General features: G+C 38.5%; 3 protein-coding genes across 3 annotated transcripts; 1 reads left to right on the top strand and 2 right to left on the bottom strand.

Moving 5' to 3' along the window:
- Window positions 1–18,154: 18,154 nt before the first annotated feature.
- Window positions 18,155–25,813, bottom strand: RNF228 (ring finger protein 228). The gene has a single exon (XM_081956388.1). It carries the CDS (start codon window positions 24,467–24,469, stop codon window positions 23,516–23,518), a length of 954 nt encoding a protein of 317 aa, XP_081812514.1. The 5' UTR covers window positions 24,470–25,813; the 3' UTR covers window positions 18,155–23,515.
- Window positions 25,814–51,469: 25,656 nt separating this feature from the next.
- SGPP2 (sphingosine-1-phosphate phosphatase 2) lies at window positions 51,470–99,273 on the top strand. Its single transcript, XM_081956386.1, has 5 exons — window positions 51,470–51,695; window positions 74,488–74,646; window positions 89,084–89,263; window positions 89,930–90,019; window positions 97,613–99,273. Exons 1-5 carry the CDS (start codon window positions 51,474–51,476, stop codon window positions 98,153–98,155), a joined length of 1,194 nt encoding a protein of 397 aa, XP_081812512.1. The 5' UTR covers window positions 51,470–51,473; the 3' UTR covers window positions 98,156–99,273.
- A 145-nt stretch (window positions 99,274–99,418) lies between these two features.
- On the bottom strand, window positions 99,419–135,444 carry FARSB (phenylalanyl-tRNA synthetase subunit beta). Its single transcript, XM_081956376.1, has 17 exons — window positions 135,295–135,444; window positions 134,632–134,687; window positions 132,683–132,837; window positions 131,192–131,264; window positions 130,748–130,863; window positions 130,262–130,412; window positions 128,916–129,024; window positions 124,879–124,949; window positions 124,307–124,368; window positions 124,169–124,220; window positions 122,522–122,583; window positions 116,834–117,041; window positions 116,360–116,440; window positions 114,993–115,085; window positions 113,995–114,112; window positions 111,068–111,220; window positions 99,419–101,158 (listed from the first exon to the last, which is right to left on the bottom strand). The coding sequence occupies exons 1-17, from the start codon at window positions 135,350–135,352 to the stop codon at window positions 101,007–101,009; spliced, it is 1,770 nt and encodes a 589-aa protein (XP_081812502.1). The 5' UTR covers window positions 135,353–135,444; the 3' UTR covers window positions 99,419–101,006.
- Between the last annotated feature and the right edge of the window lie 8,735 nt (window positions 135,445–144,179).

Raw genomic sequence — 144,179 nt, 5'->3', positions numbered from 1 at the left:
CCCTCAATATTATATTTAGATGAGTCTTATATATAACAAAACAGATGGACTTCCTTCTTGATTTCCAGAATTTAAATCATATTTTTTTAAAAAGATGATTAAGTGTATATTAACATATTAGTAAATGTAGGCGTGGAAGCATATTTTCTTTAGGGCTAAAGATGCTGAGAGACAATGCACACTTGTAGTAGTAAGCATTTTTCTAGGAACAGGAAAAATCCTGCTTTAATATGAAACTTCAAGGGTGCAGTTTTATTAGATAAAATGTGTAAACATGTATGGTTCAAAAAACATCTGTTCTCCAATTAATTAGGGACATATTTAGAAATCTAAGGTACAGATCTAAACATAACCCCTTTAAAAATAAATATTAGTAACATATTTTAAATTACTTTTGAATAAAATATTGCATTGCAATGTTATTACAATAAATGGTGTAATGGTAAATTACAATTGCAATTGTAAAGGTAAATTCAAAAATCAGAAAAATATGCTGGCCAATTTGTTTGAAAAAAAATATATCAGTCCAATCAATATACTTTTGCTCAACAATGTAAATGTAAATGGAACAGATGGTATTTCAATAGACTGTTAAAAGTTTGTTATATCAACAGAATTTGAAGATCCAAGTGACCAGTTTGGTGGTAAAAGTCTTCCCTGGATTATAATATTTAAAATTGGGTAATGGGATGGCCAATCCTAAAAGCTCGCCATGTCCAACCTGCCACATCCAACTCACCATGGCCAATTCACCACCGCCAACTTGCTGCAAGACAACTCGCCATGGCCATCCTGCCACAGGACAATTCGCTGTTGGATAAGAGTTATTCTATTATCAAAGAAATTGTGGAATAAAAAAATTAAAGAATGCAAAAGGAGGAAGAGAATGAAATGTGAATGGCAAAAATTAAAATAATTTTTATTTATTTTAAGAGTTGGCAATAGCGAGTTTGCCCGCTGCAAGTTGGCTGTGGTGACTTGGCCATGGCGAGTTGGTTGCAGTGAGCTTGCCACAGCAAGTTGGCTATGGCAAGTTGTTCCATTCCCTTCCAATTTACTTTTCTCAATTTACTTGTGGCAATCCAGTGGCTTTGGATTAGCTTTGGTCTCAGTAGTTATTCTAGATTGGATGGATTCATTAGTAGCAATGGGTAATTTGTTGAAAATCTTAAGGATCAGGTTATGAACAAATCCTCGAGAAAATCTATTTATATTCACTAAAATTCAGCACTAATTTTATGACACTTAACCAGTCAGTTATAGGTAGAACTGTAGTTCCAATAGTGTTCGTCTTTGATTTAGGGATCCTCCTGGATTCACAGCTTCTGCTTAAGCAATAGGTGGAGTTCCTGGCTAGGGACTTTTGCACAGCTTCAGAAGGTGTCCCCATTGTGATGCTACCTGAATCAGAAGATCATGGTAATGGTACATCAGACTGACTTCAAAAAGTTTACATGCCATATTGATATTTCTTCCTCTAGATATTTCTGAAGAATTTGTAGGAAACAATTAGCTAAAAATTATTATTTGATGTATTTGTTTGTTAAATTTATATAGCTACCAATCTGACATTCATAATTCTGGGTGGCTTACAAAGTTAAATACATACACTAAAACACAACAAAAATTGTTAAAACATTAAAACAATAAAAATAAACTTTTAAAAAATCTATGGGAGAACCGCATCCATTTCCCTAGCAATGCAGCCACTGGATACCCAGGCCAGATGGCTAAGTTTTGTTTTCAGGACCTTCCAGAAGGTCAACAAGCTCGGGGCCAGTCTAACTAAAGGAGAAATGATGTTCCAAAAGAGCAGGTGCTGTGGCAGAAAAGAAGCTCTTCCTGGGGTCAAATGACATTCCTTCATGTATGGCACTTGCAATATGCAACATGGATCTGATAGGATGGGTTAATATGATTGGAAATTTATGATTTTTCAGCATAAATCACACAGGCAGCTTTGCATATGAAAACAAGAAAAAATGCTTTAATTCTAGGCAATTTAAGCTATGAAAAATTTTCTCTCTCTCTCTCTCTCTCTCTCTCTCTCTCTCACACACACACACACCTTTTTCTGGTGTTTCATAACACACTAAGCCATAATGTGGTTTATTCGGTTTTGGCTTAGTATGTTGTGGTATGTTAGGGTTATCGGTTATTGTTTTTTAAATATTATTCACTGTTTGAAAGAAGGAACAATATCTTTCAATCTCTGGCACTTAGTATAGCGGGTAACTTTAGCTGTAATTTCTTTTTTAATGATTTGAGTTGTTTTGCTGAGAGCTGCAGTAGTAATGGATAATAGATGGGAAATAAGTAACTGTAAATCACATTTCTTTGCATGATTAATTATATTTAGTCCATATACAGCTAAATGTATATGGCATTAGACTTAATGGAAGTAAACAGCATAAGATTGTACGACCTGTTAATAATGCTTTCTGTAAGCCTTTGCAATTTTGACAAGGCAGATTGGTGGCAGCAATTAAATAAAAAGCAGCAATTCTTAATTTAAGACTACAAATCATGCTAATCATTTAAAGTTTCCAGTTTCTCACAGTGCTTTATAGTATGCCTGGACAGAAACAGTGGGTAAAAACATAAAATAATTGGCATTACATGTTCCCAATGATCTAGCCATCTACAGAGAAAATACTGGATTTCATTTGGCTATGGACAGCAATATCTCAGTATGACCTCATTTAGCAGCTGACAAAGAGGCGGGGACAGAATTAAAGCTAGTAAACCCCAAATAAGTGGGGAAAAAATCTGTTTCTCACACACACATAACACATACACAAATGATAGTCTTATTACAGTCGAAATACATTGTAGAAGTACCGAAAGAGGAAAACTCAGTTCTTTATATTCTACTTCTCTGTCCTACAAATGTACATTGTTTCTCAGAATAATGTGGCAAAAACACAGAGATAATACTTTAATCTGTTTCTAATACTATTTAACTCAGAAATGACTGTCAGAAAATAATTTCACTTTTTGCTTCTAAGAGCATCTCTATATATATTGCACCATAAATGCATTTTAGGTTTTTAAGACAAAAATTTTATCTATTCATCCAACAAAACACTTCATTTGTGAAAACACTATTCATAATTCAAGAGATTTCATTTGCATCTTAAAAAAACAAACTATGGCTTGTATTGGATCTCTTTCCTGTCTTTCTACTCAAAAAGGGTGTTTTTTTAATCAATTATCATTGTTTTGTCAAATATTCTGTTTTATGAAATATAGTTTATAATGTCTTATATAATATCCTCCTCCTTTTTATTCTTTATTTTTTTATTCAAGCAGAAGGAAATGTAATTACAGCTTTGTTATTATTCCTCTGAACTGTAAACAAGAGATCCAACTTTTTCTTTTCTTTACCTTGCATTTTCCCACAAGTACAGAGTCGACTTTTGTCTGATCAACTGAATGTTGACCCATTGGTTGCTGCAGAAATTGACTTAGTAGGTTATTACCATGGAGGGATGAGAGTGAGACTGGCCCAAAGTCACCCAGTTGATTTTCCTGCCAACGGTAGGACTAGTATTCAGGTTTTCTGGTCTCTGGTCTGGTTTTTTTAACCAGTAGATCAGACTGGCCCTGAAACAGATCCAACATTAATTTATACTGATATTTGTTGACAGTTATTAACTATATTACTTAAAACATACATTTATATTTTTCTATGCTGTCACACGCTATATTAGAATCTTGACTCTAACTCTGATTACTTAAAATACATTTTAATATGCATTTCTTAAATGTGTGCACATGTTTCTCTGTCTCTTTGGTTCAGGAAATCATAAAATCTTAAATGTTACAGCAAAGATTCTTCACTAAAAATTAAACCCTACTAGAATAATGTCAAAAAAAATTGATAAGTACTCACTCTTTTAAGTAAAACAAAAAAATATGATCCCATGTCAAGTCATAATGAACACAGGCATTAAAATTGATAAACTAAAACGATGTATTAAGATACCAAAATCTGCATATAGTGTAATTAAATTTCCTATGGGCTTATATTAATAAACGTTTTAATGAATTAATCACATGCTGTACATATTTTAGTCAATCAACATCAACTTTTGCTAAAATCTTTTTTTAGTCCCTCCATAAGGACAGAAAAACAACAGCTAATGCCTGAAAAATTCTTTCTGATCTTCTCATAAAGATTTATTATTATTCATCTGAAATATATTACACTGAATCTTCTGCCACTGAGTGCTTGAGTCAATGGGATACTATGGAAAGTTTATGTGAACATTCCTTCTGAGTAGACAAATCCGCATCAGAAAGATGTTCACATACTAATTAATCTAAGAAGAATGATTTGTCTATTTAGCTATTCAAGTCCAGGGAAAGGTAAATAAACTTAAAACAAGTGCCTAAACGAAGGAAACCGTATAACTGCATGTCGTATATGAGATCAAGGCAAAGGAAAATAGAAAAAAGTGTCTGAAAGGAAAACATGAGACAAAAAAATGGTATTACCTGAAATATCTTTCTGCCTTTAAAAATTAAAGTTTGCTATATTCTAGCATTCTTGCCCAGGAGGACTGAAGCAAAGAATGCTTTATCCGATAAAGACAGACACAAAAGTTGAAAAATTCAATTAAAAAAAAGCTGCTGCATTTTTTTTTATTTATTTAGTTCCTTCAGGAATTTCCTTTACAGTATTTTAATTTTAAAAATATAAAAACCAGATGACTTAAATTTATTTTGATTGATGCAGCCTACTGATATTCTTCCAGATGAGGGCAGCAGGCATCCACAAATCTTGTTAAGAATTGTTTTTATACCTTATATTTTTCAGTAGATTTCGGAAGAGAATTGTAATATCACAATTTAATCAACTAATGATGAGAACCTGTCTTAACAATATTGCAAAAATATAAAGGAAAACTATGCAAGAAGCAGATGCTCCCCCCTCTTTTTTTGAAAAACATTACAATCTGGGGAAAAATCTGCTGTATCTGTGATTTGTATCCTTAGTTTTACTTATTTATTTACAAGATATATTGCCATCTATTTCATATAATGATTCTTGGTAACTCACAACAATATTCTAGATGGCTCACATGAAACTATTAATGAGTAAAATATGGAGGGAAATTTAAATTCGCATGTAAAATAGACATCTTTCTATACTAGAATAAAATTGTTTATATATATATATATATATGTGTGTGTGTGTGTGTGTGTGTGTGTGTATGTATATATACATACATAATGTATTTATGTATTCACCAGTAGGCAGACAAAATGTTTGAAAGTGTGAAGGGAATGACAGTAATATTCATGTTATATTTAAAAATAGGTTTCATCATTAGATATATTCATATTAATTAATATAATTCACATAGTTCCCAGTTCTAAGAAATAGGTTGCTATAAATTTGGGAACAAACAAACAAACAAAAAAGTCTTCAGTTCAATGTAGTTGATTTTTTTTTCCTATTGTTGTGAGACTCCCCCCCCCTCCCCTAAATCCTATTTTGCTGAGCGAATTGGTATAACTTATTTACAATCACTGAATACTTCTACTGTACCTAACTTGTTGAAAATACTTTCAAATGCATGAAAGATGTGCTTCCTTTTTTACATTTCACTTAGTCAGTTATGCTACTGTGACAATATGTCAAGAGCACATCTCTTACACACCTACTTACAAATTAGTCCAATTGTGTTCTAGGGTATTTATTGGGTTTGTGATAGGCAGAAAACACATTTCTTTTAATTTTTATTCCGTTTTATAAAAGTGAATTTATTTTTGATTTTTTTAAAGTATATTTTTACTTAATTTCTTATAGGAGAAATTGGTGTTACTGATCAAACGGTATACGCAATGACATATTTTTCAAGGCACAATCAACTTGACCAAAGGGTATATGTCAATGACATATTTTTCAGGGTACAATCAACTCTCCTGTATTCAACAAACTTCCATTAAACCAGAGGCAAATATTGTGAAATAACTTTTTGTATAGACAGCTTAAATAATTGCGTCAGAATCCCGGATATAAGAACTGTTTTAAAAATCTGATTTGATATTTAAAAAATACAAATATCAAAGAGGAAATCTCACAAATACTTCTAATTAGTCATAAAGAATCAGAAATAAAGTATTTGGAAACTTGGATGATAGATAGATAGGTTAATGAACAATTGTATGTGTGACCAGTTAAGTGGTAACTTAGAGAATTTTAAACCAAATTTGTCTCATCCCAAGAAGCTGAAACGGTATTTTCAGTATTTGGATGGAAGACCCCAAGTAAACCCTGGGGCTTTAGGCTACACTGGAAAAAGAAAATCCCAGAAGAAAGCAATAGGAAAACTAGTTTTGTTTTGTCATCAAGCTAGGGATGTTCTGATGTAGTCACCAAGAGTCAAGCTTAATGAAGAAAACTTTATTTCATAAAAAAAGATATTGATCCAAAACAGCTAATCTCAGAATTTCAACCAAGGAAATAATCTAAAACATAGGCATTAGCTAGATATTTATTTTAAGAATTGATGTAGCACTTTTAATGTTAAATAATGTGGGTTTTTTAGAACAAAAAGCAATATTAAGAAAATATTAGGTAACATTCAGTACTCTCTAGAGAAGAAAAATGTTTCACATTCCCCAATATAAAAACATTAAGATGCAATTATAATTCAAAAGATTAATTTCAATGAACTTTGTTATTAATACTGGACAAAAGCTCATTTTCTATCTCTTCTTCAGAAGTCTGTTAGCAATATTACATTTCAAGGTCACTTCACAAGTTCCATTGAGTATTCTCAAGGAGAGGACTGAACTCTTAAATATTTTTATTTAAATATTTCTACATTGTCTTTCAGTTCAGAATGTCCAAGTAACAAGTTGCAATAATTAACAACATAATATTTAAACACACAAACACACACTCCACTACAAAATCCGTGCTAAAACCAATCACAGTTTATGTAATTACCAGTTACTCAAGTATTAAACTACATTAATGTAGAATCAGCTTGCTGCCAAAACAAATACCCATCTAAATAAAATAATGGCATTAAGAATCACAATTAATTATGGCTTTCAAGCATAGCTAAAATTGTGATTAATAAAAGGACAAATCAGTTTCCAAATGTCACATTTCTAACGAGATCACTGTGTAATTTATGCCAAATAGTTAATGAATTCAAACCTGCCATTTAATTTATAGAATAAATAGGAAAAATGGCTACAGTTTGGAATTTCTTACCAGACGTGGGGTTTACAATTCTATATGCAATCTTACTTGAAATATACTTAATTGTGCTCCGTGCAAATTATTTCTGAATAATCACAAGTTCGTAATGAAACATGTCAAATATATACTACATATTAGCAAGAATACTTATCAAACTCATGAGGGATACTACAGTTTCATTTTCTGGAAAAAAAGGCTAATCTAAAAATATAGGCTTAAAAAGAAATAGCCAAATTCATGATTCTGGTACTGTCCAAGTTTTATAAAATATTGAAATTCAGCCCAAGTCTAAACCACTTATCCTAAGCAATTTAGGAAGGCAATATACATATGAAAGAAGAGGAATTGTTATTATTGCTACTTCTGTAATGAAAGGAATGATGGGACCTGATATACCATTTCACTCATTTTCCATACGACAGTACCAGATCATTTGGCCAATTTAGATCTGGGAATAATGAATACATTAACCATAATTGCAATCGCCACTCATTCTGGACTTGCACTCTACATTCAAAATGCATTTAAAAGGAGAACAGTCCTCAATTGGTAACAGCGAAGGGAAGAATTTGGATACTGAGTGGACAAGATTTTGTTAAAAGATGAATTATTTCTTTAAGGAAGAAAATAAACAATGTTTATTATCAAATGAACTTTACTTCTGATGCATAGAAATTATACCATAAAAGAGTGCCAAATATATGCTTTACACATTATGCATAACAATAGTTTAACAGCCATACATTTTGATATTACAATGATCAATATGGCTGATATTAAAAATATCTCAATCCCCACTCCTATTATTACTATTATTATTACTATATTGTGAGCACAGAAACATTTTGACCACTGTAATCACAATATTTACTGAAGGACATGTCTTCATTCCAAACCATTCTAACCTGTAATTTCTACTGTTCTACATTAATTTTATAAACAGTCACTTTCTATGGCACTTACAATAACATGGATTGTACTATAAGCTTAGTCAATGTCTTAGGGGACCCATGTAAGCTCCGAAGTTCTAGCCAGTATGGAAAATGCACCTTCTCCGCTAGTCTCCGGTGCTTGCAAGAGCCAAGTCTTGAGTGTTTTTTGCATATGCTCAGAAGCACCCTTTATACATTCCAGGATTGAACAATGGCACAAATGCCAAGTCTGCGGTGATTAAACATCAGAAAAAGGGCAAGAGCTTAGTACTTTTCTATCTATTCTGCCCTTCTACAGACAAACACTTTCCCACTCACCCATCCCAGAATAAAGCCCTAAGAAACAGACATATTCACCAGACACATGAACTTGTCTTGCTTTGGTGAACTTCCCCAGAAAGGCTGACAAAAAGTCACTCCTGATGTCCAGGAGCCTTTTATCTACTAGGTGCTAGGAGTTGAATTTGTGATGCCACCCAAAGGCGACGGCTCTGCTCCTGACCTATAACTTTTTCTCTATGACACCTAAAATCTCACGCAGGAGTGAGGCAGTTCACAACCACAACCCGGGCCCCTTTCTTATATTATAAGTGGCGCAGGCCGCCCTTCTTTTCAGGGCAACACCTTCGCGGGGCCTTTGGGCGAGCAGGCCACGGCGCGCATTCGCACCACCACCTGTTTGCCGGCCACTTTCTGGCCAGGCTCTGTTTGCTTCTAACAGCTGCCGAATTCCCAGGAAAGGAACCTGATCTCGGCCTAGCGGTCGGGCAAAGAGCTGCCTACGAACGGCTGGAGATGGCCACAGGATCGAGCGCCGCCCCTCGGGGGCCGCTCGCTCCTTCTGCCGCGAGCAAGGCCGCGGCCACAGTCCGGTATCCGCGGCTGTGGAGGAGGTAAGGCATAACGGAGAGGAGGGCCAGGACGATGGCAACCACGAGGAAGAGGGACACCATGAAGAGCTCCACCCAACCACTGTAGTTGAGGAAGAGGGGTCCGGTGATAGAGACGACCATCATGGAGAAGAAGGTAAAGACGATGCACACGCAGCGCACGGTCCGCGTCTCCTGCCTGCGGCTCCGGCCGGTTTCATTGCAGCCGCCGCTCGCCTCAGCAGCCTCGAGAGAAAGAGCGCCATTTGCGTCTTGCTCCGGCAGGGGGCGCTGAAAGGTAGGCCGAGGCGCCCACGAGAGGGGCAGGAGTTGCAAGCGATCCGCAGGCGGCGGCGGCGGCATCGGCGGCGGGATGAGCTTGGTGTTCAGCGGCAGGTCGTGCACGTGTCCCTTCGGCAGGGCCGTGCGGTGCCGACACAACGCGCACGTGATGGCGTCGCCTGGGCCGCAGCGCTCCGCTGCCGAGCCCCTCCCTGCGCCTCCGCCGCTGCCGCCGCCGCCGCTGCTCTGGGTTTGGTGGCGATGCATCTGGACCAGGCAGTCCAGGCAAAAGGTGTGCAGGCACGCCAGCAGCTTTGGCGCGCGGGCCTCGGCGTCAAAGGGGTTGTAACAGATCCGGCATTCGCGCTCTTCGGCTGCCAGAGGCCCTTCCGCCGCAAGGGCGAGGCTGGAGGCGAAGGGGCTCCTCGAGGCCGCCTCGGCGGAGTCGTCTTCGCGGCCTTCAGCCTCCTCGCCCTGCTGCCTCCTTCCCTCGTGACCGGGCGGTGGTTGCCTCAGATCTGCCATAGCCGCGTCGTCTCATCTGAAGGCTCCGCGCCGCTGCGGCGGGTGAAAGGTCGGCTCTGGGGTGCGAGTTTAGGGAGGGTCGGAGCCGAGCCGGTGCCCCTCTCCGGCGCCCTTCTGATGCTGCGCGGTTGGGAAGTTCTGGGCATGAACCGCCGCCTGCAGTGCTGCGTGCTTCTTTTGCTGCTGTGGCCGCGGGCGGGAGGCTAGCTCCTCACCCCCTTCTGAATTGCGGCTTCTGCTCGAGGATGCCAAGAAGCATGCAACACCCAGGGACATTAGCAAACCTCCCCAGTCTGCGGCTTCTCTGGAGTTTGGGCACGGGAATGCCCCAGATAGGAGGTCACTGGGAATTGTAGTCTTACAAATGAGAACAGCAGGTTACAAAAGGCTGAGTTCTCTCTCTCTCACACACACACAGACAACTTTATGGAAGGAGAGCTGTACTGCTTAGAACAGAGCTACAGGGATGCTAGTAATTTGACAGAGCTGGTGCCGAAGTATTTGAAAAATACTTTGTTCTGGTATTTGGTGGTTATTTCTTATAAAAAGACAATTATTGAATGCATTATTGTAAAAGCAAATAAGGTAAAAGTAAAGGTTCCCCTCACAGTCTTTCCGACTCTAGGGTCATGTGGCTGGCATGACTAAAAGCCTAAGACACATATAACACTGTTACCTTCCCACCAAAGGTGGTTCCTATTTTTCTACTTGCATGTTTACATGCTTTTGAACTGCTAGGTTGCCAGAAGCTGGGACAAGTGGGAGCTCACTCCATTATGCGGCGCTAGGGATTCTAACTGAACTGCCAACCTTCTGATTGACAAGCTCAGCGTCTTAGCTACTGAGCGACCGTGTCCAATTGTAAAAGCAAATATCTACTATTTAATAAATAAGAGCCAGGTGGGCAACCATAAGACAAGATGTGTCTGAGTTCAGGCTAAACCAAAGGGAAAATCCCCAACATTATGACTAAAAGTATGTATTCAACTGCTCTCTGAATTATTTATTCTCTCAAAAGAGCCGCAAACCATAAAGGGGCATTCTTCTTCACATCTCATCTGCGTTAATTTTTAAAGCATACTTCTTTGGGGAAACTTATTTTATCAATGTAAGCATTTTTTAAAACTGTAACTTTAGGTGTGCAAACAATCAGTGGAACCTACGTGGGTTCTTAGAAATTCAAATAGGAATAAAGTATATCAGAATGCCTGACAAAATGGTTTGGTTCTATTCTTGCTTTCAGTTCAAATAAGCAGGTGGCTCAATGTCTAGAAGAGTTGGCTAGAATGATCTCTTTTATCAGTTTTCACAAACTGATTTCAAAATCTAAAACAGGAAGAAAATAATAATATATCCATTAAGTTTTGTTCTAAGTTAGAACAAAATATATACACCACAGGTGTCAAACTTGCTGCGTCACACTGCCGTCACGTGACGTTTTGAGATTTTTTTCCCCATTCACGGAGCTGAGGTGGGCATGGCCTGCACGTGATGCATTCAGCTCATTGGCCGCCAGTTTGACACCCCTGATATACACAAAGATCTTCAATCTACAACCATAGTGGGGGCCAACTATTTGCTTGTCAGAAGCCAGCTGGAAGGTCACAAAGGGGAATCACATGACCCCAAATGCTCCAACCATTGTAAACATATGCCAGTTGCCAAGCCCCCAAATTATAAACGCTTGATCATGTGCTGCAGCTATCATAAGTGCAAGGACTGATTGTAAGTACCTTTTTTCAGTGCTGTTGCAACTTTGCTCATTAAACAGTTATAAATTAATGATTTCACTGTGTATTATTTTGCAGCAGTCACATTTACTCTTTATGCAGCAGCTTGGATGTATGTGAAAATGCTGTATTTGGTATTATTAAAATACTTCTGCCATAGCTTTTCTCACAAAAAAACTAACTTATAGAAGACGTTATGCATAAAATTAGATTGCTGCTTATTTAATTAAGGCTTACAAAAGCCTCTTTTCTCTATAAGAATTAAAGATCTCTTTGAGAGTGCTTGTGTAAGCAACAGAGCTAACTTTTGAGAAAATGAGTGCTCTTATACCTTGCTATCAGTTTACTGTGATGTTTGTGGTATGATTTAATTTAATGTTTTCTGTAAACCTCTCCCTTTAGTTGTTGGACTCCATGAGTTATGTGAGATTACAACTGGTTAGAATACAGCCGCTTTACAGTTTTAATGATGATAAACAATGGATGGCTCTAGTATTCAGTTTGTTTCTAGGCCTCGACATAAAATTATATTTGTAAAGCAAGGTACAATTTGAATACAGGAATGAATTCATACAATAATTTGAGAATTTACTCAGTATTCCTTCACTAGTACATGGATCAAAATGAGATAAAGCCTCTCCAAAAGCAGTGAAGAAATTACTGAATTCTCAAGATGACCTCAAAATCAGACTTTCTTGGTTTGCAATCTGATAGGAGATGATAAGAATGTCCTTTAGCTGAACCAGTACTAAAATTCAGTTTTGTTTAATTTTACAACTAGCGTATTCTACCTACTCAGCCATTCTGATAAAATGCACAAGTGATCACTGAAATATTGTGATGCCTCTGCAATATCATTTTTTATTTGTTTACCCAATTCTATATAAATTGTACAGCAAAATATAATTCCTGATAGGGTGATTTATTTATTTATTTGATTCAATTTATCAGTCGCGCCCTCTCCGCGAAGGGACTCGGGACGACGTACAATCAAATATAAAGGCATGTGGCATGGAGGAGGTAAATACATCAACATTTAACAATACAAATGAAAATAAAAGCCACAAAGTTAAAATAAACAATAAAATTAAAAATTAGAACAATTAAAATACCCAAAAGGTTTAAATATACAGTTTAAAATTGCCAGGGTTCGAAGTTCTGATCAAGCCAGGCCGGCTAGTTGGAACAGGTGGGTCTTGAGTTTCGTGCGGAAGGAGCGGACATCCGTCGTTGTCCTGATATCTGGGGGGAGGTCATTCCAGAGGGATGTAAATGGAGTCTGCACGTGTACAATATTGGATGCCAATTGACAATTATCTTTTAATCTAGTATTTTGTGCAAATCCAGTTTCTATGATTCATTCATAGTTAAAACTCAGAAACTCAATCCCCCTAAAAAACAGCTTATTTCAATAAATTATAGTTAACCATAGTGAAAATAGTTTGTAAATACACATATAATGTTCTTATGCAATGATATAATCTATGGTAGGTCTGAAAAAATGCTGTAAACAAAGAATGCTTTCAGAAATATAAATAATGTTTGTTTATTTTTGTCAATTTTCAAAATGCAAAGTGAGCGAAAAAAAGAAAAATCTAAATCAAATCAATATTTGGTGTGAACATCCTTTGCCTTCAAAACAGCAGCAATTCTTCTAGGTACCCTTGCACACAGTTTTTGAAGGAACTCGGCTGGTAGGTTGTTCCAAACATCTTGGAGAACTAACCACAGATCTTCTGTGGATGTAGGCTTTCTCACATCCTTCTGTCTCTTCATGTAATCCCAGACACACTCGATGATGTTGAGATCAGGGCTCTGGGGGGGCCATGCCATCACTTCCAGTACTTCTTGTTCTTCTTTACACTGAAGATAGTTCTTAATGATTTTGGCTGTATGCTTGGGGTCGTTGTCCTGATGCAGAATAAATTTGGGGCCAATCACATGCCTCCCTGATGGTATTGCATGATGGATAAGTATCTGCCTGTATTTCTCAGCATTGAGAACACCATTAATCTTGACCAAATCTCCCACTCCATTTGCAGAAATGCAGCCCCAAACGTTCAAGGAACCTCCACCATGTTTCATTGTTGCCTGCAGACACTCATTATTGTACCGCTCTCCAGCCCTTCGACGAACAAACTGCCTTCTGCTACAGCCAAATATTTCAAATTTTGACTCATCAGTCCAGAGCACCTGCTGTCATTTTTCTGCACCCCAGTTCCTATGTTTTCGTGCATACTTTAGTCGCTTGGCCTTGTTCCCACATTGGAGGTATGGCTTTGGCTGCAATTCTTCCATGAAGACTACTTCTGGCCAGACTTCTCTGGACAGTAGATGGGTGTACCTGGGTCCCACTGGTTTCTGCCAGTTCTGAGCTGATGGCACTGCTGGACATCTTCCTATTTCGAAGGGCAATAAGCTTGATGTATCTTTCATCTGCTGCACTAAGTTCCCTTGGCCGACCAATGTGTCTATGATCCTCAACGTTGCCCGTTTCTTTGTGCGTCTTCAAAAGAGCTTGAACAGCACATCTTGAAACCCCAGTCTGCTTTGAAATCTTTGTCTGGAAGAGACCTTGTTGATGCAGTATAACTACCTTGTGTCTTGTTGCTGTGCTCAATCTTGCCATGACATGAAACTGTCTTTCACAACTTCTTCTTGGTAACAGAGTTTGGCTGTTCCTCACCCAGTTTTAAGCCGCCTACACAGCTGTTTCTGTTTCAGTTCATGACTGGGTTTCAACCTACATGTGACATCGATGATCATCAGCACCTGTTTGGTATAATTGGTTGATTATACACCTGACTATAATCCTGCAAAATCCCTGACTGTGCAAGTGTACCTATGAGAATTGATGCTGGTTTGAAGGCAAAGGGTGGTCACACCAAATATGGATTTGATTTAGATTTTTCTTTTGTTCGCTCACTTTGCATTTTGAGAATTGATAAAAATAAACAATCATTGTTTATATGTCTGAAAGCATTATTTGTTTACAGCATTTTTTCATGCCTGCCTAAAACTTTTGCACAGTACTGTGTGTGTGTATATATACACATACATACATACATACATACACACACACACACACACACACACACACACACACACAGGTCTTGGCGTATTCGGGTCTTTTCCAGTGTAAAATTTGAGAGTACTTGGTGACGTTTCGACAAGGTCCCACTCGCCATCTTTAGGCTGGTGCCTTCAGCTTCGTGCTTGTGCGAGCAAAGCATGATCGGAGTTGCCGTCTTTCTATAAATATTGGTGGGGTGTGTGTGTAGTGCTGGCTTTGTTACTGTAAACGGGTTGGTTGTACTAGCTGTGTGCCCATTAGACTTTTGTGTTGTAACGACCTGGGTAATGGGCTGTGTGATGACATCCTGAGCTCTAGTGTAGTGATATCCTGAGTTCTGTGCTGCAACATCCTGGGAGGTTGGCTGCATTGTAACATCCTGAGCCTTTGCGTTGTAACCTCCTGAGTTCTGTGATGCAATGTCCTGAGCAGATGGCTGTGATGTAACATCCCGGGCTTTGGTTTGGCTACGAGTTTGCGATCTGGCCATGTGTTCATGGCGTGTGCCAGTTTGCTTTGTGGGGGGGTTGGAGGGGGGTGCAGCAGTTGGTGAGGCCGCCGTGGTTTGGCTTCTGGATAGTGGTTGCATTTCGTCTATGGGATGGGTTTGGGTTTGAGTCTGGTGAGGGTGATTGGTGGTGGCGTCCTGTGTTGTTCTGGGTCCGGTGTCAGTTTTCGTTGCTGGGACTCGTTTGTTGACTAAGGGCTAGTTTCCAGATGTCTGGTAGGCGGGAGGTATCGTCATGTTTATTCATGTTGTGGGGGTGTTTCTCTATTTCAATGGCTTCCATAATTATTCTCTTGTTGAAGTGTTCAGTTTTGGAGATTAATTTGGTTCCTTCGAAATCAATTTCATGTCCTGTTGCTTTAAGGTGCTGGAAAAGGGAGGAAGTTTTTCTTCTTTTCTGATTGCTTTCTTGTGTTCTGCAATGCGTGCATTTATTCTCCTATTAGTTTGTCCACACATGCAAGACTCTTGAGTGATGCAAAATACTTCGGCAAGGAGATTCTTATTAGCTATATGATGTAAAGCAGCTTATGAAGGTGAATTGCAGCTGACCTGCAAAAACCTATTTATATATACTCAGAAATACTCTTCTTTACACATTCCAGGTTTGAACAATGTCATAGCAACATTAAAATAATGCGAAGGCTAAATAAAGATCTATTCTCTTAGAGAGGTCACTCTTCCAATTTGTTCATCCTTGAGCAAAGACCAAAGTTGGAGCCAATAGTCCTTAAGATGAATTGAACCACTGCATGAGTAGGGGAGGAAATAATGTTCTTCCATTAAACAAATCTTGATACTCTTTTTTGAAGATATGCACAACCTTGAATTGTCATGAATCCAGGTCAGCTGAACTCAGACGACAAGTGAAATGTGAATACAATTTGACGGGCTGACTTTGCTGTGGTCCCATCATTTAAGCAGTGCCATGTGGCAGGACCCAGGAAATATGCCTTCTCTATTCCCAAGCTTGCCCTTTTGAATAGCATTCCCCTGAGATCGTGGATAGTCTTTACTTTAACTGCCTTTTGGAAAGCTTTTAAAACTTGGCTTTCCCCCAGCACTAAGTTGATAGGTTTTGTGCCTATTGGATATTTTGACTGCATGGCAGAATGAAATTGCCTTGCGGTCATCCTTTTTTTATTGCTTATATTTGTTCGGCTGTTATGTGTTCTTTTTATTTGACCTCACCATTGATGTTGATTGGACAGATATATAATTTAATAAATATAAAAAATGAATTAACTAGTTAACCGCAAAGTGTAATCACAGGCTTGTAGGTTAATTAATCCTAATTATGATTAGATATGTCATACAGACTATCAGTGGTTAAGCTGCCACTACTCCACTAAGAAAATAAGGTAGGGAGAAGCAGCAACTACTAAAACAAATTGTTCTAACAATACCTCTACTATTATCAGCATAATTTTCACACATGAACAAGTTTGGATCTTTTTTTAAAAAATCAATGGAATAAAAGAAGTATTAGACTTCTCTCACATGATGCTAAAGTGCTTACTGAGCAGTCATACCAGGAAGCAGGAAGTGAGAGGTGTTAAAATATAGTTGAAGGTGATTAGTGGGCCCCAATGATGGCTTTTTAAAGCATATTTGTAGCACAGAACGTTTTTGTCATCATTTGTTGTATCTGTCCTAGTTCTGATTATGAATTAGCACACATTTTAATGATAACTATTGCTATTAGTACCACAATTACTATAATAGTGTGTTTTATATAATTTTCTTGCAGATTTTATTAATAATTACTATAGATTTATGCATTTTATTGTTGTACTTTCTGGCTCCTAGGCCACAATAAACGATTTGATTTGGCTAAAAGTGATTGTTATATAACCTGAGTAGTAGTTGTCAGTTGAGTACTTTAACCCCAGTTAAGGTTTTTTTTTAATGTCTTGTATGCACATTGAGTTAGGACACTGGCCTGCCATATCCACTATTGGCCATTTCACTGGGAAGGGTCTTATGCCAAGTTCATTTACTTTCTGAAGAAACTTTTATTAGAATGCTACAAGTATTCTCTGCCACAGAACTAAAATCACTTTTAAGTGGTCCAGAAGTTCTTGCATCTGTCCTATTCCCTTGCTTCACCGTTGGAATTAACACTGCTGAAGCAAGTGTAGCCTTTCAATTGGAAGTAAATGCATTTGGAAGGGAATGCTAGCTACTCTTTCAGCTTCAACTAAAATCATAGTTTGGGACCAACCGTTGCTTTAAGAACATTTAAACTTGTTCACTTGAATATCCAGGGTGCTAGCTGGAGAATGGATTTGTGGACTCCAAAGTGGCTAGAACAACCATGTGGCTATTAACCACAACTTACTCAGTATATCTTTATTAAATTATTTAACTTAATACTTTTAATATGTGACTCAGGGTAGCATATGCAACTAAAAACAAAAAAATTAAGTGAAACAAATTGCTCCAGAGTAATTCAAATAACCAAAAACAAGCAAGAGGCTCAAAAAACCATCTTACCAGTGCCTGTGGGGGGGAGCCGTGTCTTCAAATCTTTGGAAGGCAGACAGGGTCAGGCCTGCCCAAATTTGTGACTGCACCCTATTCCACAGGGTTCGGTGAAGCAATAAAGTCTTCTTGATCCCAGAGATGAACCTACTTAAGTAACAGCAACCAGTTTTCTACTAAGTTCGTTTTACAAGTGATTCAGAAAGTAGGCCACAGATACAATGACATTGTGGTTTGTTGGGCCTCCTGTTCCTATATTTCAGCTACCTTAGTGATAAGTAGCTGAGCAATGTTATTGCTTCAAAGAAACACACACATAGGTAGGTACACTGTTCAAGAAGTTTCAAATATCAATATCTTCATACTATTTAGACCAAGTTTCCATTTAAATATATTTAGCATTAATTATTCTCAGATATTGAGAAAGCATTAATTGATCATAATGGGTCTATGTGATAAATATGATAGATTAATTAACATAATATAAAGGAAATGGGCAATGAGTAATCATTTGGGAATACAGAGATATAATCACATACTCATAGTTAATTTATTGTTGCCATGAAACACATGTTCATATTGAAAAACTCAGATGAATGATAAAAAAACAAGCATCAAAAAAACTTTCACCATATAACAGTATTAAACATCCAAAACTGTTTAACAGTTTGCACAATCCATAGCAGTTTAAATGCATAATTATTTATGAAAAATCCGAATACAAAATGCTTAAGTATAAATTTACAACATAGCACTTCAGCATGTTAAAAAGGAGAAACCATCTTAAGCGCAATATAAATATACAAACAATGCTTTTGTATTTTACTTGCTATAGAGGTGAACATTGAAGGCCCTGATCTGGCTCTACCAGCATATAAACAAGAGGGCAATGCACTTTTGAGTGTACAAGGGTATTAAAGGCAATATATTGAGATAGAGGATATTTTCTCACATGAAGAGGAAAGTTGGATTTAAGCTTGTGACTCTCAAGCAAGAGTCAAGTTTATACTTAAGTTTATACAAACAGTGATACATAATTCCTTGGAGGATAACATCTTTCATCAATAGCCAGCAGGTGAGCCTTTACCAGAACAGTATCCTTTAACTGATTGAATATTAATAAATATTCCGATGTAGAAAGTGTTTGTCATTATTAAATGATTGCATTGGAGAACAATTTTTGTTTGAAAGTTTTGCTTCTTGAAAAACTTTTAATATTATGATAGACCCCTTCAAACTGAACATAAATATAACTTTGAATGACTTTATAACAAAGGCATCTTGAGAAATATAAAAGTAAATTTTAATGACTAACATATTTAATCACATGCTTCTCACACACTGCATGAATTCAACAGGGCCAAAAGTGTTTTGTTGTTAATTTTAATTTGTACTCAATGCCCAATGCATCTTACTGTAATGTCTTTCAATAGTCATCTATTCCAGTTGCCCCAATACTATTTTCCTTTGTGACAATGTCCTGGTGAAAACTTTCACCATGTTTGCCACTTGACTGCATCTAGATTTTTGAAAAAGAAGTCAAAGTATGAATGCAGTCTTGTATGCTGTAAGACGTTAGTCAACCAGGATGTATGTTTGGTGCTCTGTACTTGCCAAGAAAATTCTCAAGGACACCCTTGACTGCTTTCCAGGTGATTTTCTCAGGCCCCATAACAGATCTTCAAACTGCTTATCATTGGTAACATGTCTGTTTTGTGGGCTAACAAAAATGCCTTTCTTAATCTTGGCATCAGCTATTCTGGAATAACAAGTCTCAAATAACAAAAGCTTTCACTTTCCTAGTTCATCACTTTCACAAAAATTTTCATCACTGTTACTGAGTTTTAAGTGAAGTTGAGGCAAAAATATATTTGTTGAATCAAGAAGTGTTTCATGTACCGTGGTTTTCTGAGCTGGAATGAAATTATTTTAGACTGACCATTTCTTTTTAATGTAATGTGACTATCTTGCATGGCTGTCCCATTTGCATATGTAATAATAGTACTCAATATATCCAAACTGCATTCCAAACAGCAGTCACTGTTAGCTCTCCACAGATATTACAATTGTATTAGGTGTACTGAATGTGCTTCAACAACAGTTCCATGCTTTGGTATGTTTCTTTCATATGTGCAGCATAACCAACAAGCACTGAAGAGCTTACATTGCAATTACGGTATGTAAAAACAAAACATTTCTACAATGTGGAACATTGCAGGTTAAATTACAGGTTATTTTCGTGATTAGCAGCCAGAAATCCATAAGATACACCCAAAAGTGTTCAGGAAGCAAAACCTTTGACATCCAGTGTTATGTAAACATCCATTCACTATTACAGGATAAGGAAAGAAAATCATGCATTATTTTATTATTCTATTAAATACTGCTAAAGTTTGATTTCTTCAGGTAGTAGCAATAAAAGCAAGAGGTTCTATACATTCCAAAATACTGAAGTTTGTGTCTGTGTGCCCGCACGCATGCATATCTGTGTGTGTATCTTAAATCCTTAGACTTTTACAATAATGTTTTTTTAAATATAATTGTCGCCATTTTCTCCCCTAGTCAGTAGTAAATTTAAATAAACAAGTAAAACAAGCTTAACCTATATTAATATCACCATAGTTTAAGCCTATTCTATGCAATGCCATCTGCCTGTCTGAGATCACTTGGTTTGCAGTTCCATTTCTTCTAATTCTTAGTAAAGCATGTCAAGTAAAAAAACGAAATACCAGAACTTTCCTTGGTTTAGTTGAGCTCTTTCTCTCACTCCCAACTTCATCATATATGGCATGTGTTTTTATAAGAAAGATTTATTTGCACAATAAGCCAGTTAAATGAATCATGGTTTAATAATAAACCCATTTTTCTGGGCTCACGCTATATCCTAAACCATAATTAATTATGTACATTGGTTAAAACTGCACAAGTCTCTGAGCCAGCTACATTGTAAGTTTTTATAAACCCAGTGAAAAAAATCTTTCAATGGTATATCAGCTTTGTGTCCAAAATGGTTCATCCCGAAAAGAGTTTTATCAAATATATGCTGAAGCAATATGTAGAATGGCTCTAAATCACATGTATATACAAGGCCAATGTACATAGCTATCATTCAGTTAGATTCAAGCATGGCTTGAACATGAATTAATTAATTTTCAAATATGTAAGCTGGCACTATATTTAAAGTAAAAATATTATTAAAAAAACTATGGTCATGGTCTGTTATAATTCTTTCATCTATGGAAGGTCCAAGGTGTTGCAGTCATTAATAGGGACATAAATATGAGGCCTAGCGGCTTTTTATTGGCAAGGAATTAGCCCTTTCATAGTAGAATCAAGAATGATTTCCATATGTGATCTGAGTTTCATTCCATATCAACAAAAACTACACTTTCCAATAAGGAATTGTGCATTCATCTGATATCAGTCAACATTAAAATAATTATTAAAATAATATGTACATGAATATCTGAAGCAAACAAAAAATTGGTGCAAACTTACTGTTTTTACATTTTTCTCATATTAAAAGCATACAGGCATTTTATATTTCTATAATAATTTATCAGGTATCTCTTTATATAAAAGGTTCCATCCATATCTTGATAAAACTATTAATAAACTTTCTCGTAGGTTTAATAGAACTGGATAGCACCCAACACAATGTTTCAACTGTTATTCAGCTTGCTGAGTAAGAAGACCCAATTTCGGGGTTCATATATCATTGTAAATCATAACATAGTTTGTTCATTTATTGTTTAGTATATTGTGTGAACTGACCATTATGATTAAGCAAAATATAGCTTAACAGAACATTTGAAACAAGGCAGAATTTAGACTAGCATTTGTGTTAGTCCCAACATAAGTTAAAGAAAGTTATATAAATCATTTTTTATCTCTAAAGATAGAAATTGATTCCAAATTTCCAATTAATTTTTTTTGTGTGATTCATGCATTGAGCTAATAAAATAATAATAAAGGATTTCTTATTAGGAAAACGGAATTTAAAACTACTGAAGTCCTACAAAATGCTAAGACAAACCAGACATGCCACATTATAGCATTATAGAAATTAGCCTTAATAAGAATGTTAAAAACAAGTATTTTTTTGAAGAAAAAAAAATGGCAAACCTTTTGTTCAAACTCAAAATATATTCTGGAAGAATTTTAAACTACAGCTCCAGATTTTGAAACAATCAAAGAGTTTGGACAGTTTGTTTAAACTACCTAATTCAATTCCATGTCCAGTGCAGAAATTAAAACATTGTTGATAGGAATCTATCCATGATAGAGACACATCCAGTAAAGACTCTTTCCTCACATTGTTGAAACAAAGTGTGACAGAAAACTGAATATGGATTTCTGTTTAAGAATTGCAAGGTCAATTCAGATTAGTCCTTTCACAATTCTAATGTTCACAGGCACCTGTTTCATAAGAGATTACCTACCCTCTGAACTTCTAATTGGAGTCTGAATCCAGCTAATGAACCAAGAGATTCTAATTAAAAAAATATTACAAAAAATAGTCTGCTTGTTCCTGCTCAGAGTACACAAATAAGAGAACATAATATCAGAAGAATGTATTGAAGAGCTGCCTTTTAAATGGACAGCCCACATTCTTGCCATATCTGTACAACAGTAACAATTCATAAGATTGTTATGACCACCTATATAGAGTTCTATGTAAGAAGCACCCAATCAGACCATTACATCTTTTGGTTGATTGGAGAAGTAGTGCACAATTTCTGAGTTACCAGGAATTTCTTCCTTCCTTAGAAATCATGTTCACTATTTTTAGACGTGTGAGATGAATATTCTTAAAAGCAGGGAGAAAAGGCACTCAGTATAAACTTAAGAGGCATGCTCTGCTTAATACTGTATATTCCCAGGCAGAACTTTGGCACAAGTAGATATCAGAACTAAATCAATATTCAGAACCAACTCAACAGCAGAGGTCAATTACCTAAAAGCTTTACAACCTGTTTATTCTTTTAACAAGAGCCAGGTTGAAAATTTCAGTTCCTCTGCAGCCATTCCATATGCTTTAACAGCTGCATCACAAATGGAAATACTTCATTTCTATAGATTTTGGACCAGTATTGGCTGGTCACTGGTATAATTTCAAGAGCGTTTCAAAGTATTTCACACCCCTAATGCCCCATTTTCTTTTTTAAAAAAGTTAACGATCCAAAAAAGTGAACCTTGTAGCCTGCACTGGATAGCAATTGCTCTACAAAAGCTACAACTGATGATCCCCACCCTAACATACAAACTGTAAAGGCACAGGGGGAAATGCAGCAATCTTTCCAAGGGGAGACCTTCCCCCCTCAAGCATTAACTACTTTTCTTACCACACACTCATCTAGAGTTATCCCTTCATTAGATGGCCACTTCAGCAAAATGTTTGGAGAACCAAATTGTGAGTGTTGTCCTGAATTCTTTAAGCTACATGACTGTCCTCAAGTGGGGCACAGAACACTTTGGGGAGTTTAGAAAAGGGTTAATTATTGATCAGGTTGGCTTCTGAATCATGGAGAAAAGACGCTATATTATGCTGCAAAATATTTTGAGCATGCCTGCACTGACCCCATGTCTGTCTAGGAGCAGAACACTCAACAATTGCCCAGAGTGTTTTGTTTACCCTTGCCCAAATGCAGCAAGCAATCTGGCATTCAGGAAAAGAAGGACCAAATTTTTCTTTTTCTTCTTTCTCTTTCTTTCTTTATTCTTTCTTTCTCTGTCTTTCTTTTTCTTTCCTTTCTTCTCCTCCTAGCATAAAAAAATAGGTGTGAAACTTTCAGCTGCTGTTTTGATTCACGCCAGGCAGTCTCTCAAGCCCTCCAGAAAAAGAAATGCGGAAAATTGGGGAGCGCCTTTCCTAGACAGCGCCGGCCTAACAGCGACTCCTCACGTCAACCGCAGAGCGGCTTCCGGGAGTGCTGCGGCAAGAGGGCCCTTCCCTTGGACCGCTTCCTCCTGCTCGAGTGAAAAAGATTGTTCTCGGCTCGCTGCGAATTCGGAAGTTGTACATAAAAGGCATGGTGGAGGCGAAGAGGAGGAGGAGAGCCACCCCGAGGAAAATGGACCCGTTCAGCCATTCCATCCAAGCGAAGCCCAGCAAGGCCATGCCGAGCACGGCGAAGACGAAGCACAGGCAGCTCGCCTTCTTCCTGCAGTTCGCCCCGCAGTTGCTGGCGCCGCCGCCGCCACTGAGCCCTTCGATGTACGTCTCCATTTCGACGCTCCGTATGGAGACAGCGCCTGAGGGCGTCTCCGCGCCGAGGCTCCGCTCGGACGAGAACTGCTGGCGGGACGGCCTGGCTACCGGCAAGAACAAGTGTTGCGGGCGCAACTCGGGCAGCAGGGGCGCCCAGCCGCGCAGCTGAAGCAGGATCGCTTCGACCAGCTTGGTGTTGACCGGCAGGCTCTGCACTTGGCCCTCGGGCAGGGCGGTGCAGTGTCGGCACACGGGGCACATGATGCAAGGGCCGGCGGAGCTACCGCCATCGGTTAGTTCGGGAGCGCTAAAGTTGCTGCTTGCCTCGCTCCGACAGTGGGGCGAGTGGTTTCCCCGCTGGTGCAGCTCGCTGAGGCATTCCCGGCAGAAAGTGTGCAGGCACTCGAGCAGTTTGGGTGCGTGGCGCTCGAGGTCGAAGAGGTTGTAGCAGATCCGGCACTCGTACTCCTCGGAGGTGAGAGGAGCCTCCGGCTTGCTTGCGGGAGTCTTCCCCTTCGCCGGGTCTTCCCCGACTCCTTCCTTCTCGCCATCCTGAACCCGCTGCGTCCCTCCCTGTAGGCTGTCAGTCTGGTCGCCGCTTTGCTGCTGCTGCTGCTCCTCCTTGGCCATAATACCATCGCTTTATTTCAAGGGATCTTTTTCTTCACACCTCTAAGCTTTTACTCTGCGGGATGGGCGGGCGTGGGGAGGGGGCAGCGGTGGGCAGGGGAGCCGAGACCTTTTGTTTGCTTGCTGCCTTTTCCTCAGTTCTTTTCTGGCTTCGCTCGGACGCTTCTTGGCAGGAGCAGCCGGCCGCAGTAGTGCGTGCTTCGCTTCTCCCGGCGCCACCCTTCTGGATGTCTTTGATTCGGTGGTGACTCCCTTTCCTCTCGCTACTGGCGCCACCTGAATGCTGTTTTCCAGCCAGGAGCTGCCCTATGACGTGCGGATTCCCAGTGGCTGAGCAGCCAGACAGCGAGCGACCAGGGCCCCTGCCAACACCACTCCCTTAAAATCCGAGAGCATCCCTATGATCTCATTTCCTCAGAGAGGAAAGCCGGAAGCTGCCTAAAAACAAGGAAGGCAACAATTGGGATAAACACACACATCAAAGTGCACTCCCGTGCGCCTTTTTTTTCCCTTGAAAGTAATGGCTGCAATTTATCCTGGAAATGACTCTGGGTGCTGCTAAAAAGCCAAAAATATAAAAATGTGAAACAGACTTTCCAACACAGGGTGGAAAAGCTGATACCATTAACACCAGTGCAACAAGTGCTCACTGGATTCTACTGGCTCATCTCTCCACTTCTGCTGTATTTGGAAAGCTTGCAAAGTGCTTCACAGCTCAATAAAAGCATCTTAACTGTTGCAACCAATTCTGAACTCCTAGGTCAGGCTTTGTTGCTGGGAATTCTGGAGTTTGACACTCAGATGCATCTGGATGGCAGAAGTTGGCTTTTGAGCTTTAAAAGGCCTAAATACCGTGGTATCCTTCTACATTGGCCCAGTGTGTAGAGGGTAAACTGCATTGTTTTGTGTTGGTTCTCCTTTCTACAGAATCAATACCAGTCAATGCTGATTAGGGAGGAGAGATTGTTCCCTCAGCCACTACTCTGTGGACTACTCCCCCCCCCCAACTCTGGGGGGTATTTTAGGGTTTGATACTCTCTTCTAGACAACATTTACATGAAGTCACTAGATGAGTTCATCCATTGCCATGGAGTAAGGTATCATCAGTGTAATCGATTATATATTTCTGTCCCTGGCAAATTAAGCGATGCCCTGGATTCTTGTCCAGAAGCCTGGTAGCTGTGGAGGTTGGATAGTAAATAACAGGCTTCAACTGACCTCTGGTAAGATTGAGAGGCCTCTGCATTTTCAGGCCTGTTGATCTTGGGACTGTATCATCTTTGGTAATAGATGGGTTGCATTGACCCAAACAGACATGGTGCACAATTTGGGGATCCTTTTAAACTCATGATTCCTGTTCAAAGAGCAGGTTGCAGCCATGGCCAGGAGGATGTCTGTGCAGCTTTGGGTTATATATCAATTCTCCCATTTCTGACTGGAAGCTCTCCTCATGTCCTAGTCACTTCCCTGGTGGACTACTGTAGCATGCTTTGTTGTTCATTTGTGTACATATATATAATATGATAAGGGAACAGAGCTTGTGGCTTACAGGTTATTATAACTGCCTAACATGTAAAATAGCCAAAGTTCAAATCCCAGTAAGGGTATGGCTAGCTGATGAGAGCTAAATAGCTTGAAATGGATCTATACTAGTCTCCATTTATTTATCAACAAAAAATTACACACACACACACACACACACACACACACACACACACATACATTGAATCTTTTAAGTAAGAAGGGGGAAAAAAAGAAAAAGAAGGAATAAAAGAGGAAGCGAGAGTGCAGAAAGAAAGAAAATGAAAGAGATAGAAGAAAAGCCCAAAAGAAAGATATAATGAAGTGGTCTTTCAATAGTTTTTTTCTAAAGCTCCATCATGACTCTCTTCTTTCAATAATCTATGCTGATCTAATTATCAGAACCATAGATCTTATGTTCATTTTTTAAAAAAATCTTTGTGCAAAAAGTCCATAAGGGGTTTCCACACAGGAATAGACATCAGGAATAATCTTTTCTCTATAAATAGGTCAGTTTCCCCATGTCAGCAAATTCTACAATCTCACCAATCATTCCTCCACTATAGATATTGTCAGATTTTTCTCCACAATTCTCCCTGCAATAATCATGCTGCGATTACCTTATATAAAAACAAAGTTCCATGATATTTTTACAACTGTTTATCCGTTAGTTGCAAGAGGAATGGTTCTTGTTTCAGAATCTTCAAAATTATCTAAATCCGTATCTGCATTTGAACCCAAAACCATCTAGCTGTTTTGCATGATAACATAACTTTTCTTCTTGTTCATATTTCCAACACAAACATGAAGTAACTTTATACTTTCTTGACTATTTTTTCTGCTTTCATACACCAATGGTACATCATTTCATAAAAGTTCACCTTAAGATTCTAACATGTAAATACATTATTTACAAGCATATATTTCTCATTGTTTCATCTGTATATTATAACAAAAAATGTAGCCAACATTCTTTCACTTGTTTTTCTTCTGTTTCAAATGTCAATATTTTTTATATATTTAGCAATTACAGGTTCAGTCAGTCTACTGAGAATATTGAGAATATTTGTCAGAGTATTCAATTCCATAAATTCTTGTTTCTGATAATTGAAAATAGAAAAACCATTGACAGTTATATCTCTTTCCATCAGTTGTTTTCCTGATTTTATTTTGTATTCCCCTTGACAGAATTTTACAGTATGTTAATCATTTGTGTTTGTCTCTTATTTCTTATCTGTAAAATGTGTCTTGTGCTGAGAGCCACAAATATTTTTTCAGGCGAGCCAAGATTCGTGTTTATTCTATATTCTTAATATGGCACATCTAATATAATAAATTTTAAACTGTATTGACCTTTATTGTACTACAAATATCCCAGCCACACAAATACATGTTCTTCTAATTCTAAACATTTTCTATTTCTCACCCACTCCTTCATTCAGACCAACAGCAAGCCACAAAATACAATTCTAAATCAGATAAACCCAACTTTTATCTTTCCTTTCCATCTTGTAACATCTTATATTGTCAACTTGTGTTTTTTTCCCCTTTGCCATACAAACGTAAATATATTCCTTTGCCACTGTTTAAATGCTGCATCTGTTTTCAAAACAAGTATCATTTGAAACAAAAGCATTATTCTAGGAAAAGCATTAACTTACATCACAGATGTTTTCCCAAAAGTAGTTTCTTCCATCTTAACTTCATTCCACATCATAACTTTTTGAATATAATTTTTGAAATAACATATAATCCATGCTTGTCACACTGATACCCATATACTTTACTTTTTTCTCAATCTTAAAATCCAATTTCTTCATAATTTCTGTTCCTCTATTTTAATATTTCTGTCAAAATCTTTGTCTTCCGATTATTAATCCTGAAACCTGCTAATGTATCAAATTATTTTAATTTTCCCATTAATGTATTTATTCCCTTTAGAAGATCCTCAAAAATTAACACCGTCATCAGCAAATAATATAAACTTTGAAATTTCATTTTAAAACTTTATTCCACAATTCTCTCATCTTGTCTTATATATATGTATTCACTATTTCAAGAATTAAAACAGAGAGGAGACAACAGGAATCCCTATCTTGTCCCTTTTTTGTATCTCACAAGTTTCTCTTAGAACACCATTGACAATTATTAGTGTTTGTAAAATATGTTGATTTTAATCTGTTTAATAAAATTCTGTCCAAAATTCATATCTTCCAAAAGTTTAAACAGAAAGGTCCCAGTTTATATTGTCAAAGCCTTCTCTTTATCTAAGAAAATCACTGTTGCTTGATTTTCATTATGTAGTTTCAGCTGTTCCAAAATGACCAACACATTTCTAATGCCATCCTTTTAAATTGTCTTTTAAGTAAAAACCCACATTGATCCTCATGAATAAATTATCGCAAAATTATTTTTAACCTCTCATCCAATAATATTGACTATAATGACAACATAGTCATTATTCAATAAAGACACTGACTAATAGTTTTTTTTGTAAAAGTCAATGCTTGATCTGCCCTCTTATCCTATGGCTATTTTCATTTGGATGAGGAAAAGAGATAATGTCTTTATTAATGTCTATCTTCCATCTGGACAAGCTGCCAATGGCATTAGATCTGCTGGGAACTAATCAGATTTATAAATAACTTGTATTATGACAAATTCTCCCCAGACCTTTTTCATTTTGTTGTGCCATTTTAATTCAAAGTGTGAATCGGATGCATCTTGTTTAAAAAATTTTTTTTACAATACAATACAATAGTAGAGTTGGAAGGGATCTTGGAGGTCTTCTAGTCCAACCCCCTGCCTAGGCAGGAAACCCTATACCGTTTCAGACAAATGGCTATCCAACATCTTCTTAAAGACTTCCAGTGTTGGGACATTCACAACTTCTGGAGGCAAGCTGTTCCACTGATGAATTGTTCTAACTGTCAGGAAATTTCTCCTCAGTTCTAAGTTGCTTCTCTCCTTGATTAGTTTCCACCCATTGCTTCTTGTTATACCCTCAGGTGCCTTGGAGAATAGTTTGACTCCCTCTTCTTTGTGGCAACCCCTGAGATATTGGAACACTGCTATCATGTCTCCCCTAGTCCTTCTTTCTCTTAAGCTAAACATATCCAGTTCCTGCAACCGTTCTTCATATGTTTTAGTCTCCAGTCCCCTAATCATCTTTGTTGCTCTTCTCTGCACTCTTTCTAGAGTCTCCACATCTTTTTTACATTGTGGTGACCAGAACTGAATGCAAAAAAGATGGAGGAGCCAAGAGAAAAGAAAAAGATTAAGGAGCCAAGAGTAATGAATCCTAAAAAATTGTTGACAAATGAAAGGGAGGGTCTGGGTATGCAGGATACGGAGATTCTCAGTCATGGGTGTACCAAAGGTACTTTTTCAAAAGGCAACTGGACTTTGTTTTTTCTTGAAGACATTTCGCTTCTCTTCCAAGAAGCTTCTGAACTGAAGAAACTTCTTGGAAGAGAAGCAAAATGTCTTCAAGGAAAAACGAAGTCCACTCGCCTTTTCAACAAACCCTCCCTTTTCAGCAAAGGGAGGGTTTCCATGGCACTAACTAACTCCATAACTTCACACTCCTTTGTACTCCCCATACAAAACCACAGAGTCATGTTTAACCCTTTTTTGCAAGGCCAGGAGAATGGGGGCCTCATTTCTGGGGGAAGAATATTATCTTTATCCTTTTTTCAACAACTGAATCTTCCATCTAAATATTATGTATATGTTGTTTGTCCTTAGCTGATTATATCAATACAATTAAAAGATATGTAGATACATAGGTTGCAAGTAATTGTTTGAAGCAGCTACATTACTTTCAATGGATTATTTCTAAGTTTGTAAAAGTGCCAAAAGTAGAATTGGCATATAGTAAATGTACTATTAATAAATACATGTGGATCCCCATTGAGGAAGCCATTCCACATGTAAAGTGATGCTGTTATTATGCATAAATGATTAAAAATAGAAGTCAGTCAGTACAGTCTATAAAAAGTCCCATTGTAAATTATTCAGAGTTCTGAGTAGCGGTCAGAAAACGGCCATAGCACAGCATCTTTAAAAAGGCCATTAAACTGAAACATAAAGAACCTCCCAGAAGTCTTGTTAGCTTATCCAATGTGTTAATATATCTGTAGAACTAATATTCAATGCTGGTATGAATGAAAATTATATGTGTGTATTTTGCTTTTAAACTATTGAAACCTAAGACTGACCCAAGTTTTGCAGACACCTAAAAATCTAAATAGCTAAAAATAATAATGTAGCAAGAATGAATGCTGTTGACATCAGTTTGACTGGGGAAAACTATTTTCCATTTGGAAGGAACACAAATTATTTATAATGCTGTTACATTCAAAGTACAATTAACTATATATTAATTCAGTTAATCCATTATGCTGAACTATAACAGTAGCTTGATTGATTGATTTGGTTTCCCAAGCTGTGGGAATCCAGGTACGATGTATACATGATGTCTACTATGTTTGCAAATCAACTCAATTGTGGTTTATGCAATACAATATTGGTTCAACTCAGTTTTGAGCAATTGTGAGCTAGGCAGGATGTACTGCATTCTAAAAGATTAATGAGTTGGGCTGCCCTTTGTTAAAATCATATTTTCATCAACAAAACTTAGGTAATTTTAGATCAACAAAATAATATTATGATTTTAATAACAAAATTTGGAGGAGACTTGGAGGTCTTATAGTCCAACCCCCTGCTCTGGCAGGAAACCCTATACTATTTCAAACACATGGTTTTCCAATCTCTTCATAAAACTTTCAGTTTTGTAGCATTCATAACTTCTAAAGGTAAGTTGTTCCACTGATTAATTGTTCTAACTGTCAGGAATCTTCTCAGTTCTAAGTTGCTTCTCTCCTTGATTAGTTTCCATCTATTTCTTCTTGTCCTGCCTTCTGTTGCTTTGGAAAATAAGTTGATCCCCTCTTCTTTGTGGCAGCCCTTCAAATATTGAAACACTTTTATTGTACCACCCCTAGTCCTTTTCATATTATATATTTATATTTTATATTGGGATTTTTTGTTAAAACAATTTAGTTCAAGTAGGCAAAAAAACAGTAAAAGAGTCCCTGTGGATTTTACTCTTACATTACTAAGGGGAGATGCTCTTATCTGTTAAAAAGCCATTGAGCCAGCCCTGTGCAAACACATTTCTATAGTCAGGTGGCCAGCATGACATCATGGAATGCTGTTACCTTTCCACTGAAGTGATACCTATGTAATTTGCATGTTTTCAAACTGTTAAGTTAGCAATAACTGGGGTGAGGACAGGAGGGTGGTGTTCAGGTCTTGAATTTGGGCTGCTGGCTTTCTAGCCAACAAGCTCAGCATTTTAACTACTGAGCCACTGCACCGCCCTAATCCAAGTAGAACTAATACAAGGATCTAATCCATGCATACATTTGTAACAGGCCACTCCCCCAGGTTTCTATTTTGTATTATTATTTTGAAAAAGTCAGTAGGCTCTCCAAAACTGGATCTGTGGATTGGAATGTTAGAAAAGATATAATCTTGTGATTTAAGTGAATAATAAGAAATATGACTATGGGTAACAAGTTGCAGCATCCCTGTCAGTCCCATGCTGTCTTGTGCAAACATCTGGAGTCACCGAAATGGTGACTCTTTCCTTTTATCTTTCGTAAAGATATCTAGTCTGAATTGTGTGATATAAAACCCAAAATATATGCTTGTTACACTATCTGTGGTGCTGGTGACTCTGCAGAAATGTCCGATTAGATTTAAGGAGAGGACCTTCCACAAAACAAATGGCAGCCAGTAATTTTTTTTCAGCAATACTTCTGACAACTATGTTTCATCTTTTTCAAGGATAATCAAAACACCGGTTCATGTCATGCTGTGCCATGTATCCTCTGGGCCCCCATTCTGAAATATTCTCAATAGCATTTTGATTATGATGTAGTTGATCATCCCACCTTGGGCATATTATCAACATTAGAGTTTAATTACAACTTTGAGAAAAGGTATTTAATAGAACCCCCGTTTGGTCTTAACTAAAGCACTGGAATATTAGCCAGTCTTATCTCTGCTTAGTGTCACTTATGGACATGATATTATGATAAAAGAAGTGGTGGGGTTGGGAAGGCAAAAAGTCATTTTCTATCCGTCTGTCTCTTTTCTTCCTCTTCATGCAATGTGCAAAAGGGCCTATGCACTATCATACCATTTAACTATTTTCTACCAAATAAGAGAGTAAAGAGTGCAGCCAAGCCATTAGTAGCTTCTAATGCTATGATCAAAACCATTTTACAGAAACTTATTTTTTTTCTCCTTAGATTTTCTTGAGAAAAGAAACAAAAATGTAAGTAATGAGAAAACTCATGTTTCTTAAGTTCCTTGAATGAAGCAAACCAGTACAAATCTCACCTAGAAGCCTTTTGACAAGACTGTCCTGCTCAAGGCCATAGACAACCTGGCCAGAAGCTATGAAGGATTGTTGCATGGTGGAATTCTGCTCGAAGGTCATATTAGAGAAAGCAATGTGAAGTTAATATAACAACTGCAGCCATAACCAGCAAACATGAAACAGTCCAAGTTCCAAACGAATTAAGAATTATCACCAGTAACCAAGATTCCAATAGTATATTAAGGACCAGGCGAGGTTGTTATTAAAACTTAATCACCCCAGTAAGAAAATTACCAGTATTTACTACAAAATGGAAAATGCAGAATTAGACAAACACTTTTTCCATTATTGCCTTCACACTCAAAATTTAAAGTTCTAATATTGGAGCACAAGAGGAAAATATACTGAAGATGAAACCTACAGACCATGTATTGGTATTGGTATTTTACATTCTTTTAATAAAAGCAATGTTTCAAGATCCTGAAACTTATATATCTTATGTAAGAAACAGTATTTGTGAGTGTGTGTATACGTTTTTATTTATTCCAGGTTCACAAAAGAGCATACAAAAAATATATTAATACATTTCTAGAGAATTATCTCATTCGTAAGAAATAAGCTGTATTAGAAGCAGCAGAAAATCCTCTTCTGTTTGTTTCTGGATAGATATACCAAACCAGGAACATTAAAATTGTCTCGGGGTTCTGTATTAAGTCCTGAATTCCTAATTTTATAAAGGAGTGGAATGTGAAACACATTTACAATTTTGTTCCCAGTACAAATAAAAAACCAGTCCTGGAACATCTCAAACTTCCAGTGACTTTAGTTTTCTTGAAAATGACATGGAAGTGGTTTGCCATCATCTTTTTCCACAATTGATAGATAAAATCTTTTTATCCAAATTATAAATTAGTTCCATTGTTACTTAGATTCCAGGTGCAGATGAATTCCTGTCAGCAGTGGAGACACATCTTAATGAGGCAATTCTCTTCTGATTTATGTGGGAATCCATTTCTTTTGTTACTCAATGGAATTTACTTCTCAGTACATTCCCTATTGGTCATTTACAGATCGTTATCAAATCACTTAGCTATTGTTGAGATACTATAATGCCTATACTCATTATTGTATTGGTACAAGCATAGGGTGATGCTAGGGAGACGCCATAAGGGACTAATGAGGAAATGTCCCATGTTACCTCCATGTAATGCTGTACAGTGCCATATTTGTCATGGAACAGGCAGTTGTGAAGCAGAAATGACTTCCCTAACCAGCCATTGTCTACTTCTCAAATGGCCATGTCACATGTTTTTCCCTAAAACCTTCAGGGAGCATCGAAGGAGACTGGCTAGGAACATCTAAAATGCAGTACATCTAAAGTGAAAGAAGGTGTGGCATCTCCATAATTAATATCACTCTAGCCGGTAATGAGACAACAGGATAGTGAGCAAACACACAAGGTAGAGGCGATGGAGACCATCACCAATGGAGGCCGAAAGCCTCACAGGGAAAGACTTTCTGCACAAGTTTTTCCCAGCGCTCGAGGTGGCGCAGTTTCTCGCAACGCGGCGCAAGCTCCGACTTTGTAGCCTAGTCGCATCCTTTGCCCTTAAATGCGTCGTTGCTTGCTCCGACAGAGGTCGCTGTGCAGCCGCTTCGTGCGCCGGGGCCAAGGCAGGGCAGCTACCGGTGGTTTTTGGGTGGCTAGGGTGAATTGAATTGGGCCACGTTGCAGGGCCCCGCGCTAGCAAAATGGAGACAGAAGGGGCGACGCTGCCAGCGTCGAAAGCGCCCCGAGCCTCGTGCATCAGGATAAAATAACTGTCTGGGCAAAAAGCGGGAAAGCGGCCGAGCTGCCTCGGAGAGAGCAATTCCGGGCTGCAACCGCAGCAGGTCTCTTCGGAGCAGCGGAGGGGCTTCCGGCCAAGTAGATGCAGATCCGGAGGCCGAGTTCGCCTTCGCGCTGCTTCAGGTATGTATCTCCCTGCTTTGTTTTTCTGTTAGAGTTGCTGCAGCCGTTGCTGTCATCGCCGCGGCGCCTCTCGGCTCGCCCACCCGCCCATCGTTTCGTGATCACGCTTCGCTTCGCACCTGGTCTAGCCCGGGGAATAAGGTTGCCAAAAGCCGAGGATGGAGTGATCAGGGACTGCCTTCCCTTCACCATCTTGAACACGGATTTGATGCTCCCGGATTTTAAGCGGACGCCGATGGCTCTCCAGCGCGTTTTCCGGCCTGCCAAGGGCTGGATGGATCTCCTCGCGGTAGCCGCACGTGGCGCTGGGTCGCAGCCAGCAGCTGGGTGATTATTTCATAAGGCTCCTGAATCCTGCCAAATTGTTCCTACGTGCCAGTCCATCCTTCGTCTTCAGAAAGGGTGGGGAGGGGGGGGCTTAAGGACAAGGCATTGGTTCAAGCACCGGGGCAAGGTTTTGATTTTACAGTCGCCATGCCTCATTTCCTGCATGGAAGTAGGGCTTCCAGACATACTAATCTAATTTAAGTGTCTAAAATCGTATAGCACGGTATGTTTGGGGGGGGGGGGGACCATATCATAGTGGTGAGAAAATTAAAAATGGGAAATGACGTTATCTAGATCGCAGTTAAATTTTCTGAATAAAATTCATAAAATCAAGGAAGTAGGAAGGTTCATTTTAGACAGTTAAATCCAGTCTCCAATGTAGTGCAGAAAGCCAAACCAGACATCCTAATAAATGTCTAGACATACAAGATTCCAGCATTTCTTTTCTGCCCATTCAGAAGTTGTATTCTAATAATCCAGTATCAGAGAACCAGAGAGGTTCATATGTTGGCTTAGGAACTTGGGGATCTGAGTTTTCCTGGGTGACATTGGGCAAATCCAAAATGCCTGGAATACTCCATGGATTTCAAGACTGTCTTAAAGGGAGGAAAGGGGGGGGGGGCTTTTAAGATTATTACATCAGATTCTGGATTATAATGGAGAGGTTATGGTCTATGTGATATTACCTTCAGATATTTGAAAAGTGTGATCATAGCTTCCTTTGGCCATTGTTCTCAGACACCCATTTCTCTCAGTTTTACCTAATAAGGATTAATTCTGGGAAGATTTTTTAAAAGTTATTATTTTTAATATTCAGTTGGACTTTTCCATGTTACATAATTCTCCTGAGTTATTTTTTTCTGGAGGATAAACATGATGCAAATATTAATTTAGTTCACTGTAGTACCTAGAGTTGTTCTTCATCCTTTGGTTAAATGATCACCATCTTCAGGTTATTGTAAAACAAAATGGATACCACCTCTGCCCTGATGCCAAATTTCCTCTTGTCTCCATTGCATCTATTCTGTGTTACTACCAAGTGATGAGATTGAGGTGATTGGCTTTCTTCTCTGGCCTTGCTGCTGCCCCCCCCCCCCTTCAACAGCAAATTGGGGACATTGCAAAAAGAATTGAGAGAATGATTTATTTATTTATTTATTTATTTGAACTTGTTAGTCGCCCCCTCTCCCCACAGGGACTCGGGGCGACGTACAAAAGCAACAATCAAAACAGTATCATATAGAGGAGGTAAAAATAAATAAATAAATTACAGTGCTTAGAAAAAGTTAAAACCCCAATAACATTAAAAATTTAAAAACTAAAATTAACAGTTAAAAAATGACCAAGGGGTGGAGAATGATGTTCAGTAGTAACTCGGATGCGGTAGCTCAGAAAGATGGAACCTGTCATTATTGTGCTATTTACTGACTCCTACAGAATAGGATAAATCACATCACAGTAATTAGCCGCTGATCAAACACTTCTCTTCCAGGGAAGAACTAAGAGAATGACTGAAACTGATAAGTATGAGTATATTGGCCAATAAGCAACAACACTACAGGTCAACATATTTATTTCTTCACACTACAATGAGAAAAAGCAGGTTGTTGTATGATAAAGGTACTGTCTCCACTGTTGCCATTTCAGATGCAATTGAATTGATGTAGTGCAAGCAAACAAAATAATGTTCAAATACAATACTGGAGACTCATATCTTTTCCCCTACCATGTTGACCACCTGGAGAGAAGGCTGTCTCTTGATGGGCTCCAAGATTCTAGATTTCCACTTAGTTACTGAAAAGTGTTCATAGGACATTCTGCATTACCTGGATTCCATCTTTTACCCAGTCTTATTCAACACCTTGTAGACAACCTATTACTGATCAGTTAATTGATTTATACCCCAAATCCATTACTGGTAGTCCTTGCTTAACAACCAATCACTTAGCAATCATTCTAAGTAACAACAGATTTCCTACTTACAATCTGTTTCTGGAGTACTGATGGCTGCACATGTGGGCCCGCGCACACACACTGCAGTCACATGACTGCATTTCAGGTGCTTGGCAACCAGCTCATCTTTATACCTGATTGCAAACTTCCCTGGTCATGCGGTCACAATTTACAACTTTTTTTTTTACTGTTTCCAGTTTTTCGGGCTGGTTTCTGCATAAAAATATCCATAAGAATACATTTATTCATTTAATGATTGTGGCATTTGCTTAATTTGTCACTTGATGATAGTGGCATTTGGTTAATGATTACTGCAAAAAAGGTCCAGTCCCATGAGTGTCTTGACTTAAAACTGCCATGACTTAATAAGGGATATTCTGGGATCCATTCCTGTCATACTTGAGGACTGTCTGTACTGTTTTTTCCTTTACTTTTAGAATGTGTAACCTTCATGAAAAGTGAAAACTGCAGTAATTTGTATTTAAATAGAAGAAGAATTATACTTCCACTTCTTGTCCCCAGCCTTTACTGAACTAAGAACAGGTAACAAAATCCCTAAGTGGGTTTTGTTGCATACCTACCAGTAATTATTTCTATTATGCCCTGCTTCAGCTTTCAGATGAATTAGCCCTACTAGCCAGTTATTCTGAAAATTGTGATGTCTCAGATTTTTAAAGAGCCATAGGTTCAAGAAGGTTTATTCTACTTATGTTTTACTTTTTGGAGCCCTAAAGTATATTCAATGGTGTTCTTTCCAATTCAAAAGAAATTAAAATAAAATGCCTTTGATGCCTATACAGTATAACAAGAGTTGGAAGGGACCTTGGAGGTTTTCTAGTCCAACCCCTGCTCAAGCAGGAGACCTTGTACCAATCCAGGTTGTCTAGTCTCTTCTTACACCCACAATTTCTGAACTTTTTATAATTTAGGAAAGTGAAGAGCATAAAGCTGCTTATATTGAGAAATCTGGTTTGCATATCATTTTGTTTGTCATGTTAATTTTCATTTATAGTTGAATGAATCATAATCTAAAAGGTTGTAGCTACACTCTAGAAATTAAAATCAAGGAGCTGAGAACAGCTTGTTATTTGTTTCCTGATTCAAGACCTGGACACCAACTTCAAATAAATTAAAACAGGTGAGGAAAAGTGTAGGAAAGATAATACGAGCATTGGAGTAATCCTAGAAAATGATATTGAGAGTCCAACCTTAAGAAGAAGAAAAAGGAGGGAAATTTTAGCATCGTTCAGTTATGCAGAAGGATATAAAAAAGATGAGATGATCAATAGCAATAGCATTTAGACTTATATACCGCTTTATAGTGCTTTATAGCCCTCTCTAAGCGGTTTACAGAGTCAGCATATTGTCCCCAACAATCTGGCTTCTCATTTTCCCCTCCTCGGAAGGATGGGAGGCTGAGTCATCCTTGAGCCTGGTGGGATTTGAACTGCCAAATTGCAGTCAGCCAATAGTCAGGAGAAGTGGTGTGCGGTAAAGCCCTCTAACCACTGCGCCACTGAGGCTCTGTTCAAGATCTTTCATTGGTTCCAAAATGCAGAACATGAATTAGTGCATTCAAATTATGGGATGGCAGTTTCTGATTGACAGTTAGAAAAAAACTTCCTAACTAGGAAAAAAAGATTACATTTCTTTAGTTTCCCAGGAGTGTTTCATAATCACATATATCATCAGGTGGTATCAAATTCCATTGCATAAAGGAAGTCATTGCATAGAATTTAACTGCACATTTATCTTTTAGGCCAGGCTTTCTCCTGCCAATTATCCTTTAGATAACCTGGGTTACATTTCCATCAACCCATGCCAGAAAGGATGAGAATTAGAATCCAATACATCTGGACAGTACCACCAAGTTACATAGTATTGATTTTATTTTTAACACGGGGAGAAAGTTTCTTATTGCTAAAAAATTAAAATTCTTTGTAACTTGATCACATTTTAAAATAAATCATAGCCTACGGTTCTTATAAAATGTTCTTATCTGTATAAGCAATTATTTATTGCTATTTGACTAGGCATATCATGCAGTCTTTACCAGGGAAGCATGCAAAGGAATCATTTATCATTTGGGCTGATAGCTCCCACAATTTATCTCTTTCAAATTGAAAAGAGTTGGTTCCATATGTTGCGGAACTATTTGAATATACCGGTTTAGCGACCCAATGCAGCAAAGAAGATATCATTTGAAATATGATATTTCGGGATGATGATCTCAGAATCATACTCTTTTTCATGGATTTAAATAAGAAATAATCCATGCATATATGTGGATCTCCCGTTTTAATCTGTGTGAATGCACAAACTGCTAACAGAGCAGGAAAACAAGACATTCTGTTAAGATGACAATAGCAGAGTCTGGTGTTTCCAGTGTCAGCGTTAAGCAATTATAGATTACTGACAGCAATTGGTTACACGTTTCAGGTCTGCTTCTTCTAACTCCCAATCTGGCCATTCTTAGTCATTCATCCCAAATGCATTAGATGGAGGAAGGGGACAAGCCCTGCTAAACCAGTATATCCAAGTAGTGTATGATTGGTGATTGCTATGCTATTTGAACCGGAGAAAGGACATAGCTGCTGGAAGAAGACAACAAAGGATTGGAAGAGAAAACTACCTGTCACAAAATCTACCTCTTCTCTATCCTTATCATTATGGAAAACCTCCAAGCCAACTAGCTTTCAGATCCTGGTAGTGCCATTTTGCTTTCTGTCTCAGCAACAAAATAGTCCTTTAGGCTGGGCAATTGGCTTCGGGACAGCTTCTCTTAATTTGTTGAAGCAGTCATATGACGAGTTCCTTAGGATTGGGGAGATGAAGGGCATGTGCTATTACAATAGCTTCGGGGATTGCTGGGGCTCAGCAGTTTCAGGTTACAACCAGCCTCAAACTCAATCAAGGTGCTGTTTTATGCCCATCAAGTGAGGAAGAGTTGGTATGAGTCAGTTTCACTCTGAGCTACAAATACTCTCCTTTATTGGTACCTCATGTTAGTTAATCCATGAAGTATGTAGAAAGGATGTCTGTTACTTGTAATTATCCTTTGAATTGGAAAACAAGTCTAAGTGGTTTATGTAACTTGTATGGAGATATTTGTAAATGACATAAATAACAATTTGGACAAATGATACTAATGTTGTAATTTGCATCATTTGTGTAATTACTTCATTAAGCAAGTGACATCAGTTACTGCCAAGATTTGGTGTATTGTATGCAAAATGTGTGGTATCAAGGTCTGGCAAATTGAAGTTCTATTTTGAGCATATGAGGAATTGTGTGTTGATTTTGTACTGATTTGTATCCTCTTTTGGAATCCAATCCTTTTAGTTTATTTAGTTTGCTTACCATGATGTAATGGAATGTGTGGATGAGCTTGGGGAACAAAGAGATGAGATGCTGATTAAGAAACCATCAGACGAGAGAGGCAGGAGCCCTAGTGACTTAACAGTCAGAGGAAGAAACTTAGTAAGGACTGCTTAATTGTGTGATGGCGAACCTATGGCATGTGTGCCACAGGTGGCATGCAGAGCCCTCTCTGGACACGTGAACTGTTGTCCCACCTCAGCCCCGCCATGCATGTGCGCGTGCTTCCCGTCGGCAAGCTGGTTTTTGGGTCTGCCGTGCATGCGTGGGGGGCCTGGCACACGCGGGAGATGCATGTGCATGCATGGGGGGAGCGCAGGGCAGTCACACGAGCATGTACAGTGGTGGGGCGCACACGGGGGGTCACGGGTGCATTGCATTATTGACACGCACATCAGGGGTGGGTTCCTGCCAATTCTAACCTCTTCTATAGAAATCTACAGTGACGTTTAGAACTGGTTCCAGCTCCCTCCCCCCGCCCGTCCACACATCATCAAGATGAAGAGCGAGAAGAGGAATTCTGGGAGTTGAAGTCCACAAGTCTTAAAGCTGTCAAGTTTTAACACCTCTGGGTTTTGCAAGTGTCTTGTAACTTGACAGTTTTAAGACTTGCATGCTTCAATGCTAGAGTTTCTGAGCCAACATTTTGGTTGCTAAGCAAGAGCGTTGTTAAGTGAGTTTCACCATACTTTACAAGTTGGCCACACTCACCCAGTCACATGGCTGGCAAGCCACTCCCACCCGGTCACATGGCTGGGGACTCCTGTCTTTCTTGTCTGATTGTTTCCTAGGTAGCATCCCTTCTCCAATCTCATTCATAAATTCCATTATACCTACGCTATGCTTTTATTTCATTCATTTTTATGGAACCTATCAATGCTTATACTAAGGACAAACTGAGCATGCTAAGGATCAAAAGTGAAAAATCCCAACTAACTATTAGATAATATTTTGAATCTTGCTGTCAAAGCAAGTGGATTTCAATATACTGTGTTTCCCTGAAAAAAAGACAGGATCTTCTTTTCTTTTGACCCCCGAAATAAGCACTTGGCCTTATTGTTGAGAAAGTCTTATTATTTTTGAGGTGCAGGAGGTAGCGAGTGTGGTCACCTCATGGCTACTGCTGTGTTGCAATATTTTCAGGGAGGGCTTATTTTGGGGGGAGGGCTTATTTTAGTGCATGCGCTCAAAAGCCCAATTGAACTTATTATCCGGGGAAGTCTTATTTTCAGGGAAACAGGGTATAATGTAACCAAAAGCCTACTTTTTCGAAGAACAGTATATGTTTATAAACATTTTGTCATATTTGTTATTGACCGTAAATTAAGTCCACAAAGTTTTAATAACTTAAACCTTGTGTCACAATTTGGTTAGGCTTGTATGAATCAATCCTGTTGCATTCAAACTTAATTTGAATTGAGTCTAGAATTACTGAAAAGTAGTGTGTTGCTAGCACAAGAGAGAAACAGGTTAAAGGTTTACGACTGGCCACATTAAAGAAGCTAAAAACGGAGAAAGTCAATGGATCAGGCAGTGTTTGGTTGCCACCTTATCTGCATCCTTGTGTATCAACACACAGAGGCAATAGACCTTGGTGCCTAAGCAATAAAACAACTCGTTAAAAAATTAGTGAATAATCAACCATTCCATCAATTGGAGCTAGCCTGCAGCTCTAGCCCCATGCCCATGGTCATTTGAGAAAAAGCTATATTGTTACAGTAGGCTTGTGTGACTATTCTTTCGGTTCTTGTGGATTTGAGTTTCAAGTCTTCCCTAGATTGTTAATGTTGTAAATCCTGAGCTGGTGCCTTCAAGATTAATGATTTGCACACAGGTTTCTTTGGCCAGTTCAGGAAAATGAAATTTCCATGGTTTCCAAAATGAAGATTTTATAGATAATTGTGAAGTTTAGCTGCCCAGTTCCTGCCTTGATACTTTTGTGGTTGTTCTAAGCATGCCTTCTTAAAATTGCTAAGCACAATTCCTTAGGGAATGGCTAGGAAAATGTCACAACTACAAATCTCTGTTGTGTAAAACACCCCAGAATTGTAGTTTGCTGGCAATATTCTGAATTAACAATTCGCTATATTGCATATAAGAATTGAATATAAGAATGCCTAAAGTAATAATAAGTAGAGCAGCTTTCAGATCTCTTAAATACTCCGGAGCCACCAGATTCAATTCATTGCTTTGAAGCAAGCCGCTACTTCAATTCACAAATCTGCTTTGAAAGGATGTTTCTAGCAAAGCTTCGTCAAATTGAATCACCCATTCATAATTTAATCTTGAATTCTTTTGAATCTCACATCTGTTAGATGTACCGCCAACTGAAAATCACTATTCCACGAGAGACTGAGTAGCACTGAAAAACAGAATAAACACAACACTATGCAAGCCCCTTACCTCCAGGAGGACCTTTACATCATTTTGCTGAGACTGGTGCCATCCAGATACATAGGATATCAAGTCCCATAATTCCCAGCCAGCCTAAAATCAAACTGAATGGAAACCATGGAGTTGAAGACCAATTCATCTGATCAGTGGACCCTAGAAAGGCTGATTCACAAAGGATGTTTACACATTTTCCAGATTTGCATGCATAGCTATTGAATTATTGGGGTAGAGGGTGCTCCTTCACAATAATGAGTACTGTTACCGGTAGGTGCTGGAAAATGATCTTGCTACATATCAGTAAGTAGCACTTTTCCCATGCATAATAGTATTTTTTAATCTGTATACGTATGCGAGTCCTAGGTAATATCAAGTTTTACCGTAAACTACTGTTATTTATTTTGATTATTCTAAAGAATTCCTTATCTTTCAATTACTAAATCGCCTGACTTAAAAAAAGAGAATGTGGTTTTACTGGTTACATGCAGGATTCAACAATGAATTGCTCCACATGCTGGTAACTAGGCACAAGGTAGCTCTCTTTAAAAAAAAAAGCCTTTGCCTTGTGCAGGAGAAAAAGGTGAAAGGGCAGCCTCAGTAATAAATGAATTTTTCCCTCAGTCATACAGTTCGGAATGGGTGGAGATTGCCACACTGCTGGCTGGTGTGCTAGCAAAAATAAGAATCAGTCTAACGCACTAGATAAAATCATTCTTGTTACCTAAACCTATGAAGAGTTTGTACTCCTTTGCCAAATAAAAAAGTTACTTTTTACATTTTTGCTAGGTGATTATTTCTCAGCATAGTTCAACTCAAACTGATGTTGATTTTATATTACAAACATGCATGAAAGGTTGATTAGCAAGTTGGGGATTAGGTAATAAAAATTGAAATATAAATACACATACAAAAATGCATCCAAACTATTGGGAAGAAGATTCTGTCAGATATACCGTTTAAGCTGCAGATTGCTAACCATAATTGATGATTGTACGGTCGGTGGCATCAGCAATAGTACTTAAGAGCCAAGCTTTCTACAGTGGAAAATAAATACCGCTTGGCATCATCATCAGAATAGATTTTACAAGAGTAATTACCTCTGTCCTATTGGGAGCAATGAATGCATATATAGTAGGTGATTACAGTAAAGATAATATACAGGAAGAAAGAACCATGTTCACAACTGATTAATGTCAAAAGTTAATGAACAAGCTAGTTTGAAAAATATGTAAATAGAGAACATTGGAGTAAAACCTTTGGTTCAAAATGAAATGATATGAAACAAACAGTTGAACAACTTTATTATTCTAGGTTAAAAGGATATAAAAATGTTAAAACATTTTGCTACAAGGTGCCTAAAATGTGTGTATGTACAGACATGCACAAATGTACTTAAATTCAAGAAATAAAGTAATGTTAACACAATTTAAATTAAAGACTATTTTCAAAACTTTTACATTGGAAGTTGAACTCGTGAGATTTTTTTTTACAGGGTGCTTCCCTGGACAATACAGCGAGAAACACGATGGAGTTGCAAGTCTTGGGTAGGACGGGTGTCTCGCAGGCCAACTCCTCCCACCCCGCCCCAATGCTAACAATCCAGTCTGCTTCCCTTCCCCACCGTCTCGTTAGTGAGAGGGGTGGCAGGTGGGGTGGATGAAAAGTAAGAGGTGTGGAGTGAGATGTGGCTTCTCTTGTTGTCTCTTCTCTCCCCCCCCCCTCGCTGGGCATGGCAGGATTCCTCTGCAGCTTCCAAGCTGGGGCAGAGAGGAGGCAAAACGCTCACCCCTGGGAATGAATCAAACGCTTCAGTGGAGAAACTGCCCCACGCCAACCCAGGCTTCCTAACTCTCTCACTCCCCAGATTGTCCCCCTCGCAAAGAAAGCCCAACCCGACGCAGGGCAGTGACAGGACACATCAGAGCAGTGCCGGCCAGTTGCTAGGCCGGCGCAAATAACCCTCCCCCCTCCGATAATAAGACCAAGGCCATATTTCGTGGGTCAAAATAAAATAAGACCCTGTCTTATTTTCGGGAAAACACGGTACTTTGAATAAGAGCTATACCGGGCTTCTGTAGCTACCCAAACTTCCATTATATACATTGGAGACTATCTATCCTTCCCTCCCTTATCCAAATTCATATCTCAGCTATAGGATAGAAGAAGAAAAAGGTTACAAATGTGAAGATCATCTGGAAGACACAGATCATATAATGTCACATATATACAAACTCTTTTTTGGGAATTGCCTAAACCCTCTGGAAATAGTTTATAAAATATGTTCATGGATTTTGTAGCTAGAAAACTATTGTGTCATAAAGTGTCCGATAGTCTCTTGTAAAAATAATTAAGTATATTTCAGGTAATCATATTTGGGTTTGACACACATCATGTCTTTTATCACAGAACTCAAAGCAGCTTATAGTTTTCATTTTAACCCCATAACAATAAAACTTAAGAATTAAAGCGGCTGAAATAAAACAGCAGACTCAAAGTCACTTGGAATATTTCCATAAATATGACTTATTTGGAATCTGGATTTCTCCAGCCCTAGTTCACTACTTTAGCTACTATATCACACATAAAGCACACAAAAATCTGGCAGTTGGTCAACTTGGTAAGATTGAGAATTCTGATTTCTGTTTGTCTTACTGATCCCAGATGATGGAGAGAATCTATTCCATATATACTCACAACTCTTTTGTAAATGACATTTAAATTAATTACAGTGCAACACTCACACTTTTGGATATGGATTTACCCTGAAGATCATGGTGAGAAGGACCAATATTCACTGTCATCAAATGTAGTGACTGCCACCCATTTAGATTATTTTAAAAGGGAATGAATTCCTGGTCAATGCAGCTTTCAAAGAATGCTAGTCTTGAGCTCTTTGATAGATTGCTTATGTTGCTAGGGAGTAACAATGGAACGCAACAATCCCTCTTTCTCTCCTTCACTCGCCTACACACACACCTACACTCTCTTGTCCATGAAAGTGAGATCCTGAATGCATCTGGTTCTTCAGGAATGCTAAACTCCATGAGCCATTTGTCTGCTCCAGCAGAGTTGTTCTTATGCTACTTTATACTAGATTCCTAGTATTTCTGAGTAGTCAAGAGTAATAAAATTAAAGATAAATGATTGTTTTGTAGTAGTTATACCTTTCATCCTCAGAATTCATCTATATATGAATGTTAATTGATTGAGAAGGTGCTAGTGAGTTAGAGTTTGTCAGATATAGGTTAATACTTATACATGTAATTCAAAATGCTTGGTTCAAAATTACAATCGGGGCATTCTGAAGATTCTGAGGAGGGAGAGAATATTTATTCATTTAAATTCTTCTTCTATCTCACTGCATCTTACTTCACTCTAATTTTCCCTGTTGTAATTGACAGAATATGGGATAAACTGAAATAGCATTGCCATTATATTTTAGCTAAATGATTGCATTGCCTTGAAAGAAAAAAATATTGATCCATATGATTATTTTGAGCACTAAATTATAATTTAAATGGGTCACCTTTATTGTCCAAAGAAATTATCCACATCACAGATGGACTCAGACTTTTAAAATTAGGATTTAATTCACCTTCTACCTCAAATCAGGATTCTGCATATGGACCTAGTTTTGATTTAGCAAATAATTCAAAAACCAAAATAGATCCCTGAAACTAAGGATCCCTGTTGCGCATCTTATGGAAGCTAGAATTTGGAATTCTTAATATAGCAATTGCATCCACTGTAGTAACTGAAATTTGCTTGCATTGGTGGCTAATTTAAGATAAAACAAAAGTGAACATTATAGAACATATCAAACTGTTGACACTACTGTGTATCTTTTTCTCTCCATTTCTGTCAAGTAGGAACATGACATGAAATTAGTGTGTGCATATTTCAACCCTACCATCTGGCAGCAGTGAAGAAACCAAAATGTGATAATGCCAAATAATTTATTGTGTTTTAATTCCACTCTTGATTTATTTGGGGGGGGGGGGTGTATGTGTGTGCATTATTTTGCTTTTAATACATCACTACCTACCTACATATCTATCTTTTTGATTTATATATTCTTTTGATTTATGAATGTAGATGTGGCGATTTTGCGATGAATGCCCCAAGCTAAAATGACTTGTTTCACCTATCTTAAATGGTACAAATGATTTGCTTTGTTTTAAAGATACTGTTTTAGTATTGATGCCAGTTAATTCTTGAGAAGAACTTTGGAATAGTTTACTCATGCTTGTGACTGAGTGCAAACAAGTTAAAAATGCAAAAAGGTATGTATTTTTTGTTTGAAATAATTTAAGGTATACTGCAAATGGCTTATTACGCTTATCATGCAACCGTATATAATTACTAAATGCATTGTTTCATCAACATTTTACATAATAAAAGACTAGTGAGAAATCATGACAAAATCCAGCAGACAAAATAAAAGGCTAAAACATGGATATTAGTTATTTGCTTATTACATTTATAACCCCCGCCTTTTCTTTGAAAGTTCAAGTTCAAACAAATGAGGATCTGTATCTCCAAGGCACGATGGCCAAGAGGTTATGACTAAGTCACCTACTACACAAAGCAAGTTGTTTTTACCATTTTTTGTAGGTCAAGTGGTTGGGTTTACAGAATGCCAATCCAAAACTAATGTTTTGACTTACTCTGCCAAGACTGGTCTTGAATACCCTAGGGAACTAAAGGCATATCCAACCAATTTCTACCTACTGTATCTTCCCCCTCAGGTAGTACCTATGATTTATACCCATAGAATTAGAAATAAACCAGACCACTATACTTCTTCAAAAAAAATTACGGTATGAACTGAAGTCTCCATTCCAGTTAAAGCTGCTAAGTTTTGACAGTAGAATTAATTTCATAGCAATTTCTGTATTTATTATCCTCTCCCATTCTCAATTAATTGGAAATATCTGCTTGGTGTGGTGCTCACTTGAATGCTAATACACTTTACATTTGCTCATATAGCTTAATCAACAGCAAATGGCATGTAATTTAGATTGCTCCAGGATAGACATATTGTGAGGCTGCGGTAGATGACCTTAAGCACCTTGCAGGGTGATGATCCTACATGCTATGAAGGACAGAATTCTGGATCACAATGAAGGGTACACTGTAAAGCAAATTGAAAGCCTTGCTTAAATTAGAGTAATAACTCCATTTTGCACACCAGTGCCTCTGCATTGCAGTCTGAGATGAAAGTAAAACATTACATATATTTCTAACAGAAATAGCATTTCCTGGATATCAGCAATAAAATGAAAGAACTGCTACTGCTGCATACTCAGCCATATATATTACTTAATTAGCCAATACAAATCAAAGGTAGTGCTATTCTTATTTTGAAAGGACCATAAAAATACAGAAATCGTTTAATGACTGAGAGAAACAACACATTTAACATAACATCTGTATTAACTTCCCAGTTTGTCTTCAGTTCTCTTGGAGATTTTTTTTTAAAAAAATAAATATATTTCTGAATGTACTTAAACTAAACATAGAACTGCTCTTACAAATATTCAGTAACTTTTAATTAACCATTTATTTTGCTTATATTTCTCTCTGACCTTTATTGTAAGTGTTCAAAGAATCTGAGAGTTAATGCTACATACTGTATTTTTCAGAGTATAAGACGCATCAAGATTTTGAAGAGGTAAATTTTAAAAAGAGTTTTGGCACTCTGCAGGCCTCCCAAACCCTCTGCACACTTCATTTTTTGTGAAAAACGGGGCATTCAGGGAATTTGAAAGACCTGCAAAGTGCTCTTGGAGCGGGCGGGAGGGGGGGGAAACGAACAAAAAAAGGCCCGTTTTCCACTTGTTTGTGCCCTTCCCACCCCCCCAGGAGCACTTTGCAGGCCTACCAAACCCTCTGTACATCCATTTTTGCAAAAAAAATGGGATGCGCGGGGGTGGGGTTTCAGGAGGCCAGAAATAATGTATTCAGTGTATAAGATGCACCCAGATTTTCGCCCTCTTTTTTGGGGGGGAAAGGTGCGTCTTATACTCCGAAAAATACGGTATATCTTTCATCAGCTGCAGACTGCATAGAAACAAGATAGAACATGGGTTCTACCACTACAATGATAGAATGGGTCTCTTTGAAGCATGCTTCAGATTATTCCAGTGGGAAGGGGGGGAGTATAGTTTAGTGGGATATAACTTTAGCTCATACTCTTCCCAAACTAGCTATTGAGTTTGTGCGGTTTCTCCTTTAATACACCTGAATGTTAAAAGCCGGTACTTTTAATGTGGAGGACAACTGGTTAGTCCAATAAGCACACTGATGAAAGAGAATCACTTGTAATCAAATTATTACTGCTTCTTCTCCTGAGTGTTGGACATTAAAAGTCCAAAACTATACTTTTTGCCCACAGAGAGCAAAGCATAGCCACGGAATAACACTTGGAGTTTAAATTGACAGCAATGTCACTCGGCAGTCCCAAGGTTGCCTTTTGATTAGTTCCTTCCCAGTCTCCTTTCCTTATCTTACATTCTGGATTAACAGTTACCTTCACTACTTATGTGGATATGATATTACTGAAACAATAACATGTGTAAAATTTATTTCACTTTGCAAATATTTTGCAGGGGTAACGAGCTCAAGAGATTTCACTTGCTTCTGATGGTCAAGCTATTGGAAAGTGGATATCTTTATACAGCATTATGAATGCATGGAGAGAGAAACCCTGACTATAGAAGTATAGGATTTATAAGAAAGTATTCTTAAACTACTGTTTATGTGAAATAAAAAAATTAAAATTTATTTGGAAAATAGCATGGTGAATGGACAGTCTAGAGTTACTAAGACTATAATAACCTCTTTCCACCATTATGGAGAGAGGGATTACATGAGGGATTCAAAAGAGGAAAGAGAACTGAACTGAAAGTGAAAGATAGGCGTTCTTTCTGTCTACCAACAGGAGGCATTTACACTGGGACATGCAGAGTAAGTATTTTAGACACCAAAACACTAAACTGAATTCCAACACAATCCCTATTTTTTTCTGCTCACAGAAAAATGGCATCCATACCTACCATTTGTCTTCTGGTGTTTGTCCTTTCAGTAATAATGGATTCCCATCATCTCTCCCCTGCTTCTCCCCATGCTCTAAAATTAGCGTTGGGATAACTTATAAATCCTTTAAAACTTTTTTTAAAACAAAACAAAAAAACCCCTTTTCTTCCCCAACACCACACAAGCACAACACTTTTCTACCAGAAGATCCTTCCCCCCCCCTTCCAGAAATATTTTCAAAGGCTGCAAATTTTCTTATCAATTTCAATGGGTTTTTGTTCCTGCAAAACTAGATCATATTACCTTTCCATCTTATTGGATAAGAAATAATTTTTTGGTGTCAGAGAAAATACCACCCATCCTAGAAATAAAAAAGAGAAGATCAGGGTGAACAGTTGAAGATTTGATCAAAACTGAACTGGGACAGATCAGAAATGAAATTTTTGTTGCAATACTCTGATTTGTGCAGCTTTTCTGCCAAGAGGCGATGTTTTTAAAAAGGGGGGGGGGAGATGCCAACACCAGGATCACAAGGGGACAATGGGTGCAGCACAATCTGGCATTGTTGCTACAGAGTAAAGATGCAGCTGGTGGTGTGATGATACCAATATTTCCCCTGCAATAAAGACGAATGAGCAGAGGTTTAAACCTTTCCGAGAAAATGGCCCTTGTTACATTAAAGGGAAGGTACAATGGTATGTGTAGGGACGCAGTGGCTCTGTTGCAGAAAATTAAGGGGCTCGGACTTCGAAATAAAAAGTAGTTTTTTATTTGCGCAAAGATCCAGAGCAAGATAGCCAAAGCAGACATCTAAACATCTGAGCAAAAACGTATAGAAAATACAGTTCTTATATATCTTTCAAAAGCAGCAGAACACGAAAATATAACATGTTAGCCTTGACTGGTTCATAGTTCCTAAATATCTTGCCTAATTTTCCAGCAGCCTTGTGTGGCTAGCTATACGCTTGACTCGTATGTGTGAACTTTAGCTGAACTTGCGGTTTGGCTTTTACAATGTCCTGTTCTTTTACACATCTTAAAAGCAAGTCTTCATTCCTTCTTTTCGTCTTGTCTCACTTTTATATCCTGATTCATTTTATGTCCTGCCTCAGCTCAGTGGCTAAAACGCTAAGCTTGACGGTCGGGGGTTCAAATCCCTAGTTCCGTGTAACGTGAGCTCCCGTTACTTGTCCCACCTTCCGCCAACCTAGCAGTTTGAAAGCATGTAAAAAATGCAACTAGAAAAATAGGAACCACCTTTGGTGGGAAGTTAACAGCGTTCTGTGCTTTAGTGATGCCGGCCACATGACCACCGAGACGTCTTCGGACTGGTTGGCTTTGAAACGGGGATGAGCATCGCCCCCTACAGTAACGAACGACTAGCACATATGTGCGAGGAGAACCTTTACCTTTACCTACAATGATATGGGACGTAAGATTGGTGTAACATTGGGTTAAGCCACGACATCCTTTGGTCTTGGGACTGTTTAGTGGAGGTCACACACTGGGTTCAATTTGCCCCCAGCCCCCCGCAACTCCGGGAGGTCGGCTGAGAACTAATGGCTCGGCTAGGATTCCGCAATGAACTTCCGGGCTGCGGACCGGGGCTGGGCTGAATGCAGGTCCCGTAAACGCCAGAGATATCCAGACGAGTTGGTAGAACTCGGACTGGAAAAAATAAAAATTGCCGAAATGGCCAGGCTAATTTAGATAAAGGGTTCCCCCATCTCCCCAAGGGCGTCCGATCCGACCCCAGGACGGGCTCCTTCCTTTCCTGGGGGCGAGAGGAGCCTGCTTGATTACAAAGCAGTGACGTCCAGAGGAGAAGCGCCGGCCCCGCAGTGAAGGCAGCCACCCAAGTCGAGGAGCGACTCAGGCGCAGCGCCGGCTTCGGCTCCCGCGGCGGGGCGCGGCTGCACCTGTCCCAAGCCCGCCCCTTCTCTCCGGCTCCTCTGCAGAGCGGTGGCCGGTTGGCGGCTCTGCCGGCGGAGCGTCCCGCCGCGCCTGGCTTTCGCTTCCAACCCGGAGGGAGCATGGCCGGCCTGATAGGCAGCCTCTTGGGCTCTCAACTCGTGGCTCGGTTCCAGCGACGCTGCGGGCTTTTCCCGCGAGGCGAGAAAGACCACCGAGCTCAGGCGGTGGGGAACGGCAGCCGGCCCCCGACTCCGCGGGACGTCCGCAACGGGCAGCGTCCGGGCTTCGGTCTGCCGGCCGACTGCGCCACCTGCAACGGCAGCCTCGGGGACGGCTGGAAGGTACCGCGTTCAACGGGGGCGGGATGCGAGAGGAGCCGGAGCTCAATTTGCAGCCCCGGACAAAGACCGCCTCCTTCTCCCGTCCTAGATGTATACTGTGTAACCTTCTCGCCCGGTGGGACTTGGGGGGGAAACCAGGTCAGTGACCGAGCAGGAAGCGTTGGCAGCCCGTAAAAAGTCTCTTCCCGAGCCATGCTTCCCTCCTGACTTCCTGTTACTGAAAGGGCTTCTGAGAGATAAGAACAAAATTGCAAACCCGCTACCTTAGGGACACAAACCTGAAAAACTATAAATGCTATACATTTCACGGCTTTGCTACTTGGAGTACAACCTTGGTTCTCCCCCACCTCCCTCTTTGAATGGTTGACTTTTGGGGTTAAGACTTCTGGAGAACTGAAAAGCTTGCCTGCACTTACAAACATACACAAACGGGCAAGCTTTTGAAATAACACCCCAACCCCCAATGATAACAGTAATAACTTTCAGAGGTGTTTTGATTTTTGCCCAAATGTTGTAGCTTTCTATTTTTGTATCTAGGAAATCTACAGGGAATGTTAATTTTCAACATTGTTTCTTATATTATAATAGTTTGACTTTAACAAAAATGAGGGTGGGAGAATAAGGATGAAATGGGCTGGTGAATTCAACAGTGGTGGCGATGATGATGATGATGGTATTTGCAGTGTAAAATCAGTATAAAACAGCACTTCATTCAAATATATTGCAGTAGCCTGAAGCAAATTCAGTTCCAAATTACTTCTGACACTAAAGATGTTTGTGTTGTTGGCAAAGCTTCTTAGTATGCCTTTATGTTTAGTAATATATGGCATAAACACATCTTGAAGTTTTGCATCATGCTTAGCATGTTGTGTGCAAGCAGCCTTTGTGATTTGGAAACCATGATATATGACTTAGCATGATGGATGAACCAAGACAGTTGTGTTGCATTGACTATGGGTTAGGCATATTTCAAGCTTGTTAGAGACTTGGATCTCAAAACATTGAAGGAAAAACACTCCACACTATACAGTTCAGAATGGACTTTCCACTGCACACTTCCCCAATCTACATGCCTTCCAAGTTTTTCCAAGAAATTCCCAGGGTTCCCCAGGCAGGCTTTTCCTGAGAATTCTGAGAGATGAAGTCAAACAGATCTGGAGAATTCCCAGAAGAGAGAAGCTTTTCAGGAAACAAAGGAATAAAACCAGCATCTTTCTATCTTCAGTCTTCCATTGACTTATTTTACTTTAGACTCTTTATACTGTTAATGCAATTTTCTGCAATAGAAATAGTAGTAGTAAAGTATAAAGTAGAATTGTTTTGTTGTGTTCTGTTTATGGCACTCTGTGGGTGACAGATCCTTCTCTTAATGTTAAGTCAGAAAATATTGTTGCTGGGTATTGCAACAATATTTGTTTGCAATATTTGCAACAATATTTGTTTTTAATAAAACAAATAAACCTATTGCTAAATGGTGGTGCCCAGAGGGGATTGTTATGCAAGTGTTCAGTATACCATCCATTTAGCATCATTAGGAGTAAAATATATTCTAATGTATTTTTTTTGTATGAATATTTTATTTTATTCTATATTTTATTTTGACTGACTTGATAAATGGGTTACTTGTGTCTCATCCCCAAACAACTGCCTTATAGACAAGAACAAATATATTATATATATATATATATATATATATATATATATATATATATATATATATATATATATATATATATATATATATATATATATATATATATATATATATATATATATATATATATATATATTACATATACATATATATATATATATATTACATATACATATACATATATGCACATTCATTCTCAGGGATGAACACACTCCAGTATTTTGGATTTTGTTAAAGTTTACAATTTCATCAACCTGAAAAATAGTGAGAAAGATTGCAGGAGTTGCTGATAAAGAAGATACTGAAGTCACACATTATATACTTTTGAATGGTTTTTATAATGCTTTTGAAAAAGAAGTGTGAGAAAGCATAAAGGAAAGAGTTCCCAGGTGGCATTGTTCAACTGATCATATTAAAGAAATGGACAGTTTGTTAACGTTGCCTAAAATTTAGTAGCGCTGACATTCTACCAGTGACGTGCGGTGAGGTTTATGGCTGGTGAGGCTGGTGATGTCATCAGGAAGGCGGGGAATGGGACCACGTGTGCTGGAGGCTGAGGCTGCCTCAGCCTCCAGCACACGTGATCCCATTCCCCGCCTTCCTGAGCGTGCTCTGCTGGCTCGTGCTCCGCAGTCCTCGAAAGTGACTGGGGAACGACGAGAACCTTCCTGCCTCTGCTGGACTTTGCGCTCTCCTCGCGACTGCAATAGACGTCCAGAAGTGGCAGGGGCTGTTGGGCTGGAAGCCCAAACCCCATTAGCCACAAAAGCTGCTTCTGGATGTATATTGCAGTCGCGAGGAGCGGGCGAAGTCCAGCAGAGGCAGGAAGATTCTTGTCGTTCCCCAGTCGCTTTCGTGGCTTCGTCATCCGGGAGCGCCGACAACATTTCTGCCTCCGCAGCTCGCGGGCGTGGACGGACAGAGGTAGCCAGAGTGGCGCCAAGGCAGTCCGGCGGGCGAGCGACCGAGGATCAGGCTGCCTGATCCTCCATCGCTCGCTCACTCTTTCGTCCGCCCGGACCGCCTCGGCGTCGCTCTGGCTACATCCGTCCGGCGGCGCCCGGGATCTGCGGAGGCAGAAATGTTGTCGGCGCTCCCGGATGACGAAGCCACGAAAGCGACTGGGGAACGACGAGAACCTTCCCCCAGTCACTTTCGTGGCTTCGTCATCCGGGAGCACCGACAACATTTCTGCCTACGCAGCTCCCGGGCGCAGCCGGACGGATGTATATAATATTATAATATTATATATATATATATATATATATATATATATATATATATATATATATATATATATATATATATATATATATATATAGTATATAATATTATATACTATTATTTCACGAAGAGAGGTGATGCGCTGCCTCCCTTGCCTCCCCTGACCGCACGTCCCTGCATACTACCATTACTCTACTTAGTTATATCATCCCATAGAACTTTGTTGCAATCTTGTGTTCCATCCTTACTGCACATTTTTTATACATACTGTATATGCTGGTTTTCGTCTTTCATTTCCCCTCCACTTTCTTCCAGAATATGACATTTTTCTCTTCTCAGTCAGTATGTTGGTTTAGACCAGTAAATGGCAAATCCAAGCAGCAAACCTTTTGTAGACAGGCAGAGTACACTTAATTTATCCTTTGCAAAGTTCAGTCATTGGAATTATTCTGAACATTTTGTACATTGGATCAAAAGGAGAGAATATACAATTCATAATCTTTTTACTATGTAACTTGTATGTCTCCAACATTCTTAGGCACATTCTTCCAACAAGCAAAGTCAGTGGGGAACCCACTCACTTAACAACCATGTTACTAAGTTAACAGCTGCAGTGATTCACTTAACAAATGTGGCAAGAAAAGTTGCAAAATGGGACAAAATTCACTTAACAACTGTCTTAGCGATAGAAATTTTGGGTTCAATTGTGGTCATAAGTTGAGGACCATCTGTACATGAAAATGTATGTAATATGTTTGAAGTTTCCATTTTCTGCTGGACCTATTTGGATATATTTCTAAGGTTTGACCACTTTTGTGAGTCACATGCATTCCTGTCTCTTCCCTATCCCTAGAGTCTGTTGTAATTGGGTGGCTAATAAATGTAAATAAACATAAATAAATAAATAAGTGAGGGCATTTAAACAGATAATGGTAATACTGTCATATAAAAGGAGTTCTGGTATTAAAATTGGAAATGAAGAAAATAAATCACCAGGACCAGACGGATTACACCCCAGGGTTCTGAAGGAACTGGCAGATGAGATCTCAGAACCACTGAACTATATCTTTCAGAGATCCTGGAGCACCGGGGAACTGCCAGAGGACTGGAAAAGAGCTGATGTGGTTCCCATCTTCAAAAAAGAAAAAAAAATAGATCTAGGAAACTATAGACCTATCAGCCTGACCTCAATACCAGGAAATATTCTGGAAAAGATAATCAAGCAACGAATTAGCGAACCTAGAAGTAAACAAATAGCCAAAAGCCAACATTAATCATGCCAGACTAATCTTATTGCATTCTTTGACAAAGTGACAAAATTAGTGGACCAGAGGAATGCCATCAATATAGTTTACTTGGACTTCAGTAAGGCATTTGATAAGGTAGACCATAGCCTACTACTAGATAAAGTAGAAGAATGTGGGTTGGACAGCATCACCATCAGATGGATTCGTAACTGGCTGACCAACCGCACTCAACATGTAGTCCTCAATGGAACTGCATCTACATGGAGGGAAGTATGCAGTGGAGTACCCCAAGGCTCTGTTTTAGGCCCAGTACTCTTCAACATCTTCATCAATGATTTGGATGAGGGAATAAATGGGGAACTCATCAAATTTGCAGATGACACCAAGCTGGCAGGAATAGCCAACACTCCAGAGGACAGGCTTAAGATACAGAAGGATCTTGACAAACTTGAACATTGGGCACTATCTAATAAAATGAAATTCAATGGTGAAAAGAGTAACGTTCTACATTTAGGCAAGAAAAACAAAATGCACAGGTACAGTATAGGTGGTACCTTCCTCAATAGTAGTAACTGTCAGAGGGATCTTGGAGTCCTAGTGGGCAACCATTTAAATATGAGCCAGCAGTGTGCAGCAGCTGCCAAGGACTAGAGGAGACATGATAACAGTGTTCCAATATCTCAGGGGTTGCCACAAAGAAGAGGGAGTCAAACTATTCTCCAAGGCACCTGATGGTAGAACAAGAAGCAATGGGTGGAAACTAATCAAGGAGAGAAGCAACTTAGAACTGAGGAGAAATTTCCTGACAGTGAGAACAATTAATCAGTGGAACAGCTTGCCTCCAGAAGTTGTGAATGCCCCAACACTGGAAGTCTTTAAGAAAATGTTGGATAGCCATTTGTCTGAAATGGTATGGGGTTTCCTGCCTAGGCAGGGGGTTGGACTAGAAGACCTCCAAGTTCCCTTCCAACTCTGCTATTATATTGTATTGTATTATAAATTTGAACATTGAAATATTGAGAAAATCTGGCCCTGCACTTGCCCCATTTGTAAAATCTATGGATGGACAGAGACGTGAGTATAGATGTTCCTGCTGCAGTTAGTTATTCTAGAAAGCTACTGTTCCATTTGAACTACGACAGATACTGGTTATTAAGCTCGTCTAGATTTTTTAGCTGACCTGATTGTTGCTATATCCAATGTTTCACCACACTTACCGGTATATTATCCTGAAAGGGTCCTAACAATGAAAGAAAAGAAGTGAAGCCTTTATTTTCAAAAATTGTAAATATTTATCTTAAAATCCCCTTTTCACCCCTATGGGTGTGTCAGGCCTCCCAGGTAAACCAGACAGGAAATATAGTGTTTACATGAGTTAAACCTACTTTTATTGTAAGGGTACTTTAGCAGAAATTTGGAGATCAGAAGTTACAAACTTCCTGCTACCATTTTTAACTGTCTAATCTATGAGGGCAAATCCTTCCTTCCTAGGTTTTTCCTTGTGGGCCTCTCTTGTCTGATCATTTCTTAGGCAGCATCTTTTTACTTCTTCCCCCAAGATTATCCATATATTCCTTTACATTTATCCATGAATAAATAAATGAATAAATCTAGGCAGGGGGTTGGACTAGAAGACCTCCAAGGTCCCTTCCAACTCTACCATTGTATTGTATTGCATGATCTTAGGTCTCTTCCAGCTTCTTGAGTCTGGAATTTAATGTGAAGTTGACCTATTTCAAGTTATGAAACTTGAAATAGCTTCCTCTTCACTATGTTGAAGTGTTGGGTAAGTAGCTGTTTTTCTATTTTCTGTGCATTCTTGGTTTCTGGATACATTTCATATCTCATATCTCATTAGATCTGCTGTTGTAGTAGCATTCTATCTATTTCAGGTTCCCTTATCTTGTCCATACATGGTTTGTTTCAGTAGCCCACCTGTCATCAGATTGTCCCTGTTTTCTACCCTTTGGCCCGAACCTTTCTAATCCAGGTGATGTGATGACTGAGCTGAGTCTCTTAGTTCATGTCATCCTCATATTGGAAGCAGGCAAGTGATAATTGGGGTGGGGGGTGGGGTTTGTCTTTTTCCAAGGAGCCCCACTGATAAGGTAGGTACCAGCAGGGATTTGAAGCCTGGTCTACCATATGAGAGGGCAGCACTCTAACCACTACACATCAAATTGCAATAAGTGACTACACACAAACCCCCAAAATAAATAGAATCCTACTTCAATCCTATAACATTCTGTTATCATTGCCTCCAGCAGTTTATCATTTATTTGAAACACATTCCTTTATAGTTAATTTAAAAAGAAGGAGGGAGGAAAGAAGAGAAGGAGTGAGAAGGAAGAAAGGAAGGAAGGAAGGAAGGAAGGAAGGGAAGGAAGGAAGGAAGGAAGGAAGGAAGGAAGGAAGGAAGGAAGAAGGCATAACTAATTTATTTTCTCTAAACTGGGCCTTGTATTTCTGGGTTTTCTCTAAGTAACATTCTTGTGCATGGGTGATCTTTCTTTGACCATATGAAGACAGGTGTCTAAATAATTTAAGCATGGTATTAGGTAGAGCACTTTCCACATCCTCAGGTTTTTTTTCCTACTAGGAAAATAGTCTGTTTCCCTGACCCACATAAATACTATCACTGTGCTTTCTAGTACCATCATCTTAAGAGTAATGATTGGTTGATTACATCCCTGCGACCCATCCGCTCGCACAGAGAGGGACTTCTCCAGGTGCCGTCCACCAGACAGTGCCGAGGGGCGGCGCCTAGGAGCAGAGCCTTCTCTGTGGCGGGCCCAGCCCTGTGGAATGACCTCCCTCCGGATATTAGGACCACCATTGACCTCCGCTCCTTCCGTGTAAAGCTCAAGACCCACCTATTCCAAATAGCTGGCCTGGCTCAACCATAACTTCATATCGCTCCTGACGGGTTTTTAATTCTGTAATTTTATTTAATGGGATTTTAAATTGTGTTTTTAATTGTTTTCACTCATCAGTCTACCTCCTCCATGCACATGCACATGTATATGTCTTTGTTCCTATGTTTGTTTGTCTTTATCTGTATTTTATTTGTTTTGATTGTACGCCGCCCCGAGTCCTTCGGGAGAGGGTTGCGGCTAACAAATAAAATTATTATTATTATTATTATTATTATTATTATTATTATTATTATTATTATTATTATTATTATTATTATTATTACAGTAACAATGGAGAGCATGAATTCTAGTATTTGTATGGCTAGTTGCATTTGAAACTATCTAGGTATAAGCTAGTGGTGGGTTCTGGATCCCGTTACAATCGGTATGGTGCAAAGGAGCGGGCATCTACCACATGCATGCATACGCATGCGTACTTACCACCTGCGACGCTCTGCAATGTTCCAGCTGCTCGGCAGAGTGTTGCGCACGCGCCGTATGCTCTGTGCGCGTGGGTGAAAGCCCCAATCGGCTCAAATACAGGTAAGGAGGACAGGCGGGTGGGTGGGCCCTCCGGAGCATGGTACCGGAATGGCGAACCAGTTGTATCCCACCACTAGCTTTGAAACAATATCTCTCTTTCGATCAAGATTGCACTGTGTGCTCTGAGCTTCGTTTGCTTGGAGATGTGTCATTACCCAAGTGGATAATGACTACAAACCAAACAAACTAAGCAAACAGTCAAGCGCAGAAAGCACTCCGTATATCTCTTTGCCCATCAGTAATTAAATTATAATTGCTTCCAGTTCAATGTAACTTCTCACAATAACAGACATATACTTCGTAATTTCCCTTTGCTGTTTTTGAAATATATAAAAGTTGTACCAGTACTGAGCTACCATAGTGCTTATAGCTGAAGACTATTTTAAAATATATCTTCAAAACAGTGGTGGGATTCAAAAACTTTACTACTGGTTCTGTGGGCGTGGCTTTGTGGGCATGGCTTTGTGGGTGTGGCAGAGGAAGAAAACTGCAAAATCCCATTCCCTCCCCACCCCGCTAACCTGTTTTCCAGCTCGTTCTCCTGTTCAGGGCAACAAAAGGTCACCTGGGAGGCTGGGAGGCAATGGGGGCAGGGCCAGCCTATTTACCTGTTCTCCAAACTACTTAAAATTTCCACTATCAGTTCTCAGAACATTTTCATTTTTAAATCAGAACTAGCTGAATACCACCTCTGCTTCAAAAATACATTGAAGTCCCTTTGCCTTGCCTTCCACCATATCCTCCTTCTCAGTCACTGTTCTAACAACAGATAGTTTCTTTACTTCCAGTTACGTTTCTGCCTTTCCTTTTCTCTGCCTTTTCTCTTCTCCCTGTTCCTCCCATCTGTTTTTTTTCTGTAGTTGCTTGTGGCAGTCTAATGTTCTTCCAAATCTGCACTTGGTTTAGTTTTCTATTTATCATCTGTTGACCATGGTCTTCCATCAAGAAAAGTATGTGCATGTGGTACGGAATAGTGTAATGGGTATCTGAGATATTATCCTTGCAATCACAGATAGTCCTCAACTTACAACATTTCAGTTAGTGACCATTTGATGTTACATCGTCCCTGAAAAAAGTGACATGACCGTTTTTCACTCTTGTGATTGTTGCAGCATCCCCAAGCTCACGGGGTCAAAATTTGGATGTTTGTGTTTGGATAATTGTGATGGTTGCAGTGTCCTGGGATCATGTGGTTACCTTTTGTAACCTTCTGACAAAGAAAGTCAATGGGGAAGCCAGATTCACTTAACAACTTTGTTACTTACTTAACAATTGCAGGGATTCACTTAATAACTGTGGCAAGAAAGGTTATAAAATGAAGCAAAATTCATTTAACAGCTGTCTCACTTAGCAACTGGAATTTGGGAGTCAATTGTCGTCATAAATCAAGAACTATCTGTACTTAGTAGAGAAACAATTCAAATCATCTCCTGAACTTTATAAATAGAGCTGACTTGAACTCTAGATGTTCCAGATATATAGCCAATCTATAGCCACGGTGGTGCAGGGGTTAGAATGCAGTAGTGCAGGCTATGTCTGCTGACTGTCAGCTGACTGCAATTTGGCAGATCGAATCTCACCAGGCTCAAGGTTGACTCAGCCTTCCATCCTTCCGAGGTTCCCAGGTTGTTGGGGACAATATGCTGACTCTGTAAACCGCTTAGAGGGGACGGTATTTACGTCTAAGTGCTATTGCTTATGTGCACTGCCTCCCAATTCCAGGAACTAGCCTCTTTTAGATTAGGCCTCTTCAGCCAGATGCTCAGCAGCTCTATATGGTAAATTGCAGCAGGGCTTTTACTGCAGTGACTTGGTCTGAAAGATCCCAGAAGATAAAAGAAAATGGTGGAAGCTGTCCATCTAGACTGCGCCCTTTCTGTAGTGTTTGCCATCATTTCCCCTGGGACATGCTATACATCCTTAATGTTGCCATTGTTAAAATGGTGGTTTCATTACTAATTCATACCATCTAACCCTGGTGTTTCTGGCATCAAAACTTCCATAATTTGTTCTTTTTCTGCCTGAGGAAAGCCTAGAATTGATAATAGTTTATGAAATACCTTAGCTTTAACATGACTATGGATAATTTCTCCATAAGCATCTAGCAAGTTGATCCCATGTTGAGCAGCCGGAACAGATGGAATTTATCTTCTGTTTTTCAAAAAAAAAACCTTCAGTATAATGTGATGGTTGCTGAAGACCAGTCAGAGTCTTTATCTAGGATGGGTTCAACAACTGCATCGTTTTCTGATTGGCTGACTATATCCAGCCTATTAATGAACATTTTGTTTGGTTTGGCAAAGCCACAGTTGGTCTTTGTTTTCACTGGCTGAGAATAGTGCTTGGAAGAAAAATAGAAGTTGGGAAAAGGAAGAAGTAATAGCAGCAGCAAGGAGGCCCTGCCTAAGGGCATCCAAATAACACACCCAAAATATCTTTTTCCAGCTGTACTCTTTATGTTGAACCATTAACATGTGCTGAAACTCAAACGTTTCTTCAGTAGATAATAATTAACCAATTTAACTAAGCTGTATTGATTTTAGTTGGAATTTAGTGGTTGTGATAATTGCCTTCTCTTTCTTCCACTTTTTCCAAAGTGGAATAAACTTTTTATACATTTAAAGATTTGTACTGGGTAGCTTAACAAAGTGTTTCTCATTATATTTCCCTGCATGCACAATGGAATCGCTTTTGTTTCAGATTGACACGGCGTTTGTTTTGCATTGTTGGCTCTCGCACGAGAACCAAAAATATCTTCTCTTCATTTTTTTCCTATCACCGAATTGACTGATGGAATCCTAGATAGATAGTCTAGGAACTTGCCAAATAGGGCAACGTGGGGTATTATGAGATGCTTGACTGCAGCCTATTGGAGGATCTATGGGAGAGAAAAAAATACGTCAGTAAGATTTTCAGTTACCGGTAGTCCTCAACTTACAGTCACAACTAATGGCTTAGGCCCAGAGTACCTGCGAGACCACCTACTGCCACCACCATCCAGTACGATCCCACAGAGTTGGCCTTCTCAGGGTGCCGTCGGCCAGACAGTGTCGGCTGGTGACCCCCATGAGGAGAGTCTTCTCTGTGGGAGCGCCTTCCCTCTGGAATGAGCTGCCCCCGGAGCTTCGCATAATCCCTGACCTCCGGTCCTTCCGACACGCCCTAAAAAGTTGGCTTTTCCAGCAAGCCGGCCTGGCCTGTTAATTTTTAACTTATTTAAAATGTATTGTCTTTTAAATTCGGTTTGTTTTTTGGGATATGTATTTAATTTTTTTTTTAATTTTTGGGATGTATGTTTTTTTTAATGTTGTATGCCGCCCTGAGTCCTTTTGGAGAAGGGCGGCATATAAATCCAAACAAACAAACAAACAAACAAACAACTAACCCCAAAATTTCTGTTGCTAAGCGAGACAGTTGTGACGTGAGTTCTGCCCCCTTTTGCAACCTTTCTTGCCACAGTTGTTAAGTGAATCACTTCAGTTGCTAAGTTAGTAACATGGTTGTTAAGTGAATCCGGCTCCCCCCATTGATTTTGCTTGTCAGAAGGTCGTAAAAGGGGATCACGTGACCTTGGGACACTGCAACCGTCATAAATCATGAGTCAGTTGCCAAGCATCCGAATTTTGGTCGCATGATCGTGTGGATACTGCAATGATCACAAGTATGAAAAACAGTTGTAAGTCTCTTTTTTCAGTGCTGCTGTAATTTTGAACTGTCACTAATAAATGTCAAGGACTACCTGTATTAACTTCAGATAGTTATATAACTCCAACCTAATTCCTGATATATTTTTTTTCTTGGTTCAGGGATGAAATGCTACCGGTTCAGGCTGGTAGTAAAAAATGCTAAAAAACTTTTTTTTAAAGTTCAGACGATCAGCTGTGCGACAATCAACTGTGCCGCGCAATTTATATTCTGCTTTCTAGCAAATCTAAATCACGCAGCACAGCTGTTTCCCCCCCCCGCCCCCGGTTCTACTTACCTTTGCAGACTCAGAAAAGGCTTCTTAGCGCCCTCAGTGCGCCTTCAGAACCGGTAGCAGGCTTCAGAGCATTTCACCCCTGCCTTGGTTCCTTTTTCTTGATCTCCCTTACCTTTTGAAAGAGTTCTAGCATTTGTAAATATCTTTCTTTCAGCTTGGTTTGTAATTGTAATTCCGGTCCATTTCAAAATAACTTTTAAATGTTTATTGCACTAATAACCTTCCTTGAAGGAGCTTGGACAGGTCATGATAATAAACGGAACCCCTTCTGCTCTTATGCTGACTGGTTTATAACCTTGTTACTAAACTCTGCTAATTGTCTTTGATAAAAGTCTTAAGAGACATAGGACCCATGTTTCTGCCTTTGTGTTTCAGGCAATTTTTCCAGCCAGTGCCTAGTACCATATGCTATGCAGACAGGCAGGCACCAGGGGCTGTGGCCAGTTTTGAAGCCGCCTGCCTTCAAAAACAGCAAAGCTGTTTGGGAGAGTGAATTGGAAGCCAACAGGCATAAAATCTGCTGTGTCTTGCTTCTTGTGTTCATAAATATCAACCAGCTGTTTGACATGAGATGCTTCTAACAATTGACACAGCTCTTTTCTCCCCTAGTGTGTTCCCAAGAAGGATATTTCTGTGTTAAAAATTGGTAAGCGTTCATTTCCCCCCATATGGTCGAAGTATAACACAATTCATGGCAATGACAAACCAACCTTTCATGAAATTCTGTGGATCAAATTTGGCTGTTTCATAAGACTTAATAAGGTATGATAAGGCACAGCTTGCTGTTACGCTACGTGATGCATGGCATCCATTTTCTCACAGTGAGCTTACTAATATGGACAGGGTTTTATTTTTCAATGTTTCAAATAAAGAGTAACTGTAATGGCTTTTTCTCTAAGCAGGGTTCTCAAATAATTCTACAGCAGTCCTGAAGCATTGTTTCTTCTGAAACAATTGCTAATTTACTTCCTCAGAACAAAAATATCCTTTACAGGTAGTCCTTGACTTATAGCAGTTCATTTAGTGGCTGTTCAAAGTTACAACAGCAGTGACTTATGACCATTTTTGACGCAATTGTTCCCACATTCCCATGAGCATCTGGTCGAAATTCAGATGCCTGGCAACTGACTCATATTTATCACGGTTGAAGTGCCCTGGGGTTATGTGATCGTCTTTTGCCACCTTCTGAAAAGCGAAGCCAGTGGAAAAGCCAGACTCACATAACAACCAGTTGTGGCCCAGCAGGATCCGATTGAGCTGCTGATTGACTCGAATAGCGAGGAACCATATGAGTCTGCCCTGGACAATGTGGAAGACCCTGTGCAGGGTTCAGACTCAGAGCAGGGACAAGAGAGGCTGGTTGACCACCAGGAGGCGCCTGAGGCATGGATAATTGGGGAGGATCAAAGGCAGTTTGTCCCTAATGCTAGATTGAGAAGGGCTGAGAAAAAGAAGCAGCAACTCCGTAGGCAGACTCACAGAAGATGATTAAGCACAGGTGGTTGTGGATTGGCCCCTCCCAAGAGAGATTATAGGTGAGGCGTTGGGAGGGGACATTTGCAGGAAACAACCATTTGAATTAGTAGTTAGGAAAATATATCTGTGTATTCTAGCCGTGTCTGATCATTTGGACTATCTGCGTTGCTTCATTTGAATTATCTGGGTTGCTGCAGAGCTACTCTGTTGAACGTGAGTTGTCTGGGCCCTCAGCCAAAGGATTCGTTATCTCAGTAATTAAACAGTGGCAAACAGCCAAGCCTGTGTTCTGGTTTATTTGCAGGCGTTGGGTGTGTGTGTGGTGGTGGTGTCAGAACAACCGTAGTACTAATTTAACACTCCAGTGATTCACTTAACAACTGTGGTAAGAAAAGTCATAAAACGGGGCAAAACTCACTTAGCAAATGTCTCAGATAGCAACAAAAATGTGGCCTCAATTTTGGTCATTAGCCGTGTATTACTTGCCCTTGCCTGTAAAAGAAGACTGCTCTCTACTTGTACCCAAGTGGTTGTGGATAATTTTAAGAAAGTGTTAAGAATTCAGATAATCATCTGGGGCTTGGTATTTAACACACTCTGGCCTAGATTATTTTCAGTTAATACTACAAAAAAGCAAAAAAGATACTTAGGATGTAAAATGTAATACATTGAAAGAGGAAGAGGAACAACTGAACAGCAGAAACAACAACTATGAGTTCTGAAAAAACATACTTCCTTTACAATAATCATTGTTGTAGAATTGGAATTAAATATTGACAATCAATTCCTTTGTTTTAAAGGATAATTAGACAAATTTTTGAATGATAAATTTATTGACTGTCAAGCTCTAGCCCAAAGACAACACAGCAAAATCCAATTGAGCCTAGTTCTTTATTTACTTACACCTAATGGACAGACTAAAGCTATAACCTTCTAACCTACTAAATATATCCTGAGAGATTCTTGGGTGTGGTTACCCTGAACCTCCTCCTCTCTCCAGTTTATGACTGTGCTATTTCTTAATCTGGGCTTCTCTCTGTTGAGATTACTTTCTGGGAAAGCTGTGTGTTGTCCAAACTCCTCTCCACTGATTTTCCAGGTGCACATTACATCACATTGGTGAATTAGGTCTATCAACAAAATGCATTCTGGGTAGGGATGCAGTAATTAAGGTGAGGAGGCAATGCAATTCTACTTGATGCAGCTTGAAGCCTTGAAAGGCAGTTCCAACAACCAGAAAACCACACACGCACACACATACACACGCACATACATATTTGTCTTGGCGATTCTAAAGATTGACAAGGAGTGGCAGAAAAAACTTCGGGGCATGTACTGTCAATGTACAGAATTTTCTTGCTGGTCACTGGAACTGTTGATAGAGGCAGGCAAGGTGAAGCAGTATGTTTGATTTGATTTGCTTTTAGAAACTATAAGTATTTTTTATAAGGGCAATCTGGTCTACCCAAATATGGGATGGAGCATACTATTGTTGTGTTAATTTTTTAAAATATTTACCTCTATTTGTTTGTCGGTAAATATAAAAAAATTAACACAGAAATTTTAGAAGCTATGTTACCTAACAGCTTCAAGGAATTTTACATCAAAGCAAAACTCTGCTTTGTTAAATGGAGACAACAGAGAACATCATTGGGAAATACATTGGAAAGAAGCCCTTGACCTATATCTTACTTAGAATTTTTATTAATTAACCACTGAAAGAACATAGATGATCCATTATTCATTTCTAGCAAGAGTTTCCTTATGCTTTTATAGTACCAACAGTAGGCAATTTGGTTTACAGATTTCAAGGGAATCAAAGAAGACTATGATAAGAGTGGTGAGGTTTCCTTTAGCTATGGAAGCTCAACATGCAACTTTAGGAAAGTTTTTCTCTCTCTCTAACTATAAATTCATGGGTTTTTCTCATGGGAAAAAAGTTTAGTGACAGGCAGAATGTACATTTAATAAATAAAGAATAGAATGTAATGCTTCATTTCATCATTTGGGAAGAGAAATCATACCAGAGCTGATCATTTTGTTGTCTAACCTGCCTGTGGCTATTAGATCAGTTCTGTTTCATTTATCATTTTTTCTGTCCCAGTAGTGTGTGTGGTTTTTAATTGCTTCTTCCACCTTGCTTGTGCAGAATAACTAGTCTTGAATTGAATGTGATGAAATGTTGAAGAATTGAACATTGTAATGAATTGTTGAAATGAACATTATGATGAAAGAATATAATTGCTAGGGAAGAACAATGTAATTATGAGTTCTCTGTTCACATATACTTGCATTTATATGCATATATTTGAAAAGCCTCTAGAATGAGGAATACACATTCAGCAGAATAATGCGCTTGAATTTAAAGAAGTAGAGAACAACATGGATTATTATGCCAAACTAACAAAGTTATATCCATACAAAAGCATAGATATAAATTCATAGCAATAAAGGCTCACTATGGTTGAGCAACTCTGCAACAATAAATACCACTACTATAACAACCTCAAACCCAGAGTGATTCAAAGTGAATCACTCTATCTAGAAAGACGGAAAAAATAAATCATTATCTTATCTTTGATCAAATCATACAATAGTTGAGTTCTACAGATTTATACAGATTAACAGAGTTGGAAGGGACCTTGTAGGTCATCTAATCCAACACCCCCCACCCAAGCAGAGTTTGAAGTGACCACAGAAGTCATCTGATTTAATCTCATCCTGAATGAAAAGTCCTCTGGCAGATCACCATTCAATCTTTGTTTCAAGCCCTCTGATGAAGACAGACTCATTATGCCCTGTGGCAGCCTGTTCCACTGGCTAACAGCTTGTACAGTCAAGAAGTTGATGTTGGATAGCCATCTGTCTGAAATGGTATAGGGTTCCCTGCCTAGGCAGGGGGTTGGACTAGAAGACCTCCAAGGTCCCTTCCAACTCTACTATTGTATTGTATTATTGTAAGTTTCTCTTGACATCCAATCTTAAAACTAGTCCTTACAGTTTTAAACCAATGATTCCAACTCTTCCTTCTGAGGCAACAGAGGAAAAAGTCCATTCCCTTTTTTTCTAAGAACCCTTATTAAAAACCATCATCATATTTCCCTTTGATTGACTTTCATGTAATCTAAATACTCCCATAGGCTATAAGCATTTCCTATAGGCCTTTTGTTTCCAGATCACTATCCTTGCAATGAATTTGATCTAATTTGTCATGTCCATTTTGAACTATGGTGCTCAATACCTGGCATTGCATTCGATATAAGAATCTCACCTGACCAGAGCAGAATGGAAAAATAATTTCCATAATTTGCAATTTATGTCCTGCATATTTTATTCTCCATTCATATATTTTCATTCATACATCTGTGAGACTTCCTTGGAAAGTGTTTGCGGTTGTTATGTCCAGCATTTGATTACACAGCCCCTTGGAGCAACTATCTTTCCTTTTCTCCCAAAATAACATTTTAAATCAGGGATGTCAAACTCACATTGTCATGGTGGTGTCACGTGGTGCATCAGGACTTTCCCTTCCCCCTTCGCTAAACCAATCATGGGCGTGGTCAGCACATAGTTTCACAGCCCTGTTTTAAATGATCTATTGCAAGGAATTAGTGGCATCATGTGATGTAGTGGTTTGCAGCATGATGGCCCTATGAGCATACAATTGGTCACAGTTATTTGCCACAGAATGTTTTAGGAATGTTTTGGAAATGCGATTTCTGTGGATCTAAAGTGGATGTTTTTCATCCTGCAAATTGCAATTAGTGTCTTTTATTTATTTAAATTGCAATCATGAGAAAAATTAGATTATAAGTACAGCTGTTGACGGGGGGGGGGGGAAATTCCCTCATCTTTTCCTACCATCCATTCCTGACAAAATTCGACTCCCGTTTGCATTCCAAGTGAAGCCTCTGTGAATCTGATGGAAATGTCTGCTGAAATACAAACAGCAGCTCCAAGAAAGGCCACTTTCGGCAAAGTCCTAGCAAGAAAATGGCAACCTTCTTTCTTGCCCCAAATTCTGAGGTTATCCAGCTTTCCATGCAATTAATCTTAAGCAAAGCATTGTAGCAGCTTACCATTCACACTGACTGCCTTTATACAGTTACATTTGTCTCTAGTTTGGTCCTGAGAGCTTAAGAATTGATTTGCTCTACTTCTGAACTAGTTTCCTGTTCTCAGAAATTCCTTACCAAATGCCTGGCAAATCTCAGATGCGCTGCAGGTGATCTACACAATTCCCTATCAACTGCCCTAACAAAGTAATGCTGGAGTTGCTGTGCCTCTTAGCTCAATCATTGGAAAGGCAACATATGAATTTGCTTTGTATCCATTTAGGCTTCCTTACAAAGCTTCATATGTGCCTTGTGCACTGTAAACAGCATTGCCAAAAAGGCATTAAGAGTTGTTAACCTAATTTTGAGAAGCTTCTTCTCTGGTAACATTGTATTGCTAACTAGGGCATGCAAAACCTTTGCCAGACCAATTCTTGAATACAGCTCTGCTTGGAATCCACGCTGTATATCAGACATTAATATGATGTCCAGAGGTAAAGTACCAGAGGTACTTTACGAGAAGAGTACTCCACTCCTCTACTCACAATCAAATTCCCTATACCACCAGGCTTGAAATTTTGAGTTTGGACAATCTGGAACTGCAATCCCTGCAGTATGATCTAAGCACAGTACGCAAAACTGTCTGCTACAACGTCTTACCTGTCAGTGACTTCTTTAGCTTCAACCTCAATAATACATGGGCAAACAATCATTACAAACTCAAGGTAAACGGTTCCAAACTCGATCGCAGAAAATACGACTCCAGCAACAGAATGGTCAATGCCTAGAATGCTCTACCTGATTCTGTTGTTACATCCTCTAACCCTCACAGCTTCAACCTTAAACTGTCTACTGTGGACCTCACCCCATTCCTAAGAGGTCCATAAAGGGGCCATGCATTAGGCACTAGAATGCCTACCATCCCTGCCCTACTGTCTCCATTTATTTGTATTCATTTGTTTTGTTCATGTCCATGTTTATATTAATACCTTCTATCTTGTACATGTTAGACAAACTAATAAATACAAATACAAATAATAACTTTTTGTTGATCAAGTGGGGTGTCTTCTCATTCATAACAATGGCCATGAAAACAAAGTAGGGACAAGGCTTCTCATCTCTTCCCTTCTCTTTAACAGTATGGTCTATATTTTCTTCCATGTGAAAAAACAGCAGATATGTTTATGTTTTTGATCTCCTCTTGTATGGTGTTTCTTTATGTTTCTGAGTATATGCACACAAGAAGCACACAGTGGGCCTTGTCATTTCTATTCTGGGTCTCAGCGGCAGACAGCAGGGGTTTACATTGGAGGAGTCAGGAACATTTGGAGCTGCTCACCAACTCCGTGGGGATTTTTTTTCCTCTCCACTCAGTGGGAGATCTGAACCTGATTCTCTTTTAGACTCCCCCTCCCCTCCCCCCAGTTTCTTCTCCAATACCAGATTTGGTCTCATTCTGTTCAGTTTTAAAGACTTAAAGACCTTCTCGTGGATAAACAGAAAGTCCTGAATTCCTTAATTTTTTCCATCATTCTGTTGGATTGGAAATAATAGAAATAAAATTAAGTGGATCGGGGAATCTTGTGGACAATGAAAGGGAGATCTGCTCTCTACTGGTTGTCTAGCATTATGTTATATGAACATCATTGTCAATGCCCTTTGACCAAGAACAGAGTTTATTTTAATATACAGCTGAGTGAGTTTTATTTTTAGAAGTAGAAAAAAGTCTGCTGTGAGAACTGTGTTCTGTGCTCCAGGGAATAAGGAATTTAAAATAACTATATAAAAACAAATGAAAAAAAAATAGAAATTTAAGATTGTTTCTTTGTAATTTTATATTACTAGGAACAACTCGTTGATTAAACAAAAGTATTTGTCAACTGTTTGAATTGTATATAAACTTTAGAAATAGATATATAACGAATTATATAATAGTAAACAAATCTTCATTATAGCACCATATGCCAAATAAAACAAATCTCAATTATACACCATATGTTGTGCCTTGCTGTATACTGAAGACATCAACACTTCTTTTGTTTCAAGATGGTTGGCTCATCAACATCCAGAACAGGGTGGGAGAAACACTGGTGTTGCAAATCTTGAGAAAATTTGTTTCAGCTATATCTGTTCTTGCTTTTGCTATATGTTGGTATCTGGAGCCTTATTTAGTTACCCATAAGATATGAAGGTCCTAGAATCTCATCTAGAGCATGGTGGTATATTTTGATAACTACTTAAATATTAGTCTTCTAGCTAAGCTGAAACGCCTTTCTATTTATGGATTTTGTTGCAATATGACATTCAACATCTGTATTATGAAGTTGACTGTAAAGAGACATGTTGTTATATTGTATCATTTCTGTATTCATTATTCAAGAAAATAAACCATAATGTCATTATGCAGGTTTCATGGAGAAGACAATTCTGTTAAATAAATACTCTTCCTAGCATTTTGTGAATTACTTCTAGGATTCCTTGAATGAATTAACATCCTTTGGATTTGCCTCTCACTGTTCCATCTGTCTGTAAAATAGTTTCACTTTTTAAATTTTGATTAAAATATGTAGACTACTATTAAAAAGATGAGAACAAGGGATAAAAACTAAACTATAGGTGAATAAAGAAGACATTTTAAAGTATCGTGGAGCTTGCATTTTTCATTAATTAAATATAAATAACTGAGTGTACTATAGCAATAATGCCGTTGATATAGTTTACTTGGACTTCAGTAAGGCTTTTGATAAGGTAGACCATAACCTACTACTAGATAAAGTAGAAGAATGTGGGTTAGACAGCATCACCACCAGATGGATTGGTAACTGGCTGACCAACCGCACTCAACGTGTAGTTCTCAATGGAACTGCATCTACATGGAGGGAAGTATGCAGTGGAGTACCCCAAGGCTCTGTTTTAGGCTCAGTACTCTTCAACATCTTCATCAATGATTTGGATGAGGGAATAAATGGGGAACTCATCAAATTTGCAGATGATACCAAGCTGGCAGGAATAGCCAACACTCCAGAAGATAGGCTTAAGATACAGAAGGATCTTGACAAACTTGAACATTGGGCACTATCTAATAAAATGAAATTCAATGGTGAAAAGAGTAAGGTTCTACATTTAGGCAACAAAAACGGAATGCACAGGTACAGTATAGGTGATACCTTACTCAGTAGTAGTAACTGTGAAAGGGATCTTGGAGTCCTAGTGGACAACCATTTAAATATGAGCCAGCAATGTGCAGCAGCTGCCAAAAAAGCCAACACAGTTCTAGGCTGCATCAACAGAGGGATAGAATCAAGATCACGTGAAGTGTTAATACCACTTTATAATGCCTTGGTAAGGCCACACTTGGAATACTGCATTCAGTTCTGGTCGCCACGATGTAAAAAAGATGTGGAGACTCTAGAAAGAGTGCAGAGAAGAGCAACAAAGATGATTAGGGGACTGGAGACTAAAACATATGAAGAACGGTTGCAGGAACTGGGTATGTTTAGCTTAAGAGAAAGAAGGACTAGGGGAGACATGATAGCATTGTTCCAATATCTCAGAGGTTGCCACAAAGAAGAGGGAGTCAAACTATTCTCCAAAGCACCTGAGGGTAGAACAAGAAGCAATGGGTGGAAACTAATCAAGGAGAGAAGCAACTTAGAACTGAGGAGAAATTTCCTGACAGTGAGAACAATTAATCAGTGGAACAGCTTGCCTCCAGAAGTTGTGAATGCCCCAACACTGGAAGTCTTTAAGAAGATGTTGGATAGCTATTTGTCTGAAACGGTATAGGGTTTCCTGCCTAGGCAGGGGGTTGGACTAGAAGACCTCCAAGGTCCCTTCCAACTCTACTATTGTATTGTATTGTATTGTATTAATAACACTTAGATTTACGGTATATACTACTTCATAGTGTTTTATAGTATTACAGTTCAGTGGTTTACAGAGTCAGTTTACACAATCTGGGTCCTCATTTTACCGACCTCATTTTACCGAAGGATGGAAGGCTGACTCAATCTTGAGCCGGTCAACATCGAACTCCTGACAGTAAGCAGAGTTACATAGTTTTTAAAAACAAAAAATCACAATTAAGCTCTAAGCTACAGCTTAGGAGTCTATCTCCAGAATCTCTGTCAACACAGTATAAATCACCATGTAGAATTATAAATTAAAAGACATTCAATCCACATTATTTTAGAAACTCTTCTGATGTAATATCCTGTGCAATTGGAGTATAGGTTCCATACCTGGAGAAATCCAAATTATGCATATGGTACACATCCATGCATTAAATTGAAATCTCTGGATGGCTTGAGTTGAATTCTATGTCAAATTTACTTTTAAGGTACAATTATATTCTAAACATTGAAGCATACTCTCAAATTTGGTTAGACATTTTTCCATGGACAAAGAACCTTTTCAGTGAAAGGCATAAAATCTTGCAGCAGCTACCATATGTAATGCTAATTCAGTACACTTTGAAGGGATACGTGGTTTAATAAGAAAATTGAGGCTGAAATGGGAATTCAGCTTTTAAGATTTTTTTTAATGCAAGTATTAGTCATTTTCCAGAATTGAGCTTTACAACACTGCAACCCATTACGGAAAAAGAGATTTGCTCTCTTGATTACATTTCCAGCAAAGTTTAGAGAAAGAATTGTCCATTTTTTAGTAGTCAGGATTGGAGTGGTGTTGCAACAATAAGACATCTTGTAATAGTTTTCTCTGATATGTGGAATAAATTTAATATTCTTCCATTGGAATTCTCATTGTTGCATGTGGTGCTTGTAATCCTGCAGATGATCTGTCTTATTCTGTTTGGCTCCCATGACAAAGTTTGTTCAAGCATTTCCTTGCTTTCAAATCCAGTGGGCTTTGAGAGATTCCCCACCGTTTCATGATGGATTTATTCTCCAATGTTTTCATTGGTACCTTCATTCCAAGAACTCTTAAAAACTTTAAGAACCTCCAACATACTTTGTTAGGCAAATATCTGAATGTAGAACATTCCACAGTGGAGAAATTATTTCACTTTTCTATGGTGAAGTAAATGTCATTTAGGAAAGAAACATTACCTACTGTCAAAACTCTTTTCCTTTCTCTTAAATTTCCTATTATTCATTTCCTACAAACTTTCCCTCTTCCCCCTTTTATTTTTCTTAACCCCCCCCCCCTATTTTCTTTATTCATTCTCTGGTTATTAATTTCTGCTTTTCCTCCTCCAATTAGAAACATTTGGAAGTTGTTCACAACTGGGAAGAAGGACTACCCTCAGCTTTGGGGACAATTTAGAAAAAGCTTTGAATATATCCTGAACACTAACATCATTTTGTTGTGATAAAAGAATGATTGGTTGTATGTCTTTGGGCGCTGGTGAACTTCAAGAAGTATCCTTAATAGTATCAATGAATGTGGAAAGAGTATCGGTGAATTTTGCTGTGCTTCTCATACCATCATAGCATAAGGGAAATTGAAATATGCTACCTTGCTTCCAGGGCTTCTTATCAGTTCAGTAAATCCCTATTGCAGCAACAGAATCAGGAAAACTATTGTAACTTCCTGCCGGTTAAAAAGGAGAGAGAGAAGCCGAAGTCGAGTTTTTGTTTGTATGTTCCAGTTTTTGGAAAACCAAGATTGTTGAAACTGAGTAACATTTAGATTCCCTTTATAAATGTACTAAAACGCTTACAATTTCCTTGCAGGACTGTTCACAAGATTATGTTGTAACAAATTATTTCTACTACTACCTGTTCAAAATTTCTGCTGCAATGGGCCAGGAAGTTTTCTACATCACGTTTCTTCCATTCACTTACTGGATCATTAACGCCCACGTTGCACGGAGACTGATAATTATGTGGTCGGTAAGTATTATTCACATTATTCACAGTTTAATATGTTGTTGCTAATTTTCTCTAGCTAACTGGTTGTAAATTAAACCATGTAAAAGCCCCACTAACTACTTCTATGCTCATTTCTCCCCATTTGGACGGAGACAATAAGATTTTGGGCATGGAACTCCCAAACAATGATATAAACAGTTGGTTTTTGGAAAGGTTCATGCCTGATGCGACTTGCGTGTCTCCTGAGATGGTCTGTTCGACATGCTTACAAATGGACACTTCATGGGAAGAATGTTCAGATGAACAACTACATACAGTTGAAACTGGTTTTCATATACATGAGACTGCTAGAATTGAATCAATCCAGCCTTTACATCTGGGGAGAATATTCGTCCTACACAGTTCCTTTTCATTGTAGGAATTCTCCAGAGGATTAGAATAGCTGATCAAGAACAGTGGTGATCTTTGCTGTGTTGTACTCTATTCACAGTATCGGATTTTTTCATTTTTATATCTCTGAGTGTAGTGGTGCCCTCTGCTGGACTCAAATGGTTAATAGGGCTGAATTGGTGACTTCTGTTAAGCATTTTGTATCCCATCAACTTAAGATAGCTTACTTGGAGAAGGACAAAGGCATTCCATGTTCTGCAATGAATCTATGTATAAAATCAGTAGTGGTACCAGAAATGAGAGAGTGGATAGGAATGCCTCAACATACATGCACATATTCTTTGGCTGTTTAAGCCTTCCCCTATTCTTGGCAGATAGTGGCAAGGATGGTAGAACATTTTTTTAAATAAACAAAATGCATTTGATACCTTGATTTTCTGAGTTGAGAGAAGCCATTGCAGCTCTGCTTTTCAGGGTACCTGGTTTGTCTGAATGAATGAATGAATGAATGAATGAATGAATGGGATGGATTCATATAGGCATGCTGTAAACTGTGCAACTTGCCTATGCCCATGGAGCAAACCTTACCAGTACTCTCACACAAAATCATGTCTCGAAATTGTGGTTTAAGTTTAGAGTTTATGTAGAAAAATGGAGATGCTTGGCACAGGAGGACATAATTTTATTGTGCGTAACATGATGCTTTTAATAATACAACGTCTCTGGAACTCATAAAGTAATTCCACAGTCTCCACCAGTGGATGTATTTTCTGACCACCCAGAGTTAAAAGGATAAGTGTCATTTAAAGAGGCCAGACCAGAGGTGGGTTGCTCCAGGTTTGGCCTGGTTCGGCCGAACTGGTAGTGGCTGCGGTGGGAGGCTCCACTCACCCGGACACTTCTGTGCATGCCCAGAAGCATTGCACGCGAGCATGAGTGAACTGGTAGTAAACCAGTTAGCAACCCACCACTGGGCCAGACCATACAGCACACCTTCCAGTGGATCCACTTCCTATCCAGGGCCAACCTCTGTTCTCTGTTTCAGGTATGCATTGAAAGTATCATAGGCCTTATGTTTTACACTGGTATTCTGAGCAAATATAGCCAGTTTTGATTACAAAAAGGCCTAAGCAAAAATACTCAAGTAATAATTATGCTGCCCTTTTCCAGCTATTGTCTTGGCATTTCATACTGTAGTTCTCTGAATGCATTGATTTCGCTGGATGTATATACCAAACTCATTTTCAGAAAACTGAACTTAGTTAGATTGTTGTAGAAATAGGCTTTCAGGCTTCTTTTATTGCTTTAAAACATTTCTGAGTATCCAAATTGTTACAATCTAAGTGCTTCCTCTTTCTTATTTGATTGTTTGATTTATTTATACCCTACCATTCTGCACAAATGAGCACTTAAGAAAACTAGCAAGTTAAAAACTTGAAAGATTTTTTTTTAAAAAATGGAAATGGATGCTAAAATCAATAACCAATTAAACCCCAGCAAAAGAGAAGGTTCTTTGCAGATTTTTTTTCACTGCTAAGAGAGTTAGGGGCTAAAAACATAACTTCTGAAAGAATGAATTCCATGCCTTTCCACCAACCTTCTTCCAGGGACCTGATAGGCAACATTCTGGCAACAGGAGCTTCTTTGAAAGGGTTTGTGTAGACCTTACAAGCTGGACAGGTGCATAACAGGAGATAAGATCTCTCAGGTTGTCCTTAAAGGTAAATGAAGTGCCTTAACTGTATCCAGCAGGGAGCTGCCAACTGTGCAGAACAATTTTCATGAAGGTCCTTGTATCAATCAGCAGCCCTCCTGCACCAATTATAACACTAAAGAATTTCTCAGGGATGTGCCCAATTTTACATATGTAGAACATAATTTTTAGGGCTCAAGTAAGAACTAGTAACAATTATTGCACATATATTACAATTAATTGTAACAATAATTGATTATGTGCCATCAAGTTGTTTTTGACTCCTAATGAGATAGATAGATTTTCTCCATGAACTAATGTTAAATACAAAATTCAAGTATTTAACTCTGGGTAAATGAGGATACACATGGGAGGGAAGGGGGAGATGCAGTTTTCTTTTTAATTTAAACCTGGTAGTGTTTCTTTTTTCATTATTGTTTTTTTCTCTTGTTTACTTTCTTTGTGTTCCAATATATCCCTTTTCCTAAGTTCTTTATATTGTACTTACAAAAATAGTGTGTGCTCTACAAGCAGCTGGGCATAACAATTTAATGAATTTAATCAAGGGATAGATTAATACCACCAAGATTAGCCTTAATTTTGCAAAAGTGCTTCTTGCCACAGCCAGAACCTGCAAATTCCAGTGACAGCTAAGGGCCAAAGTATTTTCAGACATCAGAGCTACCTTCTTCAGAGGGAGTACAGTCTATTCAGTTAAAATAGATTGAATTTCTTCTTCCTGAGTCAGTGGCATCAAGGGACAGCAGGAGGACAAAATTGGCATTGGAGTGTCTTGAGTGTAATATCTGTTGATATTACATACCTCTAAAGGAATAGAGCTTATTATAAACTGAAGAGCCAATATGATATAGCGCAGTGATGGCTAACCTTTTCCAGACTGAGTGGCCGAAGTGCGCACAAGCAAATGCTTGTGCATGCGCCTGAACCCCCAAAATACAATGCATGTGCATCCCCCATTCATATGCACCTTGTGTATCCATGCCCACCCTCCCACACACTCTCCCCCATGCCCCCCAACCCCCACATATGTGCATGCGGCCCACAGACGTATGTGCAACCCTCACACATGTCCCGCCCCTGCGCATGCGCAGCAGAGACCCGAAGACCAGCTGGCTGGTGGGAGGCATGCACGCATGCATGGTGGAGCGGAACTGGGGTGACCGCTCGCGGGCCCACAGAGAGGATGCTGCATGCCACCTCTGGCATACATGCCATAGGTTCGCCATCACAGGTCTAATGATTAAGGTACTGGCCTAGAAATTGAGCATGAAAGCTGGCGGGATGACCTTGGGCAAGTCACTGACTCTCAGCCCAATGACCAGACAGGCTTGTTGTTACGGGGAAAATAGCAGGAGGAAGTATTATGGATGTTCTCCATTTTGAAATATTTATTAAATGATAAAAATCAAATAAATAAATAACATTGTGTTGCTGGTTTTTTTTCATTTTGAGGAAAGCAAGAACTACCCACCACCACCATCCTGAATCCAGTTTTTTATTTGTGAATAATGCCCCTGTTTTCCCTTGATTCAGTTCAGTTTGTACGCCATTGTTCCTTTTAATTTGGTGAAAATGTTAGCTGATTATAAAGGGGCAAAGAGGTGGGAAAATTTAAAACTAAGCTGAATCAACACATCTTAAGGCCATACAAATTGGTTCAGTCTGTGTTCACTGACTTCACTCAGCCATTTATGGATTGGGTCAAAGAGAGCTACATACCTAGGGTAGTTGCTTTTATTGGAGATCACCAATAATATTGGGAAGATTAATATTTCATACTCAAAACAGATCTCTAAATTGTGAACAGAAAGGCTTTTTGTCTTGCTTTAATTGAAGGCTTCTTATATATGTGTGTTGTTTAATGAAACTACTTAACAAGATGTATGTGTTTGAATAAAACTCTTTACACCTTGCAATGTGATTTAGCAAAACATTTTAAAAATATTACCTTGCTAATATATTCAGGCATGAATAACACCCACAGTAAATATGTGGAAGAACAGAGCCTGAATCGACAATACGTCACCTGGAGAGTATTTAATGCACACTAATAAGTTTCAGAAAAGAAGAATTCCTCATGTTGGACATCTCCAAAACTTTAATGATTTGAACAGTGATGGCAATGATGATAGCGCAAATTGTCAGTACTTAGATAAGAATTATCCCAGCATTTGCATAATCTCGTTTTGATAGGGAGTCTGTAGTTTTCTGCATACTATTTAACCAGTATACCTACTGTAACAAGGACAATGCTGGGAGGATATTGGGAATTGCAATTCCGCAATGTCTGGAGTCTCACCAATAGGAGAGTGCAAATTGGAATGGACTGACTTCAAAACATTTCTTTTTTCTTCTCTAATGAAGTTGATTTGAGTGTTCTGGAAATGATTTGGCATTTTCAGAAATACGTTGTCTGGGACATGATGTTCTGTATGTGCTAGAACACATCTTTAGCTACATATTTCCAAGCTTTTCATTATAGTAATTGCATCTGTTGATTCCTCAAGATTTCACAATCCAAATTAGTGGCTATTTGTATTTAACTTTTAAAGTTTGAGCTTTATTGCTTTTGGCTTAATATCTTGATATCGGTCTTGACATGAGGCTGCTTATAAAACAGCAGAGAAACACGTACTACAAAGTGTACAAAGTACTACAAACTCAGATATCAAATTAAAATACTTACATTTTAAAAATAAAAGAAGCTAAAATGGTGTGCATCATTGATATTAATTATGGTACAGGATCTCAAAATGCCTACATACATCCTAGGATAATATGACTTCTGCAAAATACATACCGGTACTTAAAGGTTGTAGGAGTTAATGAAGGCTAAGATGGCTACTGTTTGCAGATTTCATTTTCATTTGAGATGCCAAATTTTAAGCCAGCCTTCCTCAACATGCATAACTCCCAGTCCTGTGACAGCTGTGTTAAAATTTGTTATCTCTGTGAAGGGCATAAAGATGAAGAAGATTGTCAAACATGAAGCCCTGCAACTTGCATGAGTAAAACAATTTAAGAATTACTACAAACAGAAACCCACAATGCTGGGGGGATGGCAGAGTAGGGACATTCACCAGGCTTGAAAATGGAACTACAATATGTTTCACTGCTTGAGATCCTGATGGTTGCTAAGAAAGCTTATGGTCACAATAGCTACATATACAGTACCTTCATGGGAGATTCTACTCCAAACCCTAAGCTATTGATGCAGACAAGAGGCTACAACTATTGGTGAAAGGATTTTTTAAATGACACATGGCTATTGAAGATAGTATAAGCCCCGTTGTATGATTGTAAAAAGGAGCATGCAGTACTCCTAGTTTTTATGAGCAAGTTTCTGCCACTTTGTCTTGGAGAACTGAGAGTTGTCCAGTTAGGGTAACATTAAAGTTTAGCTGAATACAGTAAGAATGGAATACTTTTAAAAAGTGTGTAATAAAACCAAAGAAATCAGGTCAAGAATGAGTGGGTGATGAACGAATACAAAAGTGAGTGACCAATGTAACATTTTAGCGATGTTCTGTGCAACCAGAACAATCTGGAACTGAACCACACTCAAAATTGTAGAAAGGGTGGTAGACTTTAGGAGAAACCCTCCCATACTACCACCTCTTACAATAATAGACAACACAGTATCAACAGTAGACACCGTCAAATTTCTAGGTTCTACCATATCTCTAAAATGGATACCTAATATCAAAAACGTCATCAAAAAAGCACAATGAAGAATGTTCTTTCTGCGCCATGTCAGGAAGCTGAAGTTGCCCAAAGAGCTGCTGATACAGTTCTACAGAGGAATTATTGAGTCTGTCATCTGCACCTCTATAACTGTCTGGTTTGGTTCTGCAACCCAACAAGACAGACACAGACTTCAGAGGATAATTATAACTGCAGAAAAAACAATTACTACCAACCTGCCTTCCATTGGGGACCTGTATACTGCACGAATCAAAAAGAGGGCTGTGAAAATATCTACAGACCCCTCACATCCTGGACACAAATTGTTTCAACTCCTATCCTCAAAATGATGCTATAGAGCACTGCACACCAAGACAACTAGACACAAGAACAGTTTTTTCCCCTGAACTCTGCTAAACAAATAATTCACTCTGCTAAACAAATAATTCCCTCAACACTGTCAACCTATTCACTAAGGCTGCATTACTATTACTATTATTCTTCTCATAGTTCCTATCACCCATCTCCTCCCACTTATGGCTGTATGACTGTAACTTTGTTGCTTGTATCCTTACGATTTATATTGATATTGATTGTTTCCTGATTGCTTATTTGTACCCTATGACTATCATTAAGTGTTGTACCTTATGATTCTTGATGAATGTATCTTGTCTTTTTATGTACACTGAGAGCATATGCACCAGATAAATTTGTTGTGTGTCCAATAAAGAATTCTATTCTATTCTATTCTATTCTATTCTATTCTATTCTATTCTATTCTATTCAAGTTGCATGCCACCTGACTCTTAAAATGAAAGAACTATATTAAGATGGTTTGGTCATATATAATGAATGAGTGAGAACCAGATAACTAAATAAATTTGATAAATTTGTTTTCTTATTGGAAATTGAATCAATCGAGAGGCGGGGGAATAATGAGAAAATTATGATTGAATGGAGATCCTCGAAAAAAAGAGATTAGAAGATTAATTGAAAAAATGAATGTATGAAGTAAATTATGGATATAATAGAAGGCAGGGATGATTTTCAAAGGGAAATATATGGAAAACTATAGTAAATAGCATTGGTATAAACCAGTGATTCCCAAAGTGTGCACCGCGGCTCCCTGGGGAGCCGCGCTATCGTCATAAGGGCGCCGCGAAATATTCAATTAATACCTGCGCCGGGCGCCCGCTTCCCTCCCTCCTCTCGGGCTTTGGAGGGAAGCTTCTGCAAAAGCCAGGGCATGACAAGTCTCCCAGGCTGAAATTTGCCGAGCTGTACGCGCGCGCCTGTTTTCCACGGTGTGGAGCAGCGGCGAGATTCTGGGCGGCGAGCGATGATTCCGGGGGGCATCAGTGGGGGGGCAGGGTCCCCCTCGCGTTCCTCATCTTCCCGGATGGTCCCTGGAATCATCGCTCGCCGCGCAGAATCTCGCCGCTGCTCCACGCCGTGGAAAACAGGCGCGTGCGCACAGCTCGGCAAATTAAAGCCTGGGAGACTTGTTGCCACTCGCCTTTGCAGAAGCTTCCCTCCGAAGCGTTCCGAGGGAGGGCTGTAAACTTCCCTCCGAAGTCTTGGTAAGTTCTGAGGAGCCCCCCAAGGCAAAACGCCGCTGCCAGGTAGCTAAAAGTACGTCTCTGATTCATCTCTGTCAGTCTCTCTCTGATTCCCTCTCTCACTCCCTCTCTCTGTTCCTCTCTCTGTCTGTCTGTCTCACTCACACACACACACACTGTGGTGACCACAGTGTGTGTGTGTGTGAGTGAGACAGACAGACAGAGAGAGGAACAGAGAGAGGGAGTGAGGGAGGGAATCAGAGAGAGACTGACAGACAGACAGACAGACACACACGCACACACACACACAGAGGGGGAGGGAGGGAGAGAAAGATAGACAGACAGAGAGACACACACAGAGTGAGTGATTAAGTGAATGAGTGAGAGACAGACACACCCACATACACAGAGTGACAGAGAGAGAGGAAGGGAGGGGAGAGAGACAGAGGGAGAGACAGAGACACACACACACACACAGTGACAGAGATGGGGGAAGGAGGAGAGAGAGACAGAGATACAGAGAGAGAGAGAGACAGATAGACACCCAGAGAAAATGACAGAGGGAGACAGAGAGGGAGGGAGGGAGGGAGAGACAAAGAGCCAGAGAGAGAGAGAGAGAAAGAAAAAGAAAAAAAGAAAGAAAGTGGGAGAGAGAGATGAAAGAAAGAAAGAAAAACAACATATGACCACAATTGAGCCCAAAATTTTGGTTGCTAAGCAAGAGCGGCTCTCCAAATAAATTTCAATCGTGGTTTTGGTGAGATTTGGCTCAGTTGAAAAAAAAGGTTGCCCACCACTGGGCTAGTGTGGTGGTTAAGTTACTTTTCAAAAGCTATTTTTCTGATCCAAGATTTGAGAAGTTGTGCAGCAAACAACAAGCCCATCCATCCCATTAATAATTTTAAATCATTAAATGATGTTCAATAAATTGTGAATTTAAAGCTCGTGTTTAATTTATTTTTCAATTAACCTAACCTTAACGAACTAAAAAGTAGATTTCCAAATCCTTAAAAAGTCAAAAATTAAAAAAAATCGGATGTACCTATTAAGGAAGCCGCGGAAAAAATCCGAAGTGTTATGGGAGCCGCAAACCGAAAAAGATTGGGAACCTCTGGTATAAACTATATTTCACTGCATTTCCTTTTCTTATCTCATGCCTTTAATTTATTTTCTACTATTTATTACTCATTTTCTGTGCTTTGCTTAATGTTATTTTCCCCAGAAGGTAGTAGTGTAAAGACAACCAGTTAATCTTTCTGCCTTCTTAAAACCTGAATAACAGGCATTACTTTTGTGTTTTGTCTGTTGCTGTATTATTTAAAAAAAATTTCAAATGACTTTAAATAAGTCTTGGTGATTTTGCAGCACTCTGTGTACTCTAAATTGCCTAAGTAAGTAGCTAGCTGCAACTCTCTTCTCTTACAGTCAATGTTTCACTCTAAAATTAGGCCTGCTTCCAAACTGAAAAGCCTTTATATTGGAGGCATTTAGAGTTAAACTAATAGCCCCCATGATAGACTATTGGGAGAGAAAATGTGATTGAATCTGTTTAATTGTTTCAGCCTGAAATATGAAACAAAGTTCTTGCATAGATTATTACTAATAATACAGTAGATAGAAAATGTGAGGGTATAAATGCCATATTCCCAATGGCCTTATTTTTGAAGGAATAAAACTGAGAGATTGCTTTTGTGCTCAGCTCAAACTTTCCCGTTAATGCTCATTAGATATTCTGTAGTAGAAAGGAGATGAAAGCTCTCTGCTTCATCAGCTTTTGACAAATAAATAATGCTGAGGTTCAGTCAGGTACTCATGCTTAAAATCTAGCCAGTTCGGTTTTCTTTGCAAGTATATTTACATTTGTTCAAAGATCATACCTCATCTTTTATGATATAACTTCTTCTACCTTACACTGAATAAAACATTATATTTTCAGTTATTGTAATAGATAAAATTGAGGAGAAAGGGTGGCAAGAAGATAGTTGACAGTACTAATAAGTAACTTGGGATATAGCTGAACTGGATTTTACCTAATTGAAGTAACACCTCTGCACAAGTATTTTACTCTGCCTTGCATCAGAGCAGAGGTGGGATGACTAGAGTCTATAAACAACCTGAAACCCCTTTTTTACATTCATAATCATGCCACCAGAAATTATAAATTATAAGCAATACATTCAAAGCTAGGCAGGAAACACAATAAGCTAATCTTCAGTTAGGTTCAATATTCAGCGATAACCTCTGTCCAAATTTCATGATATTGCTACATCACTAACCTACTTCTTGTAGCCTCAGGTTGCTGAAAATATTATCAACTAATATTTAAGGAAATGTGTTTTCCCAGGTTGATTGGTCTGGTATTAGAGCATTTTCTATTCCTTTTACCTTTTTTGATCTGGATATAGATATTTATAAGGTTGGAGTATACATGCAATGTGCACTATATTAAGCAACAAACACTAATGTTTTATAGCACCTTAAGGCCAATTTATTTCAGCATAAGTATTTCTTGACTTGACTTACTTCATTGATTCAAGTAGATTCATTCATGTGGGAATACATTCATACATCTGCTACAAGAAATACGTTCATCCTCTCGGTACAAGGTGTCTTTCTTTTTATGCGGCATCATAAAACTAATCCATCTACTCCTTTGGGAATGTACAGGGAGGACACAAGACCTGACTTCTACTTCTGTGCCTGTCATTCTGTTTTGAGAAAGCATATGCTACTGCTATTAGTGTCATCTGAGGAAGTTGTATGGATGTTCTCATCATTATATCTCGAGTCACAATATTTTCCAGGTATAATTGGAAAAATCAGAGTGATGCTACACTGATTTAAGGAGACTTCCGATCTAGTCCAATTATCAGATTTATTATTTTTGAAAATCCCAATTTTTCTGAATTATGAAATTCTTTGCTACCAAACCCACTTAAAATTTCAACTGCATGCCAGGTTTCAATGTTCTTCTGTGCATTAGCAATGTTGATGCCCTATTGATTAGCATATAGTTTAGATATTTCTACTAGCAGAGAAATATGATTTCAATTGTAATGAAGTCAGACTCTGTAAGTTTGACTGGAATTACATTTTACGGATAGAAGCTACATTAATAGAATATTGAAAGCCTGACAGTCATTTCACTTTCCTCTTCACTCTCTTATACTCTAGCAAGTTAGAGTGGAGCCAGTTGGTTTTGCTTAATTTTTTAATGCTTTCTGAGCTTAAAACATCAGGGTTGAATTGTGGGGTCTTTGGTACTGTTTGAGCTTGGCTGTTCCCCAAGCTCATCTCTAAGGCTCTCTACAGCAACACACAAAAGTTCATTTGTCCATCGCTGTATAATTTGATTTGATTTGATTATGGACTGATCTGAGTTTACCAATAATATTTAAATAGTTTGTGTTATTTACCTCTTGTACAATTAGTGTATCTCCCAAAGTACGGGCAAATTTTGCAGCCACCATATTATTCTGCCCTTTGTTAGTAATACAGAAATTATTTGAACTCTTATATTTTACATTTTGATTGCCAGAAAGCAGCACAAGTTGTGAAGTCCAGTGTCTCATATGCCATGCTTGGGTAGATGATAGGTGGTGCCTGGAAAATAAGTGGTTGCAGTCAGAACTACTAAGCTAGTAAGAAGCTGTTTTGCCAAAGCAGAAAATAAGGTCAGACCTTCTGGGATGAAAGATTTAAGGCCTCCTGCCCTGCAGATTTAGCAGTCTGCTATAACCTGCAGAGTATCTAGTATTCAAGATGCTGATTTTTCCAGGATCATTTCAGCTTTGCTGGAAGAATATTTCACCCATCTACTGAACATGCAAATATATTGGCAACAGGACCCATGTAGCTTTGTAAAATTGCCATACCTGTCTGAAATATACAAGATGTTTATTTGAATCTCCTACCCCAACATCAAATCAGTAAAACCTTCTCATTCATTAAAGTAAGACAACAAACTTCATATAGCAGGCAACATCAGTGGAATTGATGTAGTGATGAAAGTTCGCTCGCACAGAGAGGGCCTCCTCCAGGTGCCGTCCACTAGACAGTGTCGCGGGGCGGCGCCTAGGAGTAGAGCCTTCTCTGTGGCGGGCCCAGCCCTGTGGAATGACCTCCCTCCGGATATTAGGAATACCTCTGACCTCCGCTCCTTTCGTATTAAGCTTAAGACCCACCTATTCCAAGCAGCTGGCCTGGCTCAACTTTGATCTAACCATATCGCTCCTGACGGGTTTTTAACTGGGTATTTTAATTATATTTAATTATCTAGGGGTTTTTAAATACTGTATTTTAATTGTTTTTATTTATCAGCCGACCTCCTCCTTGTGTGTGTCTCGGTATATGTCTCTGTTATATGTTTGTTTTGTCCACATATTTATTTCATATGTTTCATTGTACGCCGCCCCGAGTCCTTCGGGAGAGGGTGCGGCTAAGAAATAAATATATATTATTATTATTATTATTTTAATGGTTAAATGTTTTATTTTACGAGATGGCTAGGAACTAGCAGACTTGAAGAATTAAAATATTTCATTGTATGCTAATTTCAGTCTGGTGAAAGTTTATCTGATGAAGTCTGCTATTGATCCCAAATATAGAATGAAAATGCATGTCAAAGTCATCATTATATTAGACATACGGCATTAGCTGTTTCTCTGCTTCTTAGCCTTTCAGTTTCATTTTGATTTTCAATGGCTTAGTTGCAAATACCTATTTTGACAAAAATAGTCATTTCTGTTCCATGAAAGTCATTTGTAAACGTATAAAAATGGTAAGCATTTTTTAAAAAGTCATTTTGCCCCAAATCTCCAGATGTATACTGTTGATAAAAAGACCCTTGATCTTGAGACCCAAATACTTATCTGTCGTTTTATATGTTCCATGGTCATGAAAAGAATTGTAACACATCTGAAGCAAGTGATTTATGCAGATATTGAAGATGAAAATTACAATCCATAAATCTCCCATCTTACATTTTCAAGGCTCCTGAAACAGTTTTATATTTTTTTTTCTCATGGGATTAGGAGTGGTAGAATTTTGAAGTTATTGCTGACAATCAGACTTGATGACATGGTGTTCTTGATGCCTCCAGGTCACTCATGTATTTTAGGTCCTCTTTGAACTTAAAAAGGAATTGTATTTAATTTGTGAACTTCATTTCATGAAGGAAGGTGTACCAAAGGAACAGAAAAGATGTTGATATTAAAGCTGGAAATAGGATAACATTTAACTGAGGGAATACCTCTTTTTCACTAAATGCTGTAGGGCAAAGGGGAAACTTGCTTACATCAACGAAAAGAGTGAACATACCTACGGTCCAAACTATATCTACTTTTTTCATAAGTGCATTCTACTTTATTCATTTTCTCCTACAACTTTAAAACCACTAAGTAAATTCTACTAGAATTGAACACCCAGTAGAGTTTTATATAAAAGGAAAGAAAGTAAAAAGAAATAAAGGTGAAAGAGAGTGAGAGAGATACATGTGGGACAATCTTTGGTAGAGAAACAAAGTTATAATCAATACAGATTTTCTGGAATTCAAAGCATCACCTTGCAATAGGATGTGGCACTAAGTTGTCCAGTGTACTCTCTGTAGAAGTTTTTAATCTTTTTTTGGGGGGAAACCAGGGGGGCGATGGGAGAGCAAAGCTCAGAAGCAATATTTCCTGTGATGGCCTGTGCCCGTGGACTGGCCTATCCCAGAGGTCAGGTTGGCATAAATCCCCCCTAGAGAGCTCCTAGGGAATGATGGAGTGGAAACTCTTATCTTGTGGATTAGGCTTTAAATCAGGGGTGTCCAAACTTGGGAACTTTAAGACTTGTGGACTTCAACTCCCAGAATTCCCCAGCCAGCCATGCTGGCTGGGGAATTCTGGGAGTTGAAGTCCACAAGTCTTAAAGTTCCCAAGTTTGGACACCCCTGCTTTAAATGTTTTCTGCTTTGATTGATATGTTTATTATATTTCTATGTTCTATATCGTCATCCCTCAGGAGTCTGTTATGTGATTAAATCAGTATGCAAAATGGATAAGTGAACAAACATTACTGTATTGTTAGTATTTCAGCTCAACATAGTTTGTGTTACCTTTGCTCAAAGATGCACTAAGAAAGCTACATTCCCCAAAAGGGGAAATACATTTTCTCTTTAGGTGTAACTTGTAATGTTTGAGGTTATGATGTTCTCTGTTGTGACTTTCAAACATTTTACCTCCTGCATTTATGGCGCACTGCTTTAGCATTACATTGACTTGCTTTGTTATTTTTAAATGTATAATGCCACTGCTTAATGTTCCTGCCATTATTGATATTTTGTGTTTTTAGATTACATTCTTATTACTCCTAGAAGTGTCTTTGATGGTGCATAGAACAGTTGGGTTCTTCTGTTTTAGGGCCACGGGGAAAAGACTTCCTACCTGACCTCAGGCTTCCTACTCTGGGCCTTTTTAAATTATTGATTAGTCTGAGATTTAATAAGTCAGTCTTTACCAGCAAATGAATTACAGATGAATTAGACTTTTAATTCATATAATTCCAAGTGCACCTTTCTCTATATGTCTAGGAATTATGACATCTGGAGCTGATCGGGTTGGGGTAGGTTCTCCCAATACTTATCTTAAATCCTTGGGCAAATCTCTATCTCTCATTTTAAACTTTAAATAATGGTTTGGAGCCAGGCTATTTGAAGGACCACCTTTCCTCCATTACATCTACCCAATTCGCCAGGACAGGAATTCAGGATGTGGTGTGGGTCCCAACTATTCGGGATCTTCATTGATGGGAGCATGAAAAGTGTCTTGTCGGTGGTGACTCCTTTCCTATGGGGCATAATTCCCATGAAGGTATGATTGCCCCTCTACTGTTGCTTTTTTGAAAAACACCAAAGACTTGGCTATTCAGCAGGCCTGGAGATCCTAAATAGAGATGGAGCTGATCAAGTGGCTGATCCGATGATCTTGTGGGGGAAGGGGCTATGGTTTTTATGTTGTAGTTTTTAATGTTGTAAGCCACCCAAAGTCACTGGTGTATGAATTGGGCAGCCGTGTAAATTTGTTTACTACACAAATAAACAAACAGGAAAATGTTTCTTTGGTATCTCCAGGTAGTCATGTATATTGGTCAAGTCATGAAAGACCTTCTGAAGTGGCCTCGTCCTCGTTCACCACCTGTTGTCAAGCTAGAAAAGAAGACTAATGCAGAATATGGAATGCCATCCACACATGCAATGGCAGCCACTGTCATCTCTTTTACTTTTGTATCTGTGACTGCAAACCAGTACAAGGTAGGAAGCAGCAATTCTGATTTAATCTAGTCAAGTTGCATGACCAAGTTTCATTGCCTTATTTGGACAAATATCAGTCCTTCCATCTTAAGTCTCAAGTATTTCAGTGGCATTACAGTCCATTTCTGTTTTATCCTCTTCCTTCTTGTGTATTGGTCTTCATCAGACTGTATTAACAAACTTTTCACTCAGAAAAGTCATTCCTAGGAATATGGGACTGTTTTACATCCTCAATCACATTTTTGTAAAATTAGGATCTTTTGTCCCAGTGGGATTTTTGGGGTGATGTGCACAAATTCACTTTTGGACCTACTTGGTTAGTCTTTCAATTGTGGAGATACTTCTTCATAGTTCTTCATTTAGCTTGGAACACTTTGAAGGCTTTTTAAAAAAAATGGAATCACTTGATGTTATCTACAAAAAAAATCACCATCTATCTATCACCATCACCATCTATGATCTTCAGGTAACTCATCCAAATAAGGCTCTTAGGAAGTCATAAGTTCCCTTCTCATTGTATGAGTTGTTTCATCTTAGATTTAGGAAAGGGAGATTCTAATTCTTTAGATTTATGTATGGTATCCTCAAACTAAATTGTGGATGGACTGTTTTCGGGTAAGTGATGAATAAAGATTTTATTAACATTCTTTCCCCTTATATTTTTAGTATCCACTTGACCTTGGACTGCTGGGAGCCTTCTTATTTTCATCTCTGGTAGGCCTCAGCAGAATTTACACAGGAATGCACACAGTGCTCGTAAGTTTTTACTGTGGGTAACTGCTGGGACCATGAGAGGCAAGAAAAACAAATCATGAAATGCTTAAGGTGCCATCATTAATTACATTACAGAATTTTGAGGCGTCCATAATTGTGCAGTTATTTAATGACATTGCTATGTGTATGTCATCATTTAGGAGTTATTAGTTTGCATCAAATATTATTCTATATATTACTCCTTATGATATGATATAATAAATGATTAATAAAAAATACTTTCTAAGATATAGATTTTCCTCCTTGAAAAGAATATGCAATTAAATTTTCAGAAGCAACTTATTTTTGTGATTTTCCTCTTCTGCCTCTCTTAAGCTTTCAACTTAAACAAGTCCAAGGAATTCTGGCTTGATGTTTTTATAAATCAGGATTTGAAAATCAAGAACAATGATTTGCTGTTCTGTGTCTTAAAGGAGCAATAAGCCAAAATTCCCAGCTTGTTATTCTACAGCTCCCACTGTTAGTTTGACATCTGGAGAAAGCTCCTCTAAGGAATTTTGCAAGGATTGTTTGGTAGTCAGACCACCAAGCAAACCACTGCATGAAAATTTCTCTGGAGACCTGAAATATACTGAAAATGACTGTTGCTTTAATGAATAATTATTCTGAAAACTAACAAATCTATTTCTCTTCTATAATTTATGTGGCAGAAAATTTTGATGTTTATTTTACAGGTAGGATAATATCATTACAATTTGTATTTCAAGAAATGTCATTTTTTGTTCTGCATTGTAGAAGCAGCCAGCCAGTGAATATGGCATCATGGTCAATACAATACAATGCAATAGCAGAGTTGGAAGGGACCTTGGAGGTCTTCTAGTCCAACCACCTGCCTAGGCAGGAAACCCTATACCATTTCAGACAAATGGCTATCCAACATCTTCTTAAAGACTTCCAGTGGAACTCCTTTCACAACTTCTGGAGACAAGCTGTTCCACTGATTAATTGTTCTAACTGCCAGGAAATTTCTCCTCAGTTCTAAGTTGCTTCTCTCCTTGATTAGTTTCCACCCATTGCTTCTTGTTCTACACTTAGGTGCCTTGGAGAATAGTTTGACTCCCTCTTCTTTTTGGCAAACCCTGAGATATTGGAACACTGCTATCATGTCTCCCCTAGTCCTTCTTTTCATTAAACTCGACATACCCAGTTCCTGCAACCGTTCTTCATATGTTTTAGTCTCCAGTCCCCTAATCATCTTTGTTGCTCTTCTCTGCACTCTTTCTAGAGTCTCTACATCTTTTCTACATTGCAAAGATGTTGGCTTATAACTGGTGCAATCTAGGCTCATCAACTCTTAGCCAGGAATGCTCATTAGGTAATTCTGGACCAGGAACTCTCTCTCAATCCATCATACCACTCTGAAGGGTTGGGGGAGACATTAAGAATAGGAAGGGCTATGTATTCTGCCTTGAGCTGAAGAAAAGATAGGATACAGCAATATAACAGCAAAGTTAAATACAAAGCATTAATTTTGTTTCTAATAGAAGCTCAAAGAATCTGTAGAATCTGAACGTAAATAATAAAAAAATTGTTTCTTCATAATTCAAGACTTTGCTCACTGAGGAAATATATCTTTATATATGGTACCTTTAGGTCTGAGCTGTCAAACTCGCGGCTTGGGGCCAGATGCATCACACATTGGCCATGCCCATGCCCGGTTTAGCAAAGGGGGGGGCAAGTCACAATACATCACGTGACGACACTGTGATGATGCGAGTTTGACAACCCTGCTTTAGGCAATCTAACACTGCCATTTACACTTTTACTTTTCTTGATGTGTGATCTAATCAAACCGGAAGAAAGTATGAAGTAAAACTCCATTATTTTAAAACAGCTTGTTTGCTACATAGTGCAGCTATCATTGAGTGCATTTACTGAGAGTTAGACTTAATGTTATTTACGGGATGGGAAGATCAAACAAGACATTTTAATGATAATTTCAGCTTACTCATATAATCATCTTAAATAATCGGAGCTGCTAATGGCTACATTTGTTTATTCATCACTATGAATTTTGATGGAAACCCTTATTAGATCAAGACATTTAGTTTAGAACAGAGAATTGTCTCTTCCCCATTGGAGAGCTTAGTTACCACAGTTAGTTAATCAGTCAGTAAAAATTCTCTGCATATTTTTTCCAGGATAAAATGATAAGGGAAAAAAAACCTTCTTTAAAACAGATGAAGACATTGATTAAGAGAGAAACCTTTGTTGGTTGTCTTAAAAGAGCATCATGACCTTAATGAAATTATATGTCAATTTATCTCAGTAGCTTATAATTCTGTGAATAATTTTTCTTACCTCCAGAAATGAAATTAAAAATAAATAAATGAATAAATATTTTGGAGTTTGAAACTACTTATATATACAATAACATGGAGATCTCTATAATGTTCTCATGTTTCTAAAACAAAATACTATGTTTATCTCCCAAAGTTTCAACTAGAATTTTCTGATTAGTTCAGTAGTCTCTTTTCTCCCACCTGAGAATGATCCAGGCTTTTTCTGTCAAAGAAATAACAACCTTTTGCAGTCCTGGTTGCCATTAAATGATGTGATGGCCCATTCCCCTCTCACTACCTATAAGTCTTATGAGTTCTTGCTTCAAATTACTAATCTCATAAAATTTCACTACACAGGAGAGTGTCAGAAACGGAGGAGCAGTTGGAAGTAAAGAACATGCTCTGGTGGCAGGGACAGCATAGTTCTTGATGAGATCTGTGTGTCATGTAGTTTTCTTCAGGCATTCAGTTGAATGAATGGAGAGCTTCAAAGAGGGGGAATGGGATATGTGTGTTGGTGTACCCTTTTCTGTTCCTGAATTCCATGTAGTCAGCTAGATTTCTGAGGACAGTGTGCTCAAGTTTTCATGAGATGCAATATGCTAATAAAGCAGAATTCTGGGATACAAAATGTATTCAGATTCAAGATGTTTTTCAGAAAGGAAGAACAAGATGACCTATTTTCTACCTTATTTTTGATGCCATCCGTGTGTTTACATATATGCCTAAATCCAGCCTTTCTGCATGTTATATGCATTTTCTCTGATCCAATTATAAATTGTTTCTAAAGTGTTTACATTTAATCAGTTTATGCCAGTAATGGTATCCTCTTATCTTCATTACCGGTTTGGTAGCGGGAGCATAAGCCTTCTGCGTATGCGCAGAGGGTTGGGTGGGCAGAGTCTCACGTTGCCGCCACTACCAGTTTGCCCAAACCGGTACAAACCAACAGAATGCCACCTCTGGTTTACGCACATAAATAGAGTAAGTTCTCCCAAATCAAGCTTGACTCCTGATTTTTACACAAACATATTCATGAGGTTTTCCTAGCATCAGTATGTAAATGACTTTCTATCACCTTTTTGTAGGATATTTTTCAATTTCCTAGTCTAACAGTATAACTGGGATTTCCTCTTGATCTACCATTCAAGTAGTAACGCAGTTCAATTCGGCTTAGTTTGTTTTAAAGATCAGTTAAGGCAGGGGTGTCAAATTCAATTTCATTGAGGGCCGCATCAACGCTGTGGTTGACCTGGGGGGGAGTGGGTGTGGCTGACTGGGTGGGCATGGCCAGCTTGATGCCACTCCCCAAACCGCTTGCATGTTTCCTCTTCTCACTGGGTAGACTGGGCTGAAGCCATGCTGGCCCGATGTAGAGCAGGAGACGGACCTTGTGTTTGACACCCCTGAGTTAAGGTAAGTATGTGTGCTACAACACAAATAATCTCTTGGCAACACACCTTCAAAGATGTTTTCATTACACACACACAATTCAGACTGAAAAGTGGAGGAAGACAAGAGTGACAAAATATCATATTGAAGCTTTTAGGCCAATTTTTATCATATACTTGGGGCAAATCTGGAGAAAGTGATGGAACAAATTATTGGCTAGATTGATATGCCTATATATGGAAGTATTTCTTAATGCTTAGACTTCATCTAATACATTGTTCTCCCCAAAGCTAAACATTTAAAAGGATAATATAAGATGATGCTACTTTATATAGCAGGAAAAATGTTTTGATGTTTGACATTGGCTGTTTCTTTTTGAATGTCATCTTTATGTACATATACAAATATTGCATACTTTTATTCACAAATCCTGGTGCCAATGAACCTTTAATCCCCAGAAATATTATATCCTTTTGCTTGAAGGCTACTCTTTTTGCTTCACACATCCTTTGTTTATTACAGCTAAATTATATGGCACTTTCCAAGAAAGATCAGGTTATTAGATTCTTGCTAGCTCGTCTCCAACCTCTTCTTGTAAATCTCATATTGTTTCCATTTCTGACATAATCCCTTATGGGAATAGTTCCAAAAGCAATTCTCTGAAGAAATCTATTAAATCCAACAGTAATAACTTATATACAGCTGTGTGAAAAAGTCCTGCATGCTTTACGGTTTACAGTTTATAACATTTTTTGGATAGGCCATTGATTTTATATTTTATGCTAATTGTTATGCAAATATTGTTATATTTAAATTTACACTGGTGGTTTTTAAGTGAAAAGCACAAGCTTTTTGCAATTAGGTCCTATTTGGATGGGGATTGAATTTTCTTGCATGCTTCTAATGCATGCTTACAATGACTATGAAAACAGATTAACTGATGCATACCCAGTGCCTTGTGTGTTGCAATTACTAAGGCCGATGCTAGAGTTTTGTTAACATTTTTATTGTTTGTGGCCCTGGAAAGGACCATTTAGGTAACCAAACATGGTTACTAATATGAAATTGGCCAGCCCTTATTGCTTATCACCAGGCGGCATCGCTTCGGCATAGACTGTATAAGCCTTTGCACGTGATCTTTGGTGACAATGTGGTGCCAGGCTGCAATAATGGATTCAATCAGCTCCTGCTTGGTCTTCAGATGCTTCTTGCTTATTTCGTAACCAATCTTGGCCCACAGGTTCTCAATTGGGTTCAAATCCAGGCTTGAGCTGGCCAATCCAGGAGTCGAGCACCATGCTTCTTCATCCACTGCTGGAAGGACTTAACTCGATGACAAGGAGTGCTGTCATCCTGGAGGTAAAAGTCCTTCCCTACAAGTTGCTGAGCTGAAGGAAGCATGGTCTTTTCCAGGACTTCAACATACTGCTTGGAATTCATGATTCCCTCCAACCCATACCAGAAGCAGCAATACAGACCCAGATCATCACATGCAATGGATGCTTCACAGATAGATTCAGGCAGTACGGCATAAATTCTTCAGCTGGAAAACTTCTGACATACTTATTGCAGATTCCCAGTCAAGTAGAAATTGCTCTCATCACTGAAGATGACCTTGGCCCACTGTTTGTTGGTCCACTTGGCAATACCTCTTGGTCCAAGCACATTGACGAGAGCGGTAAGCGTCTGTGAGCAAAGGTTTACTTCGAGCCCTGCAGCCTTTGAGCCCTCTGGCAAGCAGTCTGCAATGAACTGTGCTTGTGCACACTTTTACATCACATGTTTCACCCCAAATTCTTGTAATCTGAGGTGAGGTGAGCTTCCTGTCAGCCATCGAAATGCGTTGCAGAGCCCGATCTTGCTGTTTTGTCGACTTTCTTGGTCTTCCAGAGCGGAGCTGTCATTAACTGAACCAGTTATTTGGTATTTTTCAACCACTCTGCTTCCTGTGGTGCGATGGCATTTCACTATTTTGGCTATTTCTGTACATGAGTAACCCTCTTCATGAAGTACAATGATGTGATGCCGCTGCTCAGTACTGGTGAAAGCAAAGGACTTTAGCCTTGCCCGCAGCCAGAGCTAAATTAAATTTTTTGATGCTTTTCATGCCTATTTATAGTCAGAGAGTATGACAACATTGATTGGCTCATAGATTTAGCCTCTGTGCATTTTGATTGGTCAGCCAAAGCTCACTGCTCATTGGCTACTTTCGATCCTAACATTCTTGAAAATACAAGTTGTGTTTGTTTTAGCACATAAACTCACTCAAAACCTTAAAAAGACTTTGGCTATATTAATAAAAATTATGCATCTCAATCCGACTACAGAAATTTTCATCAAAGTACTAATTTTGCGAGGTTTCTATGAGTGAAAAGTTGATTAAACATGTAAATACAGCTTAAAACTGAAAGCGTGCAGGACTTTTTCACACAGCTGTACATACATACACATACACAGGGTTAAACCCAGCTATACTCTAATATACCTAATTACAACCATTTCTCTACACTGTATACTTGCTGTATATCCTATTATAGTAGTGGAAGATGAAAACAAAATACCAGTGCCTCTAGGCCTTCATAAAACCATAAGGAGCACCATAATGTCTGAAATAATATAACTTTTGGCATTTAATGCAAGAATATTATGATGAACCACTTCAGTTTCTTCCAGGATATAGGAGCAGCGAGCTTCAAATTAAAGATTTAGTATTTAAGATGAATCGTAATTTAAAGTAATAGATAGAATCATGGATTTTCTGTGGAGAACGTTCTACTAACATCCCCAGAATGATGCTTTTCAAAGATTTGGACCACACTATCCCTGCTAGAAATAGGAGCTGTAATTGAATATCCCTGAAGGATAGCAGTCTAGGGAAATATGTATAGAATATAATTTGTGTAATGACCGTGCATATGCATGAATGTCTGTATGAGAGAGATAAGATAAAACTTTTGTTTAAAAAACTGTGATGGTACTCTTTGTTTCTCTTGTGTGGAATGGAATTAATTTGAGATATGTAGTAGCATTACTGATGTTTTAAAGTTCTTTAGCGTAGATTTTAGTAGCAGTAATGAAGCATTCAAAAAGTGGACTTTTGTTTTTCTTAATAAATGTAGTCATTCAAGATAACTTTGATCATCCAGTGTTCCTCTCTGAATACTCTCCAGAGTCCCTCGTTGAGAGAAATGGGTAGTTCAAAAATATAAAAAAATAGACAAAATAAGATAATTGAAAGTCACTAATAATTCAGATTTCATTAAATAAAATAACAGACACCAGGGAGTGGGGTCAAATAAATTGTTTGGCCCTAAAAAAGTAAACTAAGGAAGGAACATTAATTCTTTGCAGAAAAATTACAAATTTATAAATTGAGTGCCTATGGAGATTCTCAATCATCCAGGAAATTATTAAACTGAGATTATGGGAGGGAAAGGCTAGTGACTAGAAAGAAAGAAAAAAAACTGTCAGAAATCTTAATTTAAGCAGCATTACTTCATTGCCTTTCAGCAAGAAGTTCCAAATCTAAATTATGGGTTTGCATACAGTGATATATGAATACCTACTCTGCCTATCAATCTTACCTTAATTCTGCAAATGTAACATCTTTACTGCTCTTGCAGAAATCCTCTCCTGTCCCCCCACCCCCCATAAAGAGTATAAAAGTGATGAAGATTCCTCAGTTATATTTTGCTTCAGTGAAATATTAGGAGTTGAAGGACATACATCATACCAAGCTTTTGCATTTTAGTTATGTTACTCTTTGACATTTATTCTTAAGGTATTTCTTATGTCTACTAGACCTGTTAACGTTCTAAACCTGTTTTTCAATTCAAGCTAGGGATTGCATTCTGAGACAAATGGCAACTTGTGTCATTAATGTATTTATGTGTTTTTCCAGGACGTCATTGTTGGCAGCCTAATTTCCTTATTTTTGACTGCTGTTGCCTGTCCTACCTGGGATACTGTGGATCACTTGATGCTCACCAGCCCTTTCTGTCCAGCATTCTGCATCATTGTGCCCCTCTTCTTGTGCTACAATTATCCTAAACTAGATTATTACAGTCCAACTAGAGCAGATACTACCACTATTCTAGGAGCTTCTGCAGGAGCAATTATCGGGTTTTGGGCAAATAATCACTATGCTTCAAATGCTGCATCTAAAGATGTCACTTACAGTGTTTCTTCCATCACTAGTGAAATCATCATGCTAGGGCTTGCAAAATTTGTAGTGGGGATTGGTGTTTTAATGATGACACGGCAGATTGCCAAAACTATTGTTCATAAATCATTATGTTCTTGGCACAAGGTTTCTAACAGTGATGTTGTAGCTATGCGGCAAATAAAAATTGAAGTGCCCTATAAATTTATAACCTATTCTTCTATTGGTCTAAGTGCTACAATGTTTGTGCCACTACTATATACATTTTTTGGTTTAAATTAAATACCATATTTTTCGGAACATAAGACACACCCTTTTTCCTCAAAAAAGAGGCTGAAAATCTGAGTGCATCTTATACACTGAATACAGCATTTTTTGCCTCCTGAAACGCCACCCCTTCACCAAAATGGCCGTGCATAGCTTTTAGGAGGCTTTCAGAGAGCGCCTGGGGGCTGGGGAGGGCAAAAATGAGCAAAAAACAGCACTTTGTTGCCGTCCCAGCCCCCCAGCAGCACTCTATAAGCTTCCTAAAGGCTATCCATGCCCCCCCTTTTTTTTTTACAAAAAATGGTCCCGTTGTTCGCAAAAATGGGCTGTTTTTTGTCGTTTCCCCCTCCCACCAGGACCACTCTACAAGCCTCCTAAGGGCTATTCATGCCGTTTATAAAAAAAAAAAACCCAGGGCTGTTTTCACGAAAAATAGGCTATTTTTGGGAGGTTTGCAGAGTGTAAAATTTTTTTTAAAAAAATTTCCTCTTCAAAACCTTGCTGTATCTTATACTCCGGTGCGTTTTATACTCCGAAAAATATGGTACTATGTGTTCGATTTTTTTAATTGTCCAGATTATGGATTGAAGATTAAAATGATTTGCAGTAGTTGGGGGGCTGGGGTGATGGGAGAATGGAATGTGACTTTTGCATAAACTCTTTAGGATTGCTAATACTGGAGACTAAAGATAGGATTTAGTTATTCTAGTATTCAGTGTGAGAGAGATGGTCACAGACCAAAAAATAATAATAATAATCAGGAATGACATTTAATTCTATTTGTAAACATATGTGACTGGGAATAAATGCATTCTATGATCTTCCTCGGAATGGAGATGCTGCACTATTCCTCTAGGGTTTTAATGACCCTCCCAGTCCCCAACCTAACCTTTTATCTTACATATCATAAGAATACAGGCATGAATTTTCATTTTTCTCTGATTTGTATTTTGAATAAGAAGGGGTCTGAAAGATATTTGATTGTATGAAGACATAATATTCTTATATCAAAATACTGCAGACATTTCTCAGGAATTTAGCACTGACAGCATAAAGGAAACAGCATTTTGTATTCTAATGCTAATACAAGATAAAAGTGCTAAATTGCTTCTAAGTCTTTTTCTTCCTCATTCACATTCTAATCATTAGAGATGAGCATGGATGAATGAGGTGATTGGTTATACTAAAGAACGTATGGAGACTAGAATAGTTCATTAGTGCTACTAGTCAATTATTCTTTGTATTCACATTATAGCGGGAGCAGAAGATAGTAAAACCTCCATATCATAGATTTTAATTCAACAGATTTTATATATAAAATGTTTTTGTTTGGACTTCACCTCTATTCACTTACATCACTAATGTGATATAATTACATAAATGAGGTAAACTCTATACATTGGAATTTAACAGACATCAAAAGGATATGCTAAATCATGGTTTTACTGTACTGACCAATATATATATATTTTGTAGGGCAATTCTATTTAAAATAGATTTCTGAATGTATGTTGTCTTCCCAACAGTTTTGGGTTTGTTTACATAACTGTTTTATGAACACCTAGTCTATGCTGTTCAACAAGACTGCATGTATATGTTCTTATTTATAAAGTATACAATTTCTATTTTTGTATCATTTTACCGTAATATGCTAAATACAAAATCTGAAAAAATACCATAAATTGCTACATTCAAATTATGTGTTTCCATATTTTTTAAAATTAAACATATGTCATATATCTGTATCTGTAGTGTACTATATAGCAAGAGGTTATTTCAAAGTATAAATGTCAAATGGTCTTAGCGAGGAAGCGTTAACAAATACAGTATTTTCTGGTTACACTTTTAGTTCATGTAGAATCTGAATTAAAATGTTAAATAAGACTGCAAACATACAGAACTAGATATCGACACTAGGTAATGGGCTCGTGATTAACATTTAAAACAGACATACAGATCCTATAGCCTTTCCTCCATTCATTTGATCACTCCATCCAAGTGGTCTATGTGTTAAAGGTATTTATTGGGAATTTACTTAACAAGTGAGATTTTCAGCATAAATCACCAGTGTCTAAAATTTTGCTTCAATTTCCTGTAATCTCATCACTACCACAACTAAACCAAAATGGAGATCACCTAAGATCATTAGTTGGGGATTTTTTTCCCCCATCAAAAGACTTACTTACTCAATATGAAAATTTGCAAGAAAACATTATCATGTCTAGAAGACAAAAAGATATTGAGGCATTTGCAACTACATACAAATGAAAAAGCTTCCCTATTCTATTTCTAATATAGGAAAGAGAGTCAAGGATAATTTACTCTAACACACACCTGCTTGCAATTGTTTCTACTACAACTAAGGGTAAGTGAGTAGGCAAATAAATGTATTTTGACCCCCTTCATAATAGAGCAAAAAATTATGGTGTAGCTACCATGGGTGGAAAAACAAGTTTGTTTTAGCTTACAAGAAACATGTATGTTTATTATCAGGACAAATTTAACCTCTCAATTTAGTTCACATATGTTTTTATAAATTATCACTCTATTTGGAGCAGCTGCAATAAGTTAACAGTCTACATTTCAATCACTAAACTATTTGAGGAAACAAAAAAATATTTAGCCAATACATATTTATGATACTTGACTAAACTTTGCCTTGTTTTTTTTAAAGATTGATGTCCTTAACTGTTAAAAAGACCCTTTAACTGGTTAAAAAACTTTTCTTATTACAGTAATAAGATATTAAATCCCAATAAAGCCTACTGTAACATTGGTCTAATACTTTGACGTACAGAGAACTGCTAGGCAGTAGCAAGACAAAATAAAATGGAGAATGAAGTTGGGCCAAAGGATGTTCTTCTTCTTATTGGAAAGGCTCAATTGTGATTTCTAGAGCAGAACAGGGCATGGTGAGCTCAAATTTGGTGACAACATCAGGATGAAGAACTCCCAAGTTACCAATGCTCTGTCCTTTGGCAAAGATCTCAGCACAACGACCAGGGAAGAAAGCAGAGTCTGAAAGCAAATAAAGGGACAATGGAGTTAGTATGTCTAGGAACAAACAGAAATCAGAGAAAAACTCTCAAGAGCACCTAAGATTCAGTTGGAATGGTTGCAAATCAACAAGTATATATGTGTGTGTGTGTGTGTGTATGTATGTATGTATGTGTATGTGTGTGTGTGTATGTATGTATGTATATATATATATTAGATTTTCACGGGTGTAGGTATGCTGGTTTTGTTGTATTTGGGTCTTTTCCCGTGTAAGATTGAGATTGTCTTTGCAACGTTTCGGCAAGATCTCACCTGCCATCTTCGGGCTTGGGCTTTTAAGTTATATATTACATTTTAGAAAAGTTGGGAAAAGTTTTGCCAGGAGACAAAACCAATTTAAAATTCAAATCTACATTTTCAACACAAGGGGTCCAAGTAGTTAATTAAAACATTAAAACTTTGAATTACTAGGTAAAATTAGGCTACAGATTCAAATAATTACAACTGAAGTACCTGTATTATAACCCCGCCTGCATTTTTTCACCACAGTAATCTCAACAGAATTTTATAATTTAATGCTGATATAAAATTTTAAAGTAATAAAGCAAATACTCTTCTGAGAAAATGTCCGCACGATTCTATTTCAAAAATTATATGTCTGTTTGTATCTCTCTATCTCACGTTGGATTTGTGAAGAAATTTATTACTAGGCTCATATTGCCACATCTGAGATTTTTCAGTTTTAATTGTAAAGTTATGTACAAGGCAAAGGGGGGGGGGGGACGACTATAAAATAATTCTCAAAACTTCACTAGAAGTAGTTCTAAAATCATTAATATTAAATATAGTTAATAAATGCAAGTGCTCTAAGAAACATTTTAAAAAAAGAATCAGATACTATATTATAAAACATTTCCATAAATTATCTCAAGCTAATTTCAGTGTCTTCAGTTGTCTTGCAAATGTGTACCTGTGAAAACAGGATGATGTGAGAAGCTGAATTACAGCAACACTGCTTTATTTAGATTTATGGATTCTGCCACAAGAAAAAACAATACAGAACTGAAGGAAATAATGTTAATATATATTATTATAATGGTCACTATTAAATCACTTGTTCTCTTGCAAACATGCCATGTACAGAGTTGGAAAAATATTACTTTAAAAGTACTTATACTGGGCAATGCAGGCCAGAAGAATCTCTTTTCGTACCCTAGCTACAATTATTTAAAAGTTAGATTGCAGTATCCTCTTAGGTCTCTACCACTTTACAAAGGACAATAAAATTTACAAATAACAAAACAATTAGTTTTGTATGAACTAAACTACCAGGGAAGGCTAATTTCTCAGCAAAAGTACTCATCTGTTCACAACAGAAGATGTATGCTAATAGACTGACCTAAAAATTAATATGCAAATAGGAATTAATCAAAATGGGTATGCAGTTATTTCTCACAGGTAACAATTTTCTTATTTATAAACTTATCATTTACAACTAAAAAATGCACGACACTCAGAATGCATTGGCATACTATAGTTGCCACATCCGTATTATGATAGCAATATTCCTGAGTTTTTTAAGGACCAATAATGTGCATACAATTTCTGTTAAAATTATATGAAGTAAAAATCCCACTGGACTAACGAAACTAGATTTTATTAATCTTGAAAGATTTCATTTTCAAATGCAAACATAAAAATAGCTTATGTGAAAAAAAATCTTTAGCCCAATGGCATCTGCCTCTGAACTAGGTCGTAGCAGACATCTGGCTATACATGTTTTCAATATATTAATTGGAATTTAATCCTATGTGAATGCATATTAGATTCAAGTCCAATTTTGTAGTTAGGGTCAGCAAATATGTCAGTTCCTGTTATAAGAAAGTTCCCCTGGTGTACATAAATTATCTTCCACAGTAAAAAAAAGTGCAAAGAGACTTCCTGTGAATTAGTACACATAAAATGTTATTTTCCATGGAAAAAAAAAAATTGCAAACTATATCAAGTCTTTTCCTGCTAACTACTGGTTCACAGGGGTTCTGTCCTAATAGTCAAATGTGGGAGCCTTAGGCTGGGAATCACCAAACTACAGAGTAAGATGTATTGGCAAGCATATCTAATAGATCAAAATTGTACTATATGATGCAGAAAAAGATGGAATCATATAAAAGCACACATTAAACCTCTATTTGAAAACCCAAAACATTAAGATCTTATTACATGCTTTTAAACTCAAATGCCTCAAGGAATCCAAAAGGAGCCTGAATTTGAAAGTATATGAGTGCTGTAAAAGATAATTAAGAAAGATAAAGCATAAACTCCAAAGTCTTTAGACAAACATACTTGCCTTCTGAAAATGACAGCTCTAAAACTTTTTAAACCCTATAACATCCAAATAAACTAAAATCAATGATCCATAGTAAGAAAAAAAGATTTCTGAAATGCTTTGAGGTTCAAAGAATTCTGTTATTAAACTTATGTCCCTAAGAACTGATAATTGTCTTTGTGTTCTAACACCAAGACTGCTTTGATTATTCAGGGCATCCTCTTTGGTCACTAATCCAATGGAAAACCTGGTCTTTAGCCTATTTTCTGGTTAATTGACCTTCAAAGAGCTTGTTGAATTCTCAGTGTGCTTTATTGTCAAATAGCCTATACATAGCTTCTTTTCTCTATCAATCTCCTTTCCATATTTGGAGTGAAAAGATTAAGGAAATGATATACGATCAGAGTTAGCATCAACTTTAAAGATTATATGATTCAACTCATAGCTTCAAAACAATAAGTAAACAAAAATTAGATGTCAGGCTTCAATAATTAAGAGGAAGGAACTATGCTATCCAGCATGATTATTAAAGGCTCAGTCCAAATATTCAAAGAATTAATGTTTATTATCTTAACGTGAAATGGAAAAAAATAGTACAATATTCTTTGATCAGAAACATAATGCATTCGTAAATCACATCAGGACTGATTTCACCAGGCCTGAAAAAATTAATAACTTTTCTAGGCAGTCTAAAGAATTATTTTTCTGAGCTTATGGAAGGTTAATGTAATCTAACTGCTGAAGGAATCAATATGTAGAAACTGGAGCATGGAACCAAGGAACGGTTGCAAATGTATGAAAAGACAACTTTAAAATGCCAGATATACTATGTTATTTATTGTTTAAATTTATAAGGTATAAATGTACAAATAGGTAGCATACAGCATAAAAAAATGAATAATAAACTAAAACAAAACAGAAAAAGCCCAATTCAATCATATATATTAAACATATAAAATATACAAATATAAAATGTGACCAAGCAATATAGGAGAGCAAGCTAAAGGCACTCTCACTTAATTGGGTCCTAAGAGAGTGCCTAAGAGGAAGAGCCAGGTCTTAGCAGATTTCCTAAAAGTTGGGGCAAGTCATATACTGGACAGGCAGGGGTCACTCCAGAGAACAGGACAACCACAGAAAAGGTATATTTTTTTGAATCCTCATTAATTATACATTTATAATGAAAGCCCACGATTTACTAAACTGTGCAATTAAACAAAAATTTAAAATTTGTAAAATATAACAAAATACAGTTGTTATTTCTCCACTTTGCAATGTTAAGCTATTCTCTGCTACAGATCATTTTCCATGAAGAAATGGGATTTTGCATTTCAAATAATAATCTATTCTCTACTATTCCTTAACATCTGTAACCCACATCCCATATGAAAGGATAAGAAGAAAAAGAAGTTTACTGTTTACATAACAAATGCAAACAAGTAAACTGATCTGTGTAAGGAAACTGTACTGAAAGAGAAACAGTTAATAGCCACTAAAGTTCTTAATACATGTAAAATAATCCCCTAATTCAACAAGTGCCTCTCATCCCTTTTCTGAAGATCAAAAAGAAAACTTTCTTTTACTGTATATTTGAAATCAGTGGGAACAGGTGTGGATTCTGGATAGGTATGCAGGTGAAAAGGTATAATTACCTAGCTAGTCCACTTCAGAATTAGGGGGTCTGAATTCCCATTAAAGGGAAACATTTCATTTTCATAACTTTGTAATGAAGTATGTTATTAATAAAATAAAGCTTAATACACATTAGTGTTTACATCAGTTGGCTAATACCTTTCTATAGCAGGATATAATTTTCCAGTGGTAATTTCATGCAAAATGTAAAGCAGATCACACAACAGTTACAAAACACTGCAAAATATAATAGAAACAGACCAGAGACTAAACTCGGAATCTGGTTTTCCAGACTATTTATTTTCGTTTATTTCTATTTCTTATTTCTAAACCGCTCATCTCCCTCAAAGACTGGTCTTCCAATGTGACACCCTATTATCTGCCAGCAGTGTCCTTTTTCATTCTAGGTCATACAATCAGGGCAAAAACTAACTTAGCTTCCATCTGCTGCTGGAGTCCCAGCAGTTCTTGCTAGCATGGTTAATTGTATATAATACAGAGCCACAACTTCTATACTGTATCCTTGATTTATGCAAAAGAATATATAGACAAAAATATAAATTTGAAACAGACAATATAAATATTTATAGTCAAAATCAGTTGCAAGGAGTAACTGTGGCTCACATGGTTAGGACACTGGGTTGGCGGTTAGCAAGCCCATGACTTGAGATTGGAAGAGTGGCAGAGTGCTGTGTGGCAGAGTGAGCTCCCGTCGTTCATTCCAGGTCCTTGATGGGAACATGAGAGCAGCACCGGGCAATGGTGATGTCCCCAGCTAATCCTTTCACCTTGGAAGCATCTTAAACAGTGTCATTGACACAAATGGGATGGGGGTGGGGGAATCCGTTACTCATCTTAGACTGTGTATGCAATTGTTTGGATTTAAAGCAAAAAAAGGTGGTTTGAGACAGGTTGTGCTTGCAATCCCAGGAGAATATATGTTTGAGGTAAGGAGGCACCATCAACAACCCCACCTAACCCCAAAGCTTTCTACTGTTAGCATAACTTTACCTCAAATATTCCTCTCCTCAGGGATCACACTACCGCCTAAAGGTTAAGGTAAAGGTTCCACTCGCACATATGTGCTAGTCATTCCTGACTCTAGGGGGCAGTGCTCATCTCTGTTTCAAAGCTGAAGTGCCAGCGCTGTCTGAAGGTTTCTTATGTGGTCATGTGGCCGGCATGACTAAATGCTGAAGGCGCACGGAACGCTGTTACCTTCCCACCAAAGGTGGTCCCTATTTTTCTACTTGCATTTTTAACATGTTTTCGAGCTGCTAGGTTGACAGAAGCTAGAAGTAACGGGAGTTCACCCCGTTACGCCACACTAGGGATTCGAATCACCGAACTGCCGATCTTTCAATCAACAAGCTCAGCATCTAAGCCATTGCGTCCCTCTCTTATGGGCCTAGAAAAATGCAAAAACCCTTCTGAAGCAGCACCTCTTCTGTCTTGAGTCTGAAACATTACACATCCAATAAATTGTGAACTATTTAACATGGATTATGGATGGCAGAAGACTTAGTAAAGGATATGTTTTACAATAAAGTACCTATACAATAGACAACTCTATGTTATCTATATAGTAATATAATGTGTTAGTGTCCAAAAAGTGGAATTGGAACCAATTCAGAGTTGCTTTTTTAAAAACAGGATATGTTCACATTCCTTTATTCATTTGTGAGAGTTTATATGATGAATAATCCATTTCACTCTGCAAATCAAAACTTTGTGCAATCCACATATGAAGGAGGCAAAGAACAGAAAGTATCTCTATTTCTATAAATAATTCTCCACAGTTTTTGGAGCTCAGATTTTCTGTTCTTATAAAAAAGCCCATTTCTCAGCATGGAAATAGAAAAAGGAAGAGAGGGAGGGAGGAAGATATTTTAGCACTGTAGTCTGCCAATTCTTGTGGTAGTCTAAGCTCTTACTTGAGTTCTATGAATGCAGAATGCAGAAACACCTGGTAGCCAACTTACTCATGTTTGGCGATAGTCTGGTCAATTAGGAAGTGACATGATAAGTATCAAATTAAAAAAAACATGTTTATCAATGTTTCTTCATCAAAAAGATGGCTGGTATTTTTATGTGGGCTAAAGACCACATACAACGAGAAACATTAGTTCTGGAAATAGATTCTTTACCCTTATTGTTTGAAAGTTAGTTAATGAAACTAATCACTAACAAAATGAATAAAAATAAAAATAAAACTAGTAGCTTTGTTTGGACTATTAACTTTAGTAAATTATAACCATCGTTAGTGCATTTTCTGGATTTCTAGAGTTCTAGGAGTTGGAGGCTTAATAATTATAATTTAATAATGTTGTTTTTAATGTTGGAAAAACAGGGAATTATGGACAAGTAAATATGCTCTCACAATCAAATACATCTCAATGTAACATGTATAAGGAAAAAGTCTCAAACAATTGTGGAATTTTCCCAAAAGATTCAACATTATGCTACTGTAAAGGTCTGTATGAAGTAATTATGAAATAGTAGCTATACCAAGATTTCCAGTGACATAAAGGCCAAAAGAGAAGTTTCGCAGATACCGTGTCAGATTTCCAGTGATTGCTTGTCACTTGAGAGTAATAAAAGGAGGACAATTTTTTAAAGTTATTATTAATTTTCACACTTGTACTTTTACCTTCAAATGGGAGGTATTAGAATGGCACGTTAAAATGGATTAACATCTAAAAACACCACAGTAAAATTTTTGATGCAATGTAATGTTGAGCATGTTCTATTTTTTATGAAATATTCTGAGTTATTTTTAATGAGGGAATTAAATAAAACACTGGGTATTAAATAAATCCAGTAAGAAACATACTTGAACCTTTCCATACCTGCACCTTTTCATACAAAGCTTAGCATGCTAATCTTTTTAAACAAATCTTTATTGTATCCTTTCCATGGATTAATAATATATTTCTACCCCAACTTTCTTCCAAGATATGACTCAATACTGCCATATTTAAGATTTTTAGGTGGTTACTATTTTGGTACTGATTAGACCAACATAGAAATATTTATAGTAATCAGACTTGATGCACTAAGCATGCAACTCTAGTAACTAGTTAATACTAATTACATGGACCTAATCAGTATTATATCCTAAATAGATTTCTGGTTATAGTAGGAGAGAAAATAGGAATCAATGGGAAGGTAACACTCCCAACAGTACATTTAAACTTTTAACTTATATCAGTTCAATTCTGGACAATTATTCCTGTAACTCAAGCTACCTTGTCTGAAGAAAGAATGAAAGTTCAGTAATTCATTCCTGAAACTTTAAAAATATTAGATATTATTCTGCAATGGAGTTTTAAAAAATATGAACTTATTTAGGTTGTACAAAACCTGACCAAAACAGTCTGCAGCACATCTGTAACACAAAAACCATTACTTACTGGAGATTAGAGTGTGACAAATGAAATACAAATGTTTCAAATTTTGGTTTCTTTCTTCCCTCGTTTTTATAACTACAGCATGATTTATTTTTTTAAAAAAAGATATAGTTTTACATTTGACATACTTTAATCATTTTTCCTTTCCAAATATTTCAAAAGGAAAATGGCAGAATGCAACTATTGTCAGCAACTGCTCATGTCAACAATCCCAGGATTTGCAATCTAAAATTAAGCATTGACCTGCCAATTTAAAATCTATCATTTCCTGGAAATATATCATAAGTAGTTCTATTTAAAGAAGTATTGACACCATAATGTGTATGTCCTAACAGATCTGACAAATGCAACTTGGGGAGGCTGTTGTAAAGATACAATAATTCAAAAAGCCAACCCTTGGTTGAATCTTCATTATCTTAAAACAATGGATCAAACTGATGATTTATTAGCCTGAGAAATCACTCAGGTAGCACTAAGAATGGCTGCTCCTGGGTATACTTTTCATTACCTTTATAAAGAACTCAGAGGGAATTCATCATTCATTCATTTGTGTATGTATTGTCTATATTTGTATTTTAAGTGTTTTTATTGTACGCCGCCCCGAGTCCTTCGGGAGAGGGTGCGGCTAACAAATAAAATTTTATTATTATTATTATTATCAGTCACTCTGACCAGTGGGCTGTCCCGAATGACATTGAAAAATCTCATTACATTACCGTAAAATGTATCTTGCAGCCTTGAGAGCTGTTTTTCATTCATGATAATACAAACATTAGACTTCAGATTAATAGAGGCCAGAAAGAGCAAAGAAGCAGCAACAGCATTTTAAGCCATCCTCCCCAAAGAAAGCAAACTTAAGATTTGAAACAGGTATTTTCATCTCAATTAATTTACAAGTACATTACTTGTGGATTAAACATACCCCCCTCCCTGCAAAATGACTGTTTACACGGGGCAATACTTCTTGCATTTAATGCAAATTTAATCAGAAAATATAATAATACCTTCCTGGATATATCGAAAGGAATTCAAGAATATTATTTTTTATTAAATTAATTTAATCATATTTTCCTTTAAAAAACCTAGGATATCACATATAAATTCAAAGGCAGAAAAGTATGTAAATAATATGCATAATACATATTATGCTGAAAATTTGTAAACAGTTTCTATTGTTTTTACTATCTGTAAACTATTCACGGTCATTATCCAAATCTCTATATTTAAATATGTCTTTCAAAATAAGCATTTTATAAAAAAACTGTGGGGCAGTCAACTCTGATATTTTCTGCACTGAAGCATGAAAAAAATCTGTATTTCACAGAAAACATTTTAAATCAGTAGTTAAATGCTTTCCTGCTCCCATAAAAATAAATATTGTTGAATTAATATTTTATTATCTTGAAAGCAGAAATACAGTGGTAAATGAAAGAAATAGAAATAAATTATGTGTTTCTATAAGGAAAGCTTTATTGGAGAAATATATTTACCTCATTGCCCTAGATATTTTGAACAAGCAATGTTCTGCCTTGAATTATGCCTGAATATCAGGGCTATAAATTTTTTATTTAATTTTTTATTTAATTTAATTTTAAGGATATCAACATTTCACCTATATTTTTAAGCACCTGCTATTGTTCTGAGGAAACTGCTATACTTTAAAGACAAAACAGTTTATGAACATGAGATTAACATTATTAATATTTAGGTATTAGTGAAACTAATGGCAAGTCATAATCAAACTATATGGAGACTGAATTAACGTATAGAATAAAAGTAATTTTGTTTCTCTATCTAATTATGGGAAGTAATTTATATAGATTTTAAGAAGATAATTGTACAGTCAAGATGGACAATGTTTCATGGCTTCTTAAACTAAAGCCTGTAATCTGATATAAAACACAATCAGCCTGAATTACAGAATTGTTCACAGTTACATTATGCACATTTAAAGCATAATCATGCATTCTGCCAAACTTATATAACTTTTGTTGAAAATAATGGTCACAGATACAGCACAAAATAAAATACAAGCAAGCTATATTTTTAGCATGGTTATTCATTGAAATAGTAAATCTGAATATTACCTTGCCTCTCAGCTATGGAAAAGCATAAAAGACCTTACTAAAATGCCCCCTCTTTCTACAGAACACCACTATATTTTATTATGTCATTTCTTCAAGCTGAAGGTTTTATGAGAATGAAGAGAGCTAAATGGTGTAGGAAATACTTATACAAGCTTCCTTCTTGTTGTGCTTTGCTTATTTCCAAATAGTTGTTGTTGAAGCTAGATACTACCTTCCATGTGTGCAGAACAGAATTTAAAAATAACTATTGTTAACAAAGTATCATAGTGAGCAATAGCACTATTACAATTATATAATACCTAGTATTTAAAATAAAGAAACCAGTTACAGTATTTGCGAAGACAGTGAAACTTAAGCAATTAACAACCCTAAGCCACAGAACAATGGATTTGAATTTTAAGTCATTAAGAGATGGACATTTTATTTAACACAGATGTACAAGAACATCCAAATGTACTTTCAAATGTTGGCTTACCTTCAGCTGCTTTAATATAATATCCATTCTCTTTACTTGGAGGGACTTCCAGGAGCTGCATGATTCTATCCAGCAACCCATGAATTATCTCAAACCCAGGGTTTCTGTTATAATAGATAGCACAAAGATGCCTGTGGTTTTTTGCACCCACATCTAAAGATGGAAAACGAAAGAAAACGAAAAATCAACAACTCTGTAAAAACTGCACTTTAAAGACTATATTTGTTCCGATCGTATCAGGTATCACTGTTTAACAAAACCATGGGTGGAAATGCATAGCTTTGATGGGTGACTATTTGGCTTATCCTTCCTGATAGCTACCTACCAATAAATATGCCCAGCTGCTTGGTAACATGCCTTATCATCTTTCCCAGCATAACATAGACGTTCTGTCCAGCATTTAGCCATCAATGACTTGCTTGGGGGTTGAATGGTGAGTAAAGAAGAATATGCAACATATATATTTTTTCAGAAACTAACCTCATTACAACCTAAACTTGTAACTGATTGGCATTAATTCAGAGGATCACATGATTAATATCCCCCCTCCCCAATAACAGCTGGGTTTTAGCAAAGTCATCTTGCTGACACACTAATTTTTAAAAGCTGAACGTATTATCCTAATACACCAACGTACGGGGAAAAGTTGCAGTTTTAGGCTCAGACACATTCTGTTTGTCTGGATTTCCCATGCCATGCAAGAAGAGATGGGAGGGGAAAGCTTGATATAACTTATTCTTCTTTATTCACATTGCAATAAATCAGAGATAAACAACCTGAAGTTCCGGGGCTTCTGCAGTCCTCAAACATCCAAAGACTTCCAAAATTTATCATTAAATTGTAATTTTATTTTGAGTGAAAATTTATAATGAATTTACTAATGTTGTTTTTATTAGATTTAAATGTAATCATATTCAACTATATCATATAATTTTTTTGGGGGGGGGAGGGCGGGTTCATGCTTCCACAAGTTTTTGGCAATCTAATATATTACTAAAAAGCCAAATATGGTTGTGGGCAAATAAACATTTTACACCACTGTGATAAACTATGGTCCAATATGGTTTATATGTTGAATTCCTTTATTTGAAAAATATGGTCAAAAAATGAAATTAGAAATAAAAATAGCAATATGAAATTCATTGACTACAGACCATATTAAAAAATTGTTGCCAAACACAGGCAAAATTGTATTAAACTTTTTTTTTTTGCAAAATAGAAAGAAACTTATTGCATCATTCCATAAAACAATTTTCCTGCTTTCGTTTCTGTTTTAAAGTGAAGAAGCCAAGATGTTAGGAAAAATTACAGATCTACTGTAGAGAGTTCAAAGGGCTGTCCGAAAAACCCATTCCGCACAATATACAAGGAAGGTAATCAGTGGTAGCTCTTTGGAACAAACCAAGAAAATGTAACAAGAAATACTAGTATATGCTGCCCCCTGGCAGCAAACAAAATTAAAACATATTTTAGAAAATGTATCTTTCATACAGTATTGTTATCAGTACTTTAGCAGCAATACCTATACACTGATAACTCATAAAACAACTAATAAATGCCTACAAAAACATTTCTCTGTTCAATGTTTCTGTTACCTGGTGCTTGTTTTTCAAAATATCCATTTTTTCAAAATATCCATTTCAATAGTGACATCATCAGGATATGGTTCACTATCATATATTCATGTATTGTACTGTAATTCAAGCTGAACATTCTACTCCATTGTTACTATGCAATGGACACACACCTGAATTACGTATATTATTGTAGTGTGTTTAGAACTTATCTATTAATGGAAAATATTTATACTCTAACTGACAAATGTTTACACAATGTTAAACAGTACTGACCAAATACAATAGCCAATAAATCAATTTAACCAAAAGTAAGCATTGGTGAAACATTTGGCAACATAGTTTGGATTCTATTAAGTATGCTAATTAATAAAACTGTGATGGCTAACAAATGTCTTAGTTTTATCATTTTCAAAAGCAGAAGCAATGACTTTAAAGGGTTTTAGAATATACATTTAAAAACAAGCTTTTTCATAATACAGTTTTGTAACAAAGGATCTTAAAGCAATCAGTTAATACAATAGCAATAGCACTTAGATTTATATACAGCTTCACAGTGCTTTACAGCCCTCTCTAAGTGGTTTACAGAGTCAGTCTCTTGTCGTCATTTTACCCACCTTGGAAAGATAGAAGGCTTAGTCAACCTTGAGCCTAGTGAGATTCGAACTGCTGAACCCGTTGCAGCCGGCAGTCAGCAGAAGTAGCTTGCAGTATTGCATTCTCGGCTCTTTAACATATTTCCACAAATTAATATTTTATTAACCCAGCTTAGTTTGCGTGAATCCAGACAGCTGAGATTTATTCAGTAAAGCATGCCACTGTAAATGGCTTAGAGAGGGCTTTAAAGCACTATGAAGCGATATATAAATCTAAGTGCTATTGCTATTTAGCATAACATAATCCAGACTAAAAATCCTGCATTGTTTAAGTTTCTTGAAATGGGAAAAAAGATAAAAAGTTTAAAGGAATATATTTTAACCGAAATTAGAGGTATAGTTTTTGGATCCAAAACAGGCAAGGATGTTTTAAGATCCACCAGGGCTACTCACTTTGCATATATCAGATGCTTAAAAAAAGCCACATTTCTTTAGGAAGGCTAAGCATATGTACAGATTTAGGAAAATACAGTGATTATAACAAGTAGTGCAGGTTGAGACCATGGCAAAGATGCCAAAATTATGCATTCCTCTTGCTGGGAGATTGCACATAAAAGCTGAACATAATCATATGTGAGCATAGAAAAAGAAAAAACAGGTCTAGTAAGGATACCATATTCTTTTACTATGGATGCTAGTTATGGTGAACTGACTTACATCCCTGATATTTACACTAAATGAATGAGCATTTTCTTACCCATGGTGGAATCTTTCACTATAATATCAGAAATTTCAAAGAGTTTCAGAGGTAAAGGCATCTTTTTATTAGCTGCAATAGTTTTCAAGAGTCCAGGCAACAATGTAGTCCGTGCGACCTGTGAGGACACATAAGGTGCTTGATAAATTACACTTCCCTGAAATGACAAGCTGCTAGCATAAAATGGGTTTTCACATGGTTGTTATTAGGAAAGAGTATCAAGTAAATAAGCTGCTTTTCAGTATTTTGGTTAACTTAAAAGCAGGCTAATAATTTAATAAACTAATATCTACACAATTGACCATAAATGCTTAATCCATATTTCTCCCTGATTCAGCAGTAATTCTCATTCTTTTATTATCTGTCAACAAAGCTCAGTATTAACAACATTGGCTCATGGAAAATATTAATTTGCATATTAATACATATTAAATAATGTTGAAAATGGATAAAATTAAATATTATAAAAGATTTTTGCCTTCACAAGTGAGAACTATAAAAGTATTGAACAAAAGTAGGCATGTTAATAGCTTCTACTTTAGAAAATCAATGCATAAGGTTGGGAAGAATATGAAGGTGATGCATTGTGTCATTCACAACCTTGCCTGCTGGCCAGGCATACGATGTATGGGTATTACACTCTAATATAATTTGAGTGGGCTTTTTTTCAAGATGGCTTTTGCTATGCTGGCTTTAGGAAAGACCCATCCTGATAAAGCTGAATGTTCCTGAGATTTAGAGGAATTTTGGTTCCAAAACTGGAACCTTCCTCAAAATAGTCCCATTTTGAGAATCTACAATTGCTGACACAAACATTGCTGATAATAATTTCCTAACTTTGGAACTTCATAAAAGGAGAAAAAAAGCTGTAGTAATGTAACAGATGTACTCTCCCAGACAGATATGATTCCTTGGAGGTCTAAATCCAGTAAGCTATTTTATGGATAGGCTTGCAACAATTTTTTTCAGATTCATACTGACATTCTTGTAGTCCTCACCTGAAATTCAGCTGTTTTTGGATTGGCTATATGTGCAGCTTTTGTTGCAGAAATATCAATCCCCAACTTACTAGCGATGTCTTCTTGGGAACACTGTACATAGATACGGGAAGTCAATGTATTTAATCATCTTAAATTACAACTTAACTGCAAGAAGAAGAAAAGAAAGGAGGCCCAACCCCCAACAATGAGTTAATTTTCATGTTACGGTAATACCTAATGTAGTAATATTTTATTGTTATAATTATGCCCTTGAGGATTTTAATTATCACTGTTTAAGGAATAACAGTTTGTATAACATTTTAGACTTTTAAAAAAAAAACCTTAATCTGAAACCTTGCTGAAAAGATTGGCATTATCAGTGCCGCTGGGCTATTACAAAACTCTTTCAGCACCATTCAAGTAGGAGCAAAACCACTAAAAATTGGAACCTCAAACCTCCATTAGGATTGTGCATGTACATGCACGCAGAGACTATCAGCATCAGCTTATAAAACAACTCAGCAGTCATGTAAAATGATAGGCTTTAATAAGGAAGAGAGCTACATTATGTGCAGACCACATGCTGCAAAATACCTATCTGGAAGGAGTTGTAAAACGTTATCTTCCATTTCTTATCCTTAGATGAATTATCTGGAACTATGTTACTGTCAATAAGCACAGAGAAGTCTATCGGACAACTGTGGCTGTTTCAGTGCTGAAACCTAATTTAAACTGAGTAGGTTATTACTATAGTCTTCTTGAAGTTTCTTCAAAAAAGCCACATGTTTTGTTCAAAGCAGGTGAGGCTGCTAGCTCTTGCAAAGAGGCTTTCATCATTCTGAATACTCAGCAATTGAATCATTTAATCCCGCGGTCTCCAGCCTTGGCAACTTGAAGTCCACAAGTCTTAAAGTTGCCAAGGTAGATCCCTGCTTTAATCTACTGATGTCTGCTGACATAAATATTAGTATTTGCATTACAAATAAAGACACTGAATGTGGTTTGAAACCTCTTTTTTTTCTATAAAGGTGACAATTGAACAGTCACCATAGTTTGAATTTTCAGATTTGAAAATAGTGCAAGAAAACTAATTCTCATTCTTTGAATATGCTGAAGCTAGTTTGCAACTTTATCAACAGCATTCTTCATAAAATCAGAATATTATTATGATTCCTTCTTGTGCCCTAATTAGACAAGACAAAATGAATCACTGCAACAATCACATTTTACTATTAATATAGCATCATATATGAAATATATACTGGAGATATTAAGAAAACAAGGCTTCACAATTGTGGAGTGCTTTTGCAGTCTGTCTCTTTTTAGGATGCAGTACCCTCTAATGAAATCTTATTTTCAAGAAACAGAATCTATTAAACACATACCAGAGCAAAAGTGAGGGCTTCGGTAAATCCTGCTGCGGCCAAATCTTGCCTCAGAAGTTCTGTGAGTTTATTGAGAGGAAACTAGAAGAGAAAATAAAAGTTCTTTCTGCTCAATGAATATCGCATATTTATGGAAATCATTGTTAGTTTACCCTTAAAAAAAGAATGGAATAACACCAAACAGTTACATCTGGTCTCTGCAAAGGAAATGCATTTCCCAATTAGAGATTGAATACACGGCCTCCAGGTTTAAACTTTGCCTTGCTGGAAGCCCATCCATTGCAGATCTTTTGAAATTCTCAGATCAGTTAGGCATCTGTTTTGTATCCTTGCTATGGTAAACTCCCCTTGCTACAAGACAGGACAGAAAATGTTTTAATTCTTAGACACAGTTTCCTTCTACAAACTCTTCTGGCAAACTTCTAGCCTTTTAATTGACAATACAGACTGTTTACTTTAAGGGTGCAATCTTACTTGATTAGCTATGGTGTACGTTTTTGGAATCGTCATCTGAATGTTATTATAGCCAAACGCTATTGCTGCATCTTCTATGATATCACATGCATGGATAATATCAGCTCTTGTAGGTGGGATTTCAACCTCTATATTGTTCCCATTCCCTATGACGTGTGACTTCAAACACATTCTAGTAAGCAGCTTTGCAAGGTTTGATGGTGTCTCACTAAAACAAAACACAAAAGTAATTTTTAAGGAATGTTTTGAAAAAAAAGTATGTGCTTTCATCAGTAACTTTCAAGCATTGTAGTTCAAAATAGCTAGGTACCCTCATAAATCAAGCCTGGACATGAAATAATTATTTTCAGAGGTACAATACAAATCCTGATGAAGCTGAGCAGGTATAAGTTCATTAGACTTTTTAATAACAAATATACTTTCAAACGCTGGCATTTTCAGTATATACAAAGTGCTTTCCACTTCCCAATCAAGTTACCATTTATACCTTAATATACAGCTAAGAGAAAATCACCAATAGATGCATAAATGGTTTTGTTTTTTCCCCTATTAATCCAAACTATATAATATGTTGTAGAAGTTGGGTTTTTTGAAATAATTGTTTTTTAAAAAGATAGAAGATAATACAATTACAAATTCAACCCAGAAAGAAAAAGAGAGAATAGAAAGTGTAAGAACGAAAAGAAGAGAAAAAATAAGAGAAAGGAAAAATTTAAAGTGATTTCCAGTCTTTATCCTAACAAGTACAAACGTAGTGATTTTTCACTGTATATAAAGTTACATGTAAGAATCTCTTCTTTTCACAACTCATCCTTATTCATGTGCAAATCAATAAATCATGAATATTTTAGTCTTACTGCTAACAAAATGTATATACAGGATTCCCAGTTTCATAGAAGCATGTCTTATTTTAACTTTGGTCAAACAAAGTAACTGTCAGACCTAGAAACCATATTTTGCATTGGGCCTTCAGGCCTGCCACATTATCTGCTGTGGGAAAATGGGAGGGGGGATTATATGAAGTATGGGTGATATATACTCAAAATAACATTCCTTCTTCAGAAAGTCAAGGACACCTTGCCCTGCAGCTGCGATGGTGTGACTGGGAAGCATCTCCAGTTTTGGATGGTGCCTGATTGGATCATGTGATGGACATATGGGTGCTGGACAGGGACTTGAACTTTTGTTGTTAACAGAGCGCTTTGAAGTTTATATACAGTATATTAGAAGATGTCTGGTCAAATTGATTGGGTCACAAGGGAAGAAACTATTATTGTTGAAATATATTTATTGGTATTCAACTAGGAGGAACAATCTATGTACACCCCCCCCCCCGTTACTTTTTCCTACATTCTTTTTTAAATGTCTTAGCTTTGCTTTGTTCTTGTATTTTTTCTTTTTTAGAGTTTATATTTTAACAGTGAATAAAATAAAAAAACTTACTGCAAAAAAAGGTTTTTTTAAAACAACTGGTTGTCTTAGTCCTTAAAATCTTCTTGATAAAATTTGTTCTTTTAACTATACAGTACACCCCTTTAGGAATTTAGATGATGTAAAAGTTGACAAAAATTCTGGCAATGAATTCTCAATGAAGTCAATCTATAACTATTTTAATATTTACCAAAGAGAGGGAAGACCAAGCTGGTTAATTTACAACCAATTAGCTTATTAAATATTAACAATAAATCCTCTCTGCCAAATCCCGTTATAATAAATGTGTTGATGCAATGATCCAAGTGAAGTTGCTGGCTAAGAAGCAAGATAGCTTTAAACCAGATCAATCAACTTTTAAGCAATATATCATTTTAAACCTTCTGGCAGGAAAATAGTTCAGCTGCCAAAGAATTATTCTTTAGGCAATTGTTCATTCCATTCCTAAAGAGAGTTTATGGAAGAAACTGGCAACCACATGTATAGATCACCATTTACTCTGGCTTTGATTTATGATTTATTAAATATTTATAATGCTTTATTTATTTACTTTAATTTCTATTCCATTAATTTCCCAAAGGATCCAAGCATCTCACAATAAACCAAGGTATAAGATTAAAGCCAGGAGAAAGGAAAACAATCACCAATCCTCATACCAACCTAACATATCTAAATAACAACAAGTGCTATGTTTGGAACAGGATGACAATCAATTAAATTTTGTCCAAATGCTCTCTTGAAGAACTGTCTTTTAATAGCTCTTTGAATGCACATTAAGGAGAGGAGGGATGAGTAATTAAAATACTTGTCCAAAAGGCCTCCAATGTATACTGAAATTCATTACTTTGTAATGATAATTCTGATACTGCAGCCATTAAATTGTTTCAATTCAAGATGCTAAAGCTTTTGCTATATAGTGCTCAACTTTTCATCTACAAAGAAACCCTAATTTTATAAACAATTCGGTTGAAATTTGTAAGAACTATGCCACGTGGATTTCATTAATGAAGGTATGTTTCGATAAGGTCCATATGATAATTAGTTGCTTGAAATAGTACTAAAACTACTTTGTGGGATGAATGCTTGGTCCAGGTTATCTTCACTGAGAAATTGGACTTGGAACTACAGAATGAAGCTTTAACTACTGTTAAGGATTCATTAATGGTATACTTTCTTTCCATTTTACATACAAGAGGGTTTATATTAATGAATTTAACATCTAATTCTCAGAGGTATTGACATTCAGTAACATCCCATACTCAGTCTCTCTGTCCCTGGTTAAATGAAACCATTGTAAGTTTTGCAATCTTGCAAAGTTTTCCATTGTCTCACATTTGGCACTGAGTTAATATTTTCCTTTACTTCATTTAATATATAGATTGGCCTTAAATATAGGTTAAACACTTTCTAGCAGCAAATCAATCTACCAAAACTCCTATGAAAGTTTCCAGAATATGCTCAATTATTATTGCTGCCAGAAAATGCTGGGTTTGGTTTTAAAAAATTTTTACAAGGGAAAAAGGTTAAGAGGTTATGGAACATTTTGACAGCTACATCGTGCGGGGGGGGGGGGGGGAGAAGCCCCCCCCCCCCGGGTCTCGCAACTTTTACAAAAAGGAAAAATAGAAAACTATGAACATTTACATAGATATTAGCAGTTTTAAGTTTAACACCAAATCATCAATATGTTTCAATCATTTTACTTTTGTCACTTCCTTAAAAATACATTGTAACAACGTTTAAAATAGTGTTTCAATTCACTTTTGTGATCTGAGTCTTCTTGTTGTCTCCTCTTCCCCCCCCACCCACTGGCAGAGCCTCAGCCCCTCCCTGCTTTGTATATTGTGTAGGATCCCCCACATCACTTAATAGAGCAGTATGTTTTTTCATGAAAGCCTCTGCTTCCGCAACTGTATTAATTCTAATTCTACTGCCCTCCCAAAAAATCAACATGCCTTCTGGTAACAGCAACCTGAACCAAATCCCATTATTATATAATTTTTTTGCTAAGAAGGTATATTTCCTTCTCTTATCTCTTACTTTCTTTGGGATCTGCTTAAGAATGGTTATTTCTTTATCCTTATATTTTAATGGTCCTCCCCTTTGAGCTCCTAGAACCTCACCTCTTGTGGTTTTTCTAAGAAATTTAACATGAACTTCCCTTGGAACATTATGTGTTCTTGCATAGGCTGAATTAATCCTATAAACCAAGTCAATATCCCACCCAAGCTGTTGTTTATCTCTGGGTTTGAATGCTTAAACTTCAATGATGGTTTATCTTTTGTTTTTGTTTTCTTTTGGTCTCTGACTATATATTCAATCAATCAGTAAATAAATATGTGATGAAGATAAAGAATAGGTTTACCAGATTAGATCTGATAACAGAGTGACTGAAAAACTCTACTGAAATCTGTGTTCAGATAATTCAGGCCTATTCATTTTATCATATTAATGAATGGACATGTTGGAAAATCTTGCCCACATTCACTAGCAGCAACTAGTTCCAATAGACTAAGAAAGAGGCATGGTCTTTATCACATAGAAAGCAAAAACTCACATCCCTCCCTCTTTAAAAGGGAGAGTCTTTGTGCTTGTGCAAGACAGCAAGCAGATCTCCAAAGGATGGGAGAAGATCAAGCAGCTGTGTGGCAGGAAGGAGAGAAGGAGAAAGCTGAGATCATTCTCTTTTAGTCCCAAATTAAAGTTTGAAACTTCCATAAAAACAAAAAAGCACATTCTAGGAAAATTGAAATCAGAAGGAAAATCTGATTAAAGACTGTTATTTGGCAAAGACTAGACAATTATCTCATTGGAACCACACCAGGTTTAATTTTTGTTTGTGTGCTATCATTTTTATATCTCTGCACAATTTAAGAGCCTTGACATGCTTGTCAATTTGAACCAAACTTTCAAAGATCCTGGGCTAAGCCTTAAAAGCCCGTTAGCTTTTACTAGCAGGAGATTTGTGACACCTTGTGGTCTGCTAGAATTCTTATATTTACATTTATACATTTTTATATTCTGCCAAATATTTTTTCTTGTTAATCTATATTCTCATTTATTTTGACAGAGAATTCTGACTTTCCCTTTGTCTTTCATATTTTCTCTTCAGTAACTGTTCTATTTTTACTTTTACAAGTTTCACTTTGTCTTCCTTTTCTTCTAGAAAACGTCCATTCTTTCCCCCTTCAGGATTAGTTTTTCCTATGTTAGATCTTATGTGCACCTTTTATTTCTCACTAATTCTCTGCATATTTTATTAGAAACAAACCAATCATACATTTAAATTTAGGGTTAGGGTTAGATTTAGATTCTTTCCTTTGCCATGTGTACAAATGAATTAAACGATGCTTAAATCATATATTCGAAATTGATGTTTTCTAAATAAAAATTCACCAAGTATCCCAACATTTATTTAGGTCTCTTGTTTCAGTCACACATTCATGTCATCTAATTTAATCACTTTGTTCCCAGGATTATATTCTTTCAGAATATTGTGCATTTTTTCTCAAAAACCTGATTCCTTCCTTGTCACCATTTAGTGGAGTATAACATACAACAATCATTAACAAATCAGTTTCCAAGTTCACAATTTTTTTGTTTTGCTCACAGTCGCAGATACACAATGTATCCATCTTTTTTCATTTCATTCATGCTGTTTATCATTTACCTGCCTTATAATCCTAGCTGCAATCTTCTATACACTGAGATCATTGCTGGATGGGACTCATAGATGGGCCTTTGCTATCCATCATGCTTTTGGCAATCTGGCTTTGTCATAGATTTTTTTTAAGTAGGTAAATTATAGATTAGGTGTCACAAACCTAAATTGTACTTATACCACAAGCAGCGTTCTCTGCTCAAGGTGAGAACTTCATTTTGCTCAGTATGCCACATGCACAACCAAAGCCAGTTGTCAGGGTTCCAAGTAACAGTATTAACCTTGGAGCCATCTTGGAACGTCGTTAGGGTTGCCACCAGTTTTATTCTGAGCATGCTCACAGTATCCTATTCAAGCTAGGATCTCAAATCTAGAGACTACTTTGCAAGCTATCCCATTTACTAAGTTGTGATTTAATAGCATTACAGTTTGTAGAAGAAACCAAGAAGTCTGATTAAATATACTTCTAATGAATTATGACCAGTCCTGCCTACTTTTATAAAAAATACCATTGGCTAAAACCAATCACACCGAAATCTTATCACAGATGCGGTAAATAGCATTCTATATGCATTTTCTGAAGAAAAAGAACATACCTAATTCCTATCTTCTTATTAATTATTTCAGGTTTTATCTTTTCACGACGATAGGGCAGCTCCTAAAAATTGATGACACAAGAATCATTGTTCTTATATCATTAGACTTCTAGAACAAACTTAGTTTTCAACTAAATATTGCTAATCAGAGTTTTACTATTTTAAAATATTATTAGTAATCATTATTAAACAATGTAATCAATCTTCCTGATTGAACATATGATAGCAGTACTTTTCATAACCATCTATCATATGAACAACCATTTAACACAACATTAGCATCAGATATGCATAAAACAAAAGCTATACATGAATATGAACTATCCCAGGTTTTAAAAAGCTTCTCCAGGTTGCATTATCAGGCAGAGAAATGTCAAGAACTTATCAACATCTTCCTCCATATAACTAACTACTTGTTATAGACAAGCGAATCACCTTCTGATATTTGGAGCAGTACTCAGTCATTATGTTCTGGGACCTGCTGTTACTAAAAATATGTGCAGCCTCTACTTTGTTAGTATATTATATGTTATATATTTTGCATTGGCTAAGAATTGTGTTATTTTTCAATATATGCAAGATCCATAGTGTTCTGTTTTTCCACTCTTTTTTTTTTTTGCAGGAAGATCTTCTCCAAAAGATCAGAATAATATCTCTATTAGAAGTTCTCTGAGAAGGAAAAATGTCTGCTTCCTTATATAGTTAAAATGTAAGAAATCTGAGATTTCAACTATGCTTTGCATTGTAATCATTTATTTTAAGATATAGACAAAAAAAAACCTCTTACAGAATTTATACATGGGTTAGACATAAGCAAATCTTTTGAACCTGGGAAAACATAAATATTACCAGTATAATGGCATGCAATAGGGAACTTAGTTCTTTATTAAATGACTTCCAATGGACAGAGAAGATCACAACACAATAGGTATCAAGAATTTTTTTTGAATTAAAACTATTTGGAATTTGAAATAAACTGTTTGGCGTGCCAAACAGCATTTTTAAAGGTAAAACTGCTCTCTTGAACACTTCATTTTTTTTAGTTCAAAACATTTCCAAAATGTAGCCTAGCTTGCAATACTCACAACTGATTTACACGTCAATACATGGAACGTTCAAGATTAAAATTATTCAAATTTGAAATCCAAACAGAACATTCATTTACCAGAAGACAAACTGAGTTTCTTTCCACAGAACTTTCTAATTCACCAGGATTATCTTTACCACTATCATTTACTTCTGATTAAAAAACAACAACTTAATTATATTCTATAGGTTCAACATCCTGAGGACGATGCCCGTGCTTTGGTAAATCACAAATGAAGCAATTTCGTTCAGATAGAATATGAAGTTTGAAAATGCACTGCAGTGGGAAGTGCTACCCATTTGGTACAGCAACACTTTAAAATATACCTTGGGCAACCAGTATGTCTTACTATATTAAATAGAGCAGCGTGCGAAATAGTAATAATACCATTCAGTAAGGAAGATCTGTGGAACTCAGAAGGAGTAATAAAGACAAATGTCCAGAATTACTTTCAGAAGACAAAATATCTGGAAAAAATTACATCTACTGGCTTTCCTTTCCAAAAATGTTCTGATTCTTAAATATATAAAAACTCTTACGTTAGCTTTTGTAATACTTACTGGAAAGATGTAGCTTTTTCCATTAGGATAAGTTACTTCTACTGCTTCAACCCTTAAAGAGAGCAAAAACACAGAACTAAAGCAGAGGTTACAACAAACATGCATACTGTTATAAAAGGCAAAGTCAGACTAACTCACGTGAATGGCTTATTGCAATATTCACTAAACATTGTAACCAGGATATCGAGTACAGTTTTTGCCTGAAAGACAGAAAGCACACCTATTTCTTACATTGAAGTATTTAATTATTAAATACTATACTGTAAGTAACTGTATTAAATTAATGAATGTTTTAAATACAAAATTACAATATCAGTTCATAAAAAATGTATTAGTTTTTCAAAAATGTCATGAAAAACTAGGCAACTAAATTATTAACTAAACTAATTAACAAATGAAGTGCCCGCATGTCTATGAAGCTGACAAAAGATCCAAACTCTGAGTATTTGATTACATTATATACATTTATATACATTTTAATTTCTAGAGAAGTAAAAATAAACCCAACAATTGATTGCTACGATCTAACATTTTTAAATCCTTTTATAAAGCATCAAATGTATTCTTTATATGCACTGTGAAGAAGGTATTATTTCTAAAAACAAACATTGGTCAGCAGTTAAAGTCAATTTCAAAGGGACATCATTCTTATTTTATTTTGTAGGTCAAGATTAATTTTGCTCCACAGTTTGCTGGTCAAGGGTATTTACCTTGGTAAGATCTGTGGCTGTACACTCAATGAATACATTTCTAGTGTTGAGGCTAATTTTGGAATGTTCTCCTAAAAAACAGAAATACACTGGAATTGAAGATGCAATTTTTTGTGTTCTTGAATATAAAAGAGTGAGGTTTGCAGATCTTTCTATTGAATACTGGAATTAGAACTACAGTACTAGAAAACCTAACAACCAGCAGAATAAATATGCATACTGAGATCCAAGTGATCTGTCTTTAAATGAACAAGAGCTTGCAGGTCCTGAAAGTTCTTGTTTCTCCTTGTTTATAGCTGTCCATAGTTTTGTACCAGGATATTTGAGAAGACTTTGAAATCCAGATGTATAGACATGATTACACCTACATTATTTGGGGGACCAGGCCCTGGAGGTGAAATTACTGGTGAAGGATACAATTTAGTCAGTGGAAAGTTCTACATTTGCTATAATTTTATAATAATATTATGGTGATAATTGTGGTTACAGCCTGTATAAGTATCATAGCTTTCCTAAGAAAGTAATGTCATTTGAACTGCAATAAATTGCAACGGTTATTCTTTGAAAAATGAAGCAATACTGCCTATAGCTAAAGACAATGTTGTTGCATCTATGTATAGATTATTTATATTTCTTTGAAACTTGTTAAAGAACATGCAGGTATATATTAAGTGTAATCCCAAGTCAGTTCTATGTTTTCGCAGACCAGAATCCCCAGTTCCTATGTCACGAGAAACAAACTGCTACTTACTGCTATCCAGGATTCCTTAACTATGTTGCTTCATAATAGGAATGAATGTCTGCAATCTGAGCAGCATGCTGTAGCACTTTCGCTTCCCCAACTGTAAGCAAGAATTCTGAAATTCTGGTTTCCTGTGAAGTACAAATACACTTCCCACAAGGATTCACTAGGAGCCTCAATCTGTTCCCATAATGGGTTTTTGTGTTCTTGTTCTTTACTTTACACAAAGATACTCAGTCTCATTCTAAAATTAAATTGTTGAAAAATCTGTAACCTTAGAGCTTTTTAAAATGACATGTAGAAATGCATTTCATAACAGTAAGCCATATCCAACATCATGGAAGTGAGCTTCTAGTTATCTATGATGTTTCCCCTATTTTCTTATCTTGGGAGCTTTTCCCAAATATGTTCCAGATGTACAGTATATGGCAGTGGTTTTCAACCTTCCTAATGCTGCGACCCTTTAATACAGTTACTCATGTTGTGGTGATCCCCAACCAGGGGTGGGTTCCTGCTAGTTCTAACCTCGCCTATAGAAGAGGTTCTACAAATCTACCATGCTGTTTAGGACTGGTTCCAGCTCCCTCCCCCTGCCTGTCCGCACCACGCTTGCCCCGCCCGCCGCTCACTGATTGGCTGGCTCACCAATCGCCCCGCCCACCTCTAAGAGTACTATCTAAACCTTAAAGTCTTAAAGCTGTCAAGTTTGAACATCCCTGGGGTTCTTTTTCTAAAGAGTTAGGGGTGCAAGAGTCTTGTAACTTGACAGCTTTAAGACTTGCACACTTCAATGCCAGAGTTCCTGAGCCAACATAACTGGAGGAGAAATTCTGGGAGTTGAAGTCCACAAGTCTTAAAGCTGTCAAGTTTGAACACCCCTGGGGTATTTTTTTTTCTAAAGGGTCAGGGGTGCAAGGGTCTTGTAATTTGACAGCTTTAAGACTTGCATGCTTCAAATGCCAGAGTTTCTGAGCCAACATTTTGGTTGCTAAGCAAGAGCGTTGTTAAGTGAGTTTCACCACATTTTACAAGTTTGCCACGCCCACCCAGTCACATGACTGCCAAGCCACTTCCATCTGGTCACATGGCTGGCAAGCCACTCCCACCCGGTCACATGGCCGGCAAGCCACTCCCACAAAGCAGGGCACACCTACAGAAGAGGTTCTAAAAATTTTTGAAACCCACCATTGCCCCCAACCATAAAATAATTTTCGTTGCTACTCTATAACTGTAATTTTACTACTGTTATGAATCGTAATGTAAATAGTGATATGCAGGATGTATTTTTAGTGTTAGAAATTGAACATAATTAAAGCATAGTGATTAATCACAAAAACAATATGTAATTATATATTGTGAAATATTTCTTAATATATCTATGTATTAAGAGAATATCTTTCTCTTTCTCTCTCTTTCTGTCTCCCTGTTGCTCTCTCTCTGGGTCTGTCTGTCTGTCTCTCTGTGTGTGGCTCTTTGTCTCTCTCCCCCTCCCTCCCCTCTGTCTGTTTCTCTCCTCCCTCCCCCATTTCTGTCACTCTGTGTGTGTGTGTGTGTCTATTTCTCACTCTGTGTGTGTGTGTCTCTGTCTGTCTGACTGTCTGTCTGTCTCTCACTCACTCAATCACTCACTCTGTGTGTGCCTTTCTCTCTGAGTCTCTCTCTGTCTGTTTCTCCCTCCCCATCTCTGTCACTCTGTGTGTGTGTCTGTCTATCTCTCACTCTGTGTGTGTGTGTGTCTCTCTCTCTGTGCCTCTGTCTGTCTGTGTCTGTCTCTCCCCTCCCTCCCACATCTCTGTCACTCTGTGTGTGTGTGTGTGTGTGTCTGTCTCTCTCACACACACAGACAAACATTCTGTGGTCACTTTTAATCACAGGTTAAAAGTACCTGGCAGCGGCGTTTTTCCCTGAGAGAAAGTCTCCAAGGCTGTATTTTATGGGGTGTGTGCACGCCACGGGCCTATTTTCAATGGCATGGAGCCACGGCGAGGCTCTGCGTGGCTGGTGATGACTCCGGAGCCCATCCGAGAAGACGAGGAACGTGAGGGGGACCCCTCACCCCACGTATGGGCTCCGGACCCCGCACATCTTTCACAGCAGTCTTGTTTCCAATTGGGGGGATCCATGCAGAGGATTTCTCCCCCCAATTGGAAATGAGGCCACGCCCACCCCCTGCCCAGCCCACCTGATGAAGCAGTGGTGGCAGCGCATTGCTGGGCGATGGGCAGGGTGGAGAAGGGCGTGGCGCTGCCACCCTTGCCTCTGGGGCTCTTCTTGAAGGACATGCTGGCTGGTGCTGCTTCAGAGTGTCCTGGCCGTCGGCTCCTCCGCGCGCATCCCGGCTCCCAGCACCACCGGCATCCCGTCCGGTGCCCATCCTCGGCAGCATGGATGGGCTCCGGACCCCACACATCTTTCACAGCCGCCTCATTTCCAATTGGGGGGATCCATGCAGAGGATTGATTCCCCCAATTGGAAACGAGGTGGCTGTGAAAGACAAGGCAGCGCTTTGTCAGAGTGAGAACACTTTCCCGCCATTACGAAGTCTCTGAGGCTGTAATTTACGGGGTGTGCGCGTGCATCTATGTTTTCTATGGCGTGGAGCCGCAGCGACGCTCTGCAGGGCTGGCGATGACTTCGGAGCCCATCTGGAAGGGGGTGGGTTTCGAGGAACGTGAGGTAGAGTTTAAAGTTTAGAGTTCCAATGGTCTTAGCGACCCCTGTGAAAAGGTCGTTCGACCCCCAAAGGGGTCGCGACCCACAGGTTGAGAACCGCTGGTATATGGAAAGATGAAGACAGAAGAGGAATCCAATGTGCCAGTTGCATCTAATCTGCTGACTAGATTATACCTAAATGTACATATGAAACCTTGGTGCTTTCTGAGCTTGTTTCTTTTCTTGCAGACGTTTCATTATCCAAATTAGCTAACATCCTCAGTGCTAGTTTGGGTAATGAAACATCTGCAAGAAAACAAGCAAGCTCAGAGAACACTAAGGATCCCTCATGACAACCCTGAGCTACAAACATTCGCCTTTATTAGTACATATGAGAACTTCAGCCAATATAGAATTTTAACAAAAGTTTGTATTCCATTTCTGATAAAAGAGTTGAAACAATCAGATCTTAATAATATATTCGAAAAGTATGAAAAGGTTCTTAGAAACAGAAAAAAAATTCTTATATTGAGGAGCATGTCCTGAAATAAATACAACAAATTTCAGACTATAACAGTATGGCATTTCCTATTTCTCTCATTTAACTGAGGTTAAAACAAATGTTGCTAAAAAAAAGTCTTACCATTAATTATTGGTGGCATTGAGAGAACAACACCATTGCTATCATAGATAACTGGATAACGTGGTTCATTTTCAATAATATGTAGATAGTGTCTAAGATGGCTATCCATCTAAAACAAACAAAAGTTAATGTTTATATCTTTTCTCAGAAACCACTATACAGTATCATAATATCTCTATAATATACATTAAACCCTAGAACAGATGCGTAGATGTTATATGTGAATGATTTTTTTCATTGGAAAAAGTCACTATATACTAGAAAGGTGATCAGCAATTCACTAATTTCTCAGTATATTCTTTATGGCACATTCTTTATTCAAACGTCTATGAGCAGATATGAAATTCGAAATAGAACTATCTGTAAAAACTCAACTGGCTTTCAATTTATTGCTAATCTGTATAAAACAAGCAAACTATCAAGGAGTTTGGATGTTGACAAATTCATAACAGAATATAGTACACACTACACTGTGACCGTAATTCAATAATTTTACAGTGTCATCAGAAGAAAATCCATTATGGGAGGAAAACATTAAAAGCAGATTTTGTCTTACTGGACATTAGATTTCAGGCCAATGACACAAAATTGTTGGGGAAATGGAACCAGTAAAGTAAATTTGGCAGAGAAATACATGAAGGATTATTTATTTGGGCAGGAAGTTGGACAAGAAGACCTCCAAGATTCTTTCCAGCTCTGATTCTATGAAGCATAAGAAGATACATGAAGAGCAATCAACGGATTCTAATCCAAACAGCAATATAAGCAACACTATTTAGCTTTAGCAAGATTGCTACATCAAAGGCTTTCAGATAGAACTATTATCTAATGTCTCCTAAGTCACAAAAGTGGGCCTACAAGCTCAGTTCTATGCTATGACATCTAAATAAACAAATCATAGTTAGGGCAAGCCCTCTGTTTCAAGGAGCAATAGTACTATGAGGTCAGAAATGAATTTACAAAAAAGATAAAACCTATTTTAGCAATGCTCAAAAGTTTACTGGATTACTGCATGAGCCAAGTTTTTCTACTACCGGTCAAGTGTTTTGGAACATTCCTAGATATAAAAGCTGGATATAAAAGCTCAGTCCAGTGTATAATTCTGGTTACAGTTTTTCCAAATCCATGAGTTCACTAGGAATCTTAGTTATAGTGTATTGTTTTTATGTGTTTATTTTTTTCTAGGTTATAGACATTTAAGTTCTTGTCTATACTTTCATGTGATGCTGTTTGCATGTATTTATAATTGTATTAATCAAAGTCACTATGTTGAGATAAGTGGCCATATAAATTATATCAAATCACAAATAAATAAAAAAATATCTAGTTGTTTTAAAGTAACCTACCCTGTACATTTCCATGATTTCAGGAGCACTGTATTCTTTATCCTGATTCAATGGTTTGAATTTAATTTCAGATGGTGGTTTAGCTGTATATATAAATGGGCCAGAGATTGTATCTAGATCATGGGTACCAATTGCAACTAATGATCTCTTCCTAAAAAGAAAACAAAATGAATTAACATCTCTACTACATACTAAATTCCAATTAAACAGGATACCGATACAGATAGGGATAAAGTGACAGTTGTTATATTCTTATATAATAAATATTATTCATGTATAATAAACTTTGAATATTACACTGTAACTTGCATCTGAAAAATGAATACACACATTATATGTAAACGTTTCCCTTTTTATTTACATCTGATTTTTAAAATACCACATAAAAACAGTGTTCTTTAGCATTTTCTTTTCAACTTAAACACATTCTAATTCAATACTTTTAATATTTCACTAAAAAAAATTCTTTTTCAGAATGCAACTAACCTGCATATATTTTGATGCAATTTTTCCTGTAGGTCAATGAAACTATCATAGCGGTCTTTGACAAAAGTTATATTACGAAGAACTGCAGCCACTGCATAAGGTCGGATTTGGGCAGTCTGCCATAAAATAGATATAATTTTTAGTAACAGACAATTTGGGTGAAAATATTAGAAGTGCCATAAAGCAATCCATTATTTAATAAAAGTAAGCCTTCATCTTAAACCAAAACATTTAAAATAACTAATCCTATAAACTTTAAAAATGAGTATTAATTGTATTCTCTAAATGTCTGAATTCAAAGGAAAAGAACAGCAGTACAGTTGTTCAATATAACAAAAAAATTATGCTTGTTGACTCTTAGCTAACCTCTACAAAAATTGACTTAAATTTGAAAAACATGTATTTACAATTTATGCATCAAGATGAGGATTCAACTTTACTTACCTCCTCATTAATGTTAAGTCTCTGAATTTCACCATTGGGTGGTGTAATTTTTTTATATCGTGGAGCCCTTATTCTAAAATAATAAGATTTTAATATTAAAGATCAGTTTTAGAGGCATAAAAAATAGTCTCCATCTTAATGCTTCTTCCCCATCCAACCAATATTCAGCTAGCACACAGAAACATACAAATACTTCCAGCATGATTCAAAAAGCTGTTTTGAGTTAAACAAAATTGAAATATTGTGCCTATCACTAGCAGATAATTCTTTGATTATTATCAGATTCCTAATCATAAATAAAGAATTGTGTCTTAAATATTTTAAATGCTACTAAATAGCAACAAAATGGAAATAATTTGCCATTAAATTATTTTGTTCAAATCATTTGTTTCAATGCATTTTGAATGAAATTTGTTTCAATTTGTTTCATAAACATGAAATGTTTATGATTCAATGTAATATAAGATATTGCTTAAACAATAGGCAAACATAAATTACATGGGCCCAAAGCAATTCAAGCAATCTGAATTTCAATTATTTCTGAATCTATCCTTTACTAGCACTTAGACATGTACCACTTCACAATGCTTTATAGCCCTAAAGCTTTACTGTCAGCATATTGCCCTCAGCATTCTGGGTCCTCATTTTACCGTCCGGAAAGGATACAAATAGACCTTGAGTTACAACAGCAACTGGGATAAGGATTACCATGATTAAGCAATATGATTTTAGAGTGTGATTTCAACATGATCACATCACTTAGTGACGCAAATCCCAGATTATTGGTCAGGAAGTAACAGCAGCCCAAGGTAAGAAGATTGGTGTGGCACAGAAAAGGAGGCCCTGGGATCACCAGTGCAGGCTGCATATGAGATGGGAGAAGGCTTGGAAGACCCGCTCTAGGCCACATGCAAGTGAAGGAAAGTCTGGGGATGGATGGCACAGTGTAATATGACTATAGAAAGGCTAGTGGAGTGGATGGAGTGACAGGCAAAAGCACAAGAAGGCTGGAGGTTGATGGCATGACATTGCATTGCACAAATACAGGAAAGCTAGAGAGATTTATCTGTGTGACTTGTAACCTTTTCTACAAGCTTCCCCATTGACTTTGCTTGTGGGAAGTCAAAAGGGAAGGTTGCAAATGGCAATTATGTGACTTGGAACATCACAACCATTGTAAGCGCAAGCCAGATTCCAAGCAACCAAATCATGATCATGTGACCGGGGGCACTGTGCCAGCCGAAATATCAATCACCAATTGTAAGTACCACTCGTTCAGTACCATCGCTATTTCAAACGGTTGCTGAACTAAGTGGTTGATAAAGTGAAGACTATCTATGAAGTGTAAAGTTTGAATTATTAGGTAGGATTTGTTGTTGAAACAAAAATGCATTAAAATTATTCAGGAGTTGAGCTGTTTCATCTGACTGCTTACCTATAGGCCTAATACAGCATTTAACAATATTAGTCTCAAATGTCATAGAGTATTACCTCTCTTTAAAAATCTGAAGACCTCTGACTAGGCCTTCCAAACAAAGGAGATCATATCGATTAGCAGGAACATCAATTTTATACAGAATAGTTTCTGATGCACCCTCTGCTTTTCCATCACCTTTTTCTTTGCTTATTATGTCCTTCTCGGAAGTCTAAAATTAAAAAAAAATGTATAAAGCATACAAACAAAAACTTATGGGCAGACATAAATGTCAAGCAGCGCAAGTCTTTTGCAATATATCTTTTAATTCCTCCTATATAGGTTTACCAATGTTGCTTTTGAGAGCTTCGAAATCCTTTTGAGAGGATGTGAGGTTCATGAAAGCTTGAAGAGAGAAAAAAGAAACCTAAATTTCTTGTTTGAAGTAGTGAAGGCAGTAAAAACAGAATACAAGTAGTTCTCAATTTATGACTGGCCACTCAGCAACCATTCAACATTATGACAGACTCCCCAAAAACGACTTATGACCTGGTTTCAAAGTTAAGGCAGTTGCAGCACCCCTGCAGTCATTACTCCTTATGACAAACTACTATCCAAATGCCTAGTAATGTGTTCAATACATCACTGGATCTCTGCAGCCACTCATCCACCAAAGGAGATCAGGTGGGAGCAAATCAGCTGGAGTATGCAAGCCTCTAATTTCCCTCCTATCCAGCGAGAAAGGGGAGATTCAGGCCGGCCAAAGCCTGCAAGCGTCCAGCTTCCTTCTCTTCCAAGGACTTGCAGTAGTCAGCCTGTTCCAGATCCTAGCAACATCCAAATGTTTACTTTTCTGATTTTTCCAGCTTCTGAGAGACGCACCTAACCTGATAAAGGATCAGGGCTAGCCTCCTGACAAAACATATATTGTTCTCATGAACCTGTGGGGACCGCAATTTTAGGGAGGCTTCATAAACCCCGCAAACAAATGGAACCCCCTCAAAAAATTGGGAGCCTCCTTTAAAAAAATCTTTACAGTACAAGAATACAATAGAAACCCACCTCACAGGGTTGTTCTTTTGAAGATAATAGGAAGAAAGAGTATTATGTATGTTCACTGCCTTGAATTACTATAAAATAATAAAGGCAGAATAAAAATCTATAATAATCATTTTTAATTATATGCTGCCCAGTGTCATATTCCAAGTGTGGCCCCATCAATGCAGTATAATGGTACCATAACTTCCCTGTTCTAGATTATCCCTCTGTTGATGCAACCTACAACTAATTTGTCTTTTTTGGAGGTGCAGCACATTGCTGACCCTTTTTTAAGCAGTGATCCAATAAAACACCTAGATGCTTCTCACAGATACTACTGTTGAGCTAGGTACTTCCTATTTTATACCTATGCATTATCATTTCCTGGCTAAGTGCAGGACCTTATTTTTCACACCACAGAAGTGCATCTTGTTAGATACAGCCCAATGCTCAAGTCTGTCAAAATCCTTCTGAATCTTGAGTCTATCTTCCAAAGTGTTGGCAATTTCCCCCAGTCTGGTGTTGTTTCAAATTATCTCATCTAGATCATTTATGAAGATGTTGAAGAGCCCCAGGCCCAAGACAGAACTTTGAGGTACCCCACTTCTTGATTCCCTCCGCGTAGATGTAGCTCCATTGAGGATTACACACAAATGCAGTTGATCCACAGCATTTCCCTGATCCACTAATTTAATCACTTTATAAAAGAAGACAATAAAGTTTGCCTGGCATAATCTGTTTTTAATAATCCCATGCCAGCTTCTGGTAATCATGTTATTCATTTCTAGATGCTCAACATATTATTGAAAAAGAAGGAAGTAATAGCATAATTAGAACCACTCAGTTTTCATTGTTAAGTAAGGTGTTTTTTTTTACAAAACAGAATCCTGAAGAATTAGGGGACAATGCTTTATATGACTCTTGCATTACACCACACCTATCCCATCTACAATGAGTCTGCAATAAATATAACAGTAAACATACTTACAATTTCATCAAGTTCCAAACCAAATTCAAAACACAGTTCGTCAAATTCTTCATCAGCTGCAAAAAAAATATTGTTTTTAAGGTTGGTTATCTATTAAAATGGAATAAATGCATCTTTTGGGAAAAGGTAACTGATGTCATCTTAATATTTAGTTAAATGTCATCCAGAAGGATGCCAGAGATGGCCACAAAGCAACAGGAAATGATGCAATTTTGATAAGCAACCAATGTAATAGCCTTCCATTTTCATAGCTATCGTGGGCTAATAATCTGTATTAATCAATAAGTAAGGTTGTTTTTGTCTGGCTTCCTGCTGGAAAATAAAAGCCCCCTCCTCCCCGTTACCATTGTTACTTAATCTATCTCCAACCTGGCTGAAAGTGCGGGAGTACAACTGCCAAGTCCACAAAAGGCAGGGACTTGGTCAAAAGCAGCAGAGGCTGCAGTCCCAACATATTTGTTAAGCACTAAATCAGGGCAGGATAATGTGCCTTTTCGCCCGAGTTCCAAGAACTTTATGAAAGCTCCACTATGCTCCGAATCTACTAAGGTCCCCTTTTCCTACCCTTAACCGAACTGCCCCACATCTAGTGCAAAGCATCATCGCAATGATACTTTCTGACCAAAAGACACGCTCACTACAAGCCCCCAAGCTTTTCCTTACTGTAGCTCCTTCCCAAGGCTTGGAAAAGCAGATCTCGCTTAACGCCGACAGTCGGCATGGCTCACTAGCAATTCCTGACAATTACTTTCCTTCGCGGCGCATGCGCTAGGTTCATTGTCACTAAGGAAGGCCCCAGGACTTCAACTCCCTGACGTTAAAGACTAGTGCCTAAGTTGCTGCCCGATCCAAATGCTGCTTTTTTTTGGCTACATCTTCGTTCAGAACAATAAAAAAAGTATAAAGTCCGTCCAAATCCCGTGTTCTTAAAGTGGTGAATAACCCGGCAGAGAGAAGCTCGTATAAAGTTTGTTCTGCATTGAACAGGCTTGTCGCGGACAGCTAACAGTTCCACTCTATCAGCCGGGAAAAAGGGAGAAGTTTTGGTTTATAGATCTACGAACGATAAATGGGGTAGAACGGGCTTCGCCCTAACACCGTGTGTCAACTTGGTAACAAGAAACAACGTGTAAGTTCCTTCTTGCATGTAAATTAGTGCAATCTAACATGTTGGCATTAAATTGAATACTGGCTCTGAGATAGGAAGGTACAGATGTCTAAGATGTCTAAATCAATTTAAATAGAACGGTGTTTTTTTTCGCAATTTCAAATGGGTTTATGAATGGGATTGTGTTTATTTAAATTAAACTCCTATTTGCTTTCAGCATACAGTAAAATCGTACCTGGTAATTTTATAGCAGTTTTTCAAACTGACAACTTTGAAACGTGTGGACTTCGATTGTAGAATTCTCACTCAGCAGAATTTCGAGAATTGAAGTTCACACATCTTAAAAGTATGCCCATGTGTATCTTCAAAGACCCCCCCAACCCCGTTGTTCAGTAAATTTGGCTTCCAGAGAAATAAAATTGCTGCCTTAGAATCTAGGTACACTTATTGAATTTCACATGTATTAATGCTCGGGTTTGCACATTACATAAACTCATGATATTGTTAGGCACAGTTTGTTAAGTAAGTCTTATTTGGATACATTCCGGCATTGCAGTCTCGAAAGGACTTACAACGCTTGGATGTAAATCTATCTAGCCCCTCTTCTTTTTTAATTATTCAGAAATCTCATAGTATATATAGCAAGGGCAGAGAAAAAATCTACAGGATGTTTTGGGAGAAGGTTTGCTTTACAAAGCCCAATAGTGGATTTTTTGCAATAAGGGGAGGCATAATAGACCTAAAAACTGCCATACAGAAAAATGGATACATTTATTCAAAGTTATTCCAAAAGCAGGACAAATAACAATTAGATAAAATTACAAAGAAGTAAAATAGTTGGACATAGGAAAAATTTCTTAACAGCGTAGACTGTTCAACAATGAAACAATGTGCCTTGGGAATTTAGTTGTTAGATTTATTACCTTTATTAGAGAGATTAAACATTTCTCAGATAATTCAATTCATTAACAGGTTCAAGGTATAATATTAATAATATCCTGGAGAAAATCTATCCACCTGCTTGCTAAGAGTTGGTCCTGATTTAGCATATGACTAAAATTTGAAAATATACATAGAAAAGCACATAAATGATTACCCAAAGATAAAAAACAATAAATAAATAAATATATGCAGCAATCACATTTCAAGTGTTTTTTCCTAAATAATTTGTCCATGAGTATTAAAAAATAAATTTCCCTCATACTTCAAGGGAAAGGGTAGCCCATTGTACAGCACAGTAGCAGAGAAGTAGTATGTAAGTCCTCTTCATAAAAATGGGAAACAAGAAAACAGATTCTGCCAGGACAGCTATTTGATTCTAGACCAGTTGAAGAAGTCTTGAATATACCTTGGAACCAAGATTTGTAGGGCTTATATAATATTTAATTATTGAATCATATAACAATAATATAATATTAAGCTCATTAAATATTGGCATAATTAATATTTTTTCATGGGAAACCCTTCATTATTTTTTTTACAAAAATAAGACTGAAAAAAGTGACATTGTTTTAAATTTAAAGATATGTATGTATGTATGTATGTATGTATGTATGTATGTATGTATTTGTGTTACAACCCCTGGTATGCCTAAATATGGGAAGAAGGTCACTACTCCCTCTTTCTGTCCTTCGGCTCATCACAGAAGACCATGCAGGCAGAAAACCATATTTTTATTTTTAATGTTGCCTTTTTATATTTGTGTTGTATTTGTACTAATAAATAAATAAAGGGAGACTAGTATAGATCTATTTTGAGCTAATTAGCTCTCATTAGCTAATTCATCTCATCCTATCTGTTGTGTACCGGTGAGCCTGGCCAGCAGAGGGCAGTCGAGAATAGGGATCCTCTGATTGGCCCAGGCGCACCAGCCAGCCGGCGGGAGAAATACTTTATCCCTATTGGTTCGTCGTCTGACAGCTCCTGGTATAAATAGCTGTCAGACGACTCGTTGTGTTGTTCCTGTCAGTTTATTCAATAAACAACAGTTTATTCAATAAACAACAGTTGTATTTTATTCGCCTCCGTCTCCTCATTCGAGAGGTTTCAACACTGGCGACGAGGACGGGCGACGTGGAACCCTATACAGTGCCGCAAATGGCTTCAAATGCTGCCTTTTCGCCGTTCCGGCCAGAGGCTGAGGCTTGGGAAGCGTTCCTCGAGAGGTTCGACTGCTTCCTCGTAGCGCACGATCTCGTCAGCCTCACCCAGGAACGAAAGCGCGGAATCTTCCTGAACTACTGCGGGAGGGAGATGTTCGCCACTGCAAGGGCTCTCGCTGCTCCCGATCCTGCCAATTCGCTGCCCTGGGACGAACTCCTGGCTCGCCTCAAGCAACACTACGAGCCCGCCCCGTCTCGTTTTGCCCGGCGGCAATATTTCCGCCGGTGCATTCAAAAGGAGGGCCAAACCATTGCCCAGTACGTGGCCGCTCTCCGCGCTGAGGCAAGTCTCTGTGAATTTAGTGACTTGGAAGACGCGTTGCTCGAACAATTTATCTATGGGCTACGAGACATAAAACTCCATCGCCGCATCCTAGCTCGCCCTGAGTTAACTCTAAAGATTGCGGTAGATGATGCCAGGGCTTATGAAATGGCTGATCAATCCACACCGGATTTCAGCCACCTCAGTCAGCACCCGCATGCCGCTTACTTGCCGCCATCTCCCTACGCGGCACCTTCTTCTGCCTACGCTCCATCTACCGCTTCTACCTTTCATGCTGAGGTAGACCAAACTGCCGATCGCCTTCAAACCCTCTCCACCCGGGATGGACGGCAGTGCCTCAGTTGTGGCGGCCGCCACCAACGCTCCCAGTGCAGGTTCCGGCAAGCCCTGTGCCACCAATGCGGCAGGAAAGGCCACCTCGCTGCAGTTTGCCGTTCCGGCCAACAGAACCGCCGCAGCCCTCTGCCGCAACCTCCTCCAGCCCGTCAGCCACCTTCTACGTCTTCCCGCCGTCAGCACTCCCTCTCCGTGGGGGACCCAGCTGAAGCCTACCCTGAATGGCTTGTAGACTCGGCCTCCTCAACTTTGGAGGGCCGAGGTAAGCTGCACCTCCTAATCTCCATTGAGGGGGTGCCCTGCCCTATGGAAGTGGACACAGGGTCGGCCCGATCCGTTATGTCATGGGCCACCCTTAACTCCTTACTGCCTTGGGTTAAACTTCACCATCTAAAACCCCCTGATTGCCGCTTACGCGACTATCAGGGAAATGTCATAGACCTATTGGGCTGCCGACCCTTTAACATCTCTTTGGGTTCTCGCAAGGCAAAGCTTCCCTTGCTAATTGTAAAAAACCCCCTCGCTTCCCTTCTAGGACTGGACTGGTTTAAGGCCCTCGGCCTTTCTATTGCTGGGGTTAACTCACTTTCACCCCTCCCTCCTGTTACCCCGCCCTCTATCTCCTCCCTCCTTTCCGACTTCTCCGATGTTTTCTCCCCCTCTTTAGGCTGCTATACCGGCTCTCCTATCTCCCTCAACCTCGACCCGTCAGTTCCTCCAATCCGCTTGAAGGCCCGCCGACTTCCCTTTGCTTTAAAAGCAAAAGTCGACGCCGAACTGGACAAACTAATCGGCCAGGGCATTTTAGAACCCGTTGATTTCTCCCCCTGGGAGACTCCCATAGTCGTGCCTTTGAAGTCCGACGGATCTATTAGGATCTGCGCGGACTTCAAATCAACACTTAACAAAGCCCTCCAATCACACCCCTACCCTGTGCCGGTGGTGCAGCACGTCCTGCACACTCTGGGCCAGGGTCGCATATTCGCAAAGCTGGACCTCGCGCAGGCGTACCAGCAACTGCCTGTCGACGAGTCGACCGCGCTTGCGCAAACAATCGTCACACACCGCGGCGCTTTCAAATGTCGCCGCCTTCAGTTTGGCGTGAGCGTGGCCCCCGGCATTTTCCAGGGACTCATGGAGCGGTTGCTCCATGGCATTCCCGGGGTCACCCCCTATTTTGATGATGTTCTGATTGCCGCCCCCAACCAATCAGAACTCATCAAAACCCTACGTCTGGTCCTACAAAAATTCCGTTCCGCCGGCTTGCACCTCAAACCTTCAAAATGCCAGCTCGGCGTTCCCTCTGTCACCTTCCTCGGCTTCCTCATCGATGCCAACGGCATCCACCCTGACCCATCAAAGGTCGAAGCCATTCTCTCCGCCCCCACTCCTTCCAACAAAGTGGAGCTCCAAGCCTTCCTTGGCCTCCTTAATTTCTATTCCTCCTTTATTCCCCACAAAGCTTCCCTGGCCGAACCCCTTCACCGTTTACTAGACTCTTCCACCCCATGGGTCTGGTCCAGCCGCGAAGCGCATGCGCTCGCGGCTGTCAAGCGCTCACTCACTGCCCCACCAGTCCTCGCCCAGTATGACGAGCGTTTACCTCTAACCCTGGCCTGTGACGCTTCCCCCTTTGGGGTCGGGGCTGTTCTTAGCCATTCGTACCCTGATGGCTCTGAAGCGCCCATAGCTTTCTACTCCCGCACCTTATCCAGAACTGAGCGAAATTACAGCCAGCTGGATAAGGAGGCTCTTGCTGCCGTTGCGGGAGTAAAACGTTTTCATTATTACTTATATGGCCGCCCCTTCTCCCTGATCACCGATCACAAGCCCCTACTGGGCATTATTGCAGGGGACCGTCCCACACCCCCCATTCTATCCCCCCGCATGTCCCGTTGGGCAGAATTCCTATCGTCCTACTCCTACACATTGTCCTACCGGCCTGGCGGCCACATTGCTCACGCTGACGCGTTGAGCCGCTGCCCTCTGCCTCTTCCTGTCACTGATCCAGCCCCTGTCCATTCTATTAACCTCCTGGCTGACCTCTCCCTACCGATGTCCGTTTTGGACATCGCGCAGGCCTCCCGAACTGACCCCATCCTGCACCGTGCAATGACCGCTGTCTCCCGGGGCTGGTCTGCAGTCTCCAATGATCCCCAACTCTCCCCTTTTTTCCGCCGCCGCCTGGAGCTTTCCATCATGCAGGATTGCCTCCTGTGGGGAAACCGCGTGGTTGTCCCCTCTTCCCTGCGGCCAGCTGTCCTGTCTCGCCTCCATGACGGCCACCCTGGCATAGTCAGGATGAAAAGCCTCGGCCGCGGCTATGTCTGGTGGCCGTCCATGGATGCGGACATCGCCGCCTACGTCCAACGCTGCACCCCTTGCCAGCAGGTGCGCTCCGCGCCGCCTTCTTCCCCGCCTAGGGAGTGGGAACTCCCCATGGGCCCATGGAGCCGACTCCACGTCGACTTCATGGGGCCCATTGAGGGCCGCCTATTCTTCCTTCTGGTGGATGCCTGGTCGAAGTGGGTTGAGCTGTTTCCTATGCCCAGCTCAACCTCTTCGGCCACTATCCGCATCCTTGACTCCCTATTTAACACCCATGGTCTTCCGGACGTTATCGTTTCCGATAACGGTCCCCAATTTTCCTCCACCGAATTCCAGTCCTACCTTGCCTCCTTGGGCATCCGACATGCCCCGATTGCCCCCTACCACCCTGCGGGCAACGGCCTGGCCGAACGAGCGGTTCGCTCCGCTAAGGAAGCCCTGGCCCGTATGGCCACCCTTCCCTGGCCACTCCGCATCTCCACCTACCTCCGTTCCCAGCACTCCACCCCTTGCCCCGCTACGGGCAAAAGCCCAGCGGAACTATTGCTGGGTCGCCGTATTCGTTCCCTGCTCGACCGATTCCACCCTCTCTACCACCCTTCTTTTCCTGTCCTTCCTTCCCCTCCCAGGTCTTTTCTGGTGGGTGAGGGGGTATTCGCTCGCAACTACACCGGCGAGCCGAAGTGGCTACCTGGCAAAGTGACTGACATCACGGGGCCCTGTTCTTACAGGGTCCTCCTCGATGATGGCAGACATTGGCGGCGGCATATAAGCCAGTTGCGTCGGCGACCAGAGGGACCTGAACACAACACACCTGCAGAAAAGCAACCAGGCCCTAACGACGCCGCCTGCCGGCTCGACCGTCCAAACGCCACTAGCTCCGACCTCGCAACAGCCCCCCCCGGTGCGCTGGCTCACTTACCATTGGCCGTCGGTGCATTGCCGGGAGGAAGACCCATCCAGGACGCTGCCAGGTCTGTTCGCCACAAGAGCGGAGCCGACACTCCACCTTCCCTGGGCGAGGCGCCATCTTCTTTGAGACGCTCTCAGCGCGTGCGCAGGCGTCCGTCGTACTTAGACGATTACGCCTGCGCAATCCAGGGGAAAGGGGTGTTGTGTACCGGTGAGCCTGGCCAGCAGAGGGCAGTCGAGAATAGGGATCCTCTGATTGGCCCAGGCGCACCAGCCAGCCGGCGGGAGAAATACTTTATCCCTATTGGTTCGTCGTCTGACAGCTCCTGGTATAAATAGCTGTCAGACGACTCGTTGTGTTGTTCCTGTCAGTTTATTCAATAAACAACAGTTGTATTTTATTCGCCTCCGTCTCCTCATTCGAGAGGTTTCAACACTATCGCCCAAGTGCTGCGATAGGATGAGATTAATGCATATAGGAATCTTGATTTGGTACCAGGTTTTTGTGTTCAATATGTTTAGTTTTGTAGTTTCAATACTGGATCTTATTTTTGTCTCTGGCCAATGGAGGAGTGATCTGGGAGTAGGGGATTTAGCTATCAACCCCCTGTCATGGTCTGATCACTCACTGCTCCGGCTCGACTTTCCAGCCGCTACTCCCCACCGCGGGGAGGCGGAACCAGAGTGCCCAAGATGGTTCCGCCCCAGGCGCCTGATGGAACCTGATAGGTTCCAGACGGAGCTCGGGCCACTTCCTGTAGCCCTGACCCACACTCGTTCAGAGGACCTAGTGGCTGCATGGAATAGTGCGGCCGCTGGGGCCTTGGACCGGGTGGCGCCTTTGCGGCCTCTATTGCAGCAGCGAACCACCCAGGCTCCTTGGTTTACCGAGGAGCTGAGGGTGATGAAGCGCCACAAGAGACGCCTAGAGAGCAGATGGAGATCATCATGCTCTGAATCTGACCAAACTCAGGTAAGAGCCCATTTACGGACTTACCTTGTGGTTTTAAGAGTGGCCAAGCGTCAGTATTGTGCCACTCTTATTGCGTCCGCAGATAACCGCCCTGCCGCCCTGTTTGGGGTGACCCGCTCCCTCCTCCAACAGAGGCCGTGGGAAGCTTCTCTGCAGGGCAGAGCAGAGGAATTTGGGGAGTATCTGCAGGACAAAATCACTCAGATTCGAAGCAAGTTGGTCCCTACTAGTGGTCTAGAAGGGTCGTCGGAGGCGGGTCCTGAGGTCCCACTCTGGGAGGAGTTTGACTCTGTTGCTTCCGAAGATATGGACAGGTTGCGTAGGCGACTGCGAGCCACCACATTTTTATTGGACCCATGTCCCTCCTGGCTTGTACTGGCATCCTGGGAGGTCACACGAGGCTGGCTCCAGGAGTTATCAACGCTTCCTTGTGTGAGGGGTTTCTGCCGGCCGCCCTAAAAGAGGCGGTGGTGAGGCCCCTCCTCAAGAAGCCTTCCCTGGACCCAGCTCTGTTAGCCAACTACCGTCCCGTCTCCAACCTTTGCTTTCTGGCGAAGGTTGTAGAGAGTGTGGTGGCACAACAGTTTCCGCGCCACTTGGAGGAAAATGATTATCTGGACCCGCGCCAGTCCAGTTTCCGGCCTGGCCACAGCACGGAGACGGCATTGGTCACATTGGTGGATGATCTCTGGAGGGCCAGAGATGGGGGTTGCTCCTCCATCCTGGTCCTATTAGATCTCTCGCCGGCTTTCGATACCATCGACCATGGTATATTATTGCATCAACTGGAGGAGTTCGGGGTGAGGGGCACCGTTCTGCGGTGGTTCTCCTCCTACCTCTCTGGCCGAGTGCAATTTGTATTGGCAGGGGGACAGAGGTCGACCTCGAGGCCGCTCTCTTGTGGGGTGCCACAAGGGTCGGTCCTCTCGCCTCTCCTGTTCAATACATATATGAAGCCGCTGGCCGAGATCATTCGTGGGTTTGGGGTAGACTACCATCTGTACGCGGATGATAGCCAGCTGTACATTTCTACCCCAATCCACCCCAACAATGCTATCGAAGTGATGTCCCGGTGTCTGGAAGCCGTATGGATCTGGATGGGAAGTAACAGACTCAAGCCCAACCCGTCCAAAACTGAGTGGCTGTAGCTACCGGCACCCCGGTTCAACCAGCTTACTCCATCACTGGCCATTGGGGGCGAACGTCTGGCCCTCGTGGATCGGGTATGCAATTTGGGCGTCCTTCTGGATACCCGGTTGTCCATGGATGACCATGTGACAGCCGTGGCCAGGGGGGCGTTCCACCAGGTTCGCCTGGTGCGCCAATTGCGTCCCCTATTGGACCGGAGCGCCCTTCGCACAGTCACTCATGCGCTTGTGACGTCCCGGCTAGACTACTGTAACGCTCTCTACATGGGGCTCCCCTTGAGATGCACTCGAAGGCTAC

This window comes from Natrix helvetica (assembly GCF_964273705.1).
Source record: "Natrix helvetica genome assembly, chromosome: 5".
Lineage (NCBI taxonomy): Eukaryota > Metazoa > Chordata > Lepidosauria > Squamata > Natricidae > Natrix > Natrix helvetica.
Note: the sequence above shows the minus strand (reverse complement) of the source record. Positions and strands in the feature narration are given on the sequence as shown.

Coding starts and splice junctions, on each gene's coding strand:
- RNF228 (XM_081956388.1), bottom strand. CDS start 24,469: ATGGCCAAGGAGGAGCAGCAGCAGCAGCAAAGCGGCGACCAGACTGAC.
- SGPP2 (XM_081956386.1), top strand. CDS start 51,474: ATGGCCGGCCTGATAGGCAGCCTCTTGGGCTCTCAACTCGTGGCTCGG. Junction 51,696..74,487: donor GCCTCGGGGACGGCTGGAAG/GTACCGCGTTCA, acceptor ATTTCCTTGCAG/GACTGTTCACAAGATTATGT. Junction 90,020..97,612: donor CAGGAATGCACACAGTGCTC/GTAAGTTTTTAC, acceptor GTGTTTTTCCAG/GACGTCATTGTTGGCAGCCT.
- FARSB (XM_081956376.1), bottom strand. CDS start 135,352: ATGCCGACTGTCGGCGTTAAGCGAGATCTGCTTTTCCAAGCCTTGGGA. Junction 124,221..124,306: donor TATTGCAATAAGCCATTCAC/GTGAGTTAGTCT, acceptor GCTCTCTTTAAG/GGTTGAAGCAGTAGAAGTAA. Junction 115,086..116,359: donor AAGCCCTCACTTTTGCTCTG/GTATGTGTTTAA, acceptor ATCTATGTACAG/TGTTCCCAAGAAGACATCGC.